This window comes from Megalops cyprinoides, chromosome 3, assembly GCF_013368585.1.
Source record: "Megalops cyprinoides isolate fMegCyp1 chromosome 3, fMegCyp1.pri, whole genome shotgun sequence".
Taxonomy (NCBI): Eukaryota; Metazoa; Chordata; class Actinopteri; order Elopiformes; family Megalopidae; genus Megalops; species Megalops cyprinoides.
The window spans coordinates 25918729-26062907 of NC_050585.1; the positions used below are offsets into that span (position 1 = coordinate 25918729).

Consider the following 144179-nt stretch of genomic DNA (forward strand, 5'->3'; position numbering starts at 1 on the left):
AACCTACATAAACCTACATAAACTACTAGCATAAAAATCCCATTTACCATGTTCTTTCCATGTTCTTTCCATGTCAGGTGATCACAGCATCCCTCCTCAACCCCATCCCCATCATTTTTCCTTTTATAATGTTCCAAATGTTTGGTCAACAACCAGTGTCCAGGTGTGATCCCTTCATTGGAAAATCAGTATCCCTGTACCAACCTCTGCAACCTCTGTGTTTACCAACAGACACATTCCACATACATTGTGCTTAATTTCATTGCCATTATGTAATGACTTATGTAATAGGATAAAATACACCACTTTAATGACATACAAATGAGTCATTTTAGTCAGTGTTGCCATCATTGACTGCAAATGCCAAAGCAGATCATGCATGACACTTACATATAGAGACCACTTGCAGTATGAGACTGCTAAACAGATGAATAGAATATCTGTGCTGCAATCATTAACGGTGTTCTTAATCAGACAAGTGCATCTAGTTTGGTATTTGGGAATCATCATTTTAATCATCGGTGCCCATGTTATACAAATAGCAGTTATGCACCTGCTGTGTTTGCACTGCATAATCACCAGCTCTGTGATGGCAATTAACTACCTCTGAGTTGATATGAAAAGCAACTCAGAAAAGCTGGGTTGCAGGCTGACCCTTAAACCGAAGGCTTTGTTTTACACACAATACTAACCACTAGTCATGTCAATAATAATGACATGCCAAGAAGTTGCATGCATAAAATGATGTATGAAATGCAAGTTATATCACAATGGACAGGAATATGTAAGTAAATTAATAACAGGAGGCATTGTTGTCCACATATGTGCATGTACCATAATTGCATATACATTATGATATGTACATATCCATTCAGACTTACAAAAACTGAAACTGAAGTGACTTGTGTAAAAGCCTTGAGAGGAGCACCCTGCAGTACAATGACAGTCAAGTTATAAATGTTCCTGATTCAGTGCCCTCGCAGCAGCAGTCTGACTGGGTAACTGCTCTGCTGTGCTTTCCTTCCACCCACAGTTTCAAGCAACAATCTGTTCTCATGCTGCAAAAAGAATCTGTCAGACACATGGGCCGTTCACATTTCAAAAGATGCATCTCCACTCCAGCTCCATTACACTCTCTTTATCAGAAAGCCAGAATTGCTGTTGCCTTATCAGATACCCTGGTGACTGCATAAAATGTGTTTCTGTGCCATCATGTGGTTTTCCTTCCAAACTGAGAATGGGACAAGCTGCATGTATTCCCCATGTGTGCCCTCATTTCATTGTTAGCCTCACTTATCAGGCACATGGAAAACTGTGGAAAGATGTCATTCACTCAATCACCCACCCCCTGGGTCATTATAAATAATGAATGTGGTCTTCGTCATTCCAGTGAACTAGGACACTATTACATTTTTAATATTGGTGAGCTAGTAATGCTGAGCTCTATCTCTTCAGGAGCCTTTCCCTGAACTCTGAACATGGTCAGATCTTGTGTTTGACCTGAAAGGTGATGGTTAGCAGGTGACTGAAGTGTTTCCTTTTCACATCTAACTTCTTTATAACTCAGTATTGCTGAACATCAACAACAAAATGTATTCTGATTATGTGTAAGCTGCTCGATGAAGTACATTTATTCAGCAAGTGAGTTTTACCCCTTTTGTGCTTGTGTTGCACAGATAGGTCTGCTGCAGGTTGCTACTTTCAGCATTCTCACGGCAAGCCAACATAAATGATCAGCTTGTTGAGCTAAAGACCCAACAGCCAAATTTGGGCATTTGGCTAATAAGCCTTGCTACATGTGAACTATGCAGTATTTTGCAAGCTCCATATATCGTATATCATGTATAGCCTTTGAAAAGTCACAACCTGTTTTTATAGGAAGCTATGGCAAGCCCGCTGGTTAGGCTGATCGGGGTCAGACCATCTAGATAACTGTTAAGAGTGTCACATGCACTAATAATAACAACCTATCATATGAGAAAGCTGGCTAACACTGATGTAACTTAAGCCCTCACCTCCAGATTTTTGATAGCCGCTTTTCATGTATCCTTTCAGAGCCTGGCTCTATTGTTACTGAATAAGTCTGTACCAGACCTGAAAAGAGATCAGTGGAAACTTCCTCTCTAGTCCTATAAGGAGTGAGCTCTAAAATGGACACATTTTAAATAAATTTGATTTGATTTTTTATTTCTTTTTATTTTATACTTCCATTTATTTATTCTCACTTTTTAGTGATTTACTACTTTTTATTTATTTTCACCTTCATTTTTTGATTGATCTTCTCATCTATGTTTGCTTTCATTAATGTATTTCTTTTTTAATAGAAGCAGAAAAGCTCCATAGTTCCCTTCAGACCCTACCTAACCTTAATATCTTAATTTATATTCCTCATTGTTATTATCTAACCTACAGGTGTGATTGGATCTTGAAATTGTATTAGAATAGATCAGTCCACAAAAGGACTGTGTGTCAGTTGCAACTGAGAAAGCGGTGCAAGAAGCTCTAAAAATGACACAAGAGACTGTTGCAATGGGTCATATTCACAAGAACTGTTATGGACCGTCAGAGACATTGGCTGCCTTTGGTGTTGGCGATTATGTCATCTTCACCGTGCATGAAGTCATGCTGAAATTAGGCATGGATTTTGTAAATGTGTTTCATTAACCAGTCCATCTAAATCTCCAGAAAAGATGCCATTTAAGAGCTACATGTACTGTGAACATTTTAAAAACCCTGACAGTGATATTAATTTATTAAAGATGTAATGGCCTTTTAAAGTAAATATCAAGTAGAGATATGCTCTCCTTAGCCATGGCTATTTGTAATTACCAGCTGGAGACATCACAAACCAAAGCAATAGGACACAATGTAAGGATTTACAGCATAACAATTATTACCATTTGCGGCTGAGTCAGAGAAATCATCAATACAGCCTTAGAATGTACTCAACCTGTGGAAATTTAAAAAGCCTTTAGTTCAATCTTGCCCTCAAGGATCTCATTCCTTGCCAGCCCTTGTGCAAATGTAACAATAACTCTGCATCTGCCATTTCTCAGGCTGCATTCTGTGGAGTGCCACGCATCAGAACTTAGATGAGTGATAGTGAGAAGACATTAAACATTAGTCTGCATTTTTTCCAGCAATTGAACAGAGCATCCTTAAACCACTTCTCAGTAATGTGTGGTATCAAGCCATTTTGGCTAAAAAAATGGGAAGCCAAATAAAACATCATCATGCACTCTGTTTATACGAATCACAATGGTTTCATTTCAATAATTGATTGAGTCTTACAGGCAGAGCTCCAAATGAAGGGGTGAAATTGACATTTATAGTTTAAACAGTACTTTTCTTGTAATTAACCGAGTAATGCCCTTAGCTTAATTCATCTAACATGGCAGAATACATATTTGAAATATTCATTGTGTTTAGCCAATTCATTATTAAATGAAATGAAAATAACGAAACCCATGTTAATTATTTGAATGTCAGTGTGCCATTTGCTAGCACTGTTCAAGCTATAATACTGCCCAGTCCATATCCTTAACTAAATTAAAATCATAGCTTGAGTCGTGTTATTTTTGAATGTCTCCATTATAAATGCACTGTGGAACTAATATTTCTATTCATGATGTGATGTCCCTTTACTTCAGAATAGAAGACCAAGAAAGCAGTGTTTTTCATCTATAGAAAGCTTCTGTCTGATTTCTGTCATGTCAACTGTCAAATAAGATAACACTTATTTCTCAAAATATTTTACAAGTTATGTGCTTTGGTAAATAGCTGATATATGCTGTGTTCAAATTCTAATGGCTCTTTTCATTAATTATGTACCCCTGCACTCCATCAAGTACTGGTTGTAAGTGAACCCACATTAATTCCTATAGGAGTTTTTAAATAGCTTTGTGTAGCGATATGCAACTGATTCCTATGTAAGTATTTCTTAAAAACAGAGCCCTCTTATTTTATTGGTTTTAATGTTCATACCTTATTTATGTTATTTATCATTTTCAGTTGGTGACAGTGACCTGCCTGTCTCTTAAAATTCACACAGTAATTGTTTAATTATTTCAGATTTTGTAAAGGCCGAATAATTGCCTTAACAATGCAATACATTCTATAGGTTGTGCATGGGCAGATGTAACATCGTGTTTGCTTTGTGACCACAACTGTGTTTTCAATGAGTCATGCCTCCACTGCTTGTGACTTAATTAATGTCACTTTTGGTCTGAAAGGCACTTACTCCATGATTACCAGCATGCTCCCACCTGGCATGTTCATCATCATACTGTTAATCATTTGAATTGCAGCACTAACAGAGTGCTAATAGAGTCTTACAGAAATCTGGCAATCCACATCTGTCACGCTTTGCTATTTCATAAAGACAAACCTCCAAGGTCCAGGTCCAGGGAAGATCACGTTGGTTCTGATGCCTGTAAGACAGCTCATTTGCAGTCACACAGGCGCCTTTTGTATTTCGCTAGCAGAATGAGTGCTCTGGTGCCTGTACCCCAGTCTCCTCATACTTCTCTGTTTATTGCTATGAGTAGCAATAGAGGAGGTTGAAAAGTTGAAGGTCAGAGCTGAACGCCTTCCATATTAAATGACTTTAATTACATCAAACACCATCCATCACTGGGAAAGCTCCTCACCCACATCTGCCAACCTGAAAGATTAAACCCAACCCATACAAACCAATTAGTGCAGTCTTCCACTGTGGAAGCAAACATGATTTCCTACTCCCAACCAGTCAACGGTGACACAGGAAGCAGAGTACTGCATTACATTTTGGTCACATTATTTAAAAAATATGTAGAAGCTCTAGAAAAGAACAGAGGAAAATTAGATTAGAGACAAGTCTAAGGAAAAGAAGGCTGAGGAGGCGTTTGATAGAATTGTGGGTGTGGATGAAAAAGACCCCATTTCCCACTAGTGGAAATTAAAAGACAGTGTGTTGGCTGTGGCTATGGCTTAAATATCTGGTCAGTGTTACTTGTCATGTTCTTATATGTCATCAGTAGTGGTTGCATTGTTGTGGACCTTCTGTATGACCTTTGTGTAAGCTGTGCCTTTCAAAATGTGGTTGGGTTATCATGCTCTTTTCTATTACTTGTGCACTGTATGTTCACAGTGATGCCTTCTCAAATTCCCTGTCCTGCGATTCTGTCAGTTCTTTTTATGTATCCTTTGTGTTTCTACATCACCTTTTACTTGTGTGTCTATAGGAAGAATGTGTAAATGTAAAATGGCCTCACTGATGTAAAGAACTTCTTTCAATTCTTTCAATTCTGTTTTTTCCAGTTAGAACTCTGAACAAGAGATGTTGATTGGCTGGAAGCTACAAGTCAGTTGCAGCAACATTGTTTTACATTTTTCCTATTGCTGCAAAACTTCTGAGGGGCTGTGATTTCTCTGTAGTGACTGCCTACTTTTTATAAAAAATCTTCACTAGTTTGTCTTTCCAATCCTTACCTTTTTGTCTGTAGTTGTGGTTAGGAATTGGAAATTTGGGTTGGTTGGGTGTTTTCCTTTTGGCTGGTTGTGACAATAGCCCAGAAAGGGGCAGGCCAGTTATAGCATTTCTTCAGACATAGTTATGAATGCTTGGAATAACTTAGCAGGATTTACAGTATATTCAAAGACTCTGGGGTCATTCAAGGCCCAACTTGACAGCAGTTGATTCACTCCAAATGTCCAAATTGATAAGCTCAAATGACATGAATGACATTAAATGACATTTGTTATTATATTCTTAAAGGGATCGAAATGTCAGCTAATACACAAGGATCTTAACATGTAAAGACAGCAAGTGTTAGCTGTGGACAAATTGTAATGAAACAAAAGGATGTGCCCTTGGTGGCAAAGGATGCATGTTGTGCAAACTTCTCTTGCAGTCCACTGTCACTTCAAATTTGCTTTGAGCTGCATAATTCAGTATGGGTTGGAAGTCAGCCAATGTAGCAGAAAATGCACCTGTTTATCTCTGACAATGAAGTTCTGCTCCATTCAAATGATGTATGGGTGTTACAGGTTAGTGCAAATTGTGCAAAAACAAACAGCTTCACATTGCCAGCTATGCGCTGGATGACAAGCACATGTGTAAAATTATGTGATTTTTTTTTGTTACTTTTTTAACTGCTACATGTTGTCCTTTTTTGAGATTGTATTGATCATATAGAGTTGAATATTGATTGTATTACCTGTATTTTAAAGTTCTGGAACTTTAAGCAAAATGTTCTCCAAGCCAGGAATAGTACCAAACAAACTCTCACTGGTGATTGAGTGAAAACATTAATTAATGTATTGCTTAGGTAAAAAAAAAAAAAATAGTTCATAGTCTAGTATGGGCCATGACTGCTAATAGGCAATACACAGGCTGGGTGCTGATTGGAACCTTGTTCTGACCAATGAAAGTAACTAGCTTTTTACTGTGGTTATCAACCCACTATAAACTTGAAGTATGTTTAAGATATCAATAATGCATTGCCACGAGTATGCAAAAGCAACATATCATGTACATTAAAATATTATATGAAACGATAATACATGTATTATTTTTATATTATATTTTATTATGTTTCTACCTAGCAATTCTTAAACACATTCACATAAAATGACATGCTGTATATGGAGGTGGAAATAACTACTGGAGCAATTTATAACATTATAGGTGTACAAGGAGTACATTGCTCGCACGTCACGGACCTGCCGATTCCTCCTCCACAACATCAGGAGGATTCGCCCGTTCCTAACCACATACGCGACGCAGCTCCTTATCCAGGCCACAGTTCTCCCTCGACTGGACTACTGCAACGCTCTCCTTGCAGGCCTCCCAGCATGCACCACCCACCCTCTCCAGCTCATCCAGAATGCAGCTGCCCGACTGATCTTCAACCTCCCCAAATTCTCCCATGTTACTCCCCTGCTGAAATCCCTCCACTGGCTTCCTGTCGCTGCCAGGATCAGATTCAAGACCCTGACCCTCGCCTTCTCTGCAGTCAACAGGACAGCCCCTGCCTACCTCCAAGAACTCATCCAGCCCTACACACCAGCCTGACCCCTACGCTCAGCAGCAACTGGACGCCTTGCTCCCTGCATGGTCAAGGCAGGAGGTGCTCGTTCTGCCAGACATCGGCGTTTCGCCTACATCGCTCCCCAGTGGTGGAACGAACTCCCGGTCTCGCTACGGACAGCTCCTTCACCCCAGTCCTTCAGACGGGGCCTGAAGACGCACCTCTTCAGACTCTACCTGGACTGACCCAGCACACAATTGCTGCCCCCCCCCCCCCCCCCCCCCCCGCCCATCAGTGCTGTCGTAAATTGCTGTGCTTTTTAAATTGTGCTTTTAAATTTTGTCTCTTGTTGCTGCCTTTACCCCGACTCTCATTGTGCCGTTTGAAGTTGTTGAAGTTTGCTGTTCGAAATTATATCGTACTAGTTGCCCTTTAGGCTGTAATTGTAAAAATCTGATAGTACTGCGTCCTCAAACAGACCTTGCTCTCAGCTGAGAACTGTCTCATTGTGGAACTGTACACATCCTGTCCCCGTACTGTCGCTGTACCTACTGTATGCACTTTTGTAAGTCGCTTTGGATAAAAGCGTCTGCTAAATAAATAAATGTAAATGTAAATGTAAATAGGTACACCAGTGATTCCCCAACAGTGTACAGGTTCATTAATCTGTGATGTTGAGCAACTTATGTAGACTCATGAGCCAACTACATCAGCATGATGCAGTTACATAAAAAATTTTGATTCCAGAAGAAATACAGGGTCGAATTGTACAGTCGTGTCCAGTGAATGCATCAATAGTATAATGCTAAGTAAAAAGAAAATACATTCACATTACAGTAAGGTTTGAGAATGACAACCATGACCATGGTAAGGGACTTTACAAAGAACGCAACTGTTTCTAGTCCCTCACATGCTTTTCTGAGAGCAGTAAAATGAAATTCTGATTCTATCATTCTGATAGCTGAAATCTAACTGTTATTATATCTGACAAAGCTTTACAGAAACCATTGGAACCTCTCCTTTATATCTGATGGAGTACAAATTGGTGATCGCTATATTATTAATTTCTATTGACATGTAACCCTCCAACTCTGTTGCATTTTACCCGTAATTTTCTTCAAGAAAGCAACTTGACCTTAATTTTATTTCCTGCAGGCCTGCCATTATATAGGTCAGAGATCAGGCTGCTTTGACACCATTTCATTTCAGCTTTCAGGTCAGTGGAAGGACGGCTGATGGCACTTGTCAAATAGCTTTTCATGTGCTAAATGCTATATGCCATACCCTTGCTGACAAGCTCTAAGGGGTAAGGCCAAGAGGAAAAGCTCTAGAAGCACAGAAGGGCCACACTCATTACATCCTCCTACAATATGGCAAATGAACCCTACGCAAAGGCTAATCATCAGCTTCAGGGTTTTTCTTTCCAGTATGAAAAGTAAATCACACTTTTGCTGTTCTTCATGGAAGCAAACATCTCTACACAAACACGAGACCCACTGGGCTTATTTGTTCTGTCCTCTTAGAATGTGCTGGTTGCTTTATGGCTTAATGGTATTTATTTCACCACCCACTCACACGCATAAAAAATCTATTTGTCTGCTGTTTGACAGCAGTAGTCATTAAAGACATAACACCTGTCCAAAGTATATGTAAAGTAATGTAGATGAGCAGTGCCATTATCTTTTCATTTCAGACAACTATATAGAAACATGAAAAAACAAAAAATCTCACAGTTGGAGTTGTAAACCATGCTGTATCTGAACCTTTGACGCTCACAGAATGGATGTCACAATGTTGAACAGTCTTGACCTGAAACAGCACGGTCAAACCACATTTGTATGTTATTAGTAAGAATGAAGACCTTTTATTTAGCCCTGTTTTGCCTTTCAGCTCTAATTCAAACTCAATTCTTTGAGGACCATGTATATCCTAGTTTTTGTTCCCGTCAATTCCCTAGCCTGTTTTTGGCCCACTTAGGTAAGGTACACTGTTGTAAAAACATTCTTGAGTGTAAGGGCACAAATATTATCTTCAGCGATGTTTCCTCATTTGACAATATAATAAAATGCCAAACAATAAACAATTTAACGGGTATGTAATTAAGAGAAGCTGTTGGAGCAAAAACGCAGCATGCACAGCCTTGCAAGAGTTTGACATCCCTGCTCATGCCTGAACAAAACTAAAATCCTTTCCTTCTACTTTTCTTTTTTTTCTGAAAAGAGAGCACAGAAGATTGTCACTACATCACCTTCATTTATGTCTTGGTTTCTAATATGTCTTACTGACAGCCCCTGGAGCGTTATAAAATTAAAATGTTAAATATAGGGTATCTCAGGGGACTGATTTATAAAAAAATAGTGATGTTGCTGTACATCTATGAACCTTAACTGAATGCAAAAAGAAGGCACTGGAAAAAATGTTCATGCAATTTTATGTTCAATTAAACAATTTATCACATGATGTAAAGGACAGGATGGTGTGACATGAATGTTGGTCCGTATGAATTAATTTCACTGTCTTGATATTTAAATCTTTATAAGCTTTTTAACAAACAGTGTTTGTTACCTGCAAAAGTTGGAGACTTTGCTGATCTGCAGTTACTGAGAAAGTCTACCATCATGGGGTCAGTGCAGAAATATGACCTAGTTAACATCTTCATTATTATTCTGAACAATAATATCATGTATCAAGTATGATACCAGTTTTATTAAAATTCTTAATGATGTGCCACAATACATCCATGGTACAAATCATGTTGTTGAATTTGCAAGGAATTTTACAACCATTCAAATTAAGTTCAATGCATTCAACTTGGATTTGAATGGGACTTGCCTTCTGAACCAGCATATTGTTTACTTGTGTTTTGTTCATATGGAATAGGTTTACAGGAAGGGATGGACTGTTAGCGCCCCTCAGTGTTCAACCAAGAGTGGTATATGGGAAATCTAAATTCAGCGGCGACAAAAGCAGAAAGAGACCCTTTCACTTGCAGTAGACATTGCATATATTTTTGCATAGCTGTGTAGAGGTTGTATTATGGTGGTGGGGAAAATGCACCTTCCTTGGACAATGCTTTAATTTGGAGACTGAATTGTGTCAAAGTAAATATTGAACACAAACATGAAAGTGTATTTGCATATGGACATTGCAATAGTATGCAATAAGGCTGATTTGTGCCAAAAAAACATAAACATAAACTGGATAGGTTTTAAGCAGTGCAATGCATTTGCATCTGTGTTTATAGAATTTGTTTTAAAAAGTAATTAGTGGATTTATCTGGGGATTATAGCATTATTACATTTACAGTTGGGTCAAGAAATAATTATTTACAATGTCTGACATTTTCAGTGGTGTATTCATATTGTCTTAACTGTAATGATCACACCCTTCAAACATTGTGATGTGGCAAGTGAGAGCTTGTAGCACTCACTACGAGGCCAAAGTAAGCTGTGCTGAGCTCGTAGGTGAAGACATGCCTTTCCTTTTCTTCTCCTTGTGGTTTTTCAGTCTTGAGAAGCTGTTCAGTTATTCAAAAACCTGGCAATCATTACAGATGAGATCAGCAGACTCTGTCTGGCAAAGTCTGCCAAGATGTCAGAGTCTTCAGAGATCAGAAGACTTCCTTTCTAGACAGCAGAAGGAATAAACCATTTCCAAATCATATTTTTTGTTAAACCATCAGGTGAAAAGGCTATCAGTTACCCAGACAGAGACTTCAAGTGGGTACGAGGGAAATAATGGAGTTCACTCGGCAAGAGTGAAAAGACAATGCAGCTGCAGAAACCTCTGCAACATAATGCATGCAGGATTTTTACATGAACTTGTATTTCCCGAACAGGAAAAGAAGCAGGCCTTTACAATACCCACTATCCGTGTATGTGGAAAGACAGAGGAGAAGACTATTCTGGTCAATTGTCATATCATATATTGCACCTTGACCTCATAAGGTTATTGACTATAGTTTTAGTCAACGATGTATGGATACATTGTTGTATTTGCAATACAAAAACAAACCATATCTTTGTTGATTAGATTGTTACTTATGTTGAGGGAAATCCCAGAAAATGCATTGTTTTACTGAGCAGCATGAGGGCAAAATAACAAATAACACAAACATTTTGTTGCTGTACACAGCACACATACAAATAGGTAATACAAGTCCTCATTGCCTCTCGTATTATGAAGACCAGCATGCACGACCAACATCCTGTTGGAGACATCCTCTAAGAGGGAATACTTGTCCATAGACCTGCTCTGCATCCCCCGAGTCACCAGCAATTGTCAAACAGTGTTCTGGTACTTTCTGAGATCGGGAATGAAATGATTCACACTGTAGCCCTCTGGCATTTTTCACATCTGCCATGCTTTCACTGTCATAATGTCCCTGCCCTCTGATTTCTTAAATCTAAGTGGCAGCTTGGGTCAACAAACCACACTTCTTCTCCAAAGCAGGCTGTCCAAATTGAAACGGCTCCTTCGTGTCAGCTACAGTATAATTTTGCTTCAGCTCCTTGATCATTTTTTAGTATTTTGTATTAATTTTGTCTACCTGTTTGGGAATAACATCAGTCTCAATTTGTCTTGAGGGTATCAATTTTCATCATTCTACAAAATCAGTTAAATCAAGTATGTCTAGACGACATATTAATTCCTCTAACGGTCTTGAATGAAGCATTTTTGAATTTCCCGCTGGGGAAAGAATGTGCTGCTAATTATTTCAGTTGAGGGGTTAAGAATAAGCAGTTCTATGATTAAGAATCTGTACTTCATTAAGATGTTTGCAAGCTCTATTGGTGTGTATAAGGGCCTAGCTGAGGTTCAGGCAAAGCTATTGCATGGGTTTATGGGAAAAGCTGGGCAAGAGATGAAAGCTCCTGTTTCAAGTTTATATTGAGCTCTCCTTAGCTCAGCTGGAGGCAAACTCCAGGTCCAACTGAAAACAACCCTAAAGGACCTTACAATGCACTGAGCTCAAGAAAAACAGTACAACCAACCATTTTAAGGACATTTTCTTCAATCCTTTCATTGCTGTTTTTTTTTCTGAACACATAATTGAAGAAGTGATGTATTTAATAGATTACAGCTGGATTAAATAATTAGCTTTTGAGTCCTAATAATGTATTGAAACAGCGTACTTCAAAGGTTGTATTTAACAGTGGGCTACCAAGAACAATTAAAATCTTTATTAGATGGAGACTGAAAATGTAAAGGAATGTTATTACAGCTTTTATTAAATTATCACTTCATAAAAGCAAAGGAAAATTACAGACTATTACTATATGTCCACCTCGCTTCCAATCAAAATTGAATTGTAGTAAGTTCATATCTACCACTCCTCTTTATCACAGTGAATTTACGTGCTCTCTTTATTAGCCTGTTCTAATCTTCCCTCTGAGGGTATGTTGTATTGTGTACATATACATACACAATTACAATAATAATAATCTTCATTTGTGTAGCTAAGGCCAACATGCAACAAATAACCCCCATTACTGTTATGCTTATACATCCAGGTGTTGCGTGGGTGCTAATATGGTGAATTTTTTTTACAGCCCTCAGCTTCACAAGTACTGTGCTGAACACCACTAGAACATTTGATAAAGCTGCCACAACTGCAAAGTAGATGACAATATGTCCTTCTTTGATGGATGAACATGGGAAAAATGAAGTGTTCCTCAAGTCTCAGATCTACCATGCAAATTGGAGGCTTGTTCTCAGGTTGTTAGCTGGTCAGTGTTCGCAAAGAACTGACAAATTGCCTCATAGCTGACACAGATATGAGGAAAGTGCCAGAAGCAGTCATTTCAGTGCCTCCAGTAATTAGGCCACACTTTCCAAAATAGCTCAAAATGTGCCTTCACAAAAGTCAGGTAGCAGTATCATCACAATGAAAAAGGTTCACGCAACAGCAGCAGACTGTGCAGGTAAGAAACTAAACCTACACTTTCTAATTCTTCTCCAGTAATTTCTCTACAAGGCTGTTCCCAAGAAGATTACTAAAGCCATGCTAAGGTGAAAATAATTCATGCAAAGACCTCATTATGCAAGAAAATGTCCTCTTGAATGTGTGAGAGTAACCACTTTGCTAGGGGGTTTCAGTTGTCTCCTTTCCATGTCAGGGAATATAACCTCACTAAGCATGCCATTTATAAAGCAGCTGGCGCTTCACTAGTCAGGTATTCCCCACCTGGCCATATATATATGACTGAGGAAGACTTCATTCACCTCTTGACTGAGCCTGAGGACCCTCCTCAGCCAGGCCCAGATCCATCAGCAGTGTGGTCATTTCCATCAGAAAATAACAAGTAACTTCTGTGTATTTATCCCAAATCTGCATTTCTGAAGCATAAAACCTTGGAACAAAAACCATGCACAAAAAATACAGCAGGTCTAGTTGCACATTGAAGGGCACACAAAATCTAGTGTGAAACAATCAATCTTTTTCTCAGCCTCTCTTTTTTCCATAATCACTGCCTACTGGATCATTGCTCCTGAATAATTGATGTAGTTCATGTTTATTAAGCCTTGGAGCATGAGTGGTGATAGAGTACCAGATTAAGCTGGGGCCTGAGACAATGAGAACATGCATCAACTATATAAAGTTAAAATGTGTCCTTGGTTGTTCCAAGCCAGGTGATTTGATTGTTGTTAATGTGGAATCAATCCCCTGCATTATTTCATGACATTCTGACTCACAGTAATGAAACCACGCCTTTAAGGACTCAGAAGGCACAGAACTGATGTGACAGCGTGAATACAATTCTTCACTGCCATGGAAATGCTTAGAATGTGTCAAACTAATCTACTTATAACAATCTACTTTTTGATTTCTCTCTTGATACACAATATGCACCATCTGCAAAGGCAAGACAAGAGGGCAACTTCAATTATGCGTTTTAGGGTGATCTTAATGAATGAAAGAAAATGGTAGAGATGTTCCTTAGAGGTTAATGGAAACTATAGCTGGTCTTTTATGTTGTCAACAGTGGCCTCTGCTGGCAAAGTTGTGAAACATTTTGTGGCTTGATGAGGAAACCCAATTTACAGCCAAAAGTCAATCCACAACAGTTATATGCCAATGCCAGAATATACCAAGTTACTGATTTCAGGACAGATAGTAGGGATGTTCTATATGTACTTACAGATTTCTACCCTGATGTATTAGAAATGAAAAAGCAAAGATATAGAAATAAAACTGAGCTGGGCAATTGAGGAGGACAAGGAAGTCATCTGTAATTCTTTGACACTGACAAAGTCATGTCATGATTAGTTCAAACAGAGTTTAGTTGAGTAAGCTTATCAACAACGCACCCATCTAACCTAATTAAAATAAATGTATGTGATAGGGCCCGAAAGATGGTGAACTATGCCTGGGCAGGGCGAAGCCAGAGGAAACTGGTGGAGGTCTGTAGTGGTCCTGACGTGCAAATCGGTCGTCCGACCTGGGTATAGGGGCGAAAGATTAATCGAACCATCTAGTAGCTGGTTCCCTCCCAAGTTTCCCTCAGGATAGCTGGCGCTCGAAGTCTCGCAGTTTTATCTGGTAAAGCGAATGATTAGAGGTCCTGGGGCCGAAACGATCTCAACCTATTGTCAAACTTTAAATGGGTAAGAAGCCCAGCTCGCTGGCTTGGAGCTGGGCGTGGAATGCGAGCCGCCTAGTGGGCCACTTTTGGTAAGCAGAACTGGTGCTGCGGGATGAACCAAATGAAGGAAGTCGTGTGGTGCTGTAGAATGATTTTTTTTTTCAGTTTTAAATGGCAAAAATCCAGCCAGAAGTAAGCTGCCATTACCATTCTGCAGACTAACAAAATGAAGTCATCGAGATCACAGAGGATGAGAGATCAAGCACTGCATCTCACCAGTGTAGTATGGTATCTGCAGAATGCTACACTTGAGTCTCAGCTCTAACAATCTGAGAGCATCAGAAGAATACACGAGAGGATAAGAGAGAATAACAATAGAATAAATACAAGAAAAAGTAACAAGAATTTCTTGTGTTTTCTAAAAAGCTATATCTTAGAAGAACACAGATTTGATTCCCAAACATCTCCCCAAGGCACCCCAGCCATTCCATGCAGTTTCATTCCATGTACTGTAGGCTATTTGATAAATTCCACCACCAGCACACCTGATTCAACTTAATGAGTTATTGATTAGCTGAACCAGATGTGCTGTTGGTGGAATTTAACAAATACATAGAATGGCTGGGGTGCCTTGTGAGGAGATTTGGAAATGGATATAAAATCATAGTTTTGCATCAAGGCAATTCTCAGTGAGCAATAGCCCATCTAGCCAGATTACCAAGATGAGGTGTTCAACCTGTCATAAAGAAATGTAAAGAAAATGGGCAAGTTGAAGACAGAAAAATGCAGGGGAAGACCCAAATAGCTGTCTCCATCTGATGAACAGTGCTTAAAAGTCAGTTCCCTGAGGGGCAGAGGGAAATCCAGTGAAGTGCTTGCTCAGCATCTGGCAGAGTCATCTGGCATCAAAGTATACACTCAGACTGTGAGAAGTTGTTTTACAAGAAATGGTCCTGTAGGGTGTGTTGCAGAACCATTCTTGCAGAAAGGCAAGAAGCGGGAAGAGATTGCAGTACTAGAAAGACCATAAAGCATGGAGCTAGAAACAACTGGCACAAAGTCTTATGGAGTAATGAGTCCAAATTTGAACTTTTTGGCTCACAAAAATGCCAGTACATCAGAAGAAGAGTTGGCAAGGAGTACATTAATGCCTGTCTGCAGCCACCTGTGAAGCACAATGGCAGCTGTCATGGTCTGAGGGTGCATTTCAGTCAACGGCGTAGGGGAGCTGATCAAAACTGACAAAATTATGAATGCTGAGAAATATAAATCTATACATCTTTATTTGTCATGCTGTATCTTCAGGAAAACAGCTGACTGGCATGATAATGACCCGCAAACAGGATAAAGACCTACTTAGAGAGCAAGTCTGCAGATGGAACATTCACATTATTAGACTGACCACCTCACAGCCTTGACCTCAACATAATTGAAGCCGTGTGGCCTCAGGTGGACAGGAAAAAGAACAAAAAGCAGCCAAAGTCAAAAGAGGAGTTATGGAAATCCTGCAGGAAGCTTGAAAGAAATTACCACAGGACTACTTGGAAAAAAAATTACAAGACAGTGTACCAAAGCAAATTGTTTCAGTTTTGCCTTCTAAGGGAGGTCACAGAAAAATACTTACTTGTTTTAAAAACACATTAAGTTTTTGTTACTTTTCCCTGTAATCATGTGATGATTGGCTTTAATATGAATTTTCCAGAGTGGTCACTGGCACAGTACTCTCTGTGTGTGTGTGTGTGTGTGTGTGTGTGTGTGTGTGACCCATTAAATATTAATGGTTATAATGGATATAGTACAACCATTAATATGTCCCAACTCACAAACTTCAGGTTTATTTATTTCTCATGCAAATCAAACATCACACAATTCAAATAATCATATAGTTTGTTGCCACCTTTTGGCCCATTAACTTTATTGGACAAACTGTGGCCAGAATCAGAGCTGACATCATTCACATATGGATTATCTAATTAAGAAAAAAAATCCAAAATAATTAAAAAATGAATACAGATACAAATTTTACATACAGCTATATTAAATAATATGAAAACAAACCAAGCTGCTCATACTGTTTGAGTAGGCTAAGGTAGGGGTGTTCAGTTCAATTTCTGTATATATTTAAACAAAATAATTACAGTTTAAATATGCTATGGAGCAACATCACTTCCCTTTTTAATTCACAAACAATACTTACCACATACGTAAATTTTAAAAAGTACACATTTTATGGATCAGTATAAACTTTAAAACAAACTTTAACAATAAAACTGACAAGATATATGACCAATGAGAATTGTGTTGGATAGTGTTACTGAAGACCTCCCAAATAAATGCTTTCATATCACTGTTTTTTCAAAATTGATCTCTAAAGCTATGCCACTAAACCTACAGACCACTTAATATCCCCCATTTCCTCCTTCAATGAAAAAAGTACAAGACCACTTTGAAAGCACACTCATTAACAAGCAGTAGTATGTGGTTTATTTCAAAATTAAATTAATAGTGTGTCTAATATTCTGAAAAAAATGTAAATCAGTGACCCAGAGGGATGATGACATACAAAGATTGACCATAACAAAATAGCTGAGATCATGAAGATCATGTAATGTAAATCAGGAATATTAACTTGCCATTAACTTACTAAAATGCGTCCAGGAGTTCTATCTGGGCAAAAGGTATTTCAATAGTAATTGCATATCTCGTGAAGAGATAAGTTACCAGGATCACACTGACACAATATGCACTGTCAGAAGAGAATGGTTCTAGGTGTGGTTAAATGAATTTGGCATTTTAGAAAAGAATTATTCATATGTATTCATATTACATATAACCAACTATCCTTATGGTATACAGTCAATGGCCCCTTTACAATTAAACACTGAGTACGATGCTCTAAACCATAACTAGATACACTTCTGACTGACAACATACATGGAGTTTAATAAAATAAAGGAATACTGGCAATTATAACATTAGTAAATAACAGAAAAGAAATTGTCAATTGGGGTTTTTTGCCCTGCTTATTGTATGTGTATGTGTTTTATCCTTCAAGAGAGTTACCTTGATCCAGTTATTAATGCCAATAAAAAGTCAATCAACATTTGTCAACCAAAGGTTGTTCTTTGAAATAGTATGAGCAGTCTGCAATAAATTTGTGATTGTGTCACATTCATGTTGTCATGTGTCACAACTTGGAAGTAATTTCAGTTTTTTTGAGAAATGTTAGCAATCATTTCAAAACAAACCTCCTGTCGAACTGTTTCATTGGACATTCGAAGCACACACCCAAACAACTGGAAGATGGCTGGTTTCACTGCCTGGTATATTCAATGACTTCCCCTGGACTTTATTTATTCATAGTACCTCCCTGGGTGCACTTCTGACCCATACAAAAGCTGCATGTGTCTCTGAAAGCTGAAATGTTAGCACTGTTATAAAGCCATTCCCTTTTCCTTAAATTACACTTTCAGGTTTGTGCTTCCATCATATGTGAATGTATGGCATGATAAAGGAAAAAGAGCTGTCCTATTTCACAAACCAGTAGCCACTTCAGTCCCGCTTTATTCGTCTGGCTTCCTCTTTGGTTTCTTGGGATTCCTAGAACGACTTTTGGCTTTGCAAAGGGGACATATCGGTGCGTTGCGATGGATTTGTTGGTGACAAGATAGACAAGCCTAAAAAAAAGTTGAGAATTTTTGTCAGTTACTTGTGTTATTAAACCCAGGTTTTATGAAAAAAAAAATCCAGCACTGCTAGGTATATCACACTTAAATATAGGAGTAAGTAGTAGAGGCTCACCACTGGAGCTGTTCTAAGTTCCAATAATGAGCCCGTTGACCTTGAGCCCAAGGACCTACTATGCTGTACACTGCATGTGTCTCTATATTGGCGGAATAATTTCACACTACACACACCGTTACTTTGCAGACAGAAACAAGAACCTGCCAATAATGACCAGTCTACATCAAGCCAATGACTCCTGAAATGACTCTCCTCAGAGCTTGTTGGAGGGAGTGAAACTTTGGGAGAATGAGACACATTTTAACCAGATTCCTCAGGCATTTCAATGTGCCTTTTTCTGCTGGAAAGAAGCAACCAACCAAGGACCAATTTAAAAATCAATGCCCTAGTGTTGTGGTCATTTTGTTCTTCTCAGTGAGAGAACCAGTCTTGACTGCGTTGGTAACTGCCCTCCCAGAAACAAACTTAAAATGCTAATTTGTCAAAGCATCATCTGAATTAGGAAGTCACTGTCTTGAAGCAAATTGGCTATTTGACAATGGAGTCAAACAGATTAGCATCCTTTTGTTATTGAGATGGTCTCAGTTGTAAATATGTTAAAACAACCTATCCATCTGAATTCTTTCAAAGCAATTCACCCTGTTCCTGTCCAGCACATGGTCCACATGGTAGAACCCATACCTTAGTCTTTTGCTTGAATAAAGGTACTCACATTAGAAATTATTCAATACTAGTCAAAGGCCTCTTATCCAATAACCCAACAGAGTGCAATATTACACTGCTCTTCATAATATCAGTTTGCCTCAAAAATTTCACATTCTACTCAGCCTTTTGGTTGGAGTGGAGTATCAATCATCCGTTTGAGTGCTGTGGACAATGGCATGTGGCCTTAAATCAAAAACGATATTTTGTCTTCATAGCTACAAAGACATGAGACACAGTACAAGTTCGTAGGTTGTCCTGGATAAAGACAATCACCTAACAAACCCACACCTCTGGTAATGTCATTATGCTTAAGTGCTTCTTTTTGAAGAGCAAATTAATTACATTATATGTCCTGAAGGCACCACACTCCCTGGGTCTTTTAAGAACCTGCTGGTAATTTTCTTCTCCACAATGAAATTCTGGCCCACACATAATGACTCCAGCAGAAGACTGGCATTAATCAAATTGTGCCACGCAGCGTTTTAGCTGAATTCCACAACCCCTAAGTAGCCAAGAAACCTGTTTTTCACTGGAGAAGGCACTGGGGTGAATAATACAGCATACAGGACAGACTCATTGGGCCAGCCAGTTTTAGCATCAAAAAATGTACTGGCAAGTACAACAGTATCAGCAAAAACATAACTCATACAAGAAATTTCTTTGTGTCCCCAAAGATTACCTTTTCTTGTGCTGAAAAATGGGAATTCAATTCAATGTTTAATGAGATATGTAACATTGCTTTAGTCACACTACTCTGCCAGTTTATCCTCTAGCTGTTGGTTTGCCCTCATGTTATTGACACAATAGCCACTCACCTTCATTGGTGGAGGCTGCTGTCGGAATGTGGCGGTCTGTCGGGCATCTTGCTTCCGGGCAACCTGGAGCTGCTGAGCAGCGGCGGCGGCTGCCGCTAGAGACTCTGGTATAGGGGGCTCCTGAGGTTCTGTCTGCCACTCTGCTTTCTGCTTCTCGAAGTAACTGGACAAATCAAATGTCAGAGAGGGTTACTCAATGGTGAAAAGCACAACACTTCTATACAGAAAGCTATGATTTTACATAGGAAATCCACTTGAACTTTTTCTCTTTCACAAGTGTAAACAGAAATACATATTCTAAAAAGACTACCTGCAGTATGGGGCAAACACATCTATCAGGAATAGTTCTCATTTTCAGAAACACAACTTGTGAATTATGAAATATATTAAACAAACAAAAACACTAACTCCAGTTGTAATAATTTCTATATTATATTAGTATCTGTTAATCTGAAAATGTTGTTGTTTATGGGGGATATAAACACATTTCACAAACAAAGACCACGTCACAGGTGGGACCATTACAAATTACCAGACTACAGTGACAGTCATGTGTCAACGTGTGCCCACCACCAGCCAGAAATAAAGCAAGTAATAATGTGACACTGATGGATGACGGAGGAAAATCTAGGAAAATGACTACATTTTAAAGAGCAAGTTTGAAAATGAAGATGAATGGATACTCGGGCCAGGTGGGGTTCAGGTAAAGGAAGGCTTTTGTGCTCTTACTCCAGCGAGAGCTTCTCCTCCTCTTCGCACAGGTCCGGCAGCCTTTGCAGGCCAAGAGTCATCCTCAAGGCGTCCACGTGCTCCTTCAGGGGCTTGTATTCCTCGTGAAGGCGTCGCGTAGACTCCAGCAGCTTGTTCAGGTCGTTCTCTGACTGCTTGATCGTGTTCTCCATCTAGGACCCAAGCACAGCATCAGACTGACAATTCTTACACCAACCAACAGGGCAATTTGTTCAAAAGCTAGACACTCAAACACTATCTTAAACACTAGTTTTTGTAAGTGGGAAAATCACTAACCATTTATTTTGAGATGAAAATATAAACATATAGGATTTTTTGGCCAATATCTCCACATGAATTTAAGTCTTGGTGCTTATTTTGGAAACACTCATTAGTGGTTATCTGCACCGATTTACAGATGAGGCTACTGGCATTTCAAGCATAATTATCAGGTCCTTGCTATCCCTGTAGAACATGATGTACAGTACTTGCTGTGCTTGCAGCATTTGACTGACATTTTATTCAGCTCTGTGCTGACCCAGAAAATGCTGACAGGTTCAACAACCTTACCAATATAAGTGTATGTTATACACATATTCATTTATACCACAGATTTAATAGGAATGAATTGCAAAATACCAACAAATAGGTACTGGATCATTTGTCTGCTTAAAAAAAAGATGATATACTTTATACTTAACATCAGACAAAGCCATAATGTTCATAGAAATGTTCATTCCAGAAAACATTTAGGTCACATTTACCCACACCGTTACATGATGTATTAAATAAAATCCAACAAAACAACTCTACACCAGTACACTTTTGGATAGCTCAGTGGAAGCTTCTGTGAGTATACCTGTGAGTGTTTCCTGTTGGGCTATGAAAGAGGTTACACACATAAGTTAGTAGTCTGTGTCATATCATGGTAGTATGTACCAGGTTTTATTTTAATTTTTATTTGTCCTTCATTTACCCAGGAAATCTCTTTTGAGATGATTAATTAAAGCAGATAGGTAGATAATATGGTCAGCTCCACAATTTTGGAGACAGCTACAAAAGAATTCACAATAAGCTGAACATACCACTGTAGTTTCCATTATTACAAATTTTAAGGATACTCAAACAGTGGCAACACTACTGAGAAGTGGATGCTACCACCCTAAGCTGTGACATAAGTTGTTCCAGAGGCAGTTCTAATTTCAAAGCCATCAGATGAGAACCCCAAAACAAACTGACATCTTTGGGATACAAAGTGTTTGGGATACTACCCATTGCCTGCATGAATGTATCATACATGGCTGGAAAGAAGGAAATACCCTCTTATGAAGGCAAACTACAAAAAAGAGGAGACTTGAATTTTAAAAATATACACCTCCAATGTAAATTGGAAAAAATACCTTATGGCCAAATTAAATAAAATTGATTTTTTGGATATGCTCACGTGCATTGTGCTTAGCATACAAAGGTAAGTATGTATTTAAAAGATTGCTTTGCATCTAGAGATCCTAGAGACCAGACAGACAGAGTCATGTCCTTCACCAAGCAACAGGACATTTGGGCCAAAAACCTGGTTTCCTCTGCCAAGAAGCTCAAGCTTGGCTGAAAATGGATAATGATGGTCATAACAATGGCTAATGAGGCACAAAACAAATAGCCTCAGCTGGGCATCTCATTCCTCACACCTCAATCCAGCACAAAAATTGTGGGTGAATCTAAGAAATTCATACATACATTTTTCTCTGTTACATCTTTTGTTTTCACTTAATAGGGGCATAGGTAATACATACAGAGGGTACTGTACATCTCCAGGCTTTTGTTTGTAATTGGGCATTTCCTCCCCTTTTTGCTAATACAATTTGAATAAAGCATGATCAGCCTGCAGATCAGACACCCTGAGGGCACTTCCACCCCAGGTGACCCTCACTGTCAGTACGCACCACATTGATGTCAGCATGGATCAGTCTCAGCTCCTCCACATGAGCCATCTTCTCCTGCAGAAGCAGGTCCATCTCCTGCTTATACTCCTTCAGGTGCTTCTCTTCTGACTCCAGTGCTTCAAATTCGCTCTTCAGCCTGGATTTGATCTTTTCCATCTGAATGGTCTTGTTTCTATGACAGGACAGCATAGGAAAGGACATCGTCATGACTGCTCATGACGATTACATTTGATGTACATTTGTAATCGTCAACATTTGTAAGAGCTCAAAAATGACTGATAATTCAACGACAAAAAAAAAACGTTTACACAATTTAAAATTACATACTTATATAGGTTTTTTACTTTAAGCTGTATTTATTCCTGTGGTCACATGCTATCAAAAATATGAACGGGTTTCCTATCTAAATGAGTCACGTCACACCGCAAATCTGAAATCATGGACAACATTCGCTTTTAAATACGGTGTTGTTGGAATTCAAATACTGTAATTGGACAGGCATGAACTTTGTGAAGCAGAAGTTGGCAGCGCAATATTCCTGCAAAGTTAAGATAATTCGCATTTTTCACAATGTCATCATACCTGCCGGTAACATACAGCAAAACAATAAAATTCCTTTCTTTACAGGAAGCCTGCAATCTACCTAGTAAACCACACGAAAGCAGTCCCAAAGATACGCCCACCAATCCTGCAAGATAGCACGTTATTAGTTACTCAGACTTGACAAATGGACTTTGCTTTAAAGCCCAAGATACAAAATAAAATTTAGATAAAATACAAAATAAAATATTGCTAGTTGTGTTTGGATAGTTCTCTGACTTAGCACGCTAATTCAGGGTAGTTGCCTGAATTAGCGCGCTAAGTGGTAGTATTGCTTTATCCAAGCAAATTCAATGAACTAACGTTACAATTAATAACAGCTAACTAGCCATCAACAGAACAGCCGTGACATCACGCAAATGTAATCAGCTGTAATAAATCTAGGTTGCTGACGTTGGTTATAGTCCGCACTGGCAAATGTAGCTAAGGTTAAACCTGCAGCTAGCCTGGCAGTTTGCTAAAGTGTTATTTTGCATGCTAGCCACCTATCTAGCTAACGCTACCTTACCATCAACTCGACAGTATACCGGGTTAGGGAAACATATACCTGGGTTTAAAACATATGAATCCCCCCTGTTCTGATAGACATATTGCAATTACCTTATTTCTTTAATGTTTTCTAGTTTGCACATAATTTCTTGTTCATCCGCCATGATTTCTTTCAGTAGACTCCAGCAACAGGACTGGTCGTCCAGATGCCAACAAAACAATAGACAAGCGGTTTTGCTGGCTGGCTCCACGGATGATTTTGGGCATGTGCAAAAAAACAAAGAATTGTGGTAAGTGAAGTCAAAGATGAGAAATCATGGCACGCCGAAACTACAGTTCCCATCTATTTAGAACTGTTGGTCCTCCGTTTGCACCACTAGTCTACGATTGGCCAAAGAATATCACATGACGCATGTAGGCCAATCAGAGGGAAAATACGTCAAAATTCGGCGAGTTACCAAGTGAAGAACGCGGGAGGGGGGGAGGACACGTGGGGAAGGTGCAGTAGCAGAACACTAGAGGGTGCAAGAAGCCAGCTGCTGCCCGGTTGTCTACCGTCGGTACATTGGGTGGTCACCAAACTCGGGCTATGTCGATAATCCATAATATGAGGCCTCTTCGATTGTTTGCGGTTGTTTATATGTATGCTAGATATAGAATAAATTTAAGATACTTTCGTAACCATGATGTACTTACTGTCGCCTCTTCTAACTCGTTAATGATATGCTGCACGCAGTGCACGGGAGTGTTCAGATAGTGCAGCACATATGCTAGCTAGCAAGGATAGCTGTAGTTGAGCAGGCAGGCTATCTACCATGCAATTGCTGCACTAACAAATGTCAGGAAATTAAAATCCTAGTGACACTGGTCGGTATGATCAGGAGCATCTCGGTAGCTTGCCTGATAGGTAGCTATATAGTAAGTACACTATAAGGGACACGTAGTTCTTGTTCTAATGGTTTGTATTCGGAACTGGCGACAGGGGGCGGCAGACCTGTTGCTAAGAAACAGTCTGTGGGAGGCAGCCAGGATGATGGAGGAAAGGGATGCAGGAGGATTGTTTTTGCCGTAGTGCCCGGGGAAATTATCTTTATATGTATATGACCCTTTCAACAAGAATAGCCATCAATCATTAAAATATTGGACTCGCAGTTGTGTGCGTCTGACGCTAATTTATTATAATAAATGGTTTTGGAGCTGGTAGCGCCCGCGAGTGCAGGCCCCTTGCTGCAGCGCTCCATTCCGTATATCGAGCGTGTTTTCCGGGTAAGGGTCAGCCACGGCTCCGCTGAGTCAAACTGCGGCAGCGCCAATGCCAGTGACAGCAGCTGCAGCATCACAGTGAATATCGAAGAGGGCGAGGAAGGTGACTGCACAAAGGCAAAAGTAAGAACGTTTGAATGTTTATTAGCGTTTTCCCTGTTGTGGAGAGAAGAGTTTAGTTAGCTAGGTGAAAATTGTTAGCTAGCTAACTAATCAGGTTGCTTACATTTTCATGAGTGGCCATGCGAATATTACGGATTCGTGTTTCAGTATGGAATCATCATCATCACATCAGCAAACTAGCCATCTACCTTCCATACTAGCTGCTTGTGTTGCTACCCGGTCGTAATTATGATTTTTCTTTCTGGCTCCATGTGTGTAATGTTTGATAACATTTCTGACGATTGCAAACGAATATTTAACAATTTGTTAAATAACAGATCATTGTTGAAATGCACAGCAGCCGGGACATTATCTAAGTGTCCTTTGATTTTATGATAAAAATTGTTTTAATTGGCCACAACAGACAAAAGTATTGTTCTTTCATAAATAGTCAATGTATTGGTGGGTTGTTCGTCAGACGTCTAAATCGCACAACCTCTTACGTGTTATAGTTTTTGAAGCAAGTCAAGTTAATTCCTTTAAAGAACATGAAATCCATCGTATTCCTAGCCTCACAAACACACAGGGAATATATTTTGAAGTTACTTCATATATACATATACACACACCAAATTTCTACAAATTATTGACAATGTATATTAACTATCCCTCTAAAATCCTCTCTCTGAGTTTTGATGAATTTTCAGGTATGATATTGAGCACGCACAATAGAATCCAGCATTGAGTGATATAGTACTCTGAGAGTGTATACGTGTGCTTTCTTTTTCAGAATTAAGGTATAAGGTACTAAATTATTCATGATGACATGTGCACGCTTTCATTAATGTTTAAAATGGCATTCTTGGTTTTGAGAGTTCAAAAATGTTGGTCCCTTGTGATGCAACTTCACCTAGTAGAAACTTAGGCAGTGGAGAGATATCTAGACATTATCCTCTGAGTTTACATGTCCCCACCTTAGCTGCAATGTACAGTACACTGGAAGCTGGTCTAGCAGTTGAAAATAAAATAAAGTCTGTCCAAATATGAACAGATATTGACAGAAACCACCAAGGATGACTCCCCAAATACTCCAGATTGAAAAAAAAAGCTTTTCAAATAAGTTGCCTTCCCTAACTGATGTAATTGCATGCTTGACAGTTGAAATTAGGCTATTGAAGCATTTCTCAGTGCTGTCCAGGAGTAGCCTACATCACCCCATAATTCAGTCCCTCCCTGGCCACGTGTCATACTACAGCAGCGTAGCTAGGTTACCAATAAACCCATTCAATCATGCAGGTTCAATACTTTAATTTTTTTGTTTTTTGACAATCACAAATCACAAATGATCTCAAATGAATGTGTTCTCAGGCTGTTCAATGTTTTTTTTTTTTTGACAGCACAGCATTACCTGCAAGGGCAATTTATTACCAGGAGCAGTAGCACAGGCAATGTAGGTTTTCTAGCGTTATTGCAACGTGTGCGGCATATTTGTTTTGCAAGGTCTGATCCTCTGATCCACACAGAGGGCCTTGGAAGGAACAGAAGCTGGGAGTCTGTTCCTGAGCTAGGGAGCGGCACGGCTGAGGAGCGCACTCTACTTGTTGCTATGAGACAGGCTGCACAAGCCCATGCATGTGCTCGAGAGCGCAGCGGCCTTGTTGGGCTCCAGCCTGCATAGTGGAGGAGGAGAGGAGGGGGCCTTCCGCCTCGCTCCTCTGCGCTTTCATCGCGCCAGGAAATTCCAGCCTGCAGTTTCAAGTGAAGCACCAGGCTTCCTGCAGAAACCTGCACGCTTTCACTTTTTTTCCTTTTTTTATATGTCTGTGCTGCGGCCACACGTGAGACGCTTCAAGCCGGCTATAAATGGCACACATGACACTGCACTCTTGCCGAAGCCTTACCTGTTTTGTTTTTGTTTTTTTGTTTTCTTTTTGTTCAGAATATTTTAAGTGAAATGCGTGTAGTAGTAATTTAGAAAATATAAAACCTTATGAAAACCACAACAGAGGAACTAAAGTGTAGTCAAACTGCTTTATGGTTTCAGTATAAGACTGAATAATACTTGAACTGGTGATGATTATAATGTGAGAAGTCACAGACCCAATGTCATTTCCTGTGACAGATGATTGACTATTCGGTGTACACTTGCGTATTGTACGTCAACATTAACATTCTTTAGAATTTAGAATTTCTTTAACTGAAAATACACTACAGTCCTAAGTATGGGTTGACAGACATTACAGCCAACAGTTGGACTAGCTAGATTAATTCTGTCAGTTAGGTAGCGAACTAGATACAGTAATCTATAAATTCAGTGTCAACTTGTGTAAACCAGATGTCCTTTATACAATCACTAAAGCAATTGCTCTAGTGATATTTTACAGTACATATATTTCTCAGCTAGGTAATTATGTATCACATCTTTAGCCACATTAACTAAAAGGATAAAAATGCTCACCAAAGCCAGTTTCCTTTGTCTCTGTGTTGTTGCTATTAATCTCCATTTTTGCAACAAGTTGTGTTCCACTTTGAGAACAAGGTTGGATAGACTTTATCCAGTACATTATCACCTCTAAACATACCAGGTAACACATAAATCAAATACAACTATATGTATGAGATAACAAACAATTATAGTTCAGGTGCCTTACTAAAACATTGCCGTTACTTAATCGATAAGCAGTAATATCACCTGTACTGCTTCATATAATTTATCTGAAGCTATGAATTTTTTTTTATCCATTTTCAGGGTTGGTCGTCATTTTTTAAGCCCAGTGGTGCCACCAGCCCTTTGATATTGTTGAGAAAACAATGCAGTCTGATTAAATCATAACTCACTTTGATTTCCTTCTTACAAAAATGTCATGTTTTACAACTGCATATCCCATAATTGACCTGTCAAGTGTTATTTTAGGGGCATCTTAAGTTTAAAACATAGTTTGAATTATAGATAAGAGACATGATGGCAGTATGTTTGTCTTTCATTTAATGTGGCCCTGATCTGTAATCATCTGACAATTGTTCTGACATCAACTACTTTGCAAGGTTCCTGGGTAAAGATCTTGTATTCTCACAGCCTCCCTTTGTAATGGAAGGAGGTGTCAGGAATGGTTCAATCCTGCTGTTTACTCGGAACCACCTTTTTGTGGGGGTGTAAACCTTCTTAATTTATGAGGGAGACATCGCTAGTGACCTTTTACCTTCTACCCCAGTCACACCCCCAGTTTGACATTTAAACTCAGCCTCCAGGATTAAGTGAACCCAGAAGCAGATGAACATTTTGAATTTTGGAAATCTGAGTTGTCATAAACTGCTCTACACTGTTACACACTATTACAACTATTAAATTCTTAGCAGTAGCATTTTGTCTCCCTTACACCAAAATGGATATGACATCAGCTGGTGGATCACCAGCACTTGCTATCTGAGGAAATGATGGGTTTGATTCTTGAGGGGCTGTTCTGAGAGACAACTCTGTCTCATGATGTCCTTTACATGTTTTTAAAGCAAAATTGTGGATTATGCTTTTTCAAGGAGCCTGCATGGAGTAATTTCCATTATCTTTCATTATACATGCTTTAAGCATGTATTAATTTTAATTCAGTTACACCAGTGAGATAAATGGTAAGCTTATGTTTGTGTAAGAGGTACTTCTGACCATTTAAGAAGAAGCACTTGTTCAAGATCCTTTGACAAATGCATAGCCTGCCCTTTCCCAAACACTTGGATATGTACTACCTAATAATGATCAATGACCACACATCTGCTATTCCAAAATATACTCTTACTTTATCAAGACACTTTATACCACATAAGGGTAGAGGAGAGTAGGTGTTTTATTTCGGTTGCATATTGAGTTCATAGATCTCAGGGGTTACAAAACTATGGGCTGGGGCCCACACAGCAATTGCTGTAAGAACCTGTTTTTCACACTTTTTTGTATTCTGTTTTCAAAATGAAAATTTGAATGTGTCTACACTTTCCTTGTCTACATGCCAATAGGAAGCGTAACCTAGCAACGATTATGTTTCTCAGAGGTGTGATTTAAAGCTCTTACACACTCCAGTGCGTTTTTTAATCATTCAACTGTATATCAGGTTTCATCAAATCAATCTCAGCTTTTTAAAAATTCGGAGCAGTATTTTTACAACAATTACAGACTGCAACACACAGTTGATGTTTTTTTTTTTTATGTGCAGCAGTAACCCATGTTGCCGTCATTTTCACATGCTCATAATCAGATGTGCTAGTTTTTCAGCAGCAGTCCCCAGGAATGGTTTTATTTGTATCAAAAAGGATTCTGGAGAAGACTGGAGTGGTCACATGTGACAGAGGTCCAAGACCTATTCTTTATGCAGTATCACCTGTGGTAGAAAACCTGTTTTTACACCCCCCAGCTTCCAGTCTTCATGCAATGCACTATGTCTCTTTTCGTGATCTGTGGTACTACATATGTTACCTGTACACAAATATACAGCCTTTTACATCTATCTTATAACGTGAAAAATTCGATCATGAGTAAAAGCATCTACTTCTCATGTCATTTTTTCTTTTATGTAGTTTTGGTATCACTTGTTCTGCATCATCGTTGTAATACTACATGCTGTGAAAAGCTCAGATTTATCCATCCTCCTGTCTTGATAGTGTTTGTCAGGGCTGGCCAGAGAAAGATAGGCTGTGTTTTCCCAGTTAGTCGTGACTGCTAAAAAGCAGTTTGCTGATGACAAGGCTGTGTTGCTAGGCAACGTATGTCATGGGCTGAGCCTCTTGAAGCTAGATGGTAGTATCCTTCTCTCTGCAAGACAAGGGGAAGCAGTGGTGTCATAAGCACGTATAGTGTCCAATCATTTAACTGGGGTACATGTTCCCCTTTTGGCTTCTTTATTTCACTGTTGTTGTTACTGTATATATTTCAAAATTCATCTGTGAATGTAGAGCTCTTCCAGTGTAGAATATTTCAGAACAAACATTGTGTACATCATTAAAACTGAGCAAGTAGAGTACTGAGTGTTATCCCCTGAGCTTTCTAGTTGTGCACTCCCACATGAGAAATTAGCCAAAGGTCTCTCAGTTTGCAGGAAATGTTGGAAAGCCCCCCCCCCAACTATTTTAAAACTATTTTACACCAGCATGAGGACAAAAACACCTTCAGCTCTGTCTGGGCTACCATATTATTTTAAAAATGACAGACATCAGTTAGGCCTAGAAATCATGCTGGTTCATCATGCTTACAGTAATTTGGTACTATTAACTGAATGTTAGAGAGGATCAAGCCCTATGTTGTTTAAATCATAAATTTTTTAACTGACTTGAAGAGCGCAAAGATGGCAGACTTTTAATTATCTTGTTTTCAGTCACATATCACATAATACTACTGATGGCACAAGCGACACAAGATATGGTATTCTTCTGATGATGTGCCGACTGACACTTAGCTTGCTCAACTGAGATGTTTCCTTTGACTGTGACACAGAGGGTGCTTAACTTAATTGTTGCCTCCCACAGTTTGGGCTCCAGGAGGTCGAGCAGTGCTTGCAGAAGAAAGCAGTGTCGCAATCGTTTATTGCAACATAAGTGTAATATTCAGTTCATACATTGAGATGTCGGGACAAAATGTACATGGTTTCTCACTTTACGTCAGAGTGAATCTGATTTAAACAGCCCTAATTTTCTGGAATGAATTTTATCACTGGGCTTTGTTTTTTTTTGTTTTTTAGGTAACATGGCAACAGGCTAACATGAAGTTGCAAACATAAGCAATAAACTATGTAGATAGTTCTTTCCTGTCAAGGAAACAGCTCAGAACAATAGATAGATATCATACAAACATAATATTGGTGCCATATTATAGGCAATTTTGTCCCCCCAAATGTTCTGTGACATTTAAGTTGCTGTTTGGGCAATATAGTGCTATCTCTAAGAATTTTAGAAATATAGTCCATAATGTGTCATGTTCATGTAATTTGTAGTCTGTCAACACTCTTTTCACGTTCCCATCCAAAATTATATGTGAAAACAAATACTAATGAACTGTACCCCTTATTTCTGGGCTCTTGTGTAAATATGTAGGCCTCAGGACCAAGTATTTATATGAAGTAGCAAAGGACAAATATTAAATGCTGCAAACATGGCCAAACATGTTTTATCAACTTTACCAAATGGTATTTTCAATAAGAAATGACTCCCAGTAGGTAGGTGAATGGAAGTGGTCATTCCCTCTTGTCAGACCTTTGATGAATTAATTAATCTTAATCTCAGAGTCATACTGAAAACGATTGCAGTAAATGACACATGCACAGATTCTTACAGATGTGAGGAGGAGTCTGTGGAATATTTCATATGGTGGCAGTCCAATTCAATAAGCAAACTGAATTCTAAATAGTTTTAATTTTGTAACTTAATGCTTAGATATGTGTGGAGGGATACATCATGAATTCCACCAGGCATCAGCATACAAGCATTCATGTGTAATTTCCTGTCACCAGTCACCACAGTGAGATCGTAGAGCAATATATTACGCACGGTGTCCTGCCTGTTTAGATAGAGGGGGGAATAGTTGTAGTGAAGAGGAAGTACTCTAGTGTGGTGAGGTAAATATTTGTTTTTGATGACACAATTCAGAGGAGAGTTCGTCTCTTTATCAATGAGCTGTTTTCACATGAAGTAATATTGTTTTGCCCATTTTGAGTGTATTTTTAATGATATGAAGCACCTAAAATGTATTGTGCTAATATATAATACACACACACTCACACACTAGGGTCCAAAATTATTGGGACACCTGGGCGTTTTGTGGTTAAGTGTGGATGTGTCCATGTAGCTATTAGTTTTATCACTCAAACCTAATTTATGGTGTAGCAAAAACAGTTACATGTTTTGGCAACTATTAACATTTTCAAAACATCTCTTTATGTGGTTGGCACACGATTGCCTGATGACTACCCTTATTTCCAACATTTTAATAATATGTATGACATTAATTCTGCCAAACAAACTGACAATTCCATGACATTAACTTAATTTTAAAAGGTACCTACATACTTATTGAGTGCAGACAAGTGAACAAAAATGACCATCACTTCAATTAGGCCTGATTGAACGTTGCCCTGCCCCCTAATTGAACACTCATACTAAACCTAACAAGGTTGGAACATGGTCACAGAAGATGAAGCTGAAATTGACATTGACATAAATATGACTTTCCCAATGTCTCATGGAATATGCAGCAAAAATATTGTGGGTTTTCAGAAAAAAAGTGAGTGTCCCAATAATTTTGGGCACCATATATATATATGGACAAAAGTATTTGGCCACACCTGTTTTTCAGGGTTTGGGCTAGGCCCCTTATCTCCAGTGAAGGGCAATCTTAATGCTTCAGCATACCAAGACATTTTGGACAATGCTATGCTTCCAACTTTGTGGCAACAGTTTGGGGAAGGCCCTTTTCTATTCCAACATGACTGTGCCCCAGTGCACAAAGCAAGGACTATAAAGACATGGTTTGATGAGTTCGGTGTGGAAGAATTTGACTGGCCCGCACAGAGCCCTGACCTCAACCCCATCGAGCACCTTTGGGATGAACTGGAACGGAGATTGTGAGCCAGGCCTTCTCGTCCAACATCAATGCCTGACCTCATAAATGCTCTAAAGAATGAATGGGCACAAATTCCCACAGAAACACTCCAAAATCTTGTGGAAAGCCTTCCAAGAAGAGTGGATGCTGTTATAGCTGCAAAAGGGGGACCAACTCCATATTAAAGTATATGTATTTGAATACAATGTCATTACAATGTAATGGTCAGGCATCCAAATACTTTTGTCCATGTAGTGTATATATCAAATCAAAGTTAGAAGATTCTGTAAAGGCATGAATAATCCTCTTTATATTCCTTAACCTGTCTCTCTTGGAAACTAGACCTGTAGTCACACTGAAGTATTACTGGTTTTCAACCTTCATTGAATGGAGAGATGAACATTATTTAAACCAGCGGTTCAGCAGTAGTGCAATGTAGTGTAATGCTTGATTGTGTTTGTGTCTCAACCATCTTTTCTTTGTGGAAATAAGGTTAGTAAAATCTATTATTACTATTAGTTATACCAGTATCTGGAGAGTGGAGAGATAATGTTCTTTTTAATAATATGATCAGTCTGAGACCTGGGTTTTTGATGCTCGTGGTTTACAGGTCATTACAAGATTGTTCAGTTACCTGTGTCTCCCACTCGAATCACAGAATCAGTCTTAGATTAAATTAGATTCAATTATAAGGTAGAATTTGTTACCAAACTAACAAGAAAGAGTCTTGATCATGGTTTATTTATGAGGGCAGAGCTACGTCTCTGGCTTCACAACCATGGATTCGCACATGGCCTAGTCAGGCATAGGGTGTATTCACTGCATTTTGTGTGCTCTTGGCAGATTAACTCAAAGTGATCCATTCACATAGCTCTGAAAGTATTTCATAGTGGATATTGGATAGCTCTATACAGTTCATTAAGATCAAATGAGGTAGAAACAGGATCTGATGCCATTCTACCACTAACAGCTTGTTGGAACAATTGTTTGACTATCCCTGTACTTATTTGGATTGGTAGTTTGTGAAAAGGGGAGTATTTTTTTTTTTTACATTGTGCTGTTTTTTGAATAGAAAGACTTGCATTTAGTAAAGCTGTTTGTGAATTCATAATGATGAATTGACAAGTAATTAACAGCTAAAGAATAGTGAACAAGAGTTTTTTTTTCCCCTCTTGGAATAGCTGTTTGATGTCATTTTCGTTAGTTTGGGTTGCCTTGAATTTAACTTCTCTAGGCCTCTATACTACAGATAAAAACGTTTACATGTGACAGTATTTGCAGTAGTGTGAAGAGACACGTGATTGGGCGAACTAGTTGTATACTGTACCACACATTCCTTATGTAAATGATTAATCATTTCTGCCCATTTTTCAGTTGACATTAGTATTGATACACGAGAGTTTGAAATGTTTGCTAGTTACCATCCTGACTTTAACCCTGTTCTCGCTTGCATATATGCGACAATATGAAGTATAATTTTCTAAACGTATTCGTCACAGACAACCTAGAGTGCCAAAGGCTGAGTAAATAAGATGAGGATAAAAGAATTCTGGATGTCTCGTATTGTGTGATGTTGAAACCAAATAATGGTGTACTCCCGCTCACTATTGTGATGTTGAAACCGGCGAGTTACAAGCAATAAGAATGTGACTGAATTTGAGAGTCGAGGAGGCGTTACGGGGACATGCAGTCCAGCCCCAACGCCGTCATTATCCTCGGCGAGGGCGGGACAGAATGAAAGGCAGCTGTACACATACGACAGTATGAGGACAGAAACTATGCGGAAAGATTCATCACACGCCGGTGTCGTGAAAACACATGGATTTTTTGCATTGAACATAGGAAAGTTAAGGTGAATCAAATATGAATTATTTTCATCTGTTGTGTTGAATACTAACTTTGAAACATAACGCAAAGATAGGCCTGTAGCTTGCCTATTCTCTTTTAGGTCAGTAAGCTTAACGCTATCTGTCTGCCGCATGTTGTACGTGGTGCTTCGGGAAAAGTATTGTTTGAAAATATTGATGCAGTTAGTAGCTGCTTAAATCTGTTATTCACTGATATTGATTTTCGAAAGAGTACTCCTGTTCGGCAGCAACAGAAAGACGATGACCGTAGAAGTCTGGTTTTGATAATCGAATCTGTTTTACGTAAACAGATGGCTACAAAATAACTTTTCTTCTCTACTGCAGTCTTACATTGTTATCCTGAGTTCGTTTCGATGAGGGAATACTCGTGTCTGTACATTGATGTTAGACTCCATTTTCAGTTCGGTTAATCGAAACGAAATCATGAACGTACCAGTAAGCTGGGTAAGCTTTGATTTATTCATTCATCATCAACAGTTATCGAATGTCCGACCCATGCTATAACACAGTAAAGGAGATTAATTTCATGCGAATCAAGTACAGTTTTACCAGGTGGGGACATGTTTAGCACAATGATTTTTGATAAAGTTTTGTAACTGCAGTACATAATTTACAAGTTTACTTTTTAAATATATTCTGCATAATGGACATTTTTGTTAGAGATTTTATTGTGTTGTTCCAAAATTGGCTTTGCCCATAGTGATTGAACACTGGTCTTAATAAATACCTCTCAGCTTACTTGAATTATTGGTGTTAAATTATTGATAGTCACAGCACCTGTCACAGGAATTCATCAAATCAAAGATAATTCTCAGTAAATCGCATTGTGAGTGACACCGAGAAAAAGGCGTTTGAATTATTAAGTGTAGCTTTGCGGGGATGCTAAGATCTTAATTATGTGCTCAATGCACTTTATTGTAGGCTACATTCTTTATTTTACATGTGCTAAGGATTTATTACTGTGGAAAATTTATCCTGTTGTTCTGCTTATATCATGGAAGCACACCGACTTGTATGCTGTATAAATGACACCGACACAAAGTAATTTTTTTCTTAGGAAATGTTATACTGGTTTTATCTTGCTCCAGGAATGCATTTCCTTTTATTAGTGCGTGTTCCCCTGTTTTTAGGTTTTGAATAATAATCAGAATGCTAACTTCAGATATTCTTAAAAAGAGCGTGATCTTTATTATCACAAAGAAATGTTTTAATCTACATGGATCAAATGTCACCAAGAAAGCATTTGAGAGGCAAAACAGTGTAGGAATGCTGTATTTCTTTCAATGTTTCTTGTCTGTTCAGGACCTAATTGCTAGATTGGTCTGTGTATGTCTGTCAAAGTTTAGATTTTGTTTTATGTAACAAATATTTGGTCATGCTGTTGAAGGTCTTGGGGTTTTCAAGTTATTTTACCTGTGTCATCGTGTAGAAATGTACTTGCATGCTGCCCATATTCAGTGATACTGATAGTCACCTAATACAGTCTGACAAATTTATCCTCATTTTTTTTGTTCTCTTTCAGGACTATATAGCATCTCTGATTTCACCAGCACACAGAAGAAAGGAGCGTCTAACATTGGCCCTTCACAAACGGCTGCTGGCGCTGAAGTCAGCCATTGAATATGACTCGCAGGCCGTGGTGGAGGTGAGGGAGCGCACGGTGGAGATCTCTGGAGGTGAGCGCAACGTAATGACAGCTTGGTCCATGCTGGAGAAGCTGAAAATGGAGAAACGCTCCTCCAGAGAAGAAGTCAGTGCTCTGAAGGAGGCCTTGGACCTCAGCGGGGAGTCAGAGGAGGGCAGCAGCTCGGAGAGCGAGGCAGAGCAGGCGAGCGGCAGCGGCGGCAGGAGGAGAGAGCCGCTCATTTCCACCAAGCCCCACCGGCAGCTGTGCCGCTCGCCCTGCCTGGACCGGCCCAGCTTCTCCCAGAGCAGCACCCTGCAGGAGCTGCGTGCCGACGACGTCAAGGCCGCCGCCGCCGCTGCCTGCAAGCCCGGCGGCGACAGGGAGTACCAGGCCAAGATGGATTTCGCCTTGAAGCTGGGCTACTCCGGAGAGCAGATCGAGACAGTGCTGAACAAACTGGGAGCCAGCTCCCTCATCAACGACATCTTGGCTGAGCTGGTTAGACTGGGCAACAAAGGCGAGGTGGAGGCTCAGGCCAGTGGCTGCACCAGCACCGCCACGCTTGTACCACGGGGCCCCTGCCCCAAGGAAATGGCCAGTCCCGAGGTGTCACTGGAGGATGAAGCTGTGGACAATTTTGATAACCTGAGACCAATAGTTATAGATGGGTCGAATGTGGCAATGAGGTAGGTCTTTAACAGGCGCATTAAAAAACTCTTAGCACTGAAACAGCAGTCTTCTTTACCATCAGGGCCTAGATGACATAATTTCAGTGATCTCTATGTAGGCAAACTTTTCACAAGAAGTGCTTGAGTGTTATTTTGTCTTCTTTGTCTTGTAGCCATGGAAACAAAGAGGTATTTTCTTGCCGTGGTATCCAGTTGGCAGTGGACTGGTTCCTGGAGAAAGGACACAAAGACATCACCGTGTTTGTTCCAGCATGGAGAAAAGAGCAGTCCAGGCCTGATGCCCCCATTACAGGTATTGCTTACATTTGTGTGTGTGTGTGTGTGTGTGTGTGTGTGTGTGTGTGTGTATGTATGTATGTATGTGTATGTATATACATATACAATGCCTGTGTGTGTGTGTGTGTGTGTGTATATATATACCGTAAAACTTAACGCCAAGGCGTTTATTTGTTTTAATTACTTAACTTTACCGGCGTTTATTGGAGACTCGGTGATAATAAGAGACCTGCGTTTATTTCACCTAAAGCCCTCAGGCTTCTGAATCTGCAAGCTATTGGTAGCTGAACTGACCAGGAAAATTCACTATGTTTTATTTTTCCCAAATAGCCTACTTAACAAACATCATACTCTTACTCTTTGGTAGCAACTCAAACAGGAATCACTAATAAAGCAGCCTATGATGGGAGAGCACAGTCTGTAGGAATAGCAATATCACTGTGAATTTAGGCTACCATGAACCGAAAGACAGCTTGTTTTGTTCGTTTATGTTTAATCTAATTCGTGAACAGATGAACACACATAGGGCAATTTGAATTCACTAAAACCTCCTTTAGCCTAATGTAAAAAATTATTTGTTTGTGTTATTTCATTTTTTAGCCACAGAAAATAAATAGGACTAAGCATTTTAACCCACTGCTCTTTCGTTTTATAGTCATGAAAAATAAATATAATTTTCCCCGGCGTTTATTTGAGGCAGGCGGTTATTTCGCTGAAAGGGTCGTGCATACTGGCGATTATAAGAGGCCTGCATTTATTGGAGATTCGGCTATTATTGGAAGTTTTACAGTATATATGACAGTCAAGGACCAGAGAGGGGTTCAGTTTTTAGCCTTACTGTATGTTGTCAGGTTTTTGGATTTTCTGTGGATTATAATGGCCATTTTTATGAGACCCACTATGTTTGATGAAACTAGGGTTTTGTTTGTTAGCTAGTTGGTTTGCTAAATACGTACTTTCCTTATATCATGATTTGGCCTTTAACTCTTGCGCAATTGGTATCTTATGTATGTGCTGTTATTTACTTTGATAAAAATGAGCAATAGATAATAGGTAATCTTCTCTGCCATGTGATTTTAAGTGGATTGTGATTTACCTGGGTTCCGATATTATTCAGTGACTCCAACACACAGGGGTACAGTAGTAGTATTTTAACCATGCTTATTCAAGGGTTTTACAGTGAAATAAGGAAAACTAAATGAATTGCATTTTGTATCTATTTTATTGTCACGCTGTACTACTCTTAAAAATCCCTTTTTTCATTATGAACACAGTGTACTTGCCATGGTGTCATCGCTGATTAATAACATAGTAGCCTACGTCTTGAGCATGTCATCTCTTTTACAGTTCTCAAATTATCATAACCTAGAAAGTTAGAGGATCAAATAATCGAGTAGCAAATACAACTCAGCTGTTTATTCTCTATAAATGTGGCTAGCTAGCTAATCAAGAAAAGGTCACCACACTTGAAAAACTTATAGCCTCATTTTAACTGTTCTGGCTGTATTTTAAAAATTACAAATTGAAATTTGAAAACTACAGTCACCAAGAACAATGCATTGAAAGGCAAAGATGATAAACAAATAGATAACTATGTGAAGTTCAACACTGATCTTCTCATAGGAAGTAAAATTTAGGAAGTTGAAGCTGCCATAGTTAAATCCAGACTGCAGGACTTCTTTCTGTTTAGCCTGACATATTGTCTTTCTTTTCAGACTCGACTGTAGCACCACTGAAACACAGCCAGTTATGTAGCCAACAGAACTGATTCTTACTCAACCATATGATTCAGTTCAGTAAAGAGGGTTAGACTTCCCATCTCCAGTAGCCTAAACAAGGTTGAATATTAACAATATTATGTCACTAGCTTGTGGTATTTTAGATAGCTGATTCTGACTAGGTTATCTTGATTAGCTTAAAAATAAAAAGTGAACGTTAACTTAAGTTTAACTATATTCTGAAAAGGTGTTCATTATTGACTGCTTTGAGTTAACAGACGAGTCGACATTTTCTTTGCATTCAAGACAAGTTCACTGAACAGTGTTTAGCAGATGATATCAACATTTCACTTTGACTGTGATTTGTGGCTCACAATGTTTCTAAAGTTCGTGTGATATTATTGTTTAAATACATTATTTTAAGACTATACACCTGAGGTGGAAGAAACCTATAATTGGTTACTCCAAAGGTGACAGTAAATGGGTTTCCCCGGGTTATTTAAATAGTCCATTTAATATTGTCACCATTCGTGCATGGCAAGTGGTTTTTTGAAAAAAAGGAAGGTATTAATGTATTGATTTTAGTACATAACTTACTTTAGTTATTTTAGTTATATTTGTGGCATGAATTAAGGTGACATTAATTCGCATTCATCTGTATCTACCTTGCAACCAGCTAGAATAGGTGGGTCATCCTAAATTGTGGCAAAATGTTATGTCACTTTTTATTAATTATTTACTTAATCAGACAGATAAACTCTAAAATGACAGCTGTGGCATACATCTTTTGATTGAAACAAGTGACCTGTGTTTTGAATGCCACCAAAAAATGAAGAATATGGATAAAACACAATTAATATAATGGTACACATGATCTCCTTTAATTACTGTCAAGCCTCAGGGAAGTCCAGGAATGCATTAAAAAATGTATTGCTTACTTCTGTGAAGTTCTGACATGACATAATTGTAGTAGTGAAATAGGCATTACATCAGGCAAGTACAACACTGTTAAATCTTCTGTCCCATCATGATAACTGTACTAACTGTGTATTCTTCCTGTGTTGTTTTGAATTAAGATTCTGTTGAATTAAGAGCCTGGTTTAATTACAGTTTTCTTGTATGGAATATCCTTATTTTTCACACCATTCCGTTTCAAAATGGCTGCTCGCCTTTGGTTAGTATCCTAACCAAAGTAACTGTGCTCAGTCATTCATTCTGTCTGAAAGTCGACATAGGACGTTTTTTTTCCTGTCTCTGTACGGCTCGAAAGGCAAGACATCTGCTTCTTTTGTGTACGCAGTTCACGTAGCAAAACTCACTCACACAATCATTTGGTATGCTTGAGTGCAGACTCAGAACGGTGATTAATTTTCCTTAGAACAGAAAATGCGGGGAGGAGTTGAAAAGGCTTGAAGCACTGCACTGCATTTTTATATCTATATAGCTATTATGTAGTCCAATTCGCATCCAATGCCATTCTTATTCTCAGACCAGGAAATCTTGAGAAAGCTGGAGAAGGAGAAGATACTGGTCTTCACTCCATCTCGGAGGGTCCAAGGAAGGAGGGTGGTGTGCTATGATGATCGCTTCATCGTCAAGCTGGCGTGCGACTCGGATGGCATCATCGTGTCCAACGACAACTACAGGGACCTCCAGAATGAGAAGCCAGAGTGGAAGAGATTTATTGAGGAGCGACTTCTGATGTACTCCTTCGTGAACGACAAGTGCGTAACAGGAGTTCTGCATCAGCTGGTATAGATGAACAAAAAAAGAATGTGTTGAAGATGCAGATCACATGATCTTTTATATTAAGAACAAGTTTTATTTAGCTGTTTTTTATCTAGTGTGTAATATTTCTTTTTTTCCTGCATCAGTACCTTTAATAAAGTCAGAATATGTATTTTGGTTTTAGGTTCATGCCTCCAGATGATCCTTTGGGAAGACATGGCCCAAGTTTGGAGAATTTTCTTAGAAAGCGTCCCGTTGTTCCCGAGCACAAAAAGCAACCATGTCCTTATGGTAAGTGCAAGTTAAAATTAAAACCGTTAACCAGCTGTTTCCTTTTTCACAGTCTTCCGCTAATATTATACCTTATACCTGTTTGAATGATTTATACAGGGAAGAAATGCACTTATGGACACAAATGCAAGTACTACCATCCTGAACGTGCAAACCAGCCACAGAGATCCGTGGCGGACGAGCTGCGGGCTTTCGCCAAGCTCTCAGCAGTGAAGACTATGAGCGAGGGGGCCCTAGCTAAATGCGGCGTGGGGTCCGCAGCTGCAAAAGGGGAGAGCAGCTCGGAAGCCAAGCGCGTCGCTCCCAAACGCCAGTCGGACCCAAGCATCCGCTCGGTGGCATGTGAACCCGAGGAGAGACTGTCAGTCGCCCGAAAGCCCGAGGCCAACTCCGTGCCTTCCCTTGTGTCTGCCCTCAGCGTGCCGACCATGCAGCCCGCCAAAAGCCATGCGGCAGGTGCCTTGAACACCCGGTCGGCCAGCAGCCCCGTGCCCGGCTCCTCGCAGTTCGCCCGCAGCTCCCTGGAGAGCATGTCCAGCGTGCAGTACCCCCCCATCCTGGTCACCAACAGCCACGGCACCTCCGTCAGCTACAGCGAGCAGTTCCCCAAGTACGACTCCGTTGGCGACCACGGCTACTACTCCATGCTGAGCGACTTCTCTAACATGAGCCTGAGCAGCATGCACAACACGGACAGCTTCTACAGCATGGAGCACGAGCACAGCATGTACCAGAGGAACCCCAGCCCCTGCCCGGAGCCCTGCCTCAGCCACTCCAACAGCGACTCCTTTTCCTCCTATGGGGACCTGTACCTGAGCTCTGTGGACAGCAGCCTGGAGGAGAACGTGAAGGGACACCCGTCCTCCTCCCAGAACAGACTGCAGGCTTTCACACACGGGTTCCACCATGAGGCCTTGACCAGGGTCCAGAGCTACGGCCCAGAGGAGCCTAAGCAGGCCCCCCGCAAGCAGTCTGTGTCCCACCTGGCCCCGCACATCCAGCACCAGGTGGTCGGAGCCAGGTCCAGCTGCCCAGGGGACTATCCCCTACCTCAGACCGTCCACCCGACGTCCGCCTCTCAGCCCGGCCGCTCCCTGGGCATGACCCGCATGGACAGCATATCGGACTCTCGGCTGTACGAGAGCAACCCCATGAGGCAGCGGAGGCCACCCCTGTGCCGGGAGCAGCACGCCAGCTGGGACCCCCTGCCCTGCGGGACTGAATCCTATGGATACCATTCGTACCCTCTGAGCAACAGCCTGATGCAGCCGTGCTGCGAGCGGGTGATGGTGCGCAGCATGCCGGAGAAGATGGAGCAGATCTGGAGGTCCCCGTGGGAGGCCCTGCCCACCGAGCACCAGGAGCGCCATGTCATCCCGGAGCACCAGTACCAGACCTACCGCAACCTCTGCAACATCTTCCCCGCCTACATTGTCCACTCCGTCATGGAGAAGAACCCGCACATGACGGACCCGCAACAACTCGCTGCTGTTATCGTCACCAAGCTGAGGTCTTGCCGCTAAGTGTTTCATTTTGAAGGCAAAAATCAGTATAATATTATATATTCGATGGACAGGAACCACTGTTTTAGAAAAAAATTGTAATGCACAGAGTAGACAATACTGTGTATATATTTGTATTCACAGGAACAATGCTGTAAATATTTTGTGACTGACACTTTGTTGATTTAGGAGTCAATCAGAGGGGAATCTGGAGGAGTGCATACCTCAGTGCATGGAATTTCAACTTTTATGGCCTTATATTTAAATGACCTCTCTGTGGTAATCTTGACCACAGTTCTTTTCCAGTTTTAATGTTGTTGAGGAGGTCTCGTTTGATTTTTTTTAAAGTGTTGAGCGGTATTTAGAAATATATTTTTCTCAACAGTTTTCCTTACATTACTGCCTTTTTGGGTAGAATTTTGCAAAATGCATAACTAAGCCAAACAAAAACAACAACAACAACACACACACAATCACACACACATACAATCACACATACACACATAGAGCCATGATTAATAAGTATTTTAACTATTTCAAAGCTGCTGAAATAATGCCAAAAAAAGAATCAACTGTGTCATATTGAGGCACAACAATTGTATTATTTTTTTGATGCTGATAATGGCTGGCGGTTGAACGCTGCATCAATGTTGAGACATTTCCTTTGGTGTTTATCTGACCGCGTTGTGTGCAGTTACCTAAATGGTGTGTTCTGTCTGTATTGTTTCAAATCTGGAGAATCTTTGTGAGGGTGTGCATTGCTTTTTGCAAGTCTTGTTTCATGCACCAGAATTGGGTACATGTGGAAGGGCCTTCACACAATGGCACTTTGAATGATTTAGAGTCTTAACGAGTTGGCGCTTTGTAAGTATTTGGAAAGGGTGATGTTACTCAGCAGAGTGCCTCAAAAGGCATTTCTTTCCTTATTAATGCTGCAGGACACATTTCGCCCTTTGTATATTAGCATATTTAAATCTCTGAATGTTATCACCCGAAAAAAATTCGGGTCAAGACTTGTTGACTTCAAGTTTTTTTTTTTTCATGAAAGTGGAGAAGGCCTTGTATGGCCTTTTGTTTCTTCATGAGAAGGTGTGACACTGCCTAACTGTTTCTTCATGTGAAACACACAGAACGTGAGGCTGCCGTCAGGGTTGTTTCTGGCATTTGGCTAACAGTTTGCGTGCTGCTGTTTTTTCTCCTTGGCTTTGCATCTCTTTCTCCTGCACCAAAAGGTGTGGTGAACCAATTACACATGCAAATGAAAAGGTATGTTGTGATATACACAAGTGATTAATGTTTCAGCTGTTTGACATGCATTAAATATGGTAGCTGTGGAACATTCTCTTGAAGCTTCCATCACTAAAGCAAATGACAAACAAACTGGCTTTGGTGACGTCGCAAGACCACTCCTGAGCTGCCGGTCATAGATGGTTGAACTAAAGGTTTCAGTATTAGCACAGTGTTAATCTGTACATGTTTGACATTGTATTTTGTCCCTGCCACTGAATGCTCAATCTCCCAAATTCCTTTGCTCCTCAACTGCTTCAGTGGTCTTGAACTTCTTGACTGTCTGTACTCTTCCAAAGTCTGTGTGGTCTGTGCCCTGTAGTAACACCACGATGTGAAAAGTTTGAAACGGTATCACCCAAGATGGCAGACATTCTATATAGTAGATTGAAAATTCTCTCCCTGTATTTTTGAACTTCCACAGTTCCACAGTTATACAGTGACTGAATCTCCTTTGCCAAAAAGGAACATAGTGTGTGGTCTCCTTATTGATGAGTGGTCCCTGCAACCAATGTTTACATGTGTCACAGTCTGTTAGGTCATTTGCATGTGTATCATGGATTTTGCCATTCCTTTAATGAGCCTGTTAAGTTTAGACAGTGCATCAGGAAATTAATTGCAACTTGTATCCAATAAGGGCGAGTTAGACCTGTTCGGGAAGGTTATTCAGAACATTTTGTCTCCAAATACATGTACATATGTTTGCATATTTTGTGCAGTTGTAAATTGAATTTTTACATGTTCATTTGCTTTGTAAAAGTTTGTTGAGGTATGTGGCTTATTTTGCACGATTCATGAATTAGAAGTTAGCCTTCTAGCTGGGATCAAACCAGGAAATATTCTGGTTTGTTTCCAGTCCCAGCTTCAACCACCTCTGCTTTTTTTAAACGCAGCAAACAGCAAAGCCTCAAATGTCTAGAAATGACCTTTGTTTGTTGATACAAATTGTATCTATTTCTTGATTGTAAAAATATATGAATTGTACAGAATCATCTATAGAATAGTTTTATTTAAAAGAAAAATGCCATAATGTTTGTGACACTGTGTGTCACTGGGAGTAGCCCATGGGTATGTACCATTTCTAACTGGGCACAGTAGTTATAGACAGGGACTCTTTGTCGTGCTACATGAAAAGTGCACGAATCTCTTGTGCACAGCTGTAAGCATTATTGTGTTCCCCTCTGTGTATTTACTGAAAATTACAACTCAAACAAACTGCAAACAGTGCTTTTAAAGTGTGTTGCTGTGCTATACACATTTCCTTTTGATGTTGGTGCGGTAAGCCAAGCAGCAGTATAAAATGTGTATTCCTGCCACTCGTCACCACGCAAATGAAAGTATGCCTTGAAACCATCTTTCTTTCCCACACGTGCTCCCACCCCTGCCTCTCATATCAGTAGCTAAGCAGGCTAAATGCAGTTTATTTGGCGGCCAGTAAGAATGGGCTTGGGTTACCGCACTCTGTCTTTGGGAACAAAGTATCAATTGGAAGTTTTTTCTTAATGTGATCTGCCACCCTCCTCTGGCATATTCTTGCCTTAAATATAGTGATATATTTTAAAGCTTACTGGTTTGAATTGTTTCCAGAGGATGTTTCAGATGAGATTTGGTGTATGAATTGTAGCTGAAGGTCTTTATATCAGTTGTATGACTGACGAAGGACCCACATTTGAGCACATCTTTTGTGATATTATTGAAATGATCTCTATCTTGAATTATAAAATTTTACTTCAGTGCAGTTGATTAACTACTAAGGGTATGTCCTGATTGCTAATGTATTTTTGGAGCCTTTTAACCAAGTTAAGGTGACTGACAATAATCTGAAATTGTACATATATTTTTTATTTAAAATCTGCAGTCTGCACCCGTCAGTGTATTTAATATACCAGCTCACTCCCAATGGATAATCAATACTTAAAGTATGTGTACTTTCGTACATACAGTATAGCAGTTCTCAGGTAATACAAGATTTGTGGCAAATTAAACTTCACTGACTTTGTTGTTGATGTTGATGTTTGCTGATTTAAATGAAAATTTGCGCTTTCAAAGTCAGATTTGTGAATCAGTGCAGATCTCTTACATGTCATGAAATTGTGTTTAATTGTCTTGTGTTGTGGTTATGCTTGTGTTAAGGGTTAAGAGTGAGTTGACTATTTTAGTCTTGTGTTGTTATGATTCGCAGTAGTTTGTTTTATTCTTTGTTGAATGAAACACATTGCTTTTAAATTGTTTTAAACTACAAAAATGAGCATATTAACGACCAAAAAAACCCTTAAAACTCTTTGGGTCGGTTGACTCAAACAAAATGTAAGTCTCAATGACAAATTGTGTCTGTTTCTTTAAATAAAGCCAAAATGTGATGTTTGTATAGTAATTATAATGTATGGGAAATGGTGTGATGTTGCCCTTGTGAGCCAGGAACACATTAGTAAAGGTATATCTCCTGGAGCAGTTCTCCCTTCTAAATCCTGCTGGGTTCTCTTATCACAGGGTACATGGGGCACCACCTCAGATGCTGCTAGGGAACGATAAGGGCACCATCTGTGCCAGCCTGATGTTGGCAGAGTTAGACAGCACCATTATGGGCATAATCTCTGCCATTACCAAATCTAGTATCGCACGGTTGTCCACTCGGTTTTCACAAGTGTGTCAGATAAACGCTCTCACACAGAACTGGACTTTAGGGCCAAAAAACCCATCTCTTACAATGTAGAAATAGGTACAAATGAATTTTGTGATCATATACTCTGGAGTTTTTTTTCCTCATTACAAAATTTTCCATGAGAATTTTTTGGACAACCAGAGGGTTTCAACACTTGGAGGTTTAGTTTTAGTAGTAGGATGCCATTTCGGATTAGGTGGCAACTTTAAATTGCATGATGGCACACTCACATTTGACATGAATCCTGGAAGTAGAAATGCACTAAATGAGAACTTAGAGAATGCACAACCTTACAATTTCTTGTAACCATCAGCACATATCTCACCGAAGTTAATCCTCAAATAAACTGAGGTGTATTATGTGAAAACTTACTTTGATTTTACTTCACCTTGTCTGTTTGGACAAGAACATTTATTTTCCATTAGAATTCAGACTGATTTTCCCAGATGTAGGTTTTTTGAAACATACTGTCAAGCTTAGCAAAATATCAAATGGTTTAATTTCACCCTTAAATTTGTTTAGCCTGTATCTTTTGTATTCAGATAGTTGGAATTACAATTTTAGCGACATCGGTTTGATACTGGATTATTTTTACATGCAATCAGAGTATACATTATATTAATATTTAATCACTAATTGCACTTAGTTTTAAAGGCAGAGAGAAATAATAAAACATTGGAACCCCTTGACTAATGACCTTTATATGCTACTTCTATAACTTTTTTTCTGAATTCACATAAATTTGTATGATGTGGCTTTATTGTTAATGGTAATTTTCTCTTTGTGTCTATATTAAGTGTTTTTTCCTATTTTAATTAAAGTGCACACTTGGCAATGTTAAATCATGTATTTTCAAATTTTCTCCACTGTGTACATTCTTTTCCAAGGTGGCCAAACAGGCAACTGACAAAGAAAAATGACACTGCTACTTATATGTTAAAAATCAGTAAAACTCAGGTAGTGAAAAATGGAGTTTATTACACCTCTACAACAGCAGGGATAAACAGCTCAACTGTATATGGCTCTTACTTTCAACTGAGTACATGTGTGATTTTGAAGTGTTGGGTGTAAATTCCTCATTCAGTCATGAATTAAACATTGTGAACAGACAAAAATTAAAGTAAAAAAAAAAAAAAAGACATCTTCCTCACCACATTAGACTGATAAAAAAGCCCTTTTAACAAGTGAAATTTATGAGAAGTGTTATTTGCATTTTAATCAGTACCCATGTTCATGATTTCTACAACAGATACACAACTGTATTTTAGCCCGGCCCTCTTGCTTAACAGTAACAAAAAAGAATACTATTGTAGACGAAAAACAAAGGTACACATTTTAGGGTTCTATGTTCAGAGGTCTGTAAATGGGGAGACAATCAGAAAAGTAAATAATTAATACCTGAAAAAATTAAAGCATATTTCCACCTATGTAACAACACTTATGTTTAAAACAGCTGTAGACCAGATTTCAGTTTGCTGAGGTCACTGTGTGTCCAGAGTGGGCCATCAGAACCAGGTCGGTGTGGTCCAGAGACACTGTGGGGAGGACATAAACCGTTAGTAAGTTGAAACGAAAAAAGAAAACGGTTAAGAATATGAACGGTTTAATAAACTATGACAAAATTAGCTATCTGTGATTTTTTTTATTCGTGTAATTGCTGGACTAGATTTTATTTTATATGGTATTTTTGTAACAATCTCATACATTGTAAGACCCTGACAAAGTGTATATGCCAGGTAATATTCCAGGTGTAATTAATACATAAAATAATGTAAGAAAAGTCAGTGTACATTAGACTCTACTTGCACTTGGGCTGCAACTTAAATGTGTGGCAATTAATATGTGCATCAAGTGTTTCTGAAGCTAGTTTACATTCAAAATGTATTGAAGATTCACTCCATAATGCAAGGCACAATGCATATAAGAAACGCATCTATCCAGGAAGATTTTATTCTTCTTAGTGGTTAATTCTTAAAATTCTAGTTCAAAATAAAGGTGAAATTGATGTTTATATTTTAACAATGTTTTCTCAGCAACAACATTATGTCCAAAGCTAAGTTCAAAACATCTGAAACCTGGTATTGAAAGTATTGAAATTATTTTTCGACATTTATTAAATAAAAGAAAATAAAATTAAATAAAAATAACATGACTCATGTTAATTATTTGACTGTCATCATGCTAATTTCTGGCACTGTGAGCTGCCATAGTCCACTCAATGTCCCTCACTAATTTAAACTTAAATATAAAATACTAATCTGACACGTTAATGACTTGAATTAAAAAAAAAAATGCATGATATGCAAGTTCCTCTTGATAAGAGTGTCTGCTATGCAAATTTAGTGTGAGATGAATGATTCTGTCCCAGTGTTTTTAATTGCTCAATGCAGCTGAATTCTTATATGCATATTTCTTATGGCAGCATGTTCTGTATTTTGTTAATGGTCTCCAAGAAGGACTTTGCCTCATTTCGCTGCTAAAATTACAAACAACTTGCAGGTCTGCTAATTCTCACGTAACAAATTCACTTGACACAAATGGCTTGTCCACTGTTACCTTTATTGCCTCATACACCTGGCACCTACTCTCACAATGTTGCAACCTATTTCAAGTGATTTCAGAGATCCCATGCTCATTATTTCCTCCAATGTGCCGTAATTTACCCCCCACCCAAATACAGGTAATACTGAGTGCATGAAGATCAACAACTATTAAATAAAGACTAATCTTTCTCTCACTTTCTTTCCAAACTTTTGAAGGAGCTCTACTTTACCAACAAGGTCTTTGCCTTTCTCATTTTTTCCTCTCAAGCTTCAGTGACTTTACTCTCGCTCAGCAGAAATTGTTTTTCTATCTGTATTTCACTCTCTGTAGCGAAGGGCAAGAGCAGTCACCCCACCTGGCCTTGAACCCGGGTCTACAGGGTGCCAAACCTGCAGCTTGACCACAACGCCAAAGAGCCAGGCTCATTGGTATGGCAGTCAGAGCGCATACTCAACTGTAGTGACAGCACTCTCTTTGCTTATGTTGCATCTCTGATCACTGATCTTTATACATCTGCTGCATTTGCAACTGTAGCTCACAACCATCCTCTATTCTCTTCCTGGTCTCAGAAACATGCACAACTCCAACTAGGTTTGATTCTTGTCTATCAAGCATCTTGTCTCTCTTGTGCTACGTTAGATTTATAGTACCCTTCACTGGTGCCCTGTTGCTGCTTCAAAATCTGCTGTTGATTTTGGGTCCATCACCCTTTCTGCTCCTCTGTCTACAGTCTGTCATTTATTCCTACATTCTCTCATTAACTGAGGCCAGCATTTACTGCCATGCAATCTCTTCAATTTCTCCTTTTTTAAATATTTTTATTCACTGGCTCCCTAATGGTGGAATGAAGTGTCAGCCAACATAAGGACTATAGTCTCGTGTTACCTGTCATTATTTTCTGAAGGCAGAGCTCTTTAAATAATACTGATACTTTCCTGTCAAATTTTTAAATTTAACCACATTTACTATTGTGTTAATAACCAATATGAATTTTCTCCAAATAAATCAAGACAATCTCCCTTTGGAAGATATCATTGGAAAATAATAAATAATACTACTAATACTAACCAAACGATATTACAACTACATTGTAGTAATGTTACTATTAATACTACCAAATACTATACATTTAATTTCAGAGAGAGAATTTTTTTATATATAAATCTTCTTTAATATGTAATGCGTTCTCAATGGTGTGGTGTCCTCAGTCTTGAAGTATCACAGCCTCCTAGCTGACCTCCATGAAATCTAAAATCAGATGTCATTCCTGGGCAGAACTTCATTTAATACAGTTTTCTGCCCAACCTCACCTCATTTCAACCAGGTTACCCCAGCAACTCCCAATAATGCATTGCATACTGTGATATCATACTTTATTCATCCATTTTATTTTTGTCAGATATCCTACTTTAAGAGTCCATTGGAAAATAAAACAAATACACAAATATCAAAATGGCAGGTAATCACTGATTAAAATCTGATTGAATCTACCATCATTTTTTTCCTTAAACCTTGTATGAAAAAGTAGCCTGTCTTATCCAAACGTCTGCCTGTCCACAAAGTTAATGTGTCTGAAATTCCTGACTGCTGCATTTCTTCTCAGTGTAGTCTATTAAAATGTGAGCTATGCATGACAGACTGCAGAAATCTTTTCACTATAAAAAAGGAACATGACATTTCTGTGAGTTTAACTTCTCTGTCATTTCAGCCCTTTGTGATACACACAGTTCCCATAGAGACAGAAGTAACTGCTCATGCCTTCCCTCCTGTCAGGATTTCCGACTGATAAGCTGTGTGAGGGCTTTTTTAACCTCTTTGGGAATCCACCAAAATTACACCTGTACCTACAAACATGGACATGTTATTACCTTGCCGTTCCTTAGGCAGAATTGGATTTGCATGGAGACTAGAAAAACTGACCTGAGAAATACAGAGTGGCTATGTTCAATAATTAGATCAGCCATCTCTGGCGTAGGAATGCGGTGATGACTGTATCAAGACAGGGGAAAGCCCAAACCTCTGCAATGGGAAATAACTTCAAGCAGAATCTCACCCCAGCACAGGTAAATCGAGTTAACTCCAACAAACTTGATTACTTTTTCATTTAAGAGGGGGTGAGGACCAGACGATAAAACAATTAAAGGCATCATTCGCTGTTACTTTAGATTAGACTAAATGACAAAGGGACTGAATGTGAAGAAATAAACAGCATGATCGGGACTTGGTTGAGAAATGTGGAAAGCGCCTTTCCCAAAGTCCCAGGTTTCAGTCACAGATAAACGTGTACTTTCAGAAGAATACAGTGAACACAAATGATATCCCAACAGTCTATAAAGGGCACAAAAAAAGAGTTTCTACTTGTGCCACAGAGTCGACAGAGCAGACAGTCTGAAAATGTAGGTCATCTGTCATCGATACGCTCTGTCCTACTAACAAATGAACCTGTTCGCAAGAAATCAAGAAACAGAGGTTCACCCACATCCTTGCAGTTGTTGAAAGAAAAGGATATGATGATATAAACCCAAAAATATTAACACCATTGAGAGGTCTGGCATACTTTCGATTTCTGTCTAAACATTTTTTTTTTGTACAATCTATTATAATGTACTGTCCACTAAAATGAACTACATAGTATGGACAATGTAGGCAAGCCAGAAAAACAGATTTATTCCCATGGTTCATTTTTGAACAATGAGGTCAATGGGAACAATGACATGAGCTTCTTAAATTTCCAGTCCAACCAGCCTCACTTCCTAGGGGTATTCCAACAGGCTGCATGAACTTGGACAGAATAAGTGACTTGTCAGATGGGGTTGCTTTTAAGAACCTTACTCTCACATTTCCACCCAAGAGGTTTAGCTGACGCAACACCTGTTGCTATGAAGAGCCAGGGAAAGCCAGCATCTACAGATCCAGCTCTGAAGCCAGACTCCTGAAATCCTCAGACGGAGAGGCCCACTGGGTCAGCTCACCACAGATGGGGAGAAGACGCATTTCTCACTTGGTGATTTTCACAGGAAGCAGCTGCAACTCACGCTTTGAGTTCAACTTCCCTTTTGCCCCTCGCCAGAACACTCGCAAGTGTGGAAACACGAAAGGCCTGCTGCACTCTCACTGGTTTCTGGTGCGGAGGATGAGGACCGCAGAGAGACCTGCTGATTGGTGCGTGACTGTGAGTCGCCTGGCACTGGGGATTCCAGCACAGAGTGAGCTACAGCCTGACAGAGCGGGCTGGGCTACTCCCACGGGCCGAATGCTGCTTCATCTCACTGACAAAAGAACGAGGGAGACAGCCTCCGTGCCTCCTCTAAAAACCACGGCTGTGAATCAGGTTTCATCAGACAGAGACACGAGGCAGTCTCCAGGAGTGGGGATTTCTCATCATAAGATCTTTACAAGGCCCTCTGGTTACAAACGCATGAGCTATGCACAGACACAGTTGAGTGAGGTTATAGTCAACTGTCTGTTAGCACTGTTTCTGTGGTCCACATGTAGATGACAGCTCTGAGCACTGCTTCAATATGCTGGAATAATACTGAATACAAAACGTGCTACAATAGTATTCCACAAAACCTCTACCACAGCAAAGCTGCTGCATATTCCCCTATAAAGTGCACAGAACAGCAAGAAATTCAGGCCAAGTCACCAGATAAGACTGAGCATTACAATCGACCTGGTGCTTGACAGTAAAGTGCTAATAAACAATAGCGTACTAGGCTAGTGTTGGTGCTATTTGGGTGATCTCCATTTACAGTTCCAGTTCTACAGTTATTTCTGTATATTCTCACTGACAAATCTAATGAAATGTTATATCCTTTGCCTTTATGAAACACAGGTTATAATACTGATTTCTCTTACACTTTTATTAATTATTCAGTATTACAATATCTCTGCAACATGTGGAGAGCACTATATGAACTCTAGTTTATGATGTGAATCTTCAACTGTCTGAAGCTGAATCTTTAGCTAGCCTACCCAGAAGCTGTTTCACTTTTATATTACAGACAATGGATGCTGTACCTGCCTCATTGGAAAAGAGCTCAATGTAGTCAATCACTGATGGAGCACAGAATGCAATGTATCTCAAAATAAAGCTAGACAGCACACAGATGCTGTGTAGCAATGATACATCACTTTACAAATATGCCATTTTACTGTTCGACAAGTTTGAAGAAACATTTGATAGTATATACAAATATGAAGATCTGAATTCTTCATTTTATTTTTCTACATGTTCATTTTTGATAAAGTGTTCTGATAGCTGTATTCTTACTGTATTCCTGCTTTTAAGATGCAGGAGCATGCATAGCCATCTCATAGCCAAAAATCAGCTGTTTCCTTCCCATAATAAATAATGAATTGCTTCCAAAGACATGAACATGATATAAAAGCACATTTGCAGATGGTGTGTCTGTTATTTAGATTCATCACTTTAATGTATTGCTTTTTTCTCTACACAGGGTTAATCATGTTTAAAAATCTGACACTTCTGGGATGAAGGGTTTACCAAACTAAACCATGTAAAGTATTTCCAAACCCTTGTTACAAGGCATGAAATTCATGCTGGCTATTCCACAAATTCAATGAAGAATTGAATCCCAGTCTCTGGTTACTGATGGCAGACCAAACTGAGAGCAAAGGTGAACAGTACTCCAGCCTCCGTCTGACTTATAACTGTTTGTTTGCCAAGTTGTCATAGGACAGGCTGACAAGAAAATGGCCACACAATGAAAGAGGAAGTATTCTGAAAAACATGTTCTCCCATGTTAATTAGAGGACAATTGTATTGAGCAACTGTGAAGACACTGTTCCCCTTTCCCCACATATGTAACACTAGAACTTCTTTTTTTGCCCTGCATTTTGTGGAGCGAAACCTGTACTTGTTTTATTTCAGTACAAAATTCATGAGTAAACATTCGCTCACCTTGCTCCATCTCAGTCTTTGCAAATAGACTTATTGGGGCAAAAGGAGTGATTGTACGTATCAGTTCTCAATTCATGTTTCAAATGCAATGTCAGCGGTTTACATTAAAGGGGACACTTTACAAACACTGCCTGACCAGAGAGCTTGACTTTGCTCTAAAGCAAAGATCACCTCACATCGCTCAATTCAATGCAATAGTATTCAATATTTTATATTATGACATTTTTAATCTTTTAAGACTGATTTGAAACAACTTTGACAAATAAGCATGTAGTGTGCGAATTGTGTGATCACATTAAGCGATCTATTTTTTGTACATTTGGAGCTGGCAAAAGAATGAAACAAATGTAACAAATAGCACTCAAATGTACTTATAACAGCTCAAGAAAAATGGCAGATTTAGGTAAAACATAAGGAAGTATTATACATTTTGCTGTAGTAAATTCCCCAGGAAAATGCACTTACTAAGGTTCAAAATAGCAGATATACTATAACCAAATATTTATAAAACAGTAACACATTGTAATAATGAAGAGTGCTTTGCTTTGCTATTAAAGAGACTGACAATATAATTCTAAAATGATTTTTTAAAAAATGTTTTCATATGAAAGCAGTTTATCAAATTGTACTTTCTTCCATTGTTTTTTTTTTATGTGCTGGTGTGTTCCCTGCTCTGCAAATGGTGTTTCCTTATTGAACAACGATTTTTTTGTCATTCCCACTAAAATGAATGCCATCCTAAGTGCCAAGCTCAGCGTTTGCATGAGGTGCTTACCAAATGTGCGCACTGTGCTGACCGGACTTGTCGACCTCAACATGCTGGTCGAGCACTGACATGGAGGAGTAACTGTCCACCATCAGGCACGAGGGGTCCTCCGACTGTCCTGGCACTTTCCCCAGGGGGTAGTCCTTCCACTTCACGCTATCTGTTAAAAGCACCCCAGGAACACCAGCCGTTATCACCATGGTGAGAAACTCTCAGACTGGAGAATCGGTGACATAAGCCCATGGACCGCAGAGCGTCCATTTCCTCTGGGCGGCAGTGTAGCATAGTGGTAAGGAGTAGGACTTGTAACCAAAAGGTTGTCGGTTCGATTCTCCACTGGGTCACTGCGGTTGCACCCTTGAGCAAGGTACTTATCCCAGAACTGCCTCAATAAATATCCAGCTGTATAAATGGGTAACATATATAAAAAAATTGTAACCTATGCAAGTTGCTCTGGATAGAGCGTCTGCTAAATGGCAATAATGTAGTGTAATGTAATGGGAGATGTTCGATTTACCTGTGCACACTTGCCAGGGTGATCCCCGGAGCGAGGCCACCCTCTCTGCCAGGACGTCGGGACTCAGCTGCTCCTGCAGGTCCTCCGTGGCCTCTGCCATTTGGAGGAGGGGAAGGCTTTTGTGCGGGCGGGGCGCCGCGCTGGGAGGCGGGGCACTGGAGCTGCGCTCGGACTCCCTTCGTATCCTTTTGCGCAGGCTCTCCAGGGTGTAGACGGGCTGGTCCCTTCGGACCGCGTCGGGCGAGCAGCCGGGGTCGCCGCCCTGGGTGTAGATGCAGCAAAGCTGGAGCAGCTTCTGCTGGGTGTCCAGGGGCAAGGGATGCTCCATACCCTCCAGAATCCTGCAGGGGCAAAATCAAGTCCCTTAGATTCCCAAAAGGCATACAGGCCCCCCCACAAGACACTTATGTTTAAATCCTGGCAAACCGCTAATCTGCACTAATCTGAGTGCCTTGATCCACTGAAGAGGGGGGAAAATCTTTTTGGAAATAGCAAAGAAAACATATCTAAAGCTTTGATCACAATGAGAACTGGGCCTGATACATCTTGATTAGGGATGCACAATGATATCGGCACGACATCAGTATTGGCCGATAAAAACTTTTAAAAGACTAGAAATTAATTATCGGCATCGGCAGATATGAAAATTTCTGCCATTGTGCCTGGCTGATAAGGTGACGCGTCAACTATGCGCACGCGATGACGCTAAATGTTTATTATGAGCGCCAGCAACAAGCTTCAACATGTCAGCTGTATGGAAGTATTTCAAAGTATTTGAAACAGATAACAAAATTGCTATTTGCAAATAAAGCACCAGTGATGCGAGGAGGGTAAAATATATAGCTAAGTTTCTCACTTTGGGAGGATGCTAGCTGTGTGCTGCTAAGCTTTTCTCTACTTCTGGAGTGGCGCGATACCATTTTTAAATAATGCGGCTCCGTAAGGAGAGAATGTGATTTGAAATGAAACAAGACAGCCCGCGATCAGCTCGTGCTTTGGGACTCGAATGGAGGGCCTACTGGTTTCGACCGACCCCCTAGCTAGGTTTCTCATCCAGGGAGGATGCTAGCTGTGTGCTGCTAAGCTTCTATTTGCTTCCGAAGGGGTGTGAGACCATTGTTTAATATCACAGCTCAGTAAGTAGCCTGCGATCGGCGAGCTTATGCTTTGGGATTTCAACAGAGGTCGTAATGGTTTCGACCGACCCACTAGCTAAGTTTCTCACCCTCGGAGGATGCTAGCTGTGTGCTGCTAAGCTTTTCTCTGCTTCTGAAGGAAAATTGTGAAAGAAAAATTTAAATAATGCAACTCCGGAAGCAGAGACAGCAAATGGGAAATAAAACAAGACAACCCGTGACTGCCGAGCTCCTGCATTGAAACCAAACAGAGGGCGTAATTTTTGTGTTTGTACACTTACACAACAACACTGGACAGCGAACAACGTTTTCTGTAACTTTATTGTGTCTCTGCTCATTCAAAATAGATATCGTGGCTCCATAAGGAGAGAATGTGATGGGAAATAAGACAGCCTGAGATCGCTGAACTCATGCTTTGGGACTTGAACGGAGGGCCTAATGGTTTCGTCCGACCCCTAGCTAGGTTTCTCATCCTGTGAGGATGCTAGTTTTGTGCTGCTAAGCTTCCCTCTACTTCCAGAGGGGAGTGAGACCTTTTTTAAATTATGCGGCATCTACATACTGTATATATCTACACTATATTGGTATCAACATCGGCCAAAATGAGTTTGAAAACATCGGCATATCGAATATCGGCAAAATCCAATATCGTGCATCCCTAATCTTGATTGCACTCTTCTGGCAATGTAGGCCTGGTACTTGGCAAGAGTGGCACCATGACATGCTTTGACATGCAATAACCGCAACATCCGCCGACAGATATTCATCAGCTCATCTCTTAAGTTCATCAGGGTTTGCACAAACTAAACACATGTCTACTACCAGTCAAGGCCAGCAGTGTGCTCCCCCCATCATCATACACTGTAATGTACTGGGGGGTGGAATATACAGGCAATTAGTTTATGTTTAAGTCTGTCATCCAGTGTATCTGAATGGCATTTCCAGTCAGCCCCACAGTGTTCTGCACGGTTCCGCACATCAGGACAAAACAGCAAAATGTAGAAATCTTGCAGAGTCCCCTCCATGACTCACTGCTCTGTGTGAACTCAGGAAAGGTCTGCAGCCTCCTCCTCATTCCCCATGGGCTCACAGCTCAGGCTGAATAAACAACTCCGTCTCAACAGTACTGATGACCACCGTCTGCATTCTGCTTGATTACAACACTGGGGTGTGGTGGGGAAAACGCAACTAAGGGCATTAAGTTTCTATGACATACATGCACTTAAATATTTCTTACAATCCCCTAAAGACTAAAAACCTTGAGTGCTGTCGGAGGAGAATTAGCCACTATAGCATGCACAGGGATTACAAATGGATAAGAGCACTTACTGTTGGAGAAGGTGTGGTGTGGCAATGCAAGGCGCATCCAGGCAGCATGTTAAAAGCTTTTGCCACTGCAGCGGTATGGGCTTTGTAAAAATCATATCTTTGAGCCTTCCCTTTTTCTGTGCTTTAGACTCATTTGGGTTTGTGTTCTCTATGGACATAAAGGGACAAATTAATCAGTTAATAAACATGTACTTCATTACTATTTCCAAAATGATTTGTATTCTTTACTGTAGTAAGTAGATGCGAACAAAATAAGCACTCGGCAAATAATCTGTAAAATGTCATTGTTCACTGACAAAGCATGTGTTAAAATAACAATAACAAAGCATTGGACGGTCAAGGCATCAAAAGCACACAGTATCTCCTAGCTACACGACATAAATCACAGATGCACGTCATACTGTGACGGTTGCAAGCGAAGATCTCAGAGATCCAGCCAGCAAGGTAGCAAGTCCTGTGCTGGGAGTCCTCCTCCGAGAGCTGGAGTTCCAGGAACAGCCTCTCCAGGAAGAGATGGATGAAATCCAGGGAGTTGAGCAGCTTCAGGAGTGGCAGCCAGAAGCGAAGGAAGAGCCGGGGGATGCAGGGGTTCATGGGGTCACAGTCACCTGGAAAACCACCACAACCCACCACGTAGCTCACTTTTCAACACTTTTCTAGTTCACAGGTCACACTTCAACACCACTGGGTCTCGGCGTTGACACCGGTGTTAGTATAAAGAATCTTACTTGTGAGGTCGATGTCCAGGGACTCCAGCTGCTCTGCAGTGGGGACCAAGAATCCATCTGAGAGCATCATGTCCACCAGAACAGTGCTAAGGGAAAAACAGGGTACAAATCAGTAAATAACAGCACTGTCACATGTTATTGGCCATCTCATTCCTAAGCTCTCTCCTTACAGGGTGAAGCAAATAACACAAATGCAACTTACACTGAAGGGGCCAGTGACGTTGTGTGGTAATAAGAGGGGTGTAATTAAGATGGGGTGCAGTCCGTCTGTTTTTAACTAATGCGGTGAACAGAAAGAACTTGATAACTCCAATATCAGACTTTTATATATGGAAAGACCTGCTCCATTTCATCACTGTAGTCTCAGAGAACTCTCGGCATGAGGCCATCCTGCCCATCTCCTCTATACACACTACCTCAGAGACACAGGAGGTGGGCGGCGACTTTTTCAAAAGCCGAGGTCTGAGGCAACACCCACACATAAGACATTCCCTGTGTTTGAGGTCTACACAGGATTTCTAGAGAACAGCAGTTGTTCTGGCGAGAGTAAGAAAGAAACAGAGAGGGAGAGAGAAAGCTCTTTTGGCAATGGGAAGACTTCAGTTTCATTAATGATAAGCAAGTCCAACATCTCTTCCAAGTGCTTCTATCTGGGTGGTTTGAAATCATTAACTATCTTGGTGAATGAAAGGTTTGGTCTTCACATAAACAGAAAATACTTGCATGAGCTGACTTGACATTTCAAACTCCTTTTGTGTTTGTTCATTTTATGGTCTCTCCAAAAATATTACAAGTTGTGTGAAAAGGGCCTCAAAAACTGTGAAAACCCACTTTGCCTTTCTGACAGGTAGCAGCAAATACAAACACATGCTCACACTTTCACACACACACACACACACACACACACACACACGCTTACAGCCAACCCGCAAAGCACAGAAATGACTTTACAGTTACAGAATTGACAAAGAAAAACTCCTGTTCTCTTCCACGACAGTTCTCATTCTGCAGAAAGAATGACTACAGTGTTTCCAGCTTTAAAAGATCAAGATTCATCTTGCCTCCTACAGCTACAGTAAGCACGAGCATATATAGCTCTGTTCCATTGCAGTCTTACGGCCAGCCCTCTCAGAATCATCACTGAAGGTTACAGTTGGTGTGAGTGCGTATGTGTGAGCGTACAGAGTATGTATGTGGGTGGTAGCCATACTGGGATTCCCCAAAGTGAGTGAATTGTGGCTCTGGGGCTGTGGCATGTGGGTGGATGTGTGCTGGGGACTGATCTGGAGCGAGCACCAGTAACACAGGAGCAAATCACACCACAGTGAGCATACAAGCTCATTTTGCATCTCTACTTCGATTAACCAATCAGACTCCAAAAAACAACCTATTAATGTGGCCACGCATTAACTGATACCTAAAGTACACATTTCGTACAAATGTCAAAGTGTAATACAAATTGTAAACACTCAATATTTTGCAGCTTCTGAAAACTGAACTTTATGTATGTATTATGTACAAATTGTATGATAAGCATTTTTAATAAATCTGATTAAATGCCAAGAGAAACTTAAAACTTCAAAGAACGTATATATACGTTATAAAATATAAACACCCACATTCACACAAATTATTTTTTAGAGTCATGTTAGGGTGACATGGAGAACATTAACAGCAAATTAATAGTGTTTAATAATAGGAAAACTGATGTTTGCTACAGTACTGTTTTTAAATTAGTTATTTATGTTGAACACACCCTTGTAGTAGTTCTAACAATTTCATAATCATCAACATTTTACAGAATATTAATAGAGACTGATTTTAGGAAAGGAGCTGAGATAATACAGCTTGTAACAGTGTTCTACATAAAATTCCATAAAGAGGGGGGAAAAAGTGAAATTGCATGTATACAGATATTCCTCATTTAAAAAGATATGGTTTATCATACTTACATAAAGGCCACTATTGGTTTACAACACAAAATCCTGATTTACAAGCAAAAGTAACTGGGGAGTGAGAACGAGACTGAGGGAAAAATGAGGCAGGGAAAACATAACAAAAAAAGTCTGATAAGGCAACAATTTTTTTTTGTTTCCAAGCTGCAGTCTTTGTTTCTTCATTATGCTGTCCATCATATTTGTTGTTGTTTTTGTTTTCCTTCTTTAAACTTGTGAGAGAGAGTATCATGTGATTTATTTATCCTTTGGGTGTGTGCTGTATCGCTTACATTGAAAATAATAAACATCTGTCCAAAGGACATGTCTTCCATCTTGCAGTGCCCTGTGTCATATCACTCCTGAACCACAACGTTATGCATGTCATAATACTGGACATTTATACTGTACTTCATGTGCAAGTGCATTCAAATGTCAAAGTACTTGAAAAATATATTGTTATTTAAATCTAACCTATTATATTTCAGTAATTCTATTTCAATAATTCTACTTGAGCAGGAAATGTGAAGCTTGCTTATGAAGTGCAATAATGCATAAATAGGATTCGGTTCTGGACTATCTGATTCACGACAGGGGTTTCTACGAATGCACTGTGTCATAAAAGTGGAGACCACCTGAAGAAGTAAACAGACAATAAACGATTATTATAATAAACAGACAGCATAACAGACTATATTGTCCCTTAAAGTATCTATGTTGAGAGATGAGTTGAGCATATTTGTGTATCATGCGGGCAGACGCTAACCTGGATTCCACTGCAAAATCTTTGATTTGAATTAGGATCCATCCCAGGTCTGAGGAAGGACTGGGCCATGGCTTCCCAGCTCTGTTCTCTTTATGAAGTCCATCAAAGACCTGCAGCAGGGCAGAACACCCAAGAAAAAAACAGCAACAACTGCATTTCCTTAACAATTTAAAACTGTTCATTCTGCTTTTGCAAATAGCAGGAATTACACTGTTGATTAAGTTTCTGATGTCTGATGAATTGAAATATTAAGGCTTATGTCAAAGCCATGACAATTAAAATGGTTGCCGGTAAGCAGGAGCAGCTGATAGCACATGTCCACTGGCCCTGGCCCGCTCCAATTATTTCAAATATCTGGAAAACTGTATTTTTCAAGGTTAAAAAGGAAGCATCAAGACCATGCATGAGGTAAGGAGTCTTTTTTTTTTAAAAACTTTTTAATGACCTGAACAATAAATGTAAACATTAAGCTAATCTGTAAATTTACAACCAAATCTAATTTGAAAATGCCTATTTGTTCACTTCAGGATACAGTGTCAGGTCAGGAATATTGGACAGTATAAGAAAAAGAGAATGGGGAGCTGATATAATCAGCAGTAGAGCAGACTTTCCTAATGAGAACATAAAGTTCAAACAGAGTGCAGAAGAGGAGGTTGAAGGACTATTCACAGTCAGTGGAAACAGCACATTATGTACGATAAAATCATCCACTGGATAACTTCCTGTTTCCTGTAAATTGTTTTTTTTTTTATCTTCTATTTTAACTTCAATATTGCAAATACAATTTTGGCGGACAACAGCAATGGATTCAAAGCTCCAGAAACAACTGAAACAAACTGCAGTTTAACTTTTATATCCCTGTGGTACTCAGATACAACCAAGTTTCAGTTTCATTATAAAAGAAAGAGAACATTTCACTTCCTGTGTTTGAATTGCTTCTGTGTGAGAGTAATGTGCCACTGTACATCACTGACCTGTTTCACCATTGATATGGAAAATATCTGAATGCCATTTGTCTCTATGGTTACAGAAATAAACAAGAGGCCACAAAGGTAAATGACTACTGCAAACATATGAGAAAGAGAACTAAATATGCGTCACCCAAATTTTCCCAGAAAGATTGCTTAATTACAGCACTCAAAAATATGTGAAACTGCAATAATACCACTGCTAGCTTGTGAAGAAAGGTTACTCCTAAAACCTCATTTTGGGCTAACTGTGTCTGTGTCTCAACAAATGTCTACAGACCTTCCCTGCTTGTAATATGGATCCTCCTAAATGATGTGGCCAAAAATAAGTATATGACTAAGTAAATACATACTGTATTAACCACTACTGAAGTTCATAGATGAGACATTCTAATATAATGACAAGTCAGGATTTGAGAACATAATGGCTTACAGTCCAAAATACTATTAAGCAAAGCAAGCAATTGTGGCAAGTAATATTGTAATGCTGTGTGCACAGGGGGGCTGGCACAGATGCTCAGCAGATGAACTAAAAAAGCACAGTGTTACTGGATATACATTCCCACTGCTGGTCTGCCTCACTGCAGGAAAAAAAAAAACCAGGACAGCCTCAGATGAGAAATCTCCCCGTCTCTCTCACACATGACGCCCACTCTCCGTCACCCACACAGCTCAATGGCGTCATGAGGAAGGCTGGGATAACAAGACAACTTGGAGTTATAAATATCGTACCCAGCCGAAAAGGACGCTTCTATTAGAGGGTTACGCCAGGCTAAATGACTCTAATTAAACACCTTTAAAAGCTCAGTGTGACAGGGGCTCTAATTGAGCTGTCATTGGAAAGATGGCAGCTCTGCCTAACTGGCTGTAGAAAGGTCATAGAAAGCTTATGAATGTCTACAATGGACTGCCATACAGATTTTTGCCAATTCCTATAAAATAACCCCATATATACCTGCAGGTGTTTCCTCTTCATATCTAGCACATTGACTTCTTTCCCCTCGGATCTCATTAAGTAAGTATCATAATCATTAAATTAGGTACATAATCATCAAAATTAGAAACATTTATCCATAAGATGCTAGAATTGCAATATATGGTACATGAGAATGTGTATAATTCTAAGGCCTAAAAAGCACTGGCTGGGGTGAGGTGTTCACTTCCTGTCTAAGAGAGCTGCTCCAGAAAATCATTTAAGAAACAGGATCAGTAACACAGAAGAGAGTGTCTTTTTAGGCTGACATTTCAGATGAAATTGAGTGTATGGTTACAAGGTATTACTTAGTGGCCAGCCATCTCACGCAGCACAGTCAGACCGCAGAGGATCACTGATAAATGACACTGTGGCGCCCCCCCAAGGGGAAACTGAGATGGGTTGAATGGGTCAGGGGATTTGTGGGGAGATTTTCCCAAGACAGCATTCATCAGGAGTTGATCTCAACCTCAAACATTAAACAAAATATGAAATAGCAATAATTGCTGTATAATGCCCAACAAGCCACCGCTTTGTATGCAGTTTTCAAGTTAAAGCTGCCATGTACAGATGACCAATATGTATTTCTTGCAGACATAAATTATACCACAAATAACTTCTAAGAGGACATTTTTTACAGTGACTTGCTATAGCATACAAGTTCACTTAGCAATCAGTTTCATACTGTTGTAACTAACCTTGGATATGTGTGATGCTATTATGACACCTGGTGTTGGATTTATGTATTTTCATAAGGAACTGTTATTAATCAAAACAATAAGTAAGAGAAAATGGAACAAAGTTTTGAAAGAAAATGGTTACTGGACAAGGCTTTAATTACCTGAAACTGTTCTTTCTCATAGGAAATAAGTAGTTCTCTTGCTTTTTCTGAAAAAGAATAAATGCAAACTATTCAGTCTTGAACACAGACTGGTTTACATATCCCTGCAACAGTGCATGACATGACAATGTTGTACTTCAAATTACAGCCCTTACATTTAAACACAGATTTTCACCAACTGTATACCACACATATTCTCCAGTCATCTGTTAATAAAAAAGGATTTTATTGTTCATTTACAGATAAAGTTAGATAAATTGGGTATAATTTGGGAATTTTGTACACTGTTGGGTATTGATTATTTAAAGAAGCTTACTGTGGGCTTCCCTGTTTCTTTGTCTCACTGTTAACTCATCTTCCTGTCCAAGCTCCTCCCCTTCTTCCTCCTCATCCTCCTCTGACTGCGAATCCCAGTCTTCAGCGAGTTGGCTGCCCAGCTGCCTGGACCAGTATTCTTGCTGCAGCCACTCCAGCACAAACTGACATCCTGCAAAATGTGAACAAATATTACTGACCAATGCAATAGGCTGGATCTGACACAGACACAGAGTTCTTGTTCAACCACTTATCCACTCCATCCCTTAATTACTTACCTGGAAAGGGAAGCAATGTGAAGTAGGGCAGCAGTGTGGTGCAGTGGTTGTGCAACTGTTTTATAAACCACGGACTGAAGATTCATATCCCAAGGCTTACAATATTTTTGTAATGATAAGCTCGCAGTAAGGCATTTGGGACCAAAAGCTACAGATATATAACTTTCACACAGAGGAGGTATTTTAAAAGAAAAGAGCTGTTCCTATTCACCTTTGCGGCACCATTTTAGTGTGGGGAGTCTTCGGTGAGTTATGTCATGCCTCAGGTTCACAATCCATTCAGGAATGTTCATCTGGGGAAATATGAGACAAGACACAGTCACTGTTACACTTTTACAACTTTTCACACCTGTGTGACCTACAACAACTCTAGCTTACATTTTATGCTATCAGGCCACATATGTGATATTCTAATTGTATTATAATACAGATACACAAAAGGAGTTAATGTTAATCATACCATGGTGCTTTGGTGTTTTTGGGACATACCTTATTGGCTAACCGTCTCAAAGGAGTGGCAACTCTCTTCTGTTTACGTTCAGTGATTAAATTAACAAACCTAAAGTAGAGACAGAAGGTCAACACATCCAGATGAGAGCTCTCTGGCAAAACTTAGTGCTCTGACAATAAACCCAAAAAATCCATCCCCATGATAATGTAAAAATAAGAAACAACAATCTATGTATTAATTGAATGCATGCTACTAGCTATAGAGACTACAGTTACAGCAATAATGATATGAGATGACTGAGTCCTACCTTACAAGTGCTGTTCCATAGAGTAGGACCAGATCATCTGTCTCCAGGTGTCCTGAACTATCAAGCACTTGACATCGCACCAAATCTGCAGTGCTTTCCACTGCCACTGGAGTACTATTTCCAAACCTAGAGAAAGAAAAGGGTCACATTTAAAGAAAGCAATGGTGTCACAAAAAAATCAAGATAAATATAAGGGCAAAAATATGATTACAAGATGACAATAGACAATATGATGACTATGAACTAAAAAGCACTCAAACCATTTTTAATAATAAAAACCGATCTGAGGAATGTTCCCCTCATGGATTCTTACTGACTTCTTTCTGACTTTTCAAAACTTGACTCTGCTAACTAACTTGCTATTACAGCAATTATTTTGACCAGGCTCCAAGCAAAATATGTATTTTAGACTTCTGCTACAAGAGAAGTGGTTCTCAAAATGTGGCCTGCTGACCACTGGTGGTTCTTAAAGGTGTTCCAAGTGGGACACCAGCAAATACCAATTCCTATTAAAAAATCAGATTTAATTAATATATTTGTGTATAGTTGTCAGACTTTCTGAAATTAACTACCCGTAAAAAAGAAAAACGGGTTTTTTTTTGTTTTTAATCATTTTGGCCATCATTCATTTTTACTCTCTGAAGCTTGGCTCCAACACTCAGCTGTAACTTTTTCTGATCTCAGATGCAGAGTGGCAGCCCACTTACAACAGAGAAAATAGATATACATTGTATGTATTCACCCTTAAAAATCAAGTCTTCCACATGGGTGGTAGAACAAACAAGAACATAGGAAACATGTTACCTATCATTATGTGAAATCATTATGCACTACACAGCAGAAATAAACTAAGCAGTTAATCATAAATTTAAATGAATAACAATTTAGCTTGCAAGATAGATAAAAACAAACAAAAAAAATGTTTTATTCATTCAAAAAACTTCAATTGTGGTCGCTGACTGCCCGATGTGACTTTCAGGGCAAGTGAACTTAACAGGATGGGAAGACTGAGCAATGACATTGGCTCAGTATGGAACCCAATATGAAACTTACACCCTCCAGCATGAAGACAGACATCCCCTTGCTTACATCATTTCAAAAGCAGTAGCATTCGTCCCATTACAATAGAAACTGGGAAAGGATGGGATCAATGCAGGGATGATTATACAGCCACTTTTGAAGTAAATTATTCAATAACATTTATAATTTTGAGTACAGTTTGCCACTACTTTGGAATATGTAAATAAATATGTTTGTTTATTCATTCATTCATTCATCAGTCATTCTCCACAATTTGTGGCAGATGTTAGGCAGTCTGCAGAAAAAGTTCCACCAGTTAAGCAGTCCACCTAATGTACTACACTGAGATGGCATGTACAACATATACCAGGTGATGAGTTTGTGGGGCACACCACCTAATTCTTGGTACTGAATTAAGTTAGGCCATTTAGAGGATTTCCTACAGAAATATCCATGATAATCCTATGGCCTGACTTCCTTCAAACCTTCACTGTTCAACCACAATTAATGGCACAACTTGCAGTTTTCTCCCCATCTTCTTCTTCTACACATCAGTTTTGCTGCTGCATTAAGCCTACACCATAAATCCTCCAGTAACCCTATTTACATTGTTCACCATAGGTTTGTATTCATGTTCAACTACAGCCACTCCTGTTCACTGTAGCTAATGACAAGAACACATTAAAATTGTGCCTACAGAAGTAAGTAGGTATTTGATGACCACAACCCTAATAATAGTCTGGAGATATTATCTCAATTCTGAATAAATAAATAAATAAATAAATAAATTCTGATTTAAGATATGCACTGGATGGTATTTCTAATAGATGCTTGCAAGATCACAATGTAGATGTCATAATAACCAACACTGATTATTTGGCTACTTTGCGCCAGATGCAGGTATATCAGGTATTCGATGTTGATTGTTCTCAGCTGTATCCTGTGTTAGCTATACAACCACTACAAATGACCTACCACACACTCTAGCTAACCAATGTGGTATGATACAATGTTTCTAAAAGATTATTTAGCCTAAATCTTTAACTCGTGTGTGACTATACTAGTAATTAACTATTTACATATGCACCAACTGTATATCAGGTAGGCAGGTAGCAGTTAGCCAATGTCTTCCTAACTGCTACCTGCCTCGACCACACATCTCTATCGCATTCTCTTCAAGTTTAGACATAAAAGCATGTTTGAAATAATGTGGAGCACTGATTTGGATCAGCGCTCGCTCAGTTTGTGCTGTAATGTGGGCCAAACTGTGTTATGTAACTTTTTTTTAATATGCATAATTTGTATGAGATACCGATATGTCTTTTAGAGAATACCATATTCAGTGAAATTGTGCTGATCCGAAGGTGCGCGCTTGTGTGGAGGTAATTTGAACGACATCGATGGAATTCCTCATTGTCGCCATCATTATCTTGATGTTATATTGCTGTGATGTTGTTGCATTAGCTGAACAGGTTGCTAGCCCCTTGAAAAATCTCTCCGTTTCATAGCCAACTGATTGGACTCCCAACACTTTCTCGCCAGTTAAATAATTTCAACGTTTTGAGTTGGGAATACTTGTTTACTAACGCCAAGATTCACCTCACTGTCATAGCAAGAAACTCAAGCTAACATTATCTATTTAGCTAGCTGGCGAGCAGGAAACAGTAGCCATCAAGTTAACTTCGCTACTACATTGACACAGAAGGGACATTTCTTGACATTTTCTTTTTCATAGCTAGCTTACTATCCAGCTGTAAAATTAAACTAGAGAGCCAGTTGACTAGCTAGAAGGGTAACAATATCACATCTGGTTGGCATCAGTTAACCAGTTCACTTTAGCTAGCAACGCGCTGTTGAACATGCCTGCTAGCTAGCAACAGCCTTGGGTAGCAAACTAGCACAGCAAAAAGAGCATGCTTTCTGGGTAGCCAAATTGATTCGAAAAGCTACTGGTTAGACTAGCAACACGAAGTCGATCAAGATGTACCTAGCTATCTGTTTGCTTATTGGGTTTATATGTTTCTTACCTGCCCTTCCACGCAGATATTCTGTGCAGTGCAAATTTCTGTAAAGCACTGTCTTTTGAGTACAGATATTCAAGGATCTGGTCCCATTCTGCTTTGTTAATCCATGCAACTACATGGCCAGACTTTTCTGATGATTTTCTTTTCATCATAAACTTGCTTGCGGACGTAACTGAAATAATGTGCCGGTCCTTTCAGAAATATTTGCTACATTAACTGATAAAATCAAACACTGCCAATTATACCTGGCCAGTAATACAGACCGCTTGCTAGCATCAGCGTACCAACAGCAAGCGATCAACAATAAGGAATACTTCCGGGTTAAGATTTTTTTTCCGACAAACGTCAAAGTAAAAGTTTTTAATTTACCGCGAAATATGAAAATAAATGCTTCAAATGTTACGTTTTTTAATATGTACGTTTTTCATATTTATGAAATATAATATACAAATAATATTGATAGGCCTCAAAAAAGGCGCACAAATTAGTTTCAGATAGGCCTACTTCCAATTTTAAGGCATATTCTCATCTTGACATATTACCTATTACCATGCTTGCCATCCTGATTTCTCCTCTCCCATTGCTTTTGCATTTGAAATTTAGTTAACTCATTCCACGGTTAAAGCGGTGCCAACTCAAAAGTGCAAGCCTTTCGCATATATGTACAGCTGCATTTTTATAACTAGACAGGTGCACCTCATTGTTGTGTGTTAGTAATTAACGCATACATTTACGTGTAGCTTATATAATGTTTTTAAATCATATTAAAGGTAATATCTAATCATGTAATCTGTTTTTGAATCGTAATCTTTGTAACTTAATATATATTTGCAATTAAGTGGTCCACTGGGTAATTTAGCATATGTCCACCTCAGTGAAATTACCCTTTGAGTAACTATTATTTCTATATTTATTGCAATAATGTTTTCATAGTGAGTACATACATGTTAATTATTATCAAACACAATTAATTGGCTACGAAGAAGTGGCGTGTCTTGTATGTATGCTGATGTTTACATTATATCACATAACAACTACACAGAAGAAGTTCTTATTTAAAACAACATATCGAAAAGGATGTCTGTTGTGATGCCTTCGGAAAGTAACTGAATCTGATTGGGCCTAGCTTCAAGCTATTTGACAGCCGTTTACGAATCTTGTAGACTAGCTGCTGACAGCCACCCCGTGATTTCCGGGAACGATGTAGCCTAATTCTGCTTTACGCTGCACTGAACCTCTGACTAAAGGTTCCGTATATATGTCGTTTGATATTAAAAGTGTTGGTCAATGCAATGTGATAAAGCTGAATACATCAACTATAAGAAAGTTACAGTAACAAGATATTAAAATGCTTTAACTTGCTAGACTGTATGTTAAACATAGGTGAAAGAAATAGGCTAATTAAACGAGCTGTTTTTATTTTGTTTTGAAGCCTTTTAGGCTTCAGATAGTTTTTTTTTTATAGCTTGCTGATATATCAGCATATGCATAAAGTAGCCTAAATATACAGCACACAGAAACCAGTGTGAAATGCAACCGGTTGATTATTAAAAACAAGTGTAACGAAACATTTGAAAACCGCGGCGTGTTTTGGTCGGATTTGGCACGTTTTACGTTTCGAAAGAGATGTTGGAATTTTAACACTTTTTTTTTTTTAACTTTACCGATTAGGATATTTATGAAGACAGGCACGACCTCGAAATATAAAGGCGCATCGTGCCCATTAAGTGTATCGTGTCTATACAAGAGAACATTTTGTTTTCGATGCAGCTTGCTGATGTTTACTAATTGCTAGCTAGCAAAGTATTAGTAAAACAGTGGATGAATCGTAACATGCAATCAAAACATCTCATCTCAGATGCAAAGCTTTTTATGTGATAAATAGCCAGCTAACTGCTTTCCATCCTAAAACTGAACCATTGCACCTAGCGTGCTGCTACCCCAAGATGGCAGCAGCGCGCCAAAATGTTGATGCTTGAGGGTCTTTTCACCCGGAAAATTTCAGGGCATATTGTGCTGCGTGCGTGTGAGGATGTAGGAGGCGTAATGGCGTTCTCTGTAAAAATCTTTCAGGAGGCTGCATATTAGAGGTTTATTACGCTCTACGTATGCTGTTGGAGTGTGAAAATAAAAGAACATAAAAGTTCTAAATTCGGTATTACTGGTGTGTTTTGTCCTTAACTTTGAATGACAAATGTACGCAATTGTTTAGTATTATTTATTTATCAATTTATACAACACCATTAAAGCAGATGATCAAAGTAAGTTTGGAATAACTTCAGCAGTGTAAATACACCAACAATGTTCTTGGTTCACAAAGTACTTCTAATAGATAACTATCATGAGATGCATATTTTCACTGGTACCAAAGCAGCAGTTCAATGAACATGAACTGAGTTTAATTGAGGGAAAACTGCATATGCAATGGTTCTTCAGGGCTAGGACTGAAAAATCAGTGAGTGTGACTGAATCTGGCCTAGAACTGTATTAAATATTTACATTAAATATTTGCATAAGATAGGGCTTGCATTTTCTTTGCAGATGTGAGTCTGGTGACCTCTGGATAAGACAGGGCCTCTTCCTGTTCTTGACTGCGCTGTGAGTGAAAGACATTCAGGAAATTTCTCCAGTTTTCCAGAGGCCATTAAGTTCTCTTATGAATCAACACATTGGAAATGTTTATATGTGTTTTAAGAGCTTTTTAGATTAAGATGAGAGTATGCTCAGACAGCCACAGGTTCCATTCTTCAGTGGATATTCATGTCCACTCTCCACATGTTTCAAATGGTCCCAGAAACATACAGTAATCTCAGGTAGCCAAATTTATACAAGGATCACCAATATGATAAGATAACATTCCAAACATTTCACAGTCTCCTCAAGACATAAACTTATTCTGCATGGGACACCAGCTCTTTAAAGTTACAGGTTTTATTAGTGCTAAAGTTACAAGGAAGAATGATTTAATACGTTTAATTACTTATGTAATGTAATACAATTTAATATAATTCAATACAATATTGAATTTAGTTCAATACAATTGTATTAAATAATCTGAATTGACATAGTGAAAGTTAACATAAATCATTTTTACCATTTATTTATTTCATTTAGTTTTAGTTTATAGTGATCAATGTACACAGAATGCCGCCAAATCAGAATCAGAATCAGAATAGACTTTATTGTCATTGCACGGTGGGGGTACAACGAAATTGTGGGTGGTCTGCAACAACAGCGCACTGCGGAACATTTATATAAACACAATACAAATAAAGCACATGACATTGTGTATAGAAAAATAAAATACAATAAATACAATAAAATACAAATTTAAAAAGAAGACTCATTGTAAATATAAAGAAATATAAAAAAAAAACTTGTGCAATAATATGGCCTTTTAAAAACCACTTAAAGTGCACAGTGGAATTGCACAGTTGTATTGAGGTAGAGGGTTGGCGGGGGGGGGGGGGGGGGGGGGGTTGTCCGTGTTTGTTAGCAGTCCGTATGGCCCAGGGGAAGAAGCTATTGGTTAGTCTGGTGGTGTGGGACTTGATTGACCTGAAGCGCCGTCAGGAGGCCAACAGGTCAAACAGGTGATAGGCAGGATGTGAGGGGTCTCCTGTGATGGCCTTAATTTTACTGAGGCAGTGGGATCTGGATATGTCATCTAGGGAGGGCAGAGGGCAGCCGATAATTTTTTGGGCGGTGTTAATAACCCTCCGCACAGCCTTCCTGTCCTCAGCTGTGGAACCTACGTACCACACCCCCAGAGAGTATGTTAATATGCTCTCCACAGAGGAGTGATAGAAGGCCAGCAGCAGCTTCTTGTCCAGGTTGTTCTTCCTGAGGACACGCAGGAAGTGCAGCCGCTGCTGAGCCTTCTTCACTAAGGCCTTGGTGTTGGATGTCCAGGAGAGATCTGCAGAGATGTGGGTGCCCAAAAACCTGAAGGTGGTGACAGTTTCCACACATTCTCCGTTGATGAGGAGAGGGGCGTGGACTTGTCTGTGTTTCCTGAAGTCCATGATAAGTTCTTTTGTTTTAAGGACTGTGACAGTGACAGTTCAGTGACAGGTTATTTTCTGAGCACCACACAGACAGTTTCTCTATCTCAGCCCTGTATGCCATCTCATCCCCATCGGAGGGTAGCTGTACTGATGCTGACATGTCCCAGAATGCCATGTACAATTTACTGTACATTGAGAAACATTCTTTCTTGCCATGCATGTATTTTGGATTGCTGCAAAAATAATGGAAACTCCAGCATGAAATCAGGAAGCAACGGGAAGCTGTTTGTTTCTTAATAATGTAGAATCATACTTGTACGTAGTACATTCATGGCTAGAATAACAGGAAATTACTAAGTATTTACCTTGGCTTGGTTTTTTCTCTGTGTGAAATTTTACAACCAGGCAAATATCTGCTTCTTCTCATTTTAAAAGACCATGGTTAATTTAAAGAAGGCTTGAAATATGTTTCTGGTCTGCAATTTCTGATGATGTGTTACCAGCCAGACACAAACAGTGCCTTCTTAAATAAATCATTCATATTTGTAATCCAACTGGCACAGAGAAATAATAGCTGTAGTAGTTACAGCAACAAATAATGCTGGAATCATTATACACCAAATTACTCACAAGTCCCAATCATGAAATGCCATACTTAAGGAAAGCCTAAGCAGGAGCAACATCTGATATTGGTGTGAACATGGAGTTTTAGTTGAATATGTATACTTTCTGAGATGAAAGCTGACCAAGGTGTGTTGTAGAGAACTTAAATTTGTATGGCAATGAATTAATATGTGTAGGCCAAATGGGTGGTTATTGTGAAATGTTTCATTTTTCTGAATGTTAACAGTATAGTAACAGTATAGCAGTCTGGCATTAAGTGTTATCATAAAAGAAATGACTAACGTACCACACCCCTTGAGAATTTGACATTGAATTCAAAAAGCAAATGCAATGTACTGGCGATTCATTTTTACAAAGGTGTCATACAGCATACTTCACTTTTGTAACAAAATATAGGTGCTCATATAAAACACTTAAAGAAACTGAACATGAGATGTAATGGAGCAAAACAATCATGGGATACCAAGGCCTGACTAAAATACTAGTACACACAACTGTAAATATTACCCACAATGCTTTATACGTCAAAGGAGGTTGATTAAATGGAACTGGCCACAATAAAAAGAAGTTGCTATAGGCCAAATGTGATCAAAATTTTACTACCCAGACAAGACAGTACAAAGGTGAGAAGTGTTGTCTGGGGTACAGAAATTTGATGATTTTAAAGGCCAGAAAAATTAAGATGGAGGGGGGAAAAGAAGAAGGTGTCATTGTCAGTGTCATTGTAATTATTTCAGTAGGACACACTGAACAGGGCATAACTCTCACTATATGTATGGTTTACAGCCCACCAACACATAACTTGAGGATGACATACCTGTAATTGTAATAGATTTGAACATTATATATATATGTTTCCAGTTTAACAACATTTGCTCACTTATAGCTTATGGGGTGTTCTCTCTGTTTTTGGAACTCTTAATTTCCTGAACAAGGAAAGCTATTTCCTTCAGTTTGCTCACTCAACAGTGCAGCCTCGGCTTGTTCCTATTCCTACCCCATCAACAGGAACTGAGAGGGATGCACTTCTGACCTGCTTCTGATTCTCATCAGAGTAGGTCAACATGTAGGTGTGCATTTGCATTTAGAGAGGATGGTCATAAATGAATATTTATTTCAGTCATTATCGCACAGAAACCCCCACCACCACCCCCACCCCATCTGGAGCACTCACTCACATAAACACACACCTATACCACATCGCCATGCACAACAGACTGTATCTTGAATAGTACTTAAAGTGGTATCCAAACATGCAAGATATAACAATACACAGACATAGATATTTTTGTGTATCACACGCACGCTAGTTCATATGTGGTTACTGGTGTCCGCTTTGTATAACTTCACGCACTTCGTAAGTCATCGCTGTGGTTAAACGGTGGTAATTTATCAAATAACTTAATGGAACGGGAGCTGGGTGGGCATTAACACTGAGAAGTTGTAATACAGTCTCCCGGCAAAACATGTTGCGTTAACTGTTCTTTGAAGGTATCAAGAAACAATTTTATCCCCCCGCTGAGTTACAATGATGTCGACGCGTGAGCACTGAGCAACCAGCAAATCTGACTTTCTTTGACACGCTCTCTCAACATAGAGTATTACGTAGATCTCAGGACTGTGTGGGATATCCCCGTTGTAATACTGGAACTGGAAGTAAAGGAATTCCTGTCGGATGGCTCATGTTCTCTGGGGTTTGACAATGGCATAACGGGTCATCGAAAATACAGGCGGAGTTAGCTGAAAACTAGGCTCTTCAGTATGTCTTCATTTACTGGGTGTGGTTTTCAGACAGAGTTCCGTTAGCAGGAAATCAAGCTTTAGATTCACTCATTGCGGAACAGCGTAACTCTTAGAAAAATAAAGGATTCGTACATAGGCTGTATACTCAAAACAACCATATATTTAGAAAAAATCCTGCGCTTGCTCGTCTGAGATTGCTGGGACTGTCCGTTTCCTGCCTGCGTAGTCTATCTGATGGAAAAAAGTTTTTGTTGAAGTTTCCATTGAATCTCTCCATTTCTGAAATCTGTGATCAGAGACAAACACGACTTAAAATGCCGAAAACGGTGAGTAAGAAAGTCTACGTTCGTTAATTTTAAATTAGATGTTATCCACGTGAAAACGAATCTCTTTGTAAGATGTACTCTACAAAATACTGCCAAAGACGCTCTTTGAAAGAATTACTAGCCTACGGTTTCAGCTAAAGGATTTCAACACGAATTCAACTACATGTACGCTGCATTCGCGATAATTGTCTGTTGCAGGAAGTTTGCTCGATATTTTAGCCAACATATAGGCCAACAAATTTCAGAATTCTAAATTATTTGCCTCAGATACACACACGTGTTATGCTATGAATGAATTAATGTTAAAGTCTAAATTCATTTTAAAAATATGTAAATGTGGTATCGAGCCATTTTGGTAATTGTAAAACACCATATTTTGCGGCTACAATTCCGCTGTTATAGTTTAAAACTTTGCAGGCAACTAATTTAAGGTAAGTTGGTGTTTTAGGGTAAATGCTAATTTCCATGTTGAACATTATGTATTAGGAACGTCATAAATAGTTCCATGATTATTACTCTTAGGGAGGACAAACAGCCGCCTGGCTGCATTGTGAATTCAATGCCACGGTACTTCTTGTCGTCTGTTGCGTGGGCTTGCCTTGAAACCGTTATTCTGTGTTAACCACACGTCACGAAACTGTTCTTTTCTAAAAACGTGATTGGCTGCAGAGGGTGGTTCCCGGGAGTTGAATGGTCTTTGTAAGAGTTGGTGCACCAACTCAGTATTCAGCACAGGCCTGAAAATGCGCCGAATAGGCGTGATATGCAAATCTAAGAGTTGTTCAACTCTGCATGTCATTGTAAGATAAATATTAATAAACATGGCGCTATTTGCTTGTTTTCGCTGGACAGGAGCGATCATAAAACAATTTAAGAATAGCAAGTAGGCTGGTCTTTAATGTTTTTATTTTAAACGTATCGTATTCTCATATCTGCTTGCGTCCAGGAAACATAAAATGCCGACTTTCATTGATATCAGTTTGATCAATCCGAGCTTTACGTGTTTGTATTTTTTACCCCCTTGAAAAAATCATGAAAGTTGTCATAATAGGGACAAGATATGATCATTTGTATTTCTTTGCTTACATATTGATCTACTATGTGATATATTGCCCAACTGTCAGGTGAATGTAACATTACGAACAGGTCTAACATATTTATCTTTTCATTTTAAAGATTTTTTTCCCCAATTATTTTATTTTATTTTTTCGAGTATTAAGTGTGGGGATGAATGACAATGGAGCAGGCCTAAGAAAGGAGTCTGGAGTCACTTTAAATTCTGAAGCATGGTTACAGATTATCAGGCACTGAACCACCCTGGTATAAGCTTTATGCTGCTCATGGCTGTTTTACTTACTGATAACTTAATTATGATTTTCCATGTTGCCTTTTCATGATTCAGTCCTTTCAGAAGAAGTAGCAGAGGTGAAAACATCATATTCAGCTTCTCTATTAAAAAAAAAAAAAAATCAGTAGGTTCCTTCTTGACCCCTTCTGGCATTGGTTCAGCTTCCCAAGGAACTGCAGTTGAATGACTCAAGGATTCTGGGTCTACGTCAGCTCCCTGACAACTCCCTCCAGGCTCCCAGTCGCTTGACGCTGCTGCTGACTGCCTTATTTGGCCTTAAAAAGAGCAGGCGTCCCCCCAGCTCCATCCTGCCTCTGTTGCTGCCGGCTCCTTCGCTATTATCACCACTCTTGAAACTTTGAGACACTTTGAGTTCTCAAGATAGGCACAAGACTTGCATAGCACTATTCTCCATATTCTCTCTAGTCGACACATTCTCTGAATCAATGTCTGAGCTGCACAGACATGACGTCATTCACTGACCATCTCAGCTCTGGTATGAAGCTGACCACCCACCGCTGTCTGTAGTATCATGTCAAAGCCATTTCAGTTATTTCTCACATATCAAGTTGTTTTTATTGATTTACCAGCCATTTCTTCATTTTAAAATCTTTGCTTTTTAAATATTTCATGTATGTAGATTTTAAAATCAGAGAGATTGCCATTCTGAAATACCTTTTATGGTTCTCTTACTGTTTTTTGCAACAAATTACCTCCACATTTTCAGACTAGTTTCCCATAGAGGCAGTTCTTTAAACAGTAACAGGTCTAGCATTATCTTGGAAATATTTCAATACTTTTTCCAGCATATTGGCTAACAATTTAAGGGGAAATCTGTTAGTTATGCTTATTTCATTGTGCAACATACTTACTTACTTCATCGACCTGTTTAGAGCAAAATGAAGCCACAGAGAGGAATGACATGGAAATTTAGCAGCATTGTTATTATGGTTACTATTACAGGACTGTCAGAAAGCCATATACAAATAACAGTATATGGTGAGATTTACCCAGTGGCATAATATCTTCTCTGATTTTTTACTTGACACTTTCAGTTCTCTCCAAACTTTCAGCATTGTTGGAGTTTTAGTTTCAATGGAATTTAATCCTCAAAGTAAATAAAGGCACAAATCAACCCTTTGGGTGTTATACTTGTTGCCATGCTGTGACTCCAATACTATAAGCAGGCGAGTCTATTATTAAGGACCAAACCACGTATTGCGATCTCCTATTTAAAGCTACAGTCTTTAATACTTAAACTTTCTGTTAATTTCCCTATTCATCCTTTGAGAAAATGTGTTGTAAACTCACTAGAATAAATATTGTGATAATGTATGCCAATGTTTATAGTGCTGTATGCCTTCAAATATGGTCCAAAGTGTTTTTTTTTTCTCTCATTAAACGGAAAGAAGCCTAATGATTTCCATGAACCAAGTACTGATTTGGAGGAGTCCATTATGGGTTAACAGATGTATTGGCTGATCAATAGTGTTAGCTGATAATACATATTTCTTATAATATTGACATCCGGCTATAAGATGAAATAATACTCCTCCTCTTTACCCTGACATGGTGACCCTTGCACCCCACCCACTCCCTGCAGCCACCTGTGCCTCTTTGATTCTTACTAATGAAATCAGTGAAATCAGTTGCTCAAATATACAGCAGGTAAACTAGACCAAACCTTCTGTGCATTTTTAAGGTTTACTGTTGACTGTTTATTATCAATTGTGGGGTATCAATTAATTCAAGTAAAACAAAGTGAAATCCTCAGTATAGTTTGCTGCATAACTTGTAGGACTTGATTTTGTTAGACACTTCCCAATAATCAGCACGATTGTTACCCTGAAAAGTTGAAGTAAGAGTGTTTAAAATATATGCGTTTTCTACTACATTGTGTAGTGCAGCATATTTAGCTTCTAGGTTTATTATTTTTATTTCAAACAGATGGTCATGCTTATAATGATAAAATAGTCCACAAACCTAAATTGAACAAAAGCTTTTGTGTGGAACCACAGTATTCATGAATGTATTGGTCAAGAAACCACGATAGGAAATGCTTGTGTATACAAAATGTCAGAATTTCTTCTGAGTATAAAGCAAACAGTGTTTCACCTTTCACTTTTAACAGGAATTTGAGTCAGATATGAATTTTTATCAGTGAAAAATCATTGTAGCTTATACTGACACTCTGCAGCTTGCTTGGCCACACCTCATGTCTAATGTGCTACACAGCCATGTCATTATTAGTCTTCCGTACTATGCCATACTATTTCAGCGCAGCACAATCTTTTTATAATGTAAGGAGATGGGCTCCCAAGTGGCTCAGACAGTAAATGCATTAAACATTAAATGCTTTGGTTTGGTTTGTTTTATGGACCAAAAATGTGAATTTCTGGAAGGAAATCTATGGGAAAAAGGAAATCTGCCTTTACATGGATCAAAACAAAAAGTTATAAAAATATAAAATTTTTCTGGAATGTAAAAAACATGCACAGAAAACATGTTTTTGCCACTTGCTGAACAAAAGTTGAAATACAAAGCAATGGAAAAAAATCAGATTACAAAATCAAGTGATGTGGAAAGGCCAGTGGTATGTAAGAAGGGGATTAGGTGTGTCTCATAGCATGCACAGCAAAGCAGAGATTAACAGTTTGTAATAAACTAAGCTGCAGGCGGTAGCCCGTGTAAAAGGGGAAACTATCCCAGGTTTTTCACCTAAATGGAGGGTAACTGTACTGCAGGTCTGAAATTTATCTTCCTGCCTCCTGAAGCTGAACTAGTGAGTTGTTTGTTATCACATACCTGTGTGTCTTTGTATGTGTGTGTTCATCCTTGGATGTGTGTTTGTGTGTGTTCACGGTTGTTTGTCATTCGACTGTGAACAGGAGATTGTAGTGTGGTCAGGCCAAATGCCTAAGTCTTCTAAGGAATTTCTGTGTACACTTCACTCCTGACCTGTAACAAGTAAAGTGTGGAGTTGTAGAGTATACATTTATCCTATACATTGTAATAATTGTGATAGAAAAGAGATAATGACTAGAAGGAAGATTAGGCTCTTTAAATGGAAGATGTGGCATGGAGTTTGTCAACTTGTGGAGAAAGTGAGGTGGTATGGTCGCAGACTGTTTATGGCTTTCTAGTTTATATTGGTGGCAAGAATTCCATGACATTATAGACTTTGGGTCCAATGGTACAGTGCGTCTTTACTCAAAGAGAAATTGAAAAAATCTAGAAGTTTGATTTGATATCCTACAGCATCACCATAGTCACTGTAATAGTTATACTCTTTAGCATAAAATATTAATTTGGTTAGCACTGCCCTGCATTTTTACTGGTTTTAACAGAATGTGAGCATTTCAAGACCCAGACATTTTGCTTACTGATGTTTATTGAACTCTATGCCACTTATTTTTTCCTTGACATTGAAATCTTCTCATGACATTTTGTTAGCTGCAACTGATTTTCTTGTTCCTTTTTAGTTAGCTCTCAAGATGACGTGTAGTTAGAGTTCCTGTTTTTTTTTTTTTTTTGATACAGTACTCTCATTCAAGTGCAGTGACCTTAGCACAACTCTGAGGACTATACTTCACTTATATTGTCTCTCTGACCTCATTTGTAGTACTGTTGAATTTTGTTAAGCGTATTTGAACAATAGATATGTGCTAATACACCAACATTTTCTATATGGCAGCCTGTAATTAAAATATATAGGAATATTAAGGATATGTTTTTTATGATGTGACAACCATTCCAACCCAGATGTAATAAATCTCAGTTCCCAATCAAGAGCTGGTAGCTTCACAGCAACTCAAGTATGTTTCACTAATCCCTTTTGTTTTCTAAAGGGGAGTCTCATGACACAGTTACTTTTGTGTTATGAAAACAGCCATATTAGATGTATAGTTAACTAGGGATCCAATAATTAGTCTGCCTATTTCAATATGCTGATTAAAAATGTAATCTGTAACTGTATATGTAAGATAGTAAATGTTTGGTCAACCACTGATAATATTTCTGAGAGCAGTTCCTGATTCCCTTGAAGCGAGGGTTTGGAATTGGTTTTATGCGCTGAAAGTGGCATTGTCTGGAGGCACACAGAGCACCAAAGAGCTGGAAGATTGATAGGTAGCCACATGCATTGATTTGCTTGAATTGGTCTCATTGAAATCAGAAGTTTCCTTAAGGGCTCAGAAGTGGCTCAGTCTGAAAGGCAGTTGTCTTTAGTGCTGGTTGGGCACTATAGCCTGGTTTTGAAACCAGCTGACTTCTTGGGAAAATGGGATGGGGAGGTTCTCAGGCACCCTGTAATGTGTCAATGACAAATGGTAACACCTGTCCTCCAGTAAGATCCAGCTTCATTGTAGTGTAGTATCAAATAACCACTGGCTTCATGGGAGTCTATTACACAAATTATCATGATAAGACAAGCCAAATGTAAAATTGGTGATTCCAAACAAACAGTTTGCAAACAAAATGCCCCTGAAATGTAGACCTGACCTGTACGATTGAGGGGTACAAGAAGTGATTCCAGGTTGTTAGGCTTCTATGAACCTTGAAATTATTGTCTGATACCAAGGATTTTCCATTCCTGAAATATATACTGACTCATAAGAACATTGTTTTTCACTGGCTTCATGCATGCAAAAATAAACCTTGTATAGCATGCTTTGAAGGACCTGTGCTAATATTAGATATTATTAGACTGTTGAATTGTTGGTATTTTATATCGCTTACATTTTTGAGAAATTCGTAAGTCTTCTAGGCCAAAGAGTACATGTACCTCTATATACTTCAGATGACACTCTAATTATGATGGAATGGTATGGAATGCTCATTTGATTCTGTGACCATGACTATTTTCATCACAATACATAGTATTATGTTTACGTGCTTTGAAGCAAGCCGCTGTTGACCAATTACAACTCAGCTAAGCTTAAGATCTTGCACATAATGGTTCATAATTTCAAACCTTTTGACATGTAGATTTAAACATGCTACAGGTCACATGGAGTGGCCTCCAAATGATAATGATAATATAATGATATTAAAATTCTGCTTCATACTTGACATTTATGTGGGTTGGAATAGTTCCATGTTCCTTACCAGCCATAAGGGCCAGCTGTTAATGTTGAATCAAACACCAAACTTAACCAGAGTGGTCACCTGCGTCCACAAGCCCTGTGAACAGGGGGGGGGGGGGGGGGGGGGGGTGTTGCTGTTCACATTCTTGAGCATTATAAAGGACCACTTAAATTTTTGACCCAAAAAATTACCCTTTCCCATACCCTTGGTGAAACAAATTTCATTCCATGCCAAGTCATTCCATGCCATTAGTTTTAAAATACAGGCAGCACATTCTGAGTGATATAAAGAAGAGAAAACGTGGTAGTTTGGAACTGTTTGTTGGATTTTGTTTTTATTTTAACAACAAAAAGGGATTCTTTTCCTTTGAATCAGTATTCAAACCACAATGTGAGAGAGCTGGACTACATTTTTGCATGATTAAGCAATAACATCAGTGCTCTCATGTAACACTTCCTATTCCTTATGTAAAACTTCAAATGTATATTGTTCAGTCTGTATCCAAAGTAGTGTTCTGTAGTCAGTGGTGCAGTTAGTAGGAAATCTGTACAGCTGCAGCAGTTATGAGTAACTTTTAAAACTGAACTAGGATGACACTATTTGAGCTAAATTCTTCTTTCATATGGGCAACTGTCAAGGGTACACATCCGTGTGTTGTCATGGAAATCTTGGTTTCTCTTGCTTGGGTGGAGTTGTGAAGACCACACACCTTTAAAATTAAGTTTGAACTGTAGTAGCAAAGGGTGATTGAACAAATTAACAGTCATCTGTGAGGCCCTGCAAATAATTCTAGCCTCAGCGATTGTGCTAAGAATAGCTCTTGAAAAGCACCCTGAACACTGGCCTCGATGAGACCCACCCTTACCAGGCATAACTGCTCAGTCTTAGTTCCTTTTTCATGTTGAGATGAACTATTTTTACCAAGAAAAGTCACAACTGAGCAACGGTTGACAAGGAGCCAAGGGGCTGCTGGCTTCAGCAGTGAAAATCATGAGTATCTTGACTGCATGGCATACTGGTTGTGCTGTCTGACTGGGGGGTTTAAGGAAAAACTGATGCAAGCTGACCAGCAGCACAGACCTAGTGATTCTGCAAGGTTTGAGTACTTCTCTCCAACATTAACCAGTCATTGATTTTGAATTGGTAAGCTACTGCAGTGAATGCTAAACAAATGGAATGAAGTGAAAAGCAACTTAATGCAATGTAAACAATACTTCTCGGACACTCCAGCTGCTTCATCTCTTCTGTCTCCATTTGTCAGTTTAGTTGAGGAACATCTGTATCCATCTCTTCCAAGAGGTTGATTGAGGTTCATTGTTTCTATATGATTTATATGATCATCATCATTTGAAAAGGATTGAAGAATTGTTGCTATTCATTGATTAAACTTACAGTATGCTCTTTCTGGCAGATTGATGTCCTCTTTTTAGTTTGCCTTCTCTCTTTGCAAACAAGTTGGCTTGTCCATGAATGTATTATTTAATAAGTGTCTTATAATGCACTGAATACATCATAGGAAATGGCCGTTTAGGGTGTTGCAACAAAAGCAAAATTCAGACATGAAATACCAACTACCTTTGTTGACTTGCACACATTTAGAAAGTCAGTGGTGGCTGTGAGGTGGCTGGTTATGATTCCTGCATTTGCATTCACTAAAGCATTCCCTATTGCACTGCTGCTCAGTGTTCATAAGAAGTCAGGTGGTGAGTGGCCGCTTGCATTATGCAGTTGTCATCTCCTTTGTATTCATTTTTATGCATCTGTGGCCAGATGAGCAGATGAGGCTGCCTGCCGGATACCAAAAGGCATAGCATCAGTGCTCTCATGTAACAGCCTATGCAAAAGATGATTCATCTGTGTAGTCTGCAACAGTGTGGAACCCTCTCCACAGAAACCCACTGGGGGGCAGCTATATCGACTTGGGCTGGTGGGGCTTGAATCAGGGAGGGGCGCGCTGGGAGCACCCCTCACTGCAATGCGCGTGGCTTTGCAGTCCTCGCTATGCCTCCGCTGATGACAGGAAGTGGCAGTGTGACAAGTGGCTCAGAGAGCAAGCACAGGCTGCTGACACAGAGAGGAAAGAGTGCAGCCCTAATCAGGCACACAGCTGTGAAATAATGCACACCATTGTGACTCTGTGGGGGTGTAGGCCCCCAGTCTACTCTCTGATTCTTCATCATATGCAGGCTAATTGTTTGTGTGTCATATGGGACGGGACTGTTTTGCTGCTCTGCACAGTTTGTGACATAATGAGTTTATATAGTGCAGCAACAGGGATTGCATTTTAATGAGACTGCACACTGCTCTGTGTTATGAGCTGTGGTGTACTGCCATTATTATGAAATGGCTTCAGTGACAACAAAGTCCTGCAGTAAACCACTTTGTATTTTTTATTATTATTAATTTAACTTAGATTTTATTGAACAGGGTTGAACACTGCTCACTGAAGTTAATGGTATAATATCAAATGTAGCTACTTTTGTAAGCAAGGCAAGGAATAAATAAAAATTGCAGTTAAGCCCTAAAGATCAAGTAATCAATCAAATCTATCTGCCACAGGCCTTTATGATTTATAGCTAAATTAGACATGTGCATTGATGATATTTGAGTAGAGAAGAAATCCTACGCTGCACCTTATGAGTTGTATGATAGTTTGGTCAATGCTGGTAAGTTCTGTATTTCGCTGTCAAACTTGGGCGGCACTTTGCGCCCAAAGGCCCAGCTTCTAGAGGATGTGGTGACTTCCTGTTGTAGAGTCGCTTGCTTGTAGTTTTGCAATAGAGAATGACATCTGCATGTTTCTTATGGCTGTCCTTCATTGCAGGAATCACTGCTTGACATGAGTTATAGTTGAAGTGCAACAAATGAAAATACCATCACTTATGTTAGTGAAGTATTTTAAAAGTACCTTTTTGAGCTCTACAGTTTCATAATTCATGCTGGATTTATGAATGCATTTAGGTATGTATTTATTTATTTTGGAATTGTATGTCAGACATCTCTTGTGAAATGATCTCCCGCCCACGTCCACCAGCATGCAGCACAGCTACATGGTATCTTTTACCCAGTACAATCAATATCCTTTACATCATAAATGCAGTTTTTAGAAGTAGGATTGTCTAAATCAGACAATGTTGTGTTCATTGTAGGAGTGGATATTTCTGAAACTCCATTTAGCATACAATGGGCCACATTTCAGAGCGGGGGACTGCGCCCAAGTGAGTTTCCTGTGCTCCCATTGGATTAGAAGAAAGCAAAGCCCATTCAAGTTTTACAAAGCAGGAGCCAGTTTCATAAAGAGTAATCCCTGTAAAATTGCAAGCACTTTCATATGACTTGGTGGAGAGTAAATTTGTATAGGAAGGAACCTTAGAAAGTAGTCCCAAACTGGTTTGGAAACGTAACATGTCTGTAAGTATTCATTCACCCGCCTTGCCTAACATTTCATTTGGGGCGTTGTCGAGGCGGTTTTTGATTGGGGAATATTGTTCATTGGCGATTACGAGTTTTGTTTGAAAAATTATTCCAATTGTTTATTTGTGACTATAATTTAATATTGCTGAAAACACAGAGTTCATTTTCTTGGTTTATGTTCATAATGACCTTTATTTTCTGTTGTGACTACGAATATCCCTCTTGTCACCCTGTAGCACAGATTGAATTTTTGCAAATGATAACACTTTATCACAGTGTAATGCACAGAACTGGCTGCTTGCATTCCTGTATTCCATTCTCTTTCCAACATGGAACTTTTGACTGTGTGGTGTAGAACACAGAGTAATAAAAACTCCAAACACAGAATAGGACTTAGAATTTTAGGATTTGTCCCCTGAAGAATGAGTGAAGAATGAGTGAATGAAGACTTGACTTGCATATCCTCTTAATTCTCATGTAAACACAAACTTGACAATTATTTCAAGGATTATTATTTTACTGATTGACAGTGTGTCCTTAATAGTATTACTAATTTATCAGCACTGCCTGGTGTTAGTCTATTGGGAAAATGTTGAAACATCCCTGCTAATGCATTCCAAGTGAGGTGGTTAATTTAGCTAATGCCAAGGCTGTGAAGGGAGTATGACTACTCAAGGAAAACAGGGAAATCCCTGTCAATATCCTGAGCGTGATAGAGATCTTTGTTCTGAATGCCTTGCGGAGTCTTGTTGACGTAGATTTAGGCCCTGAAAGCATCTACAAACACTCTATGTGTTTCTTTTTCAGTCTAGTTTTATCAGGGGAATTGTGGGAACCCATTATTCGCTTTCACTCTGGAAGTACTAAGAATGTTTTTAAAGGTTTATAAGGTCTCTCTACCAGGCACAGAAAATGGCTGTTCTTCCTCCTCAGCCCCGACTGACTTTTTATCCTCCCTTACCCTCCCATTGCAGGCATTTTAAAGAAAGATATAGACATCCGGAGAAATAAAATATTATCATGTATATTTTAGGGGTGCAACTAACGACTATTTTGATAGTCGAATAATCTATAGATTATTGAAACAAATAATTGACTATACGGATTATGAATCGCACAATTACTCAATGGTTCTTATTTATCTATCGGCTTTTAAATTTAGCTTGAGGTTGTTTTAGGCATATGCTAACTAACAATAAAGGCAAGATGAGAACTTCATTCGGAAATACGTCTTTTAATGAATGGTTACTAGGACTAATTCAGTGAGGGCAGTTGCTTGCTGAGGAGTACAGGTCTGCTGCCTTTGAAGAAAGCCATCCATGGTAGCATTACGAGATCCAAGAAACCCATAACTTGTTCAAATGAATTCAACTGCAACCCACATTGGACACGCACACATAGACATGAGTTGACAACAATGCAACGTTTAAGCAGAGAATTTCTAAATAGCAGACGGGCTCTGGTTTGACATTGCTGTCCTTAAACACAGTTTAGCTGCCAAACGCGTAATGTAAGGGATGTTCAGTCTGTTACAGTGCCTTGTCCGTATTTGAGCATAAGGAGTTAAAGCAAATACATATATTTTATCATTTCTGCATATCATCGCAAGGTTAGCAGTCACTGAAATGAGCAACAAAAACTGTTATACTGAAAAAAAAACATGCTTGCTTCCTTACTCAAGGTTAAGGAGGAAAGTTAGATTGCCTGTCCCCTATATCTCAACCTGCAGTGTTAGTCACTATTTGCTTTTAATATTTTGTCCAGCATATGACTAAGCAGAAGAGTCTGAGGAATTGAAGATGGTGCTCCAATATGGCATAGTTAAATTTGGGTAAAATCATTCCATTATATGCACTATTCTTGGAGGTATTATTTAACACCTGAGCAGGCAGGGTGGTCAGATAAAGATGTGTACAAACATTTTCGACACTGCTATGGCTGGGTTTAGGTGGGTTTAGTTTTAGACGGTATAAAAGTCCTATATTCTCTTAATTAATGTGAATTCTTCCCCACTGGTTTTGTCAACAGATCAGTGTGCGAGTTACCACCATGGATGCGGAGCTGGAGTTTGCCATCCAGCCCAACACAACTGGCAAACAGCTTTTTGATCAGGTAGGTATTGGATGTTTGCCATGCATCATTCCATTGCAATAGGAAGACATTTAAACAGTGACAGTTCTCCACCAATATCACCTGTTGTTCATGTCCTATTGAAAGTGGAATATTGTGGTAGATTTGTTACATTTCAAAGTGTAAAAGGATGCTTTTCTTACATCTAATCTTACTACTCACTATCTTCCTGATTAGCAAATGTAAGGACAAAGACAAGCCATTCATCCCACCTTAGCACATTGTATGGGTAAAATCTAAAATGAATCTTTCAGTATGTCAGGTTTGATCTTGAATGATCCCAGACTCTACTACAAACCCCAGCAATGTCATCTTTGCATTTATAATTGCCTTTGTCATTTACATATGCAGCTAGAGGTACTTTCTGGGTTCAACGTGAAATTTTCTTTGCCCCTTCATCATCCTTTGGTTCATGTTCAGAGAACATAACTTAAATGAGTGTTTACTGTCCACCATGTTAGATCGAGTTTAACTGGATTTTACTGTTACAGTTCCCCTGCTTGTGTCATGGGAGAGATGCTGTTAGTACAATTTTCTGTCAGTAGGCAGAGTTCCCTAACTCCTACTAGCCTTTGCTGTTCTCCTTGCTAATGTAAAGCCTGTTCCTTTGCTGTGGTTTTGACATGCTTTGCACTTCAGTAAGGTTTAACTCTAACCCTTGTCACAGACTACTGACATTAAGTAGTGATTGTAAAGAATAAAGACACACAAACACAATTCATTTCAAACTGGAATTGTTATATGTCAATATATACATGTTTGTATATGAATAATTATATTTGATTACATAATACATATATTATATTATATTATATTATATTATATTCAATAGAATACTCACACATACAATTATTGAAGCCCTAATGTGTAGGGCATTTCGTTTCTACTAATTCTATATTATTCTTCTCTGAAGAATGAAACGTGCTGGAATCTAAATAATACTTGTTTAGAAGATGTGAAGAAACATTTAGAACAAGTTCAGCATTATCATTTTGTATATAAAACATGCTGCACTCATGTACAGAATAATAAAATGTAAGGTAGAAATAAAATATGGTTAACAATTAAATGAGCACAGCAATCATGACAGCTGGTTTAGAATGTTTGTAAAGAATGATTTTAGAAACCCCAAGACCCCAGCTTTTTTTCTGCCAAACAGAAGCTGGGAAAGTGGAAATGTGGAGTAGCACTTGGGAGGAGGCAGAAAACAGGGGCTTTTTTTGGGAACTTTTGCGGTCATTGCTCCAGCTGTAAACCCCCAGGTCCTTGTTTGAGCACTTGCGAAAAGCCTTACTCATAGCATCCACTGGCAGTATGTAGTGGCTGTACTTCCGATACAATAAAGGCCTGCTTTGTTCAGGGGTGTGATTTCTTCATTGGCTGCGCACCCCTCCCACTCCCCACCCTATGAGGTTACTGAGGGGTTAAAGTGACTCTGTGCCTCTGTACTTTCCCACCTCCATGGAAGTCACGCTTCATCTCTCCTCAGGACTGTTCCCTGAATGAGCCACATGCTGGAGGAGGGTGTGCCCCCGGTGCATTTACAGTGTTTAATTTAAACTGGAGGATTTACACTGTACATACCCAAACCCCCATTTCTGAGTTGGTTTCTTACATTTTCTTTTTTATTTTGGAAAAAAAAAATGTATGTATAGAAGAACTACAGATAATGATGATTGTCTTAGAGAAAATGACACGCTGTTGATCTTGTATGCGGTGAGTGGAAATGACCACACCCAAGGCCCAAGACAAGCATTTGACATCGTCCCCATGGAAGCATGTGGCAGTGCTCTCTTCCCTTGTGCTGCCATAGAAATGCCCCTGTGGGAATGGCCCCCTTGAGAGCTGTTTGTACAGCCAACTTAAACACAGCAGAGAGGACACCTCCAGCATACAGTATTTAGTGCAGGAGAAGTAATCTGCCTCGGGTTTATTACACTTGCATGTGAGGTGCAGTGGCTAGGCGCTGCGTGCCTCTTTGCATGCACATTTAGATAGGTGTTTTGGCTCCCAGTGTGTGTTTTGGCACCCCTCGGACACAGCGTATCTTGGCTGCGGTCGATATCTGTAGTCTTTCTGTGGAGCCACTGAAGTCACGTGTGACTAGCTTCACCACGCTCACCCCAAAGCACCCGCCCAGCGGGGTCTGTCTTGGCATTCTTGCAATTCAAGCACAAGAGTCAGCCACGTTCCAGCTGCCGTCCACAGGAGACAGAAGGCGGTAAAAGGGGCTGCATTAATTGCACTGATGAAGCGCAGTTAGTCCACCTGGGAAAGCTAGGGAAACATGGGCAGTGTGCGGACCCCTACCCACCGCATCACAGACCCATCACAGGAGGTCAGTGGGAACAATGAGAGGCCTCCAACATTCTCTATAAACCTCTGTCCAGACCACTGTGCCCACCCTCATCATAGCACATTGTGTTTGACGTTGCTGGGCCAAACATCAGACAAGTAGCCTTGTCTGCCGTTACTAGATAAGATTGTTTTTCGATGAATGCAAAGAATGTTTCTGCCCCTGGGTCTCCTGTGATAAAGCTGATTGTCTTATCCCTTGCCTTTTTTAAAGTCAGTGTTTGGAAGCACAGATATTGGGGGGGGGTGTGTATATATATATATATATATGTGGTTTATGCATGACCTTGTATTCTTTAAGGACAAGCTTTACAGTGGCAGTCACTGCATTGTTGATAGACCTGTGAAAAACTGGAAAGGGAAATATTTCAAAAATTTGGGCAGTACCTCTGTTACTGCATTTTATTGTATCAATAAACATGAATCATAAAATATATTCTTTGGTATGTACTACAGCAAGCTCTGGTCTCTGTGAGGTTGTGTGAAACATATGACAGTGAAAGACTGCATTTTCTTTAAAAAAAAAAAAAACTATGCCCATATTACCAGTTAACATTAAACCTGTTCCTGTAATTTGGCTGTATGGTTGTCTTTTAGTTTTCTTGAAGGCGCTATAAGAGTTCAGAAGTTCAAATGTACATTTCAGGTGAATCAAATAAGCAATCTTATTGCAATGTGCTTTTCCTTTAACTCTGAGGAACAATTGTAAGTCTTAATTTAAAAGGTATTTTTTATTTATTTCATTTCACAAGATGTTTCATGTATTGCAAGAAACCACAAAAATCACTGAGCACTGTGAGCCTAGATATGAAAATAATCCATGAAGTAAGTTTTTGCGACATTACAAGAGCAAACATCACAAGACAAATTAATAATAATAACGATTGATGTTTTTTTTTTTTTTTTACTTTTTGTGCAAACAAAAGGTCAAAAAACATTTTCCACCAATGCATGCTAAATTCAGCTATGAGGAAAGCAGGTTAGGTTTGAACAGTAGTGATTCAGAACCCTCTTCGTGAAGGCCCTTGTCATTAATCATTTTAGTGGGTAGAAAATTAAATTACCCCCTGGCCACAGATTTGTCCTGCAGGCATGTCTCTGAATACAGTTTTGTGAATGAGCACTGTACAGTATGTTGGAAGACCTGTCTGGCAGTGTGACAGGTATACAGGCATTGTACATCATACAGGCATTAATGGGGCAAGTGGAGTCTTTTCCCAAGTTTCAGTGTTTGATCTGCGAGTTTGAACCATCCACTGTTTCCAGGAACGTAGCCTTGTGACTTAAACAATGGGAGGCATCGGGGCTGAGCTCAGCACCAAAGGGCCAGCAGAGACAGTGTAATGTGAAAGCAAGTCAGGAACATAAAGGGGGGCAGGCATACCTTGGCAGGAAGCCAGGGTGCAATCACAGTGCAATCTCTGTTTTATTCCATAAATAACACATTGTTCTTACACAGGGAAACTCATTTTATATAACCTCGGTGGGCAAATACACAGAGACATTAATCAAATGGTCTTCACATGTAAAAAATCCCCCCACCCACACACATATTGTAATCGTATTTAGTAGATTATACCATGACAACTGAAGCGTGCATGTTTATGGGCCTGTAGCTCCCATTTCTATTTTATCCATTACAAGCAATTCTCTGTACCTTGGAATCTGTATAATTACACCAGCTGTGGTCATCCTTTCATATCTGCTGAATCAAAATGGCTCTGCAATGAGGATGTGACAGCCTCAGGCATGGCCCATTAGTTTGTGGCTGGTGACAAGCAGGAACATCTTGATATGTTCTCTTCTCAAAGCAATTCCCTCAACCCTCCATTGTCACTTTTGCATGCTATCCCTTGTCCTAGAAGAGCCAGACACTACTGATTGATCTTATCATGTCCCTCTGGTGCCCAGAGGTCACTATAAGGCACCCCAAAAAGCCAACCAAAAACCACACTGAATACATATGAATCCCATTGTTGACTCTCTTTGCCTTTAACACTATGCATGCATAGAAATCAGTGTGGGGATTTTTATTATCATCATTTTTTACCATTCCTTTCTACAACAGATACATACATTTTGTTTGAGATCAGCGGTAAGAAAGTAAGAGTAACACCATCTACAGTAGCAAATGAAACAGTAGAAGTCTCTTGATGCATGATACATACATGTAAATCCACAACAATATGGATGTATTGATTTGAAAAATCAATGTCAAATTTGTCTGATTTGTCTGATTGAAGGTGGTAAAGACCATTGGGCTCCGAGAGGTTTGGTTCTTTGGACTGCAGTACCAGGACACCAAGGGCTTCTCCACATGGCTGAAGCTCAACAAAAAGGTTAGTACTCTTGCACCACAGTGTTTGAGGTATGATGAGAACTTCAGTCTCCAGGCTTCAGTCTCTCTCTAGGCATGAATTTCAATCCTACTACTGCTCTTCATGATTTTACCAAATAAAAGGAAATATTATGCAGCTGAGGGTATCTTGAGTTAACCTTACCAGCCCCAACCCCTGGTGATTCTGTCTTCTTTCTACAGGTGACGGCACAGGATGTGCGGAAGGAGAGCCCACTGCTCTTTAAGTTCCGGGCCAAGTTCTACCCTGAGGATGTGTCAGAGGAGCTGATCCAGGAGGCCACACAGAGGCTTTTCTTCCTGCAGGTGAAGGAGGGGATCCTCAATGATGACATCTACTGCCCCCCCGAGACTGCAGTGCTGCTGGCCTCCTACGCCGTGCAAGCCAAGTATGGGGACTACAACAAGGACGTCCATGCACCCGGATACCTGTCCAATGATAAGCTCCTTCCTCAGAGGTATGCCTGTATGGGCCACATGACCTGAACTATTAAGCCTTATTGGATGTCAGAATTAATAGGACAGGCAATGTTGACATAATGCAGAATATTCCAATTCCTCTCTTACTGTAATTATAACCATTTTGGAATTAGATCAAATAGTGATGGCTAATGAGTTCAAAATAAACAAAAAGACTTACTTCAAATCAAGCAATTGATATGAAGAATGATCAATATCAATCATCAATGTCCTATATGTCTCCTTAATTTATGAATTTTGCCTTAAATGTGATTGTGTTCTTTCTTAACTGAATTGTGTGATGTTTGCACATATGTGCAGTGCTTTGTTGCTTTTGGCTCTCAAAGCTGGGGCAATGTACAAGCACATGATGATTTACTCCATATTTGGTAATCAACCAAAATAGGAAAGGAAAACAGTGATCTGATTTGAAGTGATTTAAGGGCATCATTTCTTCATGCTCTTCAAGTTCATGAGTCACAAAAGAATACAAATATGATCTATAAAATGAAACATCAATAGCAATAATAATAGTAAGAGCAAGAATAATCCTATAGCTGCTTAGGGATTTAATACATGGCAGCTATTTAATAATAGAGTCATCAATAACTTTTCAGTTGTTTTCAGAGGGTCATCCTGTCTTGAATCACTGCTGCTTAATTCCAGTACCTTGGCATTGCAGAGGTGAAACTGAAGTATTCAGTGCTCAGTTATGCGTGCAGTTCTGCTGTCTGATAGCGCGCTGTGTTCTCAGAGTCCTGGAACAGCACAAGCTGAACAAGGAACAGTGGGAGGAGAGGATCCAAGTGTGGCACGAGGAGCACAAGGGCATGCTCAGGTACCTCATTCGTACACACGTAAACTAACTCACTCAGTCACATGCAGCCCATTCACTCATTCATACACACCCAGCTCATTCCATCATACATACTTACCTCACTCATTCATACACACCCAGGTCATTAACTTATACATACCTGCCTCACGTATTCATACATACCTAGGTCATTCACTTACACATACCTGCCTTACTCATTCATAAACATCTGACTCACCCATTCATACATGCCTACCTTAGTCACACCAGTCTCACTCTTTTGTACACACCAGTGGCAGCTGGTGTCGTCAGATAGTGAAGAGTTAGGCATTGACCAAACGTATTGCAAAATTCCGCCTTGCAGAAGCCACTACTGTCACCTTAGCCTGTATCTTATTTTAAATTGCCAGCAGCCCCTTAGGTCTATGCCATGTATTTCTGAGTGTAATTAAACTGTCAGTCCTGAATTCCCAAGATTTGTCTCGACCTATCAGAAATGCATTGAATGCCACCCTGCACTTTACTACAAGCTGTGTTACAGTGATGGAACGCTATGAATGACAACCTCAGTTGTCTTGTGCATTCATCATGGGAAGAAAACCACTGTGGTTGGACTGATGAAAAGTAGGAAACAATCAGGAACTTGCACCCTGATGTCCAGCCAGTTGTTGGTAGCTGATATATTAGCAAGCTAACAAACCGCTTACCTAGTCTCAAAATACAGCAGTTTTAAAGACAAAATTACAAGGCCTTTAAAGTTTAAAGATTTTTATAATAAAAAGTAAAATGGCCAGTCTGGTGACTTGCAGGTTCAACTTAATCAAATGCAGATATTCTGGAAATTCTATTCAGCATCTTTTTTGACAATCAATGTTAATGGACTGGCTCCATTAACACCACTGATAAACATTTAAGGACTTTAATGTTAGCTCAGTGCTTTCCATATTTATGTAATGGAAATAATTTTATACATGTTTTTTACATACATTTATACATGTTTTGTCACAAAAGTGAATTGCGGTCAACACAAGGTTAATCTTTGTCTTCTGTGAGCTAGACTGCTACCAGCCACTAGAGGGTGATGTGTACCTATTTCCTTAGGCCATATGTTTAGTAATAGATGTGGCTTTATCAGTATTTAATCACTTATTATTTAAAAAAAAAACATTGTTTTATTTTAATATTACATACAATACATGCAATATATTTTGTATGTAAAACAGTTAATTAAAAGCTTTGGGGATGGATTGACCACCTTGTTTCTCTGGAGAAAATACCCCTGATACACACTCAGCTCACATACTGTCACTTACACACCTGTCTAGTGCATACACACTTGTCTCACTGACTGTTATATTCCTGTCTCCTGGTTACTGGTTATTGCTCATGTGTGCTCAGAACCAGATGCCATTGTTCCACAATATTATCACTTGGCAAGCCAACAATAAGGCAACATGTTAGTGTTCTCTATCTATCTCCTTCCAGCAGGATATCCCCTGTTTATGTAATGCCTGACAGTCAGTCTTCCAATTTCCTCCTGGTGTGAAGACACATCACCAAAACAGACCCACTGGGTTGCTAGATCTTTGAGGCAAAAGCTGTTGCTGGGAAGACATTGGTATTTTTAAAAAAGAATTTTCACTGCTAATAAGGAACTGTTATATTTATTAATTCATATCAGCTTAAAAGGCACCTAGGGTGAAAGGTAAAAAGGAAACAACAGTAGTGTTTCTTTGGATACATTGGGTGTTGTAAATAAACATATTGGAACCATTAATATAATGAAAGTTTGGTACATACAGCTAGATATATTACAGTTGACTTTTTTTCTTAAAACATCAAATTATTTGCAAGCCCTAACTGGATATGAAAAGTTTAATTCTAAATCCTATCCATTCACATGCAAATTAACATATTCTAAGTATGCAGAAAGTGTTGTACTAATGTCTTGTCCCACTAATTTTGGAGTTATGGAAGAGAAATGACAAAGTCTGTTTTGCTAAATATACCTCTGGGAGGTCTATGTCAATGATGTTGTGTTTTTTATAACTGGCTTTTTTATTTTTCGCAATGAGCACATTCTGTACTGAAAACATAAATGATTTTGAAGAAATCAGAATTTTCCAAAAAAAAAAAAAAAAAAAACAGTGTTGCTAAAATATGTCTATGTACCTCCATTCAGGACAGGCTTTTCCAAAAATGTCAAATAAAAATGTAATAGGTTTTAGATATTTCTTATTTTGAAACAGAAATTGAAAATGTTTGAAATAGACAACATCTTACGTACGTTTGACAGAAAGCAAAATACTTTCATCTTGTAAACTAGCAATTTTGTGACCATGTTTTGGGGTCCCCAACTGATCTTGTGTTCCTAGCTGGCAAAAATTACGTGGATCTGGATAGGTGCCCTATAAAAACACACTTGGTCTTTTTCTACAAAAAATATTTTCCTCCACAGAGAGGATGCTATGATGGAATACCTCAAGATTGCCCAGGACCTTGAGATGTATGGCGTCAACTACTTCAGCATCAAGAACAAGAAAGGCTCAGAGCTTTGGCTGGGAGTGGATGCACTGGGGCTCAATATTTACGAACAGAGTGACAAGTAAGTCAGGACGTTCAGTCGGTCTGCTTTCATCATCAGGTCAGTTGCCCACAGACAGCACGATTCAATTATCTCTGTTTGTTACAGCCTGTGTCGTTTAGGCTTTTGTTAGAGGAGAGAAAATTGCATCGGTAATTGATGACAGAAAATTTTCTTTGTGGTCAGTACTCGTGTAAAACCGCGGGTCACGGTTGACGCACAGGCTCATTATTAAACGAAAGATGCCGTCAATGTGGGCTGCGAGCTTCAAATTTAATGCAGCACTCTTTTTGGTGCTGTCTGACAAATGCATTAGCTTAGTTTGATTTGAACCTCATCTTTGTGTTTGCATCAACAGGATGACACCGAAAATTGGATTCCCTTGGAGCGAAATTAGAAACATTTCCTTCAATGACAAGAAATTTGTCATCAAACCAATTGACAAGAAAGCGCCGGTACGGAGACCTCTGACCCACTCTGTAATCCTGCTGCCTAAGTTTTAATGGACCATTTGACAGCAATCAAAATCAGCAGAGGAGAGTAGTGTGGTGGGTGGGATGAAAGTACTGGGAAAGGACAAATGGATCTCTGTGTTGCAGGACTTTGTGTTCTACGCCCCACGGCTTCGCATCAACAAGCGCATCTTGGCCCTGTGCATGGGGAACCATGAGCTGTACATGCGGCGCCGCAAGCCTGACACCATTGAAGTCCAGCAGATGAAGGCCCAGGCTCGTGAAGAGAAGAACCACAAGAAAATGGAGAGGTCAGAGTGGCTCCCTTGGGCCGCGTGCTCTTGGCGCAAGGCGCATTTCAGAAGGAGCCACATTTGGTGGTTGCCAAGGGTCGTTCTTATAAGTAGCTCACCTTGAATGTCATAATTTGCAACATTTGTGTTATCAGATGTTTTCATATCAGCGTATAGCAAAATAAATTTTTATGTGCCCTTGCAAAAGCAGGTATGACTTTGAAAATTAACCCTAGGCATAGTGCATATTTGGACTCTACCCACAGCATGCCCAAGTAGATGGTTCTTATGCTGCTGATTCACATGTGTGTTATATCCAACCAAATATTTCCCCTGGGTTTACTTTAGGCTTAGGGTTAGGGTTAGGGAAAGATCCTAGGTGTTCAAGCTGACCATGGAAGTTTCTCTTGTACAGTTACCTCTTGCACTATTCCAAACTGTCATTAAACTGTAACGACTAAGTTAATGAATGTAAATGAGTCCTTGTAATGAATGTAACAAAATCCCCACCACGATAACAAAGGATAACAAATAAGTCCTGCGTGAAAGAAGGGACAAATGACCAAATAATAATCTTCAGATTTTCTTGTTATGCATGAAAGCAGCAAACATTGAATAGTGTAACAATTACAAAACTATTGTGTTCATGTTTAGATTTACTGTTTTCTCTAAGGGAGGAGTGATATTGAATGTTGAACTAGTTCTTACCATCCCCTTTTTAGGGCACTGCTGGAGAACGAGAAGAAGAAACGTGAAATTGCCGAGAAGGAAAAGGAAAAGATTGAGAAGGAAAAGATAGAGTTGATGGAGAGACTGAGACAGATTGAGGAGCAGACGAAGAAAGCTCAGCAAGGTGGGAGACAACGAACAGATGAACAGTAGAGTACCTTCTAATAGCCAGAGAGCAGTCTTTGTGTGGCCTGTCACAGCTGTAGGAAATGTGAAAGTACCTGGTGGAAAGAGGCCTAAAATTAGAAACTTACTGAGTAGCTCTCAAAGTCATGATGGTTTGGAGAGCTAGAAGGCCAGCAAGGTAGCCACAATAATTGAACAGTTTCAGTTTAGTTTTATTTTTCATGAAATGTTGAAAGAAACACCTCTTGTATTACGTGTGTCTGCGCAGAACTGGAGGAACAGACAAAGCGGGCCCTCGAGCTGGAGCAGGAGCGCAAACGTGCCCAGGAGGAGGCAGAACGGCTGGAGAAGGAGCGCAGGATGGCAGAAGAGGCCAAGGCCGCGCTGCTCCAGCAGTCTGAGAACCAGATGAAGAACCAGGAGCACCTGGTACATTACAGCTCATTACATCTCCCCACAAGCAGTCTGTAACAATGCTGCTTTACAGGGATTTGAGCTCTCCTTGAGAGATGTCTTTTTTACAAAGCCATTGTCTTGTGTCTAATAGTGTAGTGTTTTCCATTCCCCTTTTTTCTGAATACCACTATACACATATTCAAAACATAACTACTGAATCCCTGTACATAAAATTTCCTACAAATTTTCACCACTTTTTTCACATAAATTTGTTTTTTTTTGTTGTTTTTTTTTACATGCATCCCCTTACAGCGTGTCATCCTTCATCCATACAGATTTACTTTGTGCAACAAAGCCTCTGAGAAGGAATCATGTTTATAATCAGTTTTGTAACTAAAAGAAGACCAATTTTCAATTCAAGTGGCACATTTGTTTTTAGTTAATGTAGTCAACATCCATAACCATTTTAAATCAATAAGAAAAATCTTCCATGCAGCATACTAGTGACATTAATGCACAATAAGCAGAACTGTGAATAAAATTAAGAAAATATTACAATATAAACAAAATTTCGTATAACATTGTAACCTCATAGAATAGATCTACTGTGTTAATCAAAGTATACTCACATATGGAAAATGAAACCAAGTGAACAATTTGGGTGAAAATGATATTATTGCAAACACCAGCAGGTGTCAGTGTAGCTTTGTGAAAACTCTCATGGAGCCCTATAGAAAAAAAATCCTTTAGGTGAATACAAATGGTATTAATACAAACAAGAAAAATTCTGGCATCAGAATGCATTTTGCACAAAAGCAAAGAAATCATCTGCAATGAAGAGGATAGTATTATTGGCATGCGCTGAGGCTTGAAATGTCATGAAAAGCAATTATAGCCATGATTTAAGAATCGATCTCTCGTGCACCTGCTCTTCAAATCGCTTGTTTTCTTCCAACCAGCAGCATGGTTTCTGTTTCTCCCACAGGCCACTGAACTAGCTGAGCTGACTTCCAAGATCTCACTCCTGGAGGATGCCAAGAAGAAGAAAGAGGAAGAGGCCACAGAATGGCAACAGAAGGTGCGATCAGAGCTATCCTGAACCATCCACACCACTCCATCCAGCAAAAGGCGGTGAAATATGCCATTGCTTTATGCAGAACAAGACGTGGCTTGTTTCTCATCGTCCTTCAGTAGTAACCATTGAAAGATGAAGCATTATAGAAACAGACACAAAAGTGATGAGCCCTCTTCTACACTCCCTGTGCGGTATTGTACGCATAATGACCCTGAAATGACTACTGCCCTCCCTGGAGGAGGTGTTCTGGGCTTTTCTGGGTTGTCGTGACCCTGTGAGCCATACTCAGCCTTGAGGGTGGTTTCAAATCCTGTTTTGTCTGGATGCATGTCTGATTCCCTGTTATGATGGTGTAGCACTTGAAAGTGTGTTGCTTTATATGGTAGCCCTCAGATGTCCTGTTTTTTAATGCCTGCTTGAGCAAACACCCACTGTGCTTGGTGGAATTAAGCTGTTGCTGTCTGGTGTGCTGTCACTCAGGAAGTGAAATGTTGCTGCTGTCATAAGAGCAAGGACCATGCCTCTTGTAGGAATTAATTTTGACCACAGATGGACAAGGCCATATGAAAGAGTTTAGTGATTGTTGAAGAAGGAGACTCTTAACCAGGAAGTTGCCAGTTTGAAGTAGGGGTAGGCACTCCTGTTGAACCCTTGCTATAGAGTGCTATAGAGGTTAAACAGTATAGCATTAGCAATGATTAAACATGCTCAGCTCCCAAACAGAATAAAAAATATTACTATAGTAATTATACTATAAATTATACTATAGTAATATAATTATAATAGTACTTTGAGTATGTAAGCCCAAAGTTTACATACTCGTGTAAACTTTGCACTTGTCAATGACTGCAGCACACATTCTCTCAATTGACTTGAACCTCTTTTGTAAATACCCTGGTGTATAAATAGATAAAATGGTATATTTGGAATGTCACCATTGGCCAGGGATCACTTTAATGAACAGATGAAAAATATCATGTATACTCGATGTACTATGGTGGATAATAAGACGGAAGCAGGTAGCTATCTTAAAAATTGCACTGACCGTGTTTGTACGGATGCACTCTACGCATTTGCACAGGGAGGGGAGGTTATGGTGTGAAATTCCCAGTGGGTGTTGCAAAAAGTGAGTGCTTTTGCGCTTCGCAGGCCACCTCAGTGCAGGAGGACCTGGAGAAGACCAAAGAAGAGCTGCGGAACAAAGTGATGGCGGCCCACGTGCAGGAGCCCGTGCACGCCGAGAACGAGCACGACGAGAATGACGAGAGCAGCGCCGAGGCCAGCGCCGAGCTGACATCCGCTGCTGCCTACAAGGACCGTAGCGAGGAGGAGCGCATGACCGAGGCCGAGAAGAATGAGCGCGTGCAGAAGCACCTACTGGTGAGTAGGCCTCCTGATAGCCCCTCCCCCCTGGGGCAGCACACACTTGTAGCACACCTATATACACTTTGTATATAGGACGAAGTGCTGTAATTTTTTTTTTTTTTTTTTTTCAAAGATTGTTCGGTCAAGTGCTTAACCCCCCCCCCAACACATACACGACACACGTGCACATGCATACTGAGCTCACACACATCCACTCAAAAACACATTTACACATGCATGCACACACATTTTTACATTGTATAGTTTTGTTATTGAAGACACTTTAATTGACATATTTTTTCTTCCACATTTAAAGATATATATGTTTGATTATTTAAACTATTACACCTGTGTTCATAAAATTAGTTTAACCCTTTTGTGTGTGCACGCGTTAGGTTACATGGTTCGTTATGTTTTCCTTAGCATTATTACATACACTTTATAATGGAATTTGATAGAAGCAGTATGTAACAAATATCAGATTCATTTTTTATGTTTTATGTTCTTCCTTATGATTGAAGCTATTACAACATGCAGCAATATGTACAGTATGTCACCTTAGTTTGGGTAAACACTTCCTATTTACTATTTACTAAGCTAAACTACACTAAACTAAAAACTTAATATAAAACTGAACAGAAGACTTTTAATAATATTTATTTGTAGTGGTCTCAAAATGTGTCCTTTTTTTTACTAAATGCAGCTCCATAGTGAAACCTGCCAGTCCCTACTTTCAAACTAAAACATAGAGGTCTCCCTAAAATGCATTTTTTTATGTTACTAGTGGACGTTTTTTTCCACAGACTCCTTGATTACATACACCGTTTTATGTATCTGTGGGGCATTATACATTTTAATGAGGGTTTTCTGCTGAGTCTCTCAGCTGCAAAAACAGCAGGAATATGTGTCCTGTGATATGCTCAGTTACACAAATATATATCTGAATTATAAGATGAACTATAAAGTCTTGGCTAGGAATTTTACATGTTAGTCATAATTATTTGCATTTCTGTACTATCTAAATGTTATGCTTAATTATGACAAACCACTTAGCATATCTAATGTGCAGTGCAAAATGTTACTGGTGTAATTACTATGGACTGTACTATTAGACAAAGTGAAGTAAAAAGGAATCAGCTGATCCTTATGTTTTTACATGAATGCGCAATCCCTACTCACATTGACAAGCTTGTAAATCATGAAAAATAGTGGAAAAACAACATCAGAACCATTCTCTGCCTGCACTATTTCTCACTCATGAGATGCGGATGATACTCTCTTCCAGGCTCTGAGCTCAGAGCTGGCCAACGCCCGTGACGAGAGCAAGAAAACGGCGAATGACATCATCCACGCCGAGAATGTTCGGGCAGGGCGGGACAAGTACAAGACCCTGCGGCAGATCCGGTCGGGTAACACCAAGCAGCGCATCGACGAGTTTGAGTGCATGTGATCACTGTCGACCAATGGCACTGGCGGAACCACTACAGGGGAGCCACGACTGGGCCTTTTCCACTTCGCTGCAAACCTGCCTTAACCAAGCTACTGTGCCTTCTCCAAACAGGGTCAATTTAGGATATCAAAGTTCCAGGTCAATATACTTTATGTGAGTAATTCTGTCTGAATCCCATTAGAAGAGTTGCAGTTATAAGAAACAGTGTTACAGTGTCCCTAAATTATCCTTCTAGCAAGCATCCTTAATTAAGTCAATGCTTTCATTTGATTTTGTTTGACTGGTTAATGTGTGATTTTTTTCCTGTTTTTTTTTTTCTAATTCTTCGAATGAACACCCAGTTTGTTCATACGTATACTACGACACACACCCACATGAAGTTTAGGCATTCCTATCTTTGTTATCCATCATGCATCAGTTTGATTTGGGAATTCCAATGTTAAGTACACATTTCACTTCTTTGTATGTATACCCATGACCTGTTTTGCTCTTAAATTAACCTTGAAGAAAAATGTCAAGCTCAGAACAATTTCATCTTGGTATTTGAGTAGGGCACCAAATTCAGTTTAACCACAAAGTGCCCTGTTCTTTGTTATGAGTTGTGAACGTAAACAAGTGTTTCTAAGATATTAAAATAATAATTAATTAATTACTGAACAAAGAACGTCACATGGTGGTTAGGCTAAATTTGGACAGAAGCTTGTTAGGTTGACAATTATGAGAGGGAGTCAATACTCAGGTGCTAAACATTAATAAGAAATTCAAGCATTTTTCCAAGAAGGGGATCAGTACAAATTTTTTTCTCACACAGTAAAGCACACGTATTGCGCTTAGCAAATTATAGAAGTCAAAAACAATAATAAGGCCAACTGGTCTCAGTTAAAAAACAGTGCCACAGAACAAGAGCAGGTTTGTTTCTTGGAGGGCCCATCACCATTAGTCACTTCAGTAAATCAAGAAGATAATGTAACAAAATGCTTTTTTTAGTTTTTACTTTATTATAATTTTAAGCTTTTCATGATTGTTTACTTTTTGGATGATATTGAGTCAATTAAAAGCACTCCACTTATTCTTTAAAGCTTTGGAAGGCAAATCCTTTGCAGTATCATATTCAAGAAGTATTAGAGTAAATGAAACAGTGTTCAGTGCTGGAATGTCACAGTTGCTCTTTTGTAGTGGGATACATATTTCTGAATGATCCTTATATTACAAGTGTATCCGCTATGACTCATAGCCATGCACAGTAGAAGTTAGAGATTCTTTTTTATATATAACAAATCTTTGCAAAATCTTCTTTAATATGAGGCATTGGCTGCTTTGAAGTATCCAAGTGGTTTTGCAGTTTGCCTCATTTTTATTGGTTTATCTGTAGTAAAATAAGAAAAAAATCATGATTCTGTGGAAAAGATGGGTGTATTACTATGTCAGAGTCCATTTCTAGTGTTTTGTTAATTAAATTATATGAGCAACCGAAGATCATCATTCAAAGGCTGAATGATGTCTGTTATGTTGATATTGCATTGCTATTTCAGCACCGGGCAGTGCCTTTCATTAAAAGAATATACGTTGGCTGCTTGAAAAGTTTTCATTTCAACTGTTAATAAAACTGAAGAAAACAACATTGGCTTGAGTGAATAATTCTCTGGTTCAAAATCTGAAACATACTGTATGCTGATTGATTTACTATTTTATTATTTTGTCTAATGCTTTATTTTCTCAAAAAACATGCAACACCTCTCAAGGACAAAAGAGATCTGTGCCTTATAAACAGTGAAGAGTTGATTTTTCTGTTGCATTTAACAACATATTTGACAAATCCATGTGAATACTTAAAAATCAGAGATGCTTAATGAACTGCCCCTGGCATTTTATGCCGAAACTTCTACAAAACACCTCTTACATGGGTATTCTAACAAAGTGGCATTTCATGCATGTGTCCACACTTTGAAGCTGTCGGACTGGAAATGTGGTCTGTACAATAGCCATCCAAAAGTATGCAAGCACAACTGTGAACTGCTCCATTATTTTAACATCTTTCTGCTCTCCACTGACATCCAGAAAATGCATGCGATTGTTATAGGCTACAAATGAGAAAATTGTATAATGTAATGTAAGTGGCATTTTTCTGTACACTAAACAACTAATTATAGCAGGGTTTGTCTTAGTACCTGTAGAGGATGTAGAGGTTGAGCTGGTGCAGGCATGGGATAGGCTAACTCAAAATATAATGTATTCTATCATGCTAGTTTGAGGGGAGGTAAGACACATTAACAGCATAAACAGGAATTACTCTATTTTAACACAGTTATTCATGCAGTATCCATGCTGTTCTGTCAAACCGACATCCGAGTCACCCTTGCTGAGAAGCAGAAGAGGCAGCAATAATAGAAAGCACCAGCATTTGTCTTAAAAGCATGGTACACATACAGTACCTCATACAGCACGTCACCATAGTAACTTGTGCCCCAGCCTATTGATTGCTTTTGGAATTGTCTGACCCTGTAGTAGGTTTATTTTGCTATTCACTTGCTATGTCACTCACTACGATAAGTGAAATACATAGAAATTGAAAATACATAGAAGCTAAGATACTGTCATTTTAACATTTAAACAGCATTCAAACATAGCATCCTTTCCTTGGAAGCAGCAGCTGAGATTTCATTTGAACAGCATTTGAATTATCATAGGGTCAAAGGGGTCAAACTGCAGGGTCATACTTGAGTATTGCAATATCTACACAACCGGGATCTGTTGATGTTTGAAGTGCATTGAAAGCTAAGGGGATCTGCAGTGCATTGTCCACCGAGATAAGACACAGTTTGTGAGAAAATGTCAAAGATTTGTGTTATATTTCACACACCAGAAGGTTCCGTGGGCTAATGGACGGATGTTGTTTCAATGTTACAAGAACACATCCCCTCCTTCTTGCCATCTGTAGGAAATCAGTCATGTCACCTGACCGCCATATAGCCTGTGTCCCAGGCTAATAGACACAATGCAAAACTTGAATCACCTTGAAAAAAGCATCTCATTTTGGAGGAATACACAAACAGCACTTTATGGAGAAACATATTAATGTTTCCTGTGGATCAGAATCACCTCTTTCCACACCAAACAACATTAAAGGAAGCAGTATTGGAAGAAAGATTTGAGATATGGTGTGAATTTTAATAATGCCAAAATATACTGGGTACATGATGAAATATGTACATTATTTTAATTTTCATAGACATATTTCATGTTCTGTATATTGTTTTTTTTTTATATTGTAACATGAAAATTGTACATGTGAAATTGGAAATACTCTGTTCTTCCAATCTATCTATCATATAATTTGTCATATATTACAGATGTTGGTGTTTTTGATTACATTTTAACATTTCTTCTCCTCTATTCAACTTCTAAACATACAGAAAAACATATTTTATTTATCCATGAACATTAGATTTCACTCTGTATACATGATACAGGTTACCAGTGATCCTGTATGTTTAAAATAGATGAAACGTGCAAGAATTGATGTGTGAGTTACTATGTGGCAAATGCGGCCTCTTCAGCACTAGGTGGCTGATGACGTGAAACTGGCTTGTTATGTCCCTGAGTGGAGGAAGGAGTTATTCTGAGACCTTGATTGTGAAGGACAGACTGCATGGCAATGAGGCCCCTGGTGTTTTCTCTGCAGGAAGTTATTTAAATGACCTGTCCTCATTTTTTCACTACAGTGACAAAATTTTGGTTACTCGCCATGAATAATAATTTTCTTGGTGGGCAACTGTAGCCACTTTGGCCAAATTTCAAATATGATTACAACTGAGATCCAGCCATTTTTTAAATAATCAAATTCGCCTCTATGTTTGGAAAGAAAATGGAAGCCCAATCTGTCTGAGCAGGGTATATGAGAGGTGGGCGTCTCAAAAGCATCACCAAGGAGAATGAAATGGAAGAACTATAAAATGGTTGTTCTGTCAATCAGACCATCAACTGTCCTCATTGCTGCTCTCTCTTTGAGAGATAAAATGGAGGTGGTTATTTTTGGGGGGATGCTGAGAACAACGTAGCTGTAACATAACTTTTTTTCTTAGCTTTGTGACTGGATGTCAGTTTACACATACAGTATATACTGCAAACCACAACAGTCTTGTACAGGTGGCATAGAAATAGGTTTTAATTTTTTTTTTTTTAATCCATGGTACAATTTTATTTCATCTTAATCTTTAGCAGTACTTCAGTTGCATTAGCTAACAGGTTTTGTTGCACTCAGTACATCACCTTAGAGAATATGTGCACCAATCTGCGCAGTCTACAGCTCTGATCCTTCTCTCCCATCAGTAAAACTGCACAATATAAAGCTTAATTCAGCAATTTCTAAATTATCTTGAAATAATGATGCGGAAGATTAAAACTGCTCCTCAGTATTTTCCAACTGTATTAATGTTCCTATGGTTCCATTGTTGAAGATTCTATTTTTAAAACGAAACCAAACTAAGATAATAATTTAGTTCTTGTTATATTTGTGGACAAAATTGAATTTTGTGACACGATGGCTCATGTGCAATTGGCCAGCATATAGCTATCTATATGGTATATATCCATCTTGTTTCATTATAAACCAGCAAAAAAAAATCCTCAATCTTGTAGTTGATGGAGCCTGGTATTAGGGGAACAAAAATGCCAAAGCAGCCAGATCATCTCCTGGTATTTATGGCTAATCAGATACATGGTATCTATGTTTTTGTTGGGTATAGCATCATTACTAATGTGATAATTGTGTCTAAACATTTATTTTATAATTGTCTGATAAATTAATTATATGATTATGCTTCTGCTAAGATTCATACATTATGAATTCATGATGACCTACAGATAGTTTCCTTTAATCAAGGTGAGGTAACTGACTTTTTCATTTATGTGTATTAATTCATGTGAACTTGAAAACAGCTGGATGACTGGTTCACTTTCGGTCATAGGGCAGCCAGATAAGGACAGTGCATCTGAAAAATGCTGAATTCATCTCAGATTGTAGAGAGACACCAATCTCATGGCCATCTGCAGCCATATGTTGCTCAGATAGAACTAAGTGGTCCTTTGACCTTGTCCTTGGGCACGGCTGTGTTTATCTGCCAGGAGGCCCTCCTGTCAAAGTAGGGCTTCCTGGGAGGAGGACAGACTTGGGAAATATGGCAAGTTGTGTGCGTCTGCGCTCCGTCCTCCCCAGCCTGATGTCCAGTGTGGCTATCTCCCAAAGCTCTGAGGTCCAGCCTTGTTTCGGCCACCCCTGGATGCCAGGTAGCCAGCACTACAGAGCCTTCAGTACGCATCCTATCCTTTGCAGCAGTTCCTTGGGCAACAGGTAAGCTATTCATTACTGTCTAATTGCCAGGGCCAATTTTGTATGGAGAGCTGGTGAGCAAAAATAAATCCCATTTCAGATGGACTGAAATCAACTCTTTACACTCGCAATTTAAATGGTGTACGTGTCTAAAATTTCAAGTGATTACGTGTTCATAATTCAAAAGTATTGGGTGGGAGGTCAAAGCAATCACAGAACAGTCTTTGTGGAATAAAAGTTTGATTACTTTAAATGCTTTTCCCTCAATGGCTAAGTTAAAAAATAGCTATATAGATGCTCTCAAGAATGTGAAAAAGTGGAATTTTAAACATTTATGTCATCCTGAGAAATTACTATTCCAATAAAATATATCATGCAATAGAATGCTCCACAATTATGATTTACTTCTAATATAATTTCCTTTGAATTAAAAGAGTGACTGCACAGTAAGAAACATAATCCCATTCTGTGCATCTGTTACAGGAAAATGTCATTTACATCACTATAGAGGAAGTCATTATTCACACTGACAATTTTAATTGCAACTTAATTAGCGAATGAATAGGTTTATATGACATATGTGGCTTGAAGCTGTTCCACACAATTCAAATATTCATCATCAATGAAATTGATTGGTAAAAGAATAGATTGTTCACAAAATGTGTGGATCCGCAATTATCTATGGTCAAAAGAGAGGAGCTGGAACTGCTGTGATAGAAGATGAGTTTCAGTGGGCGAGAAATTCTGGCAGTTGATGCATTATGGCAGTTGCGCTTTGATGACTAGATTGGATAGCCTTCAACACATTATCCTCAAAGCATTTCCTCATTTTCAAAAGGATGCATGGCATTGAAGTCAGAGTCTTGGATAATTACTGTCAAGAGATATATTACTTATTGTAGTAAGAGACTGTATTACCTTTTATGCAGGCCATCCAGTGTTTGACTTTTGTCCTTTTGATGATAGCTCAGCTGCAGACAAGGTTTCGGTGCATTTTGTTAACCAAGATGGGGTCAAAATCACCACTGCAGTCACAGAAGGTGAATCCCTGCTGGATGTTGTCATCAAGAAGAACTTAGACATAAGTGGTTTTGGTAAGCAGACACATCAAACTTGAGTGGACATATTCATGTGTTTGTTCAGATACAGTTTATACAATATGCATTAATGGCATACATTGGTCTTAATGTTGTTTATCTCATATATTAAAATATTGTTAATTATGTTACACTACCAAATAGAAATTAATTTAAATGACTAACTGAACATTGACAGTGAAGACAAATTTGTGTTGTTCCACCTGAAATCATTAAATGAATGCAACAGTCTATTGAGCCAATACTTAAACATACGCTTTTCACGTTCTTTTGCTGTCATATAGGTCATTTGATTCACACTGAATATAATGTTCTTCACAGTTAGATCTTAGTTTCATGCACCCCACTACTTTCTCTTGCCCAGGGGCCTGTGAAGGGACTTTGGCCTGCTCCACTTGCCACCTTATTCTGGACGAGAACATTTATGAGAAACTTGATCCCATGGTAGATGAGGAGATGGATATGCTGGACTTGGCTTACGGAATAACTAAAACGTATGTCTTTGGCTTGACATCCACTTGGACAGTAGAATAACGACAGTACCAATGTTCTATGTAGTTCTATATTTGGTGCAGGAGATATTGTCCTACAATAGTAATGAGATGGACACTGACATATACAATGTTGACCTCCATGACCAAGTCTGGCAAGTCCATAGTGTCAGGCTGTCATTGCAATGAGAGGTTCATTTAATTTATTGAACTAACAATCACACAAAATTCCAGGATTACTCATTGCAAATGCTTCGATCACTGAACAGATGGCACAAGGCTGGAAGCAGATGCAACAGCTGCCAGAAGGCACAACAGAATGCTTGATAATGAAGGCTGTGCAAATGGCCTTTTAATATTAATTCATTTAAATAATATTAATGTAATTTTAATCCTTAGAACTATTATGACACTCAGATTGACAGTGAATGAAAGAACACTCAGATGAGTGGCTCTGTCTTGTTGCCAGGTCTCGTCTCGGCTGTCAAGTGTGTGTGCAAAAATGGATGGACGGCATGACAGTGCAAGTGCCACAGGAGATCAAGGACATGAGGAATGCTGTGGGGTCAGCGGGGAGTCAGTGACCCATGTAACCTGCAATCCCTTATCCTTGGCAAATCCTCATACATTTCACATTTTCTGGATGACAGTGCTGAATACCAGATACCCATGGAATGATAACCTACACCTTTCACATGAGCATATGAACACACACACAGCTTTGTAATTCTCAAAGCTCTCTTCTGCTTATTAAAAATGTATAATCATAAAATATATTGGATGCACCTCATTCATGCTTCATACATTAATCAAAATATGGATCTCCTAACAAACTGAATATGTTTTAAAGGTGAAGTAAATATCTCACTGTTTGTTAATGGTAATATTTTAGCTGCTCCACATAACCCTCACCCTTACCACCGTGAGAGAGCCATTCAGAAAAAAACTAGGGATAAAAAAGCAACAGTGAGTTAAATGTCATCTGTGACCTTGTCACTTTGATACTAGGTAAACAAGAAGGGCTCTGATCAATCAGCGATGACAACAGATCAATGGCGTGTGCACTGTCTGGTCCTGGTTGTTATGGCTCCAATACAACCAGCAACAGATGTGTGTAATTTCTGTAATGTACAGGTGGGACATCAGACCAGGCAGGAGGGGATATTGTCAAATAAATCATTTAGCAGACAAACTCTCAAACTCTACCTTGCGCACAGTCATATGAAACTCAAACGCACACACACAACACTCACACACATACACTTGCATATGTAGATTATATTTATAATCATAACATGAAATTCTTTCATGAACAAATATGAAGTATATTTCACGTGTGTGAGCAAGCTTTAGGTAGAGATGACTGCAGGTGCTGCAGCAGAACCCTGAGAATCCTCTACCATTTTTCTAAAAAGACTATTTTGTTTTTTTTCACAAAATATTTTCACTTTAATCTCAAAATACATGACAGAAAAATCCCACATGCCCTCCATACCACCCTGCCCTCATCCTGGTCCTGCCATCTTACTGGTACATAATCTGGTAAGATTTCAGTTTATCTGGAAGTGAAGTGAACTTTAACTGAAAAGTGTCTCTCGCACACACATATTAAATGTCTCACACACACAATCATCTGAAAAGCTGGCACACACTCATATAAAATGCTCACGAACACATAGGTGGACACAACATGTCACAAGTGACATGCAGCTCATCTCACTTCAAATGAGGAGCTTCAGCAATAAGGGATAGTTCTGAGGTAGCAGTTCTAATATAGTAGGTATGGTTTCTCTGTTTTTTTAAACTGTAGAAAGCACAACAAATACACAAGGAGTGTGAATTCTAATGAACTTGTCAGGGCTCAGGCACGGACTCAAACGCAGACCAAGAGTGCTCAGGTTCCAGGCGGTTTAATTGGAATCGTAGGACAAGAGCGTAATGGCAGAACAGGCAGGGTCAAAACCAGGCAGGCAGTCCAAAGGCAAAGCAGCGATCAAAAAACAGGAACAAGCAGGGTCAAACCGGCCAGACAGGCAGATCAGGCAATCAGGGCAAAACAGCAGGCAGAGACGAAGTCGGGGAACAGGTCAGGCCAGGCCAGGCCAGGCCAGGCCAGGTCAGGTCAGGTCAGGTCAGGTCAGGTCAGGTCAGGTCAGGTCAGCACAGCACAGCACAGCACAGCACAGCACTGAACAGCACAGAACAGCACAGAACAGCACAGAACAGCACAGAACAGCACAGCACTCTCAAAACAGAATAACACGCAGGACCGAGACAGGCCGAAAAAAACCCCCAAAAAAACCCACTACAACGACAACAAGATAGAGACAAGCAGGGTAGATATAGGGCTGGGGTGACGAGGAGATGGGGTGCAGGTGGGCAGGCAGGCAGGTGGAGGAGATCAGGTAATCAAGTGGGCAGGGACAGGGCAGAGAGCGGGGCAGGGCTGGAACACAAGGAAAACAGTAAACAAAAGCACATGGACCACATTGACAGACAGGGAGAACACCAAAACAAAAGCTAGGAGGCTGGAGTACTGACAGAACTATTTTAATATTTTAATAACGTATTTTAATTAACATTCAATCTCCACTGATTAATGCATACATTTTTACCATGCGATCTGGCAAATTTTGGATACTTATCTGCAATTAATTACAACATAATTTGTTTTGTGCCAAAATATTTGCAGTTAGAAGGCAGCTGAAACACACCTAACATATTTTAAAGGAATTACAGCTTAAATGTATCCCTGCATCCCTCTTTTTTCCTTTGCACTAATAAAGATTGTAGGCATGTTCCTGTCATCTTCTCTAGATCTCTTTAAAGTATCTCCTTGTTTGTTTCATTAAAGGTTGTCTGACTAAGAGCCATGAAGGCTTGGGCCCTCTGAATGGTGCCAGCTCCTGTCATTTGGCTCAGTGCATTCAGGGGATATTTACATGTTGGCTCAGATTCAGTGCTCTTTTTCCTGATGTGCAGTTCCTGAGGTTTCAGCTGTGGGCTTGTATAAAATGTCAATTTCTGTAGGATTGTGCTAAGCAATATAATAAGAAAATTGAAACTACAGACATAAATGAACCCCCCATGGGTAAAATGTTCATGCACTGACTCAGAATCGATTGAGGTATAATGCCGCTGGAGAAAGTTTGGCATTTGAAAGAATGGATACCAGTATTAGCAATTTTAATTTAATTGACTGATTTTTTTTTGTTTGTTTTGAAACTGTCCTGAAACTATGTAGAGGTATCTGAAGGTTTCCTATTTTTCTGGAGTATAAAAGGAGGCAGCACAAAGAATTCATGTCTCTTTGATGTCGGAGAGCTCTCTGAAAACTGCAGGCAAACAGCTAATTGACCTCCACAAGTTGGAAAATGTCTATAAAAGGCATTGAGAGTTATTATTAAAGCCAAAACCCATTAATAGTCAGTACATAATGAAAGAAAAAGGGATGCGCTTTTGATGTATTTTTTCTTTTTCATCAAAAGAGAGCGCCAGCAGAAAGTTGGGATGGCCTTGTAGAAAAAAAATGGAAGAACTCAGAGCTATTGCCAACAAACAAAGAACGTGTTTTTCATTATATGAAACCATTCAATATACATTTGTGATGATGTTTTCATAAGTAAATTGCTTCAGTACATGGCCACTGATAAATATGTACAGAACACATGGAAACAAATATGAAACTAAGATGCTATGTAACAGACATGGAATGAACACCCGAAAGTCAAGGGAATTTACCTACCTACCAACAAAGGAGTTTCTGGTGACAATTCAGCAGTCTTTCCCTTTGTGTATGCTCTAAGCTTGTTTGTTAAAAGGGTATGTTGTATGGCTATCCATTTTCATTGGTCTCACTAGTTGCTGTCAACACTGTTACCTGTTAGTTTGATATTATGTGAAACCTGTGCTCGAAATTAATTTTACAAAACACAGATGCTTATTTTCCCCTGAACAATGATCATAAAGAACAGTCTGCATGCTTGGTTGGTATGCATGTATTTTTCAAATCACACCATAATGGGCAGGTTGCTGTTTTCATGCTGGTGATGGAAAAAGCTACAAAAAAAAAAAAACAAAAATCTGTATATTTCATGTTTTTAACAGTGTCATTTTCCTGTCATAAAATCCTACCAGTGAAAAATTGACTTTCATCAATGATATGATGGTCATATTCTAAATTTTATAACAGAAGTGTGAACTATTTGGTCGTGAAAACATCAGAACAAAGAATAAATAGTAATTATTACCCATTTATTAACCAATAAATATTATTTACACATATGAGTATAGTGTGCATGGCAGAACAGTAGAACACAGAATTTCCAAAATGTATAGACAATTTTGGTGCTGTTATAATGGTGATATTCCTTCTCAACAAAATAAAGAAAACAGCAATGACAACAATAACCAGTATCAATAACAATAAAACAATATTAGGTTGCAAATTATGCAAACACTAGGAGCAAGTGGGTGGCATCAAAACAAAACTGGCTTAAGATAAAGATGACTCATAATTAGTCTTTAATTCATGCTGGACACACAATTACATGTAAATTAAGCAAGTTTCCCATAAGATATTTTTATTTCCCATAAGACAATTTTTGTTCCTTATTACTATTATATTGGTGAAATTCTGATTAGTAGAAGCACATGCCTGATCTGTAATAAGTGTGAGGAATAATAGAGAGGAGAATATCAGGTCCCCTTGGTGCTTCAATAGCAGCAGTTTCCATGGTAACCAAAAGCGAAGGAGAGCTGCATGGAGACCCGTTTGTGATTGATCATTTGAAATACAAACATCACAAATATGCATTTACGCTTTGTATGATCTCAAAGTTAGCTGATTCCTCATCCTCATCCATCTTTGCAACCCTAAAGATATAGCACTTTCTTTGATAGTATCACAAATTATTGATAGGAAATTACACATTACAACCCTACCAATACTCTCCTGCATTCTGTCCACACCATGGAAAAAACCCATACCCATACCAGCCAGAACTTATGAATAAGCTCACACTTGCAAAATGAATATCATGAAGGAAGCATGTTTGATATTCATATATCAAACAGGCAAGTAAATTGAAGTTGATTACTGGGAGTTCCTGCATGAATGCACAAGGACCAGTCTGATATGGACAGGAGGGTCCTGAACGACATGGTGTTGAGGGAGGCTTTAGATCAGGGTGTGGGGTGGAGGCAGACCCAGAGCTGTTTGCACCAGTGGGAGATGTGGGAGAAAGAGAGAATTGCTTACAGAGCAAGAGACACAGTTAACTGACCTTTTGCAGAGTCAAAAGTTGTTTGTGCATATTGGGTGCCAGGAGGACACAGAGACTGAGATGGCCCCAAAAGCCAAAATTCCTCCGAGTAGTCTCATTTAACCCTTTTAAATGAACAAAGACCCATAGGTAGAACTGAAAAAAATTCAGACATTGCCATTAGAAATATTCAGAACCCTGCAGTCTCTCCCATTACAGATCAAGAATTACTAGTGTAACTGCAGGTTCCGGAGACCAGAAAACTAGAGTCCTGCAAATCATGATTTTTAAACAAGATGCAGATACACAGGACATATTTACATTAAACTGTTGGATTTGTTACTGCGGGTCGGCTATTTTCCTGACATCCGTAACCAAGGACTCATAACTAAGGTCCTGGGCTTTTCCTCACCATTTGATCTTCCAGGCATTTAACTTGTATTTCAATCTTCATCCTCAAGGTGTCACTGTAATTTCAGCTGTCATTCGGTAATTAGCGCGACTGTGACCATGACCAATACCCTACACTGTAGGTGCTAGTCAATAATATGACACAGTTTAATGGAAAAATAAAACAATAACAGAAACTATATCAATAATTAAAGAGTGCAACATCTGTCTGGTACACTGAGAAATACATTTTTTTAAAAAAAACCTGCAATTTATCAGTATTCCAAAAACAAAAGAGAACAATAGACTGGCATTAGAAATCATATAAACACAAAATGTGAGTTTCACAGAGGCAAGAGGGCTTGTTTTGCCAAAAAAAGGGAAATGACACTTAGAGATGTGAAAGGTGGCAAGAGATGGCAGTGCTCCACTGGAGAGAATGGTTAGGCACCATAAGGTTTGTCAGGCACCTGCAATGGAGGCATTGCCTAGATGATTGCTTAGGCACCTGCTTAGATGACACCCACTGTAGTACTGTGTGACTTGCAATGTGAAAAACAACCAAATGCATTCCTCCAACACACTATGTACAAGTGTGTTGGAGGAATGCATTTGTCTCACCTCCTCGGATTATTGGCTCTCCTGTGCAAGTGCACAGGTTGCCATGGTAAGATAAACACAATTGATGCTCCAAGTGAAAATTTGGGAGAGAATTTTCAGACAATCCATATGGAATTAACCAAACCTAGACAAACCAATCCCATTCATGACAATACGAATCCCAATGACCACTTCCTTTCTGCATCAGCTGATCACGGCATCCCGGCTCCACTTCATCTCCCCTTTTTTTTTTCCCTGTTCATGACAATCAAACGGAGAGCACAGCGACCTTGAGGGACTCCAGACCAAATAAAAATACAAAAGTAATACTATAACCACATCAAATAACTTCCAGGCTTTGATTGTATGGAAATTCATATCTACTGGCAGTTGCTGATTCCAGAGTAAGGTTGCATAAAACAACAAAAAAAGTCAGAGGTCATAAAACATACATTAAAATCAGGGAACTGATAAATAAAACACTGGCCCAGCAAATGTACAGCACAGTCAGGGCAAAACAGCAGTGTGTTTAGATAAATACTGGAAAATTTTGATTTTTTTTTTTCTCATTGTAACACAAAAGGCTAAACAGCTGACTGGCAATGATTAAATAAATAACAATATATAAAACAATGTAACCACTTCACTGAACAAAATATGTGATATTCACAAACTCATTTTTTACATGCTCATACTGCCATCAGCCTTTCATTTTTATCTTTAAACTGTTTTTATAGGATTATGCAGTTTAAAAATATCATTCTTTTTCAGGTGTAATTGTTTTTTTGCTTTGGTGAAAAGTTCAGTTTTCTCTGTTCGTCTTTCCCTTCTGTTGAGTAGAATTGGCATGTAATGGTGTCAACAGAAATTCACTTACACGTCAATCCACATGCTTAGGTACCTCATTTGTGGTGACAGGATGATTAGTTGAAATCATTAAGCTACTGTTGTAGGTTGTTTGAGGGGCTTGAGAAGAGAACATCTCGATCCTTCGGTACTGGAGGTTTAAAAATAAGTCAGAAAAATCTCCAGAACCTACGCTTAACCTCTGTTTTAACCCTTGAAGTTCACAGAAAACTTTTGAAGAAATTTGGATTAACAGAAACATTTGGAGACAAATGTGACCCTAACAACTACCAAGGCATCTGTTTTAAGGGAGATTCTTTGTATTATTTAGGCCACCTATTAAGTCTCATCATCTCCTCATGACAGTGTGCACAATGTCTTGAATAACAATCATATGGTTACATCCTACATGCTAGAAAGGACAAACATGCTAACCAAAACAAGAAAAAAGTATTTGGTTCCTTTATAGACTTTGAAAAAACTGGCAAGTTGTACCACTATGCAAATGTATAGAAAGACGTGTAGGGGGTAAAATTTATTATGTACTCAAAACAGTTTAAACAGGAAATAAGGTAAACTTGGAAAAGCAAACCAGGTTGTTCAATCAGGAGCATGGGGTGTGACAGGGTTGCAGCTTTAGCAAAATATTATTCAATATTTACATTATTGAATTGCCCATCTGCACTCATAGTCTTACTTTCCTCTTTTTTTGCTTTATACTCATGATATAGTTTTAATGTCTCTCACTAAAAATGGGCTTTGACAGAATCTGGCTTTTCTACAGTAATACTGTCAGGCTGTGTACCCTGACAGTAATCTTAAAAGACTAAATTTATGATTTTCCCCCAAAAGCCCTAGACCTTAGGAAAGACATGCAGGTAATTTTACTTTTTGGTCAAAATGAAGAGACAATTCTGTTGATTTAGCTGTTGTTACCAGCAGTGATTGATACAGGCAACTTTTTTGAAGGTTCAGAGGGTGGAGAGTCAGTAAGTGAGTGTACCAGTAAGAATTCAAATCGACTCACACATCTGAGTAGGCGGGAGCAGACATGGAAAAAGGAAGGCAGAACAAAGAGAAGAGGGAGGGGAACAGAAAGGACAGGGTAGAGAGCAGCTGTAGAGGGGAAACTGGGAGTAAGATTGAGGAGATACAGACAGTTATACCAAACTGTTGGCATGGTAAGGGAATAAATGAAGAAGAAAAGGGAAAGAAACAGGAAGGGAGGAGTACAAAACAGTAATCATAAACATATGTGTTGCCTGGTCAAATGTCCCTTTTCAATGCAAGAACTCTGCACTTGATGTAAACAGAAATGTTAATGGTAAAATGAAATTCCTGCCGTCACAGGAGAGTTTTGACTGTTTTGACCGACGCAAGCTTGTTGGAGAACTTGATAACTATTACTGTAGATCATCAGATCTCGTAGACATTGCAGAATAGCAGAATTTATTGGTAAGTTTGCACTTTTTAGTAGTTTCTGGGGAAAGCAATAATCAATTCAATCTTCAGAGCCAATACTCAGAGCTTAGTCCAGAAGTAACAGCACTTTTACTTAGTATTTTTCAATACTGTCTGTATGTTACTGTGTAGAAAATTCATGTGTGCATGGATTTCAGAACACAGTAAACACTGGAATTGATGAGTTTACTGCTCTGCACCTGGAATGCAGAACATAGTCATTCCCTGAATACCCAAGCACAGGCATCACATGAAGGCAATCATGTCAGTAATACAATGAAGATTGCATATCAAGAACTTATTCCTTTTGTCCTCTTTTTAAGGACAGGTCTACAGAGCCTTAAAGTGGGAGTGGCTGTTTATATATTGGTAGTTGATCTCAAGCTATGTAAGAGACTGACTGATGGATTATTATCTGTTTAGATATCTGAACTAGTAGCCCTTGTTCTGGCTTTAAAATGGCTTGGGGTATGCACAGACCTGCAGGGAAATTAACAATTGAGTTTTGAGGTATCTTTTCTACAGAGGGGTGGAGAGGAGGACTTGATCTGGCTGCTTTCTGATCCACACTCCAGCACAGTAGGTGACAGTATGTACTTTTTATATGTAAATTTGTATTACAACCCATAATTAAATTCACTGGAAATAATAAGAAGACTGCAGGAGCTGATGTCAGGGTAAGACTACTGTACTAATGTAATGTACCCATGCTGAAAAGCACTTGAAGTAAGCTTAATTTGGCTGATTTTTGTTCTGTCTGAACAATTTGAACTTAGTCAAAACTTGTTTTGCACTTCAGCCCTGACTCAGCCTTTTCATATACACCACAGATGTGCTCTTTCTGGGTTCAGCCTGCACATCTGCAGTGATACCAAACGCAAATTCACAACTTTGCTGGGACTACGCCTGTTTGAGACTGGGTAGAGATTTAGAGCAACCTTTTTCAAAGGAGGGGTGAGAACCAGAGGGGTGTCAGTGACATTCTGGGTGTATATTCTGGATATATATATATATATATATATATATATATATATATATCTCAAATGACAGCTCTTGATGAGCTCTTTCTACCACCAAAAGGACACAAATGAATTCTTAATCAATTTAGAGGTATTTATCAAAAACCAAAGGGCTTAACACTGAACATACTGAACCGGTTGTGAATTTAATTATGAGAGTGTTATGATTAATGATGCACTAACCTTTGTTCTCCCCCACCATTGTGAGGCTGGCACATAGCTGCTGCATTTTCATTTCCAGTACATGCATCCACTCTGTCTCCTGCTCTGTGTTTCTGTCTAGACCTACTCTTGGAGCATCCCTCTATTAATCTTCCTCCTCTAGTTGCCAAAACTCATCTGGGTATCTGATTCAAAATTTTGGAACACTGGGTCTTTAATAATTTTGCCCCCATGCACATAATGGTTCTCCATTCTCTGTACATGCCAGCTTATGGCTTGAGTTCCCCCTGTTCTGATTATATATCCCTCTCCTCTGAGGCTCCGCAACATGTGCCTGCTCATCCTCAGCCTTCTGTGGTGTTAAACCCCACCATATTTTCGTTACCCCCAGCAGCAGCTCACTGGTCCCAGTGTGTGTAGTCTGTCCTTTTTCTTTCGGTTTACGTCATCGGTTTTCATCGGTTCATCTACTCAGCACAGCTTCCACTAAATATAATGAATACCATCTCTGAGATCTTCCCATGACCCTATATAATAGGGGGGGTTGCCAAAAAAAAAGTGTGACAGCCTAATGTTGCTGTGGTGGATATGGTTACCTTCACAAGGCACCAATTAATGGGATGAATACAGAATTCCTTTTATGAATGTAAACTGTCAATTATGAATTATCAGGGCACCAATTTAGGAATTTCACCAAACATTTAAATAATTTAGTCAAATGAGGAATCAATCTGAAGGGAGAGGATATTATATTTATAGTCAAGCACTGAGTAATCAAACAACATATTCCATCAAGACAGACAAGAGACAAGCTGACACAATAAGAAGAAAAAAGCTTAACGTGGCTTAATGTACCTAAACATCGATCAAAGAAGACCAAATTTCTCTCACACATCTCTTGTCATAAACACTTTCACATATCAAAAAATCAAAACTGAAATCCAAGGCATATAGTCGTTATCTTACATTAAGCGTTTTCCTCTCCATTGACGCCCATTATAAGGACAAGGCTTAACGTGGCTTAATGTTCCATCCTGATCTCGTACAAGATTTTTTCTCATAATTATGAGATCTTTTCTCATAATTACAAGATAAGATGTCTAATTTTTTTTTCTTTTGTGAATGCAATGCGTTTCCGTAAAGGACAGCAGAGCAAAAGAGCCATGAAAAGAACGCTTCGTCTTCTGATTTCTGATTGGTTCACCCCCTGCCCCCTGCTCCCCGCTCTGCTCTCTCACTTCCGGAGCTATAAGTGCAAATTGGTTTTGCAAAACCGGTCACTGCAAGAGGTGTTGCAAAAGTCAAGGCACGCAGATTTGAAGTTGTAGCGATCGATTCGAGAGGTTGTAATCAGTTAGTTGTACTGGAAAATGGACTCAAGTAAAAAAAATAAATATGAGTAAATGTTGGATTACAAGTTTACATTTTTTCTGCAAGTGAAAATTTAAACATACAAGTTCAGATTTTTGCTCTACAAGTTCTCACATCATATTCTACAAGTTCTCCAAATCAAGTCTACAAGCTCTCGCATTTTTCAACATATTTACCTTCAAAGTTTTGGTTGGGAGGCAGATCTGCTCACAGAAGTTGATATATGAACATACAGTGTCAGCAAATGAGTTGTTGTTGTCCTCAGGGCCTCTCAGAGACTCCCAGACACTCTAATGCAGTGATCTGAGAGTCCAAGGGGTGTGCGGGGGATGGAGCGGTATGCATGTTTGATGGTGGATTAAAAGTGATCAAGCGCAACATTGTTGTGCGTGGCTCACGTCACCAGCTGTTTGTAGCTCGGCAGTTGTTGTGAGAGATTACACAAGTTGAAATCTCCCATGAAAAGAACTACCGAGTTCGGCCGAGAGTTTTCCACGGAGGAAATTTGCTCAGCCAGCAAGTGTTGTGGTTCTCGAATGGGGGCTTGCGGGGGGATGGGTTATGAGGAGAAAATGGAGATGATTACTTGGATGGCAATATGACATTATCAAAAGTAGTTGTTTTAGCAGGAGTGTGAATCAGTTTTTGAAAGTTTTTTAAATGAATCTGCATTCAGTGTAGCAGTGTAGCATAGTGGTAAGGAGCAGGAATCGTAACTGAAAGGTTGTTGGTTTGATTCCCCACTGGGGTACTATTGTTGTACCCTTGGGCAAGGTGCTTAACCCAAAATTGCCTCAGTAAACATTCACCTGTCTAAATGAGTACCATGTTTAAAACTGTAACCTATGTAAGTCTCTGGATAAGAGCATCAGCTAAATACCAATAATGTAATGTAATTATACAAAATTGGGGTTTCTGAATTTGTAACTGTAAGGAAAGGTCCTTGTCAAAGCAGGGATACTTTGCTGGATACTAATTAGCTATCTTACCAATAATAAGCTCTCTGCTTTTTCAGAACTCATGAAAACAAACTGAAGGAATAGAAAAGGAAAGGAGTACATACTTTTTATAATTATTTTATTAACCAAAACAGGTACAGACACAATGGATGGCAACAGCAAGGGAACGGGACATAAAAATAAGGAAAGAACACAGATATATAAGTCATATCAATAAGAGATGATGCACAGTGCACCATAACAGTAATTAATTAAAACTTACCTAATTAAAAAGTGTGTGGAAAGGATTGCACAGAAAAGAGTAAACATTATGGTTCCTGCTGTGGGTGTATTGGTCAAATGCAACTGAGATGACTTGTAACTGATTGCAGCCAATAATAAAAAGTTCACAGTAATGCTGAAAGAGATGGCATCAAAGGTATGTTAATGGATGTGCCAGCAGCAGGTAGTGCCTCCTAGTGACAAAGACAAACCTACTTTACCATGCAACTTATCAGTTAAGGTTGACTGCCCCGATACTTTAATTTGATTAAGGCAGCACAAACCTGAGATCAAATATTTAGAGCTTAAGGATAAAGAGCCATAGCTTGTTAATGAATGGGAGTGAGAGAAAGAAGTGTTGGACTTGCAGTTAAAAAAGATAGATTAACAACAAGCCCTGCACTTAAAAGAGACTGACACTGAAACTCTTCAAGCATATTTACCTGGGTTCCTCCTTTTGTAAGAAAGGGGTGGACAAAAATTTTACTCCATTTGAATGTGCAGCCTCATTAGGTTCTAAGAGAGTCCATTTTTGGTGTTTTGACAGGCAAAGCAAAAGTGCTGGATGAAGACTTTATGAACAGAGACTTATCCACAGAAATTTTGGCATTACAGTAAGGTTGGTAATCAGACCTATGTTGAGCTTGTTTGGAAAGGGGGTCAAGACCTTTGATCGACTTAGACCTTAGTCATTTTTGAAGAGTTTAAGAACTGCTTACCTGAGAGTGTTGCAACCTGTTTAAATTAGCAGAAAGCACTCCAAGTTTTGCCACTTGCTATTTTAGCTGATGAATACTTTATGACTCACAGGAATGTATTCTCTGACAAATCCTCTGCAAGTCACTCATAGAGAGGCTCATTAGGTCTGTCATAAGCCAATACTCCAACTGTGTTGCATAATCGATGTTGCACTGGGTTGCATATTCGATAAATCTATGAGGCATGTGAGAGGGCCGTGTATCACCACGCCCAAAATGACTCCAAATAAGCCACAAAGTAAGTACAATCACGAACTCCATTGTTCTGTGCGAGAGTGCTTTTCTTCAACACAAAAATTCGCACCGTCATGACGTAAGTGCACTCAGGCCCGGAACGTTAAGCGCAATGTGAGCGCAGGCCAGTGGGGTAGTGGGGAGGGGGGACAATCGTGTTCGGGCACGGTACAAGGCAGCTGGGCCTAGTGTGAGTACACCCTAAGATAAACACAAACATCCTGGCACAGCCATGCGCGCAATACCTCTGAGATACTTGGCACATGAAACATGAAACCCTATGGGGTCACACACAGCTCATTGGAGATTCTCAGGTGTTTATCATGTAGCATCTGCATGGGCTGCTTTCGTCCAATCAGATTGTGTGACAATTAGAGATGCGAGTTTCCAACCAGTGACTGAACTGTGCCCACGTGGACAATAGCGTTTGAAGTGGCTCTATATAAGTGTGGTAAAAGCAGTGTCCTTTGGCTCCCTGGATCCCTGTTGCTGATGGCATCACACCTCATCTAGCTCTGCTAGGGGACCCTTCCTTGCTGGGGGGGGGGGGGGGGGGGGGGGCATAACAGATGCACTTCATTTTTCTGAAAACAGCAAGCTCCAAAAGCGGAAGACTCCTCGATCACCGATACCTCTTGAAATCAAACTGATGCGTCCTGAACCCACTGCTAATGCATCGTGAACTCATCTTGAACTCTGGACGGCCAAGCTCTTTGCAGTACGCCCCGTTATGAATCCACAACCAGCTCTGAAAGCAAGTCCCTTGACAATGAACAACTCAACCTTACAGACCAAAATGTCCAATGTGAAGTTGGAAGCTGTCGGAAAAGACGGCTATCAATGCAAAGACGACCAGATCTCTTCGTCATTCCTGTGTCGACGACATTTGTACCTGGCAAGGACGCCGGAAGACCTAGCTGCGGGTAATATGTAGCGCTTCTTTTACGCATATGTGTGACCCAACATGAAGTTGGAGGCTGTCAGCAAAGACGGCTACTATGGGTACGAAGATGACCAGATCTCTTCGGCATCCCCATGTTGACGCTGTGTGTCTGGCAAGGAAAGCCAGAAGTAGCGGACCTCCAGTGATGGACCTGGACAACGCATGAGCTCCCCAACGATGGTCAGGCAACAGAACTCTCTTGTGCGTCTCTCTGTCTTCAACGACAAATGCAGAAGCCTCTGGTGGAAAACGGACTGTGGCCTCCCATTAGGCCTGCCACAAATGAGCTTCCATCCCCTCAAGTCTGATAGACTGGCCCTCCTCAATAGCTCGATGAGTATTATTGTTTAATACTGGCATCGTTTTTTCCGTAGCTGATTTGATCTTGTACGAGATGTGATCAGACATATCCGCAACTTATACAATGTTAATTTTTTCCCCATTACAATTACCATGATGAGACTGGTTAAACTGATTTACAAATAGTTTAGCTAAACTTGTCAAGTAAGGAAACTTGCACAGTTAGAAACATGTCTAATTATGTTTTGCTAGCACATGTCAAACTACGTTTATCACTTCATGATCTCCTGTTGTTTGACTTAGCTGCTGATAAACACACAAATCTTTATCATCATGTTTCCCCTTTTCGTGTTGTCCTGTCTCGCAGTAACCTTCTCGCAATTGATTCATTAATTCATTTTCTGTTCTTTGTTTAGATATTCTAGTTTATTTTGTTTCATCAGTGTTTGTCTGCGTTGTGTTAATAAATTTGTTTTATTAGTTAAAACGTTGTCTCGTCTGAATTTTGTATTGACAAACCGGTCTCTAATAGGCTTAAAAGACCTCATTTTATTAATTATTATGTTCGTTGAGTAATGTTAACTATCCTCGTCAAATGGCTGGCGCCTCTGTGGGGATAGGCATGTCCCCTACATAATTGGTACCTCATGTGAGGAAGACTAACATCCCCTACATGTGTAATACAGTTTTCTCACCTGATCATATGGTACATGTTTTTATTGCCCAGCCAAGCCTGTTTCAGTGGTCCTTACTTTGTTGATTGGTCATTTATACCACAGTAATATGCTGAAGCTGTACTAGAAATGTGACACCATGAAGTGTGTTGCATTATCTTGAACTCCATCTCCTGTTGTGCAGCCTTATGTGACCTCGTCTTCACATTTGGACGAGGACAGCACAGCTGTTCCTGCTAAGAGTGGAATAAAACCTTGAGTGTAATCTCCTACATTCATCTGGTGCAAGGCAAATGGACATTATTAGATTGATGAAGACACACCAATCTTTGGTTTGGCTGTGAACACTCAGGGAACACTCTTACAGAGCATTAGATTGATGTGGGTGATGCCTTTCTGATTAAACAACATGTCTATTAGAGTGAATCCCGAGACCCTGTTTTCATTTGCAAAAAAAGATATGGATTACATGTTGGAACACGCCACTGCTGAATCTAGTTCTAGTGCACAAAATTCTCCCTGTTTAATGGTTAACAAACCAGATGGCACATATCAGTTCTACACTGATTACAGGAAGGTACAAGCAATAACAAACCTGTGTTATCCTCTCCCATGAATAGTTATGGATAATTGCATGGATAGAAGGCTCTGCCACTTGCAAATTCAAAAAAGGAAATTGAAAAAGCATTGCTTGTGCAAAGGAAATGTCTGCATTTATATCATAATTTGCAGTACACTATTGTGCTGTTTTGAATGCAAAATGCCAGCTACTTTCCAGCAGGTGGGTAATGATGTATTGTTGGGATTAACAGTGAGATGTATTTACATGATGTTGTGGTTTACATTGCGTCATGGTCCCAACGTGTAATTTGGATGGAAGCTCTATTTATTCAGTTGATGAATGCCAATCTGGGCCTGTCCTCATCAAGCATTTGAGAGTATGAAATAAGTCCTAAGTGCTTAAAAATTCTGAAAGTGATATCCTGATGATTCTGCACAATATTTACAAGATGTGGACTCTCATTGTGTGATTTATATCCTATTAGACTCTGGGGGAATTGGGAATTAAGGGAATATTAATCATAATGAAAAAATAATTTCAAATTTGTTGCTTTCATGTTGAGTGTGTTTGATGTTTTCAGTTGAGTGTGCTTATTTTTATTCATAGTTAATTGTGTGGTTATGGAATCACATGAACCAGTGGAGGTGAGGCAGACAGTGGTCACAGGGAATGGGTAATCCACTCTATATATAATCATTTTAACACTGGAGATGCAAGCCATCAATTAGTGTAATCTACTCCATCTCTCAAAATCCTCTGTAATTGCTCTGAGGATTGAAACAACATTTAGGTCATTTAGAGGTTTTCATTACTTTCAATACCTACATATTAGGAACCAGATGGCTACAATTTGAAAGGGAAACCTCCTGGTTTTGGCAGAGTAATTTATGAAACTGGTTCTCTCATAATCAGTTTACGAAATAACTGGAGACCTTGCTAGAGTTTGGAATAAGACAGTAAAACCAGTGGAGTGTGATTGTTGGATTTTTGTATATGCAGAAGTACAGTGTCAAAATAGGCTGCTTTTATGATGATTTTTGATGATGAAGTTTTTGTTTTGGTTTTTAAAGAGGTTATATTTATTGTGAATACAGGCTGCAAGACAGCCATGGGGGAATTTGAATATCAAGAGATGCTGTTACCGTTGGTGTACTGGTTTTCTTTCCAATGTTAATGAAATAGTCTGAATGTCTGCATTTTAATGAGCAGAATTCTACTCCTTCCATCTGTACTATTGGTTAAATCCATAAAATAGGCCAAACAAATTTCAGCATCTATGTTCATGAAAGATCTGATCTGATCAATGTCTTTGAACAGCAATGATGCAAAAAATAAAGAATCATTGGCACACTGCTTTTGTCAGAACAAAGTAAAATCGACACACAATCCACAATTAAAAATGTATATTTCCCATTTTGGATTTGATGTTCCAAGTTAATAACTCATTAATACTGCAACCTTACTACTAGACACTCATTGAAAATTCCTATTAAAATTAAATTGTACTCCTGTGATTTTAGAGTCTGAACTGAAAAGATGCTAAATAATCACATTTCGATGAGAAAAGCAATATGCCAAAACCATTTTCAGATATTTAGTCGTCTTTATCCAGCAACAGTTGGTCTCATTCTTTAAAATGTTTGTATATAGAAAAAGCATATTTTTCTTGGCAAAATTGTGTATGCAGTCATGAGTGATTCAGTTTTGTTTTTCTCCTCATTCATATGATGATGCATTCCAATTGAGCTTAAGGATGCTTGTGCATGTTATTTGTAGTTCACAGAAGTAAATGGCCTGAGAGTCCCATTAAAGACATTCTGACATCTGAATCTCATGTATATCTGAAAAAGGAAATCATTCTGAGGCAGGTACAAGGAAATAAGCTACCCAGGACAATTATCCAGGGTACCCAAGACATCAGTAAATCACTGGTTGAAATTAGCACAACTTTGAATATATTTTAAAACAAAACGCTTGTCCTTACATTGTCTTTGCTAACAATGATGTAGACATTTGACAGTTTTTATCGGAATGGCAAAAAATGTCTTTCTCAAACTCCATACTACTTGTACCTTTAAGAAGGTACGAGTAGTATGGAGCAACTGAAAAGCTGCTTTGTACATCCCAAAAAACAAATTGATGAATTCCAAAATGTTTGATTGCATACACACAATATGGACGAATCCTTCATGCACATGAATAGCTCATCGAGTGCATATTTTTTATGAAAGTACTTATGTCTACATTTCATAAAATCAGTTTGGTCAGGATAGTCTTGTGAAGAGAAAATTCAATCCAACTGGATGGATAAGACATTACTGATGAAATAAAAAAGTCTGAATGAGTGTCAATAGATAGTAATTGGAGTAATTTGAGGCAGAGAATAAATTTATTTCAGGGAAATGGCAAACTCCACTACACCTTTTTCAAATTTGGTATGACATAAGTCTTTTCTGAATCAACTTTATATCAAATTCATGTTTTAAGGTAGCTACATTGTATGAAAATGTAGTTATCAGCCTGTATTAAATCTAGATTCAGTTGGATCCACTGTGTTTGCTATGATCATTTTGATGTCATTATCCATCTGTGTGATCTGTAAACTAAAACGCTGCCCATGGCATGTGACTGGCTATGCTAGACCCCTTCCTGTCTGGGTTATGGTACAGCTCCATGTCAGTACTTGACCTTAGTCTTACATGAAACACAGCACCACCATATTTGCTGTGTTTTATCAAAATCAGTCAGATGTCGCACTGGCAATTTAGTAGTAGATAATGCCCATATTCATCAAAAGGTCGCACTATTGTAGAATTTTAAATGATTTTACTATAAAAACATCCTTTTGAGCACGTTCCCTACATTTGAGTTATTATCAAAATACACTTTTAAAGTGTTAAATGATAGCATGTATAGGCTTAAATTTGTTTGATACTTTCAGAACAATGGGCTTTAACCTTATGTGATTGTGCTTAATAATTAGTAACAGCTTTTGAAACCCAGGACATTTTGGTATTGTTTGAAAGCTTGAAATAACTAAATTCATCATGAGTTAATCTCACCACAATTGATAGGACAACATTTTACAAGCTATGAGAGATGAGAACGCTTTATTGTCATTGTTCATGACAATGAAATTACAAAAAATTGAATAACAGAATATTAATGGCATAGATGAACAGAGCTTGTTAATTGACAAGAAGGTATGGTTTACCTATAACTATAACGCTGGAGGCATTTTTCTCAAAATCACTGTGCTGGAACATAATAGGGTGTCTTTTGTTTTATATCTTGAGTTGAGAAATAAAATTGCTGTTGTTAGAAAGATGTGTTTCTTCTTTTTCCAACTGTAAGTGAAACTTGGGGCCCAAAATGACTGGATTTTGAGGGAGCAAGTCATCATCATATGTCATTAGCATCATCATGATCATCATCATAACTGCAATTATTTATTTACATTTACTTTTTACATTAAAATCTTGGGATTTATGAATGTAACACATTACAGTCTTTGGAACATATCTGCCACTTTTTTGAATGCAAGTATATATCAAAACTAGCTCCACCACAGAGGAGCTTTTTTCCTCTGGGGAGGATGATGCTTTTCTTTCTTTTTTTAAAAGACAGAATATGGAATTATTCTCCCTTCAGGTGCTCCTTTCGAGACTCCCACATAACAGACACAGAAACCTCTGGCATAATATCAGTGGTAAGAAAAACTTGAGTTTGATGGCCCAAGAAATAAACAAATTCTTTATCAGATAGCATTAAAGACTTGACGTGCCATGGGGAGAATGAAAAAAGGCACCATGGGAGGGAAGGATCAACCATCACAGCTGAATGGCTAGAGATTACAGTATGAGTCTATGATGAGGAGTCAACTGAAGCAAGATGTTTATGGATTAAAAAAAAAAAAAAGAGAATTTGTAAATTTTGATAGAGTGGTGGCTTTGGGGGAGAAGTGGTCAGGCTGAGAGTCTAAACAGCAGTTAAAATCATCAAAGATCACCTGATGAGATCCAAGATCCACTAGAAAAAATAAGAAATTCCATTAAAAAATTTGGTTCAAATTTGGACCATATACATCTGCCAGTGTTTTTATACCTTCCCTGTGACAATAACACAATGGCCATGTGAAAATCAGCATGTATTCTTTCCATTCTATGCTATATTGTGGTATGTGAAGGTGGCATGTAACTGAATACAGACATGTGTGCTCCCATATTTCAAGAACATGTGGCATTCATGTGACTGTGTGCCAGCATGTTTCACATGTATTTTGAGAGATGAGAGGGAGACATTCTTCCTCTTGTGAAGATTAACATGCGTAAGCTTAGCGTGTAAGCGTTACTAGTGTGTATTCCTTTTTTCTTGGATGATGATCCTGGACCACAGGTTTTCAATGATGACACTTTACTCATTAGACTGCCCTGGAGCTAACAGGGGAAAGACCTGAGCATATTTGATGACTCAGTGTTGTATGTATCTCTACTGTCTAAGAATCAAAGAGCAATAAAGGGTAACCTATCCAACTATTAGGTCAAAAAGCATATGCCATTACTCAGCTACAGTGCTGGGATGCAAATAAAATTATACTGTGTCCCAGCAACACCACTAGGATACAAGTTATATGGTGACTTGTATTACATACTGTATTTACATAATCAAATAATACAATGTGTCACATGAGTTTTACACATTATCATGTTGATTTGACATGTACAATTTACCTCTTATTTTAAATAGAAAAAAATATGTAAACAGCAGCACCATAAGGCTAGATGGAATGTATGTGCTACAGTAAGTAGTTATGACAGAAGAATAAACCCCCTTAGATAGATAAAGGAGACATGTCCTCTGGGAATCATAACACCTTCATCACCTTCACTGAAAGATCCTTTCTCGACAAAGGAATATGAAAATACTTGCTAAAATGTTTTTTGGACAGCATCTCAGTACTATGCATAGTGCACACTGAAACACTATAGATGTCAGTTTTTCCTTTATGTTTAAATGAGTACATATACTTTTAATCTTTTATGCACATTTTTATGACAATTTGGGAGGTGCAGGCTTTATAGTCTAGCATTTGAAGACTGTACAGTGTAGGACTGACAGCAGGAACACCTTTGTTCTCACTTTTGTAAGTTGCTCTGGATAAAAGAATCTGCTTAACGAGTAAATGTAAATGTGAATACATTACATTGCATTACATTTTGTCACTTAACAGACACTCTTATCCAGAGTGATGTAAAAGATGAGTACCTACATTTAACAATATATTTATAGTGTTAGTGACTCCAGAAGACAAGAATCCATCACAACAGCACAAAACATTACACAAATAAGTAAATCATCATCCACACAAGAGTCTGTGTCAAACACACAAGGATGAGACAACAAAGGCAAAGACAATGACCACAAAGGCAACCACAATGTGCATAGGGTGGCAGTGTGGTGTAGTGGTAAGGAGTAGGGCTTGTAACTACACGGTTGCTGGTTTGATTCCCCCACTGCTGCTGTATCCTTGGGCAAAATGCATGACCCAGAATTGCCTCAGTAAACATCCAGCTGTATAAATGGCTAACATGTAAAAATTGTAACCTATGTAAGTCCCTCTGGACAAGAGAGTCTGTTAAATGACCATAATGTAATGTACTCAACAGGAGTGTACCACTCCAGCACGATACCAACACATTCCGTGGATCTCCCTGGGTTAGTAGCAGGCAGTTTATTATGCTAATGTAACAAACAGTAACAATACTTCCCTGATGGACTCCCACAGATTCCTTTCTCTTAGTATGACCAAGTCTTCATATGATGAGGCTGAGAGACGAGGCTGCCGCTTCAGTGCAGACACACCCAATACCTTGCATTTAAAAAACATAGGTATTAGCTATGCATATCAAATGCAAATGTACAAACGATTTTGGTTAATTACAAAAATTACTATCAATCTGCTACATAACCGATTTAGTGTTTTTTGGCCACAAATTCTAAGTGTGTAATATTACCTTTCAAAATCACTTTACTATGTGCATACCAATATCTCCATACTTACATCAACTTTTTATATTTGTGGTTTTTCAGCAACTCGCTGTTTGATGCTTCTGATCAAACTGTTGACAAATCAGTAGTATATTGATTTCTGAATTTTTAATATTTTCAAACCAAAGTCCTGTGCTTTTTGCTTTGGCCTCCAATTAAAATTACAATAAATTAAAAATAAGTTACAATATTTTTTTGTTAGATTTCTGCAGCAAGATTCATAGGGAATGATTACTAAAACAATGGAAGTGCTTTCTTTATCAAGAAGAACTTTATTTTTAAATGGTGCAACCAACACGGACACACTTGATGGGGTAGGAACAAAACAAAAGCAACATTGTTTAATAAAAGCAACATTTTCCCCTCAGTGTCAATATTCTACTCACAGAGGCACTTAAGTGCTTAGCACTCATGATTCAAAATATATGGCAAGAGTGTAATGTTAATTTAAAATGTTTCAAAAAGAAACCTCTAATCCTCAGAATCAGTGCAGGAATATAACCAAACAAAACAAACAAATCATTAAACCGCTCAAATGTGCATATATAAATCACTGCTAAAGAATAAAGTATGATTTACATATGATATTTGATAAAACAGAACGTGTGCCCTCTGTGTAGGGGACTCTATTAAAATCAACCATTGCTTTCTAGTGGTATTCATGTCTTTTCCTTTTCCACTGACTTCCCGTCTTTGTTTCATCTTTAAGACATCCTTTTCCATGTATTTTTCTTCCCTTATCACCTTCTGAACACCTTCCACTTTTCCCAAGACCTTCACAATAATAAAGAATTGCTGCCTGTATGCGTATCCACGTTGGGTACCCAGTGTTGAAGAGATGGACTGGACTGGACGTGCTGAGCTTGTGTCCTCTCCAAGAGCCACACATAAATGTCAATCCGCTTTATACCAAAATTATATTAAACTCCAATCAGATAAACTATTCAGATCCTTCCATATGAAACCCTTGCTTTTGCTCTCATTTTCAACATTCTTAATTAAGAATTTTCAATTACCACTTATGGCTGCAAACGTCTCTCTTTGACCACTTTGTTTACAGTCTAAAATAATCTGTACATATTTATTTAAAATGTATTCAAAGAAAACACAATTCTCCAAGGCTGTTTTAACAAATAGTCAATTTGTTAAATTTCAGATGCTGATCAAAACATAATTTCAAGATTTTGTCTTAAATAAGCATAACAAAGGAATGTTTTTACTTCAATTTGATTGATTTGATTCCTTTAAGGTACTTTTATTCCTGCTGAGTGCTTCAAGTCTCCCTCTGCATATCAAATTGTGTCTGTTGAAAATATTTGCTTGAAAAAGAGAAGCACCATTTATTAATAAACATAAATATTCATGTTTGCACATTTGCCATACCATAAAGACACTGTGCTGTTAGAAGATACTTTGTTACAGAGTGACGTATGTAATTGTCAGGTGTCAACAAAAGTGTCAGGGAGTGCACTGCAACTAATTACACATTGTGTGCTGTACAGAAAATCTCACATTGTAAAAAACCTGTTGTTTCGATTGAATAGAGTTATATTATACAGCATTTTAATATTCAATGTGATGTGAGACAGCCCACTATTTAACAAGAAAAAGTCTCTTAGTCAGTGATTTCTACAGTTAGACAAAAGATTCTTCTCCATATGACAGCGTTCCAATATTCTCCTTTGGTGTCCCCATGAGGTTTTTATTTTTCCATTCCAATTTACTTTTCAGTAGCTCTTTCTCCACAGCATTTGCATCTGAAAGGCAGTTCTTGCTGTCGCTGTGGTTAAAGTATTCCTTCACTGTGTTTCTGACAGCTGCTGGCAGTCTTATTCTAATTGTGTGACGTATAGAATTGGCAGCCTTTGAATGAGTTTTAGAAGATTCTTGCAAGGGAGAACTGCACTCAACTAAGTGTCCTGGCCCTAGGTCACCTTCAAAATCCACTTTTGTCTGCTTGACCTGCTCTTTGGAGCTAGCAGGCTGCCTTGTCAGAACTGACTGCAGTACCAAAGGGGTGTTTTGGCCATAGAATACAGTCTGGGGTATGTGAACCTGGACTGTTTGGCATACTGGTTCTGAAATGACTGGGGATCCAGCACCTGCGTTGGACACCTTCACAGAAAAACCATGCTCTTCCGTATTTTGGGGTGCCTGCTTTTTCACTGCCACTGTGTTGGAGGCCATGTAGAATGTTATTTTAGTGCGCTTAACTGTCTCTTTAGGCTCCAAGCTTTCAGGTCTCATCAGCTTTATGTGTTTGAAAGCTGTCTCCCTGGTCTGACTCTTTCCATCTTTCACAGAAGTGTCAGACACTCCAGCCGGTTTACTAGCCTGGTGCATTTGGAAGTCTCTCATCTCTATGTGACTGGAGTCTGCCTCTGCTCCATCAGTGTCAGAGTAGGGGTCCTTTTCACTCTCACATGTCTCAGCTTGCCAGCTCTCAGGACTGTTGGACTGACTTTTATCAGCCTCTTCACTTGAAATGTTTGTAACATGAAGAGCTTCACTACTGCAGATATTAATTTCCTCATCTTTTTCATCATACTTATTGTACCAGTCTAAATTGCTAGGTTCCCGTGCTCTGGAGGCTGGTAATGTCATGTTCCATTCCTTGGGGAACACCATGGAGGCATCAGGAGTTGGGGGTCTAAGCTTTGCAGAGGTCCCAAACATAAAAGATGCATCAATCGGGCTGAACACAGAGTCAGAACAGTACGAGATGGCACTGTCCAGAGAACTCATTGAGGAGGCAGACGGTGAAGTGGCCGTTGAGGATAGACTGGAGAAGCTGGACCTGCTGGACAGGGTAGGCCTGTGGGGAGGATGCTTGAACCTTGAGGTGATCTGAGGTGACCTCCAGAAGGTATACTTTGACCTGCTGTTCATCCTGGGGCTGGCGTCACCCTTGGGCACCCTGGCATTCTCAACACACAGCTTGTGCCTGTGCTGGGAGCTGTCGGTCTGGTTACGCATAACAGCAGCATCGCAGCTGGACTGCCGGGCGACAGGGGCATGGAGCTGGGGGAGGACCTGGGAGCTGAGGCACACACTGGGCTCCGAAGAGCAGCGGTCACGGGATGACTGGATGCCCTGAGTCCCGATCAGGGAGCAAGTGGAACCACTGGAGCGGAACGACATGTTGTCGAGGTTGCCACAGCTGTAGATGCTGTCTTCTTTCAGGTGCTGCTTTTTGAATGGGTCCATCTCATCAAGAAGGCCCCAGATTTCTTTGTCCTCTGTCAACACCAGATCATTCAAAGGCAAGAAAAAGGAATCCCTCTCTGGAGAGTGCAGGCCTCTCAGCCTCTCCTGCTCCGAATCAAACTCGTCTGAAGAGTACAGCTGATGGAAGGAATCGTCTGAAATGCAGAGAGGAACACCACAGCACACCAGGTCAGGCAACAGAAAAAAAGGTAGGCACTGCACAGTTTGCCTGTCATATACACAGAGATGTTCACATCCACACCTATGACATCCACACCTATGACATCTTCTGGAGCTCCTTCCCTACTGTTCAGATGAGTAAAGAGAGACTCAATGTCATCGCCAAAAATGGAAGGTGAGTTTTCAATCAGGAGTTGGATTAGACTGGCAACCTAAGAGGCAACACGAAGAAGTCAGAAACATTCCTCCAAAAAAATCACTTAGGCAAAGCTAACCACAACATACCCATGTTTTTGTATGAAATAAAAACAGCATACACAAAGCTTAAAAAGACTAATAAGCACAGGGTAGGGCAGGGTACTGTCAACATTGGTGGTCGTAGAAGTTCAGATATGCTATTAAACGGATTCATGGCCTGCCTTTATTTCAGAGCATGTTGTCAACTACATCCCCATCACGGTCAACTACCACTGATTGCCAAATTCCCTAGCACTGCAAAACATGCTTGTTCTCTCATGGGACTGGTTCCTGTCTCTGGAATTCACTTCCTCAGTTTATTAAAGACTCCAATGTACTGTAGCAATGGTGGGAAAACATGCATGCATCCTTCAAATAACAAAGAAACAAAAGCACTTCTAACAGTAAATGTGAACCTGAAGTAAATGTTTCCCTTTGTTTTACTTTGTTTCTTTCCCTTCTTTTCTAACACTCTCACAGTCTTCAATTCTTTAAAGTGAGTCCCTCCTGTTCTGCCATACTTTTCTTGTGGATTTGCTCTCTTCCTCTGGCCCCGCAGGCACCGGGAGCCACAGCATGTTGGGGGCGATGCAGAGGGCCAAGTTAAAAGCGTTCATTTGGTTCTCCTCTGATTTTTCCTGTATGTGGTAAAGGAGACCAAAGAGGTGGCGCAGAAGAGTGACATTGACCTCAGGGAGCTTGTCCAGCAGTCTGCAAGTGAAAACAATAAGTGCAACTATAAATGCTTCCACACTTTGCATTATGTTGCCACCACAGATAAGCTTTAGCTTTGTTATGTGTGCAGGCTTTCCTTTTTCCCACAGTTTTGTTGAATTTAATATTGCACAAGGCACAAGAAATCCCTTCTGAATTATGGATTTATGTTGTTTCCACAGTTATCGGTAGAAAATGTGAAAAATGGGGAATTTCAACATTTAAAAAAAAACTGTTCAGACAGAAAGGAGTACAGTTAAAGGACAGGCTGTACACATATATATTTTTTATTGAATTACATTTGTAGTATATAGATCGTACTTTAACTAACTACAAAAAGCTGTATTAAAAACAAAAATTGAAGCCCTTACCTTTTTATTGCCTCAATTTTTTCATCATGGTTATCAATCTCCATAACTTCCATCCATTTTGTATATAGTTCTGTAGTGAGAACACTTCCTGGGAGGTTACGTAAAAAATCCTAGGGAAACATAAAAATGCTTATATGCTTATATATGTGAAATTCAAATAATAAATGCATGATTTTCAGGCGACAAGCTTAATATGACCGAAACATCTGATATGTTAAATAAGAGCAAAGTACTCTTTTGCATTGAAAACTGTCATCAACTCAGTGTGTAATTTTCCAATTACTATCAAGTTGCATGATTAAATATTAATTGAGCACCTGCTTTAGGGCTGCATTTGATTGAATTACTACATTAATGCTTGTCCCAACCCGTAGGGTTTGCATTTATTGATCCATGCACTGGTTTTCAGTCAATGATCACTCATCACTAAAAATATATTGCTGATTGATCATTTCATTGACCCAATCAGAGAAATCAAAACACAGGTGTTTGAAGCATGAAATAACTGTTCATATTATATGAAACAGGTGTTTATATCCATAGTGATTAAGAAGGCTACCATACCCAGATGTGTATACAATACATACCACAGAAGTAAATAACAACAACATATGTACAAAAATGGTTGTAACATGATATATATGCATCATGCTGAATAGAGTAAAAGTAAAAGATAATCCTGACATTAAGGACCATCAAAAACCTCTACAGTTCTGTAAGAAGTAAGTAAGGTGTAATTTTTACATTTATATTATAACTGACAATGCGGTCATTCTAGGCACTACAGACTCTTAAAGCCAGAAACCTCGTGGCTACCATCGCTCAGTACCTCATGGTTTTAGACTTTTTAAAATCCAAAACTGATTCTATTTGATCCCTAGTTTTATTTCCCAGTTCTGTTTCTCTTGCAATCTCTGACACCTTTTCTTTCTTAGCAGCTCCAATACTAGACGTTGCAGGGGATAATTCAGAGTACACTGTCACTGTCATGATGTTTTGCAATATTAAGATCAACAAGTAGTTTTACATGTGCAATGTAGAAACTTAGCATATGTCTTGGAATAGAAAGCAAGCATTAATGTAAAATTAATGACATCAACACTTTTGTTGCCAGCTTTTGAAACTCAAAGTAATACAAAGTAGCCTGACTGAAATGCAGGTCTTGATTTTGATATAACTTACAGTAGAAACTGTGGGAAAATATGAAAGACACAGTGTCTTAAAGCCTTACAGTAATGACAGAGGCTGCCACAAAGACAGACTCCCCTTCCACCTGAACTGCGTCTCCTGCATTCAGTCTCTCCTTCAGCTCTTTACAGGTCTTGGCATTAGCTGAGCGCCTGAAGATGCCTCTTGTGGTTGGGCCTTCCTGGTACAGCAGATACAACATATCCTTGAGGAGAAGAAAATGAAATGATTGTGAGACTAAAAGAATTTCACACAAACGGCTTAATTTACATCTGTACTGAATAAATTTGCACATTTTCATACTGGTTTTCTATTCAAGTTCACCCATTTGCTTAATTATGTAATGGCAACCATTTACAGTCACAGAGCAACACTTGTTACTTGGGGTGCCTCAAAGCCTCTGAAATCTCAATCTCAAATCAATGACTATGTAGTTACAGTTAACATCTTTGCAATACACATCAACAGATCAAGAAAAGGACAATGACTTTATTTGCTTTAAACAGCCATCCACACTTCTATGTCAAAGAGCTTGTGATACTCAGTACAGTAAATGTTGTTTAGCAGCAAACATATGTTAAGGTGGTTGCTATCAGACAAACAACAGTACAACCTGTCATTTCATAAACTTTCCAGATTAAGGTTTCTGTTTATTTACATTCATGTTTGTAATGTCCCACCGATGTTCAGAATGAATTTTTAAAGTTAAAGAGGCAAAATAAATGAATAACTTTGAATTGATTTATTGTTGTTGAATTATTGTTTCATGCATTTCAGAGCTGTAATGTGGTGTTTTCAATGTTGCCAGATTCAATAGATGCTATGGCCATAGCGTAATTGAAATATTCATTTTAGAACATGACATTTCAGTGGGAATGCCAAGGGTTTGTAACAGTTATCTGCATGATGCTTTATTTCTGGTGATGCTTTTTTTTAATACCGAATGAATTGCTATGAAAATGATGAGACAAAATGTTGTCATTACCATTGTGGCAGGTGTAAATATATCCTGGTCCAAACTTCTTTAAAAAGTGGATAATCCCAGGTTGCATTCATTTTTGAACAAGCATGTAATAAATGTTAGGACAATTCCATCAGTCAACCAACCTCTGCAGAAGTATCTTCCACACGCAACCAACTTGCATGAAAAAAGATAGAACTGATCTAAATATCTGTCAGTAAATAGTTACACACGAATCAAGTTCTGCAGGGAAAACCCATCACTCACAATATGAATTTCATCCTTGTAGGCGGTGTACATACAGGACTGAAGTACATGCAAGAAAACAAGTAAATAAAAACTGAGGGCTCTAATTAGGATGCATCATAATTGTGCATAAGTTATGTCAAGCATTAGAGAGAAAATGTTTGTCATATGCTGTCTATACACAGCAGACTTGTTGACTGTTGGCTATCACTGAGGTTTCCTGGGGCAGAGAACTGAGAGATAGCAATGCAGTGAGGCAAACTGAGGTTGTGAAAGAGAGATTGGCTCACCAATGAATTATACAGTACATTTTACTAGGTAGAGAAAATTGGTTTTGCTCTGAAAGGTGAATAGAATTGCCCTATGTGTCTGATACTATTAGAACTGATAGGAACAGTGTGCCACATCTCACCAAAATTGGTTTAGGCAGGTTTCCATTGAGACAGATTGAAGACAGTGAGTGGCCAAATAACTTTCGGGGGGTGTTGGGAGAATCTGATTGGCTGACTGACTGGCTGCCATTTCCTCTTCTCAGTGCCCAGTCTATGAGGGACTTCTTCCTCTTGAAGTGTTTCTGAAATGAATCTGTAAACAAAGTGTGTCCATTAAAATACCTCAAGCTGTTACAGCAAATATACAAAAACAGTTACTCATGGAGAAATATGTTCATCTGTGGGGAATAGGCCAGAGGAACAATTATAAACAGAACATAAGGTGCAGTCTGTCCTACTATTAACTGGTGGATACACTTCTGTTCTTTTGTGCTGGAAGTCACTAAATTTATGATGTAATGTAATGTAAAGTAATGCAGTAAAACATTTATTTTTGTAAGGAAAGCAGAGGTTGAGTTTAATCCAGAGGTAAAAAATAGCTGGCTGGGTATAATATCACTAAATCTAATAGTCTGACTATACCACCTTGTTTTAGAGGGCAAGGTCCCTGCATGAAAAGAATATTTTAAATGTCTGCAGCTATAGGCTCTTTTTGAATGCACATACTTAATTAACGAGAACACTGCCTTCCCCACAGTTGGAAGTACTTCATAGTCTCCACACATTTAAAAAGGGCTCCTAACAGTTTACCTATCTTCTCTTCTCACACCCTCATTTCCCACTGGAATTGACAACCCTGTTCACACACAAAGCCTGCCTGATTTACAAACAGAATTAGTGACATTGAATTAAATATAGTGATATTGAATTAAAGTATATAGAAACATTTGTGAGCACACATGTAATCTGATAAATGTTTTGATTTGAAAGTAATCTGCATACTATACTTTTAATCATGGAAAAGAAATGGCTTTGCTCATGAAAACCTGCAATAGAAATTTGGAAATGTCAAATAAAATGGAATTACTGTCATTTTTTAATTTCATGAAATTTTCATAGCTGAGGTGTATAAAGACATAGTCTTCCTCCATAATTCAGTAAGTGCTAGTCATGATTAACACATTTTGTATTTATTTCATGAAGTCTGAAACAGGGCTCTCAAGAGTTTTCACAAAAGCTGTTCCCATCAGCTTCAAATATATGCTGCAAGACATGGCTCTACACTGTATCTACGATGAAAATGCATGCACCACAATATACATGCACCACACCTGGCCTCACATTGTCACTCACTTGTGAGAGTACACTTTAGGTGAAAAGGAGATGTTACAACTGAAAATGAGGACATCCACTCCGTACTGTAGGTATGTGTATGTAGCTTCTACTTCTGGTGTGATTACGTTCCTCTCCAACTGCTGCATTGATTTGCTATTTCATATATTTCGCCAAAGCAAAAATAAACTTACTGTTCCATAATCAGTGTCACTACATGACACACTTCTAGGGCAGTCCATCAACAGACTAGTGGACCTTTATCAATCTAATAGTAATAGTTAGATATATAGTTAATGTCTCATTAATCCTTGACTGTGTTTTGTCTTTTCTCTTATGTTCTGTGCTATATCATATCTGAATGATTTTTTTCATCCCTGTGTCAATGAGCATCTGTATTGTGAACACATTATCTGTCATTTGATCTATTTGCAGCCAGTAATTAGCAAATGTAAAACTGATTTTCTTTATGAGATAAATTACTGAACAGCATGGATACTGTAGATCTTATGACATAAGCATTTGTAGGTTTATAGGTTGACCCCTTCCCTAGCATTACAAATATAAACAATTCTTAACCTCAGATCTGCCAGTATTTTATTCATGTTTTTTATAAATTTCAATACATTTTCATTCATGTCTTTATTTAGTTTAGTATTTGTTTTTCCATATATTATAATTGCAAAGTCAATGTTTTACTCTCTCCGATTTTATATAAGCGACGTTGCTGAAACTAGAACAGATTGAAATTCACATAATTACAGGAACAGGAAAAGTAATTGTGATTGTGTTTGTGGAACTAACTGTACTAGCGTGACAGGAAGTTGTTAACTATCTTCAGTCAAAATTAACTTCTTCCTTCAGAAGCCTGAGATAATTTTTTTTTCCATTTCAAAACTATTTCCTTATACAGTGTCTGGAAAAAGGACCCGTTTGCCCTTGTTTATGAGTTGCTCAAAGACTTTCCATAACTGCAGAGGTGAATGAATGGTAAATGGACTGCATTTATATAGTGCTTTTCTACTCATTTGAGTACTCAAAGCACTTTACAGTTATATGCCTCACATCTACCTACCAGTGGCAGAGGCTGCTATACAGGCTTATCAACTGGCCACTGGGAGCTGTTGGGGGTTCAGTGTCTTGCTCAAGGACACTTCGACACTCTGCCAGGATGAGCCAGATTCAAACCAGGGACCTTCCAATCCCCAGTCGACTGCTCTACCTCCTGAGCCACTGTCGCCCAGAGTGATGAGCTTCACTCTGTGATGATTAGGCTGATCATCTGAGCTTTAATTACTGGTACATGAATGTCTGATTATTTCTCAAAGGAAAATCAAACTCCAATCAAATAAAAATCACTGTAGCACCCCCGCACATTATTTACTCTACGAATGGATGCATTACAAGCATTTGAGCAGGAATAATACCTGAGGCTTAAATAGCCTCATAAATGAACCTTGGGAAAATGGATTTGCACCTTTTAAGCATCTGTTTATATGTTTTTTGTACAAGGATAAGTGTCTTGAAGCAAAGGTATAACATCAATGTCTCATCTGAGAGATTTGAAACTTCAGACCCAATGTGTGATGTCTTAACCAAAAGCATTAAAGATCTGCTGGAATGTGTACCTGCTCGAATGTGGCTGCGCACGACTGGTTTGAGCTTGAGAATGAACTGGATGTGGCGCTCATTTTGCAGCTGGTCCAGGAGGAGGGTCCCATCAGGTGTTAGAATGTTGTTGTTGGCCAAGTAGGACTGATCCACAGTGTCCCGGAGGGAGTTCATGAGGATGCTGAATGGATACTCATGGCCTAGAATACAAGGCACATTGTCAGCCTCTAATGTGTTGAGGAGACTGATCCACATATCATTATGACAACCAAAGTGCCTCTATCTGAATTTAGAGGCGGATAATAGAGGTTACAAGGCAACTGGAATTGTGACCTTTGCAGAGCTGTTGAAACTGAATGTCTGAATTCATCAATGAGGATGGGCGTTGAGGCAGAAAAAAAACAATCATTTCAGTCTGTTCAATTCCCACACCATTATCCCCACCAGCTCAGTTATCAGGTAATGAATTCCATTCCTCACTCCCTCTTATTCCAAAGCCTGTTCTATTTGACAGTGGGTTGAAAGTACAAAATTAAATTTTGATTTTTATCCTACATATCATATCTGTGCCACATCTCACAGCCACTAATGCTATTTAAATGAAGTTTGGACATTGCCAGAGAATGAAATTACCACCAGTAATCGCAGGAAATAACTCAAGGTCTAGTTTTATATAGGTTCTTGTCCTTTGGTTAAGGTAAGTTTCGTACATCTCAGTTATTTTATGACTAATACTTTTAAATCTACTTATTGGCAAATCTGTACTCAGTTTTCAAACAGCGCTTCTAAAACCAAGTGGCTATTTTCAACACCACTGCTCAGAAATTCATCTCAGACACACATAAGCTTCAAAGAATTCATTTTAAATCCTCTGGGTTTCCAGGGTATGCCCTTGTTTTCAAGAAAAAAGGGGATCTCATAGTCTGATTCAATCTTAAAGCTTAATGGCTTCCAGACAAGGACATTGAGAATGAAGGATTTTTACAGTTTTAAACATGGTCAAAGTTAGGGGCAGAAAAAGTTTTCACCTGCAGAAACACCATAGATACAGTATCATACAAGATGCAATGTCATTCCATGACATGAGCTGAAATGCAGCTCTTTTTTTCTTGTCACATTCTCTCACCGATAAGTGGGTAGGGGGCTTCCTCTTTCCCTGAAATTACCCAGAGATGGTATTCAGTCAGGCTGCCCTGTGTAGAGAGGAAATGAACATTACACTTAATGGAGAAAATGAAAAAAGCAGAAAAGAGGATGCATTGGCTTGGTAAAGGAAGTTCTTTCTGGAAAACTGAGAACATAGTCCACTGAGAGGCGTTGGGTTTTATCAATTTAATTTTGTGACAGCTATTTCAGTGTGAGGGTAGCACGGGTTGGTTTGACAGTGTATGAAATTTTAGAGCCGTCAAAATGCGCTCCTCTTCCTCAGGTACCTATTTGATGTGTTCTTCCCTTTCTGCAATCCTGTTCTTGGAATTGGCAGTTGTAGATTTGCCTTGTCTCACCACGACAACCTCTGAATGCAATCCTCTAATACACTTACATGCAGCTAAAAGCTTTTTTTTACACATCAAATCTCTCAGTTCGCTGCAGTGCAGTGTCCTCTCACTGAAGAATAGGCACCGCTCCACTGATGTCATACAAGCAACTCACAGGCACTCGACAAATCATAGCATGGCTGAGAGTGGTGGGACAAAAAACCCCTAACTTACCCACCCACTACTATCCTTAATGGAAAAAAGCCAAAATGATTTGCTACTTTGAGCTTTGGTCATCACTGGCAGATGGCACAGCCAGTTTCAAACTTGGGTTGTAGGGATCTTTAAAAGTGGAGCATCTCAGGAGCCTCAGGTACCAAATGGCACTTTATCTCCCTCACCAGCTGTTTGAGTGAGTTGTTTTAGAACATCTGTCCTAAAGACTACTCTGTAATTCTCCAATAACATGCACATGCTTCACCAAGCCTCCAAGCTGAATATACCACTTCTGAAGCTGACAACACTGCTTTAAAAAAAGATGCACTCCCAAGTGGAATATAGAACAGATGCGTAATGCTGCCAGTTACTTACTGAAATTCCAAGCTGCTCAGCCATGATCTTTATCACTTTCTCAGCAGTGTCTGTATTGTCTATTTGCACAGCTGTAGTCTTTGGAGAAATGAAAATAAATAGCAACATTTAAAATCATTAGGGGAAATAGAAATTCAGAATATAAAGAAATGCAGAGAAAAGGAGTCAAACTACATTTTTTTCCACTGGTAAGTGAGGGATGGTAGAATAGACAAGCAAAAAAAAAAAGAAAAAATAACTGTAAAACATTACCTTACCGATAAACTATTTCCAGGACTCAGCAACATCATTTTCAAGGCAATTTTATTGGGACATTCATCTTGTTTCAATTTCTTGATGTGCCTGTGTGAAGACCCATAGGAGATGGAAATTAAATTTGCTGGGCCTACCTCCATTGCTCTGGTACTTTTCAATCAATCTTTATTTGTAAGACTAGAATGTTTATCCAAACCAACACAGCAAAATTGCAACATAACATAAAATAGCAATACCTATGTTTACATGTATACTTTGCCATATGCCAGCACAGTGATGTTAAGAATTTATTTTCTTACCATTGTAAAGCTGAAAGCCACCTCTCCTTAGCTTCGGCAGAGCTGAAATTTGATGATATCTTCACATTAACACATTTGTATATTGTTGGTATGTAAAACCACCAATAATCCACCAAATTTTGGTTTATCTACATGAACAAATGGTTATCATAGGGGTGGAGTTTCTATTTCGTTCAACTTGACATGTGCAATTAATTATGATACCTTTACCATTGTTTTATCTTAACTATGCATATTACCCAGGGATCAGTATATTGATGGGTATTTTGCACTATGAAGCTCAATTTAAGGAGTGCCTTAGAATCAGAAATGTTTTGTTTGATATTATGAAATTTGCCTGGAGAGTCAGTTTCCTTGTGATATGTTCAGTTTTTTTTTTTTCAGTAATACCTGAGCGTGACTACATAATTGGTGGTTGGCCAGCCAATGACGAAGGAGTTCTTTGAGCTGAGCTTCCTCTCTGCAACTTCCTCTACGCAGGAAGCCAGCCACATTTCACACAGTCGCACCTGCTGCTTCAGCTTCAAGCTGGCGGAAGACCTGCATCCAAGGAGGCCCCGTTCAGTCATCAGCCATGCACGCATTAGACACTATTTGACTATTGTCAAGAATTCTGCTAGGCACTGCAGTTTACATTGATGAAATATTAGTAACAGTTTGTGGGGTTTTTCCATTTCTTTATGGGCACCATCAGCTTTGTCCTTTACAAAATGGCATAATGGCAGTTAAGGTTTCTTTTCCCCATCAATATAACTCACAAAGAAACACCGCGGCAAAGACTTACTTAGCCTTAGCAATGACAAGGGTATCACTGAAAAGGAATAGGTGTCGCTCCTGTGTCTGGAGTCCTGTGGTGAGGTGCACATGCTCCTCCATGATAAATAATGAGCTCTGAGAGGAGAAGGCCTGGATGAGACTGTTCCCGGATGGCCCTGGGACTACATCTCTGCATGTGGAGACAATAAAAGGAATGCTTTAGCTGCTCCTTTGTCTCATCTTATGTGTTCAGTTTTTCAGCTGAGATTCCACCTGTGGGGATGCATTTTGAACAGGCATTATCATGTTGTAATGGGTCTTATTTTCAGGGACATTTTTCAAGAAACTATTTATGCTCTCGCTTTCATATTTGCACAGAAGAGAGATGCATACAGACTTCTATCAAAATCACATAATAGTTGTATAGTATGATTAATACAGTGTCCCAAAAAAAAACAAAGATTGAACAGTTTTAAGCATTTTTTTTCTTTACAGGAAATTAAAGAAAAGACCCATAAAAGATCCTCTTTCCCTCCTAGCCTTGCGGTCTTCT

General features: G+C 39.1%; 6 protein-coding genes across 9 annotated transcripts in view; 3 read left to right on the top strand and 3 right to left on the bottom strand.

Annotated features, from left to right (window-relative positions):
* Nucleotides 1–16902: 16902 nt before the first annotated feature.
* On the bottom strand, nucleotides 16903–23854 carry zc4h2 (zinc finger, C4H2 domain containing). The gene is made up of 5 exons (XM_036525011.1): nucleotides 23730–23854; nucleotides 22530–22701; nucleotides 20590–20762; nucleotides 19861–20023; nucleotides 16903–18273 (listed from the first exon to the last, which is right to left on the bottom strand). The coding sequence occupies exons 1-5, from the start codon at nucleotides 23780–23782 to the stop codon at nucleotides 18160–18162; spliced, it is 675 nt and encodes a 224-aa protein (XP_036380904.1). The 5' UTR covers nucleotides 23783–23854; the 3' UTR covers nucleotides 16903–18159.
* A 507-nt stretch (nucleotides 23855–24361) lies between these two features.
* Nucleotides 24362–42320, top strand: zc3h12b (zinc finger CCCH-type containing 12B). Of its 3 annotated transcripts, none has more exons than XM_036524614.1 (6): nucleotides 24362–25004; nucleotides 35947–36737; nucleotides 36893–37032; nucleotides 40224–40458; nucleotides 40647–40753; nucleotides 40853–42320. In XM_036524614.1, the coding sequence occupies exons 1-6, from the start codon at nucleotides 24804–24806 to the stop codon at nucleotides 42274–42276; spliced, it is 2898 nt and encodes a 965-aa protein (XP_036380507.1). In that variant the 5' UTR covers nucleotides 24362–24803; the 3' UTR covers nucleotides 42277–42320. The 3 variants fall into 3 exon arrangements, with proteins under 3 accessions (XP_036380507.1, XP_036380509.1, XP_036380508.1); XM_036524616.1 differs by lacking the exon at nucleotides 24362–25004 and adding an exon at nucleotides 34341–34408; XM_036524615.1 differs by lacking the exon at nucleotides 24362–25004 and adding an exon at nucleotides 34810–34868.
* Nucleotides 42321–47145: 4825 nt separating this feature from the next.
* las1l (LAS1 like ribosome biogenesis factor) lies at nucleotides 47146–68310 on the bottom strand. Its single transcript, XM_036522995.1, has 13 exons — nucleotides 68029–68310; nucleotides 64982–65107; nucleotides 64713–64782; nucleotides 64435–64516; nucleotides 63947–64117; nucleotides 63631–63677; nucleotides 60849–60958; nucleotides 58149–58234; nucleotides 57822–58028; nucleotides 57421–57568; nucleotides 54956–55296; nucleotides 54448–54598; nucleotides 47146–47739 (listed from the first exon to the last, which is right to left on the bottom strand). Exons 1-13 carry the CDS (start codon nucleotides 68175–68177, stop codon nucleotides 47649–47651), a joined length of 1779 nt encoding a protein of 592 aa, XP_036378888.1. The 5' UTR covers nucleotides 68178–68310; the 3' UTR covers nucleotides 47146–47648.
* Nucleotides 68311–74419: 6109 nt separating this feature from the next.
* Nucleotides 74420–102748, top strand: msna (moesin a). Of its 2 annotated transcripts, XM_036524554.1 has the most exons (13): nucleotides 74420–74725; nucleotides 86601–86684; nucleotides 91301–91396; nucleotides 91597–91871; nucleotides 92627–92710; nucleotides 95148–95294; nucleotides 95632–95728; nucleotides 95873–96036; nucleotides 96741–96871; nucleotides 97142–97302; nucleotides 98255–98347; nucleotides 99494–99724; nucleotides 100995–102748. In XM_036524554.1, the coding sequence occupies exons 1-13, from the start codon at nucleotides 74714–74716 to the stop codon at nucleotides 101157–101159; spliced, it is 1740 nt and encodes a 579-aa protein (XP_036380447.1). In that variant the 5' UTR covers nucleotides 74420–74713; the 3' UTR covers nucleotides 101160–102748. The 2 variants fall into 2 exon arrangements, with proteins under 2 accessions (XP_036380447.1, XP_036380448.1); XM_036524555.1 differs by lacking the exons at nucleotides 74420–74725; nucleotides 91301–91396; nucleotides 91597–91871 and having other exon boundaries at nucleotides 86626–86684.
* A 3588-nt stretch (nucleotides 102749–106336) lies between these two features.
* fdx1b (ferredoxin 1b) lies at nucleotides 106337–108660 on the top strand. The gene is made up of 4 exons (XM_036523790.1): nucleotides 106337–106509; nucleotides 107455–107582; nucleotides 107950–108079; nucleotides 108546–108660. The coding sequence occupies exons 1-4, from the start codon at nucleotides 106337–106339 to the stop codon at nucleotides 108658–108660; spliced, it is 546 nt and encodes a 181-aa protein (XP_036379683.1).
* Nucleotides 108661–130219: 21559 nt separating this feature from the next.
* arhgap20b (Rho GTPase activating protein 20b) overlaps nucleotides 130220–144179 on the bottom strand; it is a 20418-nt gene continuing 6458 nt past the window's right edge. Inside the window, exons 3-15 of the mRNA XM_036524839.1 lie at nucleotides 143655–143816; nucleotides 143261–143410; nucleotides 142871–142912; nucleotides 142574–142658; nucleotides 142317–142394; nucleotides 141374–141440; nucleotides 140265–140447; nucleotides 137445–137617; nucleotides 135869–136030; nucleotides 134638–134747; nucleotides 134074–134263; nucleotides 133413–133527; nucleotides 130220–133290 (exon numbers count right to left, since the gene is read on the bottom strand). Of these exons, the coding sequence (XP_036380732.1) occupies nucleotides 131564–133290; nucleotides 133413–133527; nucleotides 134074–134263; nucleotides 134638–134747; nucleotides 135869–136030; nucleotides 137445–137617; nucleotides 140265–140447; nucleotides 141374–141440; nucleotides 142317–142394; nucleotides 142574–142658; nucleotides 142871–142912; nucleotides 143261–143410; nucleotides 143655–143816 (3244 nt within the window). The 3' untranslated portion in view covers nucleotides 130220–131563. The remainder of the gene's footprint in view (nucleotides 133291–133412; nucleotides 133528–134073; nucleotides 134264–134637; nucleotides 134748–135868; nucleotides 136031–137444; nucleotides 137618–140264; nucleotides 140448–141373; nucleotides 141441–142316; nucleotides 142395–142573; nucleotides 142659–142870; nucleotides 142913–143260; nucleotides 143411–143654; nucleotides 143817–144179) is intronic.

Bases quoted from the DNA above. Each gene is read 5' to 3' on its own strand.
- zc4h2 (XM_036525011.1), bottom strand. From the start codon at position 23,782: ATGGCGGATGAACAAGAAATTATGTGCAAACTAGAAAACATTAAAGAA. The intron at 22,702-23,729 runs GTAATTGCAATA...GTCCTGTCATAG, and splicing joins GAAAACATTAAAGAAATAAG to AAACAAGACCATTCAGATGG. The intron at 18,274-19,860 runs GTGAGTGGCTAT...ACTTTTTTTTAG, and splicing joins AGCAGCCTCCACCAATGAAG to GCTTGTCTATCTTGTCACCA.
- zc3h12b (XM_036524614.1), top strand. From the start codon at position 24,804: ATGGTTTTGGAGCTGGTAGCGCCCGCGAGTGCAGGCCCCTTGCTGCAG. The intron at 37,033-40,223 runs GTATTGCTTACA...TCTTATTCTCAG, and splicing joins GCCTGATGCCCCCATTACAG to ACCAGGAAATCTTGAGAAAG. The intron at 40,459-40,646 runs GTGCGTAACAGG...TTTTGGTTTTAG, and splicing joins TACTCCTTCGTGAACGACAA to GTTCATGCCTCCAGATGATC.
- las1l (XM_036522995.1), bottom strand. From the start codon at position 68,177: ATGATGAAAAGAAAATCATCAGAAAAGTCTGGCCATGTAGTTGCATGG. The intron at 64,783-64,981 runs GTAGGACTCAGT...TCTCTACTTTAG, and splicing joins TATGGAACAGCACTTGTAAG to GTTTGTTAATTTAATCACTG. The intron at 64,118-64,434 runs GTGAATAGGAAC...CACATTTTGCAG, and splicing joins ACTAAAATGGTGCCGCAAAG to GATGTCAGTTTGTGCTGGAG.
- msna (XM_036524554.1), top strand. The intron at 91,872-92,626 runs GTATGCCTGTAT...CTGTGTTCTCAG, and splicing joins GATAAGCTCCTTCCTCAGAG to AGTCCTGGAACAGCACAAGC. The intron at 98,348-99,493 runs GTGCGATCAGAG...TGCGCTTCGCAG, and splicing joins CCACAGAATGGCAACAGAAG to GCCACCTCAGTGCAGGAGGA.
- fdx1b (XM_036523790.1), top strand. From the start codon at position 106,337: ATGGCAAGTTGTGTGCGTCTGCGCTCCGTCCTCCCCAGCCTGATGTCC. The intron at 106,510-107,454 runs GTAAGCTATTCA...TTTTGATGATAG, and splicing joins AGCAGTTCCTTGGGCAACAG to CTCAGCTGCAGACAAGGTTT. The intron at 108,080-108,545 runs GTATGTCTTTGG...TCTTGTTGCCAG, and splicing joins GCTTACGGAATAACTAAAAC to GTCTCGTCTCGGCTGTCAAG.